The sequence below is a fragment of the Thamnophis sirtalis genome, unplaced genomic scaffold (genome assembly GCF_051295495.1).
Source record: "Thamnophis sirtalis isolate CommonGarterSnake01/CBP01778 unplaced genomic scaffold, rThaSir2_p1.2 scaffold_2, whole genome shotgun sequence".
Lineage (NCBI taxonomy): Eukaryota > Metazoa > Chordata > Lepidosauria > Squamata > Natricidae > Thamnophis > Thamnophis sirtalis.
Window position 1 is genome coordinate 73,348,777 of NW_028261382.1, and position 137,399 is coordinate 73,486,175.

A 137,399-nucleotide genomic window follows, 5' to 3' on the forward strand; every position below is an offset into this window, starting at 1 on the left:
ATTCAGAATAGAATAGAATAGTATAATAGAATAGAATAGAATAGAACAGAGAATGGAGTGGAGTGGAGTATATAGTAGAGTAGAGTAGAGTAGAGTAGAGTAGAATAGAATAGAATAGAATAGGATTTAGAATAGGATTCAGAATAGGATTCAGAATAGAACAGAATAGTATAATAGAATAGAATAGAACAGAACAGAGAATGGAGTGAAGTGGAATAGAGTAGAATAAAGTAGAATAGAGTAGAGTAGAGTAGAATAGAATAGAATAGGATTCAGAATAGGATTCAGAATAGGATTCAGAATAGGATTCAGAATAGGATTCAGAATAGGATTCAGAATAGGATTCAGAATAGAATAGAATAGTATAATAGAATATAATAGAACAGAACAGGAGAAGAGAACAGAGTGAAGTGGAATGGAATGGAGTGGAGTGGAATAGAGTATAGAGTAGAATGGAACAAAATGGAATAGAATGACACGACATGGCATGGAACGGCATGGAATAAGGAAAGTTTGAAGGTAAGTGTCCTTCGCTTGCAGCGGCAGGTGGTGCGCGGCGGCGTGGAGCGGGGAAGGCGGCTGGAGATGGTTGAGCCGCGGTTGGTCGTGGCTGGGCAGGTCGGGCGGCCGACGAGCAAGTAGGCCCCGGATGCGGTGCTTGTGCGGATAATGTGGCCAGTTGGGGCGGCCCCACAGTTGTCCGACGGCGCAGCTGGTTTAGATGGCGCCGCCATAGTCGTCCATCGTCAAGCTGAACCCTATAAGAGCAGGGTCCAGTTAGCTCTAGAATGACCCCTGGTAGCCACTTTGGGTCTCCGGCATAGTTCTGCGAGAAGACCCCCTCACCCACCAGAAAAGCCCTAGGGGGAGAGGGAAGGGGGCCCGCAGTGGGAGCGAAGGAGGGATGTAAGGGGTCAAGGGTGGTCCTAAGGCACCAACCCATAAGGATTTCCGCTGGGCTTTTGCCAGTGGCCTGGCAGGGAGTGGAATGTTGCACCAGGAGATAGGTGCGGAGGTGGGACGGCCAAGGTAGGTGGGAGAGCCGGGCCAGGCCCTCCTTGGCCGAACGTACGGTGCGCTCGGCCATGCCGTTGCCAGCCGGGTGATAGGGGGCAATAAGGGCATGCCGGATGCCCAGGGAAGCTAGATAGGAGAGAAAGGGGGCAGAGGAAAATTGAGGGCCATTGTCAGATACGATAACGTCAGGGATGCCGTGGGTCGTAAAAAGGGAATCAAGAATTTGGATGGTGGCACCGGACGTGTTGGATGTCATGGGGAAGATGTCCACCCATTTGGACAAAGCGTCCACTACTAGGAGAAATGTGTGGCCATCCAGGGGTCCAAAAAAATTGAGGTGGAGGTGACTCTATGGAGAGGCGGGGGTCTCCCAGGGTCAGGTAGGGGTGGAGGGCAGAGCAGGGCGGATGGCCTGGCAGGGAAGGCACCGCTGAACCCAGGCAGCGATGTCGGCGTCCATGGAGGACCCCCAGACATAGCTGTGACCAAGAGTCTTCATTCGCACTATGCCCGGGTAGCCCTAATGGAGGCGACAGAGGACCTGATGGTGGAGGGCAGCAGGAACAATGACCCTGGAACCCCAGAGCAAACAGTCGTGAAGGATAGACAGTTCGTTCCGGCGGTGAAAGAACAGGAAGAACTCGGCCGAGCGAGTCTCCTCTGTCCAGCCCCAGCGAATTGCATCCAGGACCCTCTGGAGAAGGGGGTCAGATCAGGAGGCCTGGGAGATGTCCGAGGCCAAGAGGGGACACGCGAGGTCATCTGTCAAGGCAGCAATCGAGATTGTGGGTGCCGGGTCCGAGGCAGGGATGGGCAGCAGGCAGCGGCTAAGGGCGTCGGCGTGGCCCATGTGTTTGCCTGGGTGGTAAAGGAGGGAGTAGGAGTAGGAAGTGAGGAACTCAGACCAGAGAGCCATGCGAGGAGAGAGTATAGGGGTCACCAGAAAGGATGCCCAAGAGGGGCTTGTGGTCGGTTTGGAGAGTGAACTTGCGACCGTACAGGTAGTGGTGAAAGCGTTTTACCCCCGCAACGGCTGTGAGGGCCTCCTTGTCCAACTGGCTGTAATTGAGCTCAGCTTTGGACAAGGTGCGGGAGTAAAAGGCAATCAGGGCTTCAGAGCCATCGGGGTAGGTGTGGCTCAGGACAGCCCCGACACCGAAGCGGGAGGCATCACAGGCAAGGATAAGCGGGAGGTGCTCGTAATATTGGAGGAGCACGGGGACAGAAGTTAAAAGGACTTTGACAGCCGTGAGCACATGCGCCTAGCGCTCTGTCCAAACCCAAGGGGCGGAGGCATAGAGGAGGCGGTGGAATGGCTCCACAATGGATGCCTTATGAGGGATGAAGGACGCATAGAAATTGAGGAGCCCCAGGAATGCTTGAAGCTCCGCCTTGGAGGAGGAAGTGGGGTCAGAGGTAATGGCCTCAATTTTAGAAGGGGTGGGGTGGATTCCTCTGGAATCCACAAGAAACCCCAGGAACTCAACAGAGGGCATGCCCAGCTGGCACTTTGATCCTTTCAAGTGCAAGCCGGCATCTCGGAAACGAGATAGCACCGTCCTAAGGGTCCTGACGAGTCCTGATTGGTCCAATGCGGCAATCAGGACATCGTCAAAATAGGGCACTACACCCGGGATGCCATGGAGCAGCTGCTCCATGAGCCCCTGAAATATGCCGGGAGCCACGCTGACTCCGAATTGCAAGCGGCGGTATTTGAAAGCCCCGCGGTGGGTCACAATAGTTTGGGCTGTGGCGGAGGCCTCGTCAACCAGCAATTGTTTGTACGCTTGGGCCAGGTCCAATTTTGCGAAAATCTTGCCCTGGCCGAAGGAGTGCAAAACGTGCTGCACGACTAGCATGGGATAGGGATGCACCTGCAGAGCCTTGTTGAGGGTTGCCTTATAGTCTGTGTAGATCCTCAGGAATCCATCGGACTTCAAAGGGAACACTATGGGGGTCTCCCATGGGGCGTGATCAACCGGTTCCAGGATGCCCTGGGAGATCAGTTTATCGATCTCCACGTCCACACGAGCCCGCAGGGCAAAAGGAACCTGTCATGCCTTTAGGCGGATGGGCGCCACCATAGGATCCAGATTAAGGGAGATGGGGTTGCCTTTGTAGCAACCCAGGGCATCAGAGAAGACATCATTGAACTCTGACAGGAGGGAATCTAGGGAAGAGGCAAGATGGAGAGAATTAATGCCGTCAATGCTAAGACCAAAAGCCCTGAACCAATCTAGCCCCAGGAGGAAAGCTAGGGGGCTTTGAACTACAACAAGGGGCAAGGAACCCTGAAACCTCCCAAACTGGACAGGGAAATTCCCACAACCCAGGATGGGGATAGGGTTGCCCTGGTAGTCCCTCAGGAGGCAGTTTGAAGGGGACAGCTGACTAGGCGTAAGGTTCGGGAGCAATGCTCGCAAGGTGTCCCAGGACATTATCGTGCAGGCTGAGCCCGTGTCCAGTTCCATCCAATAGGGGCAGCCAGCGAGTAAGACGCGAAGGTGCATCTTACCCTGGCCACCGTAAGAGGAGGCAGCGGAGTCGGGCAGCCAGTCGGGCAGAGGGATCGGAGACAGCGTAGCACCCCAGTCAGATGGCTGGAGGCCCCGGAGGCGGACATCGGGAGGCAGCAGATGGGGCAGAAGAAACAGACGGTGGAGGCCTTGGGCTGCGAGCGTCCCCTGGAGCGGAGCAGCAAACAGCTGCGATATGGCCCTTCCTACCGCACTTGCAGCAAAGGATGGTTCTGAAGCAGCAGGAGGCCCTGGAATGGCGGCCACCACAGCTGAGGCACATGCCGCCATCCCGAGCGGTGAATGCACCCCCTGAAGTACTGCCGGCGGGAATACTTAGATGGCGTTGGCTCATAGTGGATCTTGAGCCTAGCCATGAGACGGTCGAGAGGCATCGTGTGCACCAGGGTCGGTGCAGAAAAAGCCCTTCCGGTGGCAAATGTTTCTGGGCCACAGTAGTGGAGGAATGTGCCCCGTCTCCTCCCTTCAGGGAGATCAGAGAGGTCATGCGCTTGCAGGAAAACCTCAAACCTCTCCAGAAAAGCGTCCCAGGATTCAGCCTCTGGGTGAAAAGCAGTGAAAACCAAAGAAGGAGCCAAGGCTGGGATGATAATGGGGTCCGTGTCGCTCATCCTCGTCTCCAGTTTTAAGAACGAGGCGCTGAGGTAAACGAATCAGCTTTTATTAACGTATAACAGGCAACAGCGAACTCAGAACATGAACGAACAGAAGCCCGCCTGACAGCTATTTATATTTGACAGCTGTCAGGCGGGTAGCCAATCGGCGTCTGGCATTTCTCCCGCCGGCTGGCTGGCCCACCAGAGCCAATCAGGAGCCTGAGGCTCTGGCCACGCCTGCCAGCTGTGTCGAAAGGACGCAACAGGTTGTGTGGGTAGTGTTTGCCGATATACTGGACTACAATTCCCAGACGTCCTGGGAGCCTGGAAGGACGAGGTAAAGGTGGGAGCGCCGTGCAGAAATGCCAGGCGCACAGCTCTGCTTCCCCCTCGCACTTCCTCGGCTGCTGTGCAAGGAGGCATCGGTCGATCCAGCTCCCAAGGCAACAGGTCGCGCAGAAGGAAATGCTGCGGGGAAATGCAAACGGGGCATCACCCATCCCTGGCTAAAAATGCCTGCAGGGAGCACGCAGGAGGCATCCATTAGAATCTTTTCAATGCCATGGGCTCTGCTGTCTGGGGAACATGGGCACCGGGATCCATCCCCTGTTCGCAGGCTCTCCTTTGAGGCAGGAGATCTATAGGTTTTGTCTAAGCAAGGGGTTGGACTAGAAGACCTCTAAGGTCCCTTCCGTCTCTGTTATTCTGTTCTGTTCCATTTCTTACACACTTGAGGTGGGCAACTTCTAGGATGGGACCACCACGACTCCAGTAAATCTTTTGGTTCATCCCAGAACATGGCAGTCGTGGTTACAGGGCATGCCAAGGCTCAGAAGGTGGCAGGTGTAAGCCTAAATTAAAACCTCCTTTCCGTCTCCTTTTCCATCTGCTTATGCCAGTCCAAACCAGCCTTCGCAATGGGCACAACTGGCGCACTGAATCGATGAGCCTGCAGCCCCTGAATCCCAGCCAGGGTGATTGTTTTGAGTCAAGGTTTAAAAATTCTTTGTTCTTGTTATTCAGCTTGTTCAGTTCTTTCTCCAAAGATGCCCCCCAGTGGTCCACCTTCAGAGCCATCTCCTGAAACCAGGTGGCATTTATTTTATTTATTTTTTAAAGAATTTTATTTATTTATTTTATTCTCTGACATACCATTTTAAGTATACATTCACATTGTTATTCTTCTTTACATTTATCATTCTTATACATTTATCATTTCATTTAACAGGTTATAATATAATATAATAATATAGTTTGGTTGCTTTATTTACCATCCCTTCCTCCTGTTGTAACACCACCTTCTTTTCCCTTTCTTTTCTCCCTCCCTCCCTTCTCTACTTTCCTCCTTCCTCCTCTTTCCCTTCCCCCCTTTCCCTTCCTTCTACCCTTATCTTTCTCCTACTCCTACTTTTTCTCTTCCTCTTCCTACCCTCTCTCCTTCACTTCCTCTCCCATCCTCCTCTCCTTACTTCTTTCTTCTTTCCCCCATCTTCCTTTCATTCTCTCCTCCTCTCTCTCTTTCTTTTCTATTATTGTAGGGGTCTCTTTCAGGTCTCAGTTTATGTTTCCTTGGGATAATATTTCTGCAAACCCAATTATAATTTGATATCATTTCTTATTCCCTAATCTATCCTAACTATATTTCTCCCCTTTATGTATCACTCTTAGATATATACTTATATATTTAATATTTTTTCTGTTTTCCTCTCCCCCCTTTTCCTTTTAACAGTGCCTCGTCTGGGTTCTATATCTTCTGCCTACTTTCTTTTCTAGTTTCCTTTCTTTAGCCAATCATAAAATCTTCCAAATTGGGTGGCATTTATGAAGAGTCCGGATGTAACTGCTAGGCACCGGTATAACACAATAACAGAGTTGGAAGGGACCTTGGAGGTCTTCTAGTCCAACCCCCTGCTCAAGCAGGGAATCATGTACCAGGGGTTCTCAAACATTTTAAACAGTGAGCCAATTCACGATCCCTCAAACCGTGGGGAAGGGGAGTGGACTGGCTGGATGGGTGCGGCTAGGTGGGCATGTGACCAGGTGGGCATGGCCAATTTAGCAGTCCATTAAGCAATACACACAAATAAAACTTTAATTTGTAATGCTCCTGGAGGTGGAAAGCAGGGTAGTGAAGGGATGTGGCTGCCTTGAGGGGAGTGCGCCTCTCTCTCTCTTTCCCTCCCTCTGGAGGGTGGGGAGGGTAGGGCAGCCTTGTGGTCCTTCTCTGGCCTGATTAATAGCTTCAGCGGTCATATCTGGCCCCTGGGCCATAGTTTGAGGACCCCTGCCATATACCATTTCAGACAAATTGTTGTCCAATCTTTTCTTAAAACCTCCAGTGATGAAGCTCCCACAACTTCTGGAGGCAAGTTGTTCCATGGATTAATTGTTGACAAGCTCAAGAAATTTCTCCTTGGTTCTAGGTTGCTTCTCTCCTTGATTAGTTTCCATCCGTTGCTTCTGTTCCTGCCATTACATGCTTTGGAGAATAGATTGGGCCCCTCTTCTGGTCTTTTGATCTCAAGATAATTTTTTGGTCCACAGTAGTTTTACTATTTAACATTTCCTTTTATCTACATATTATTAAATCTCTTTGTCCATCTGTAACCTTCAGTTAGACCAAATGGTGCATTGTAATTTTTTGGGGGGTGGGGGCGCGGAATCATGGTGCCTCAAATCCCCTAAGGTGAAGAAGGTGTGCAAAATCTGGGATCTCTTTTATGCAATTAAAATTTCAAGGATCGTCATACCAGTTGCAGCTGCTGCTGCAGTGTTGTGTCTTTGTGATTTCCAATGCTCCCCGCCAACTTCCCACAAGCAAAGCCAGTGGGGAGGACAGCAGGAAGTTGCCACTACTTCCACTGCTTGTTTGACCACCTGTGGTGAAAAAGGCTACGATGGTTAGAGAAGGAAATCTCTTTCAAGTGGGACCCATGTTTTCTAGTTTTTACAAAAGGAAGCATAAAACTTTTACTTATGAACATACTAGATTTGTACATTGTGTGGTGCGGTAGCTAGAGGTGGGGCTCTCACCACAATCAGAAGGCTGTGAGTTCAATCCTAGGTAGAGGCCGATATTTCTCTCTCGGGGCACCATGAGAATATAACTGCTGAAGTAAACTCCGCATTGGTGACAGGAGAGGAATTCAGCCAGTAAAACACTCTGCTAGCTCCGTTCACTTGTCCAGACTTCACCCCAAAAGGGATTCTGGGGTCGTTAAAAGAGGATACTAGATGTGTATATCTGAATGTTTATCCCAGATGTTTTGACACACCCACTGTGATAGCTAACAAGCTATAGGACAGAACTTGCAAATAACTAGCAGCATTTCATGGCTCAATCCTTTCCATGGGTTTCATGCTGCCTTTGGATCTCGTATTTGAAGATTGTGTTAGAGCCGAGGTGGCGCAGTGGTTAAATGCAGCACTGCAGGCTACTTCAGCTGACTGCAGTTCTGCAGTTCGGCTGTTCAAATCTCACCGGCTCAGGGTTGACTCAGCCTTCCATCCTTCCTAGGTGGGTAAAATGAGGAGCCGGATTGTTGTTGGGGGCAATATGCTGACTCTGTAAACCGCTTAGAGAGGGCTGAAAGCCCTATGAAATGGTATATAAGTCTAACTGCTATTGCTATTATTTTCTCTTACATTTACTCATGCTGAGGTTCAGAAAATAAGCAAACGACAGTCACTTTGAACTGGGGGGGAAAGATACTTTTTCCAAAATGAAAACACCTCAGCTAAAGACAGCGATAAAGCTCTTTGGAAGGATTGCAGCCAATTGTCAATCTCTGTATCAGAAAAGTGTTTTCAGCTTTCAAACTAAGTCTTGCAGATTAGGGAAAACTAGGAATAGGAGAGCAAAAGGGAAGAGCAGAAAAATTGAGATTTTTTTTTCCCCGGAGTGAACAAATGGCAAACATCAAGAGAAAAAGAGAGGCCCATTTTATGCATTAGAGGCAACTCCATGAGTTATTTTTTAAAAAAATCTACTGCACCTGTTTGCCAATTGCACAGTGGCAGATAGGACAGCACTCAAGGGCTAACGTTATTGCCCATAGAAGGAGTGGGCAATCTGCGGCTCCGGAGCCACATGTGGCTCTTTCATCTCTCTGCTGTAGCTCCCTGTTGCCGGTCGGCTCCACAATTGATAGGGCTCTCAGTTAGGACAGGTAGAGGGAAAAGAACGCTGCACTAGGAGAAGACTCCTATGGTGGTGGGGGAATTGTACTTCCGGTTGGCAGAAGAAAAAAGGATGCCGCACTAGGAGGAGACTCTATGGTGGGGGAATCGGACTTCCGGTCGGCTCCAGAATGGAATGGTTAGGACCTTTGTGACTCTTTGAGTGTTTAAGTTTGCTGAGGATCAGGGGTTCTCTCTCTCCTTTATAGCTCCCGCTGCCTTAAGAAAGTTCAAAACATTCTTAAAGATCCATCTCATCCTGGGAACTCTTTTTTTTTTTTTGAACTTTTATCATCTGGCAGACAATACAGGACAATAAAAACAAGGGCAAATAGGCTGAAAACAGCTTCTATCCCAAGGCAGTAGCTATATTGAATTCTATTGTATAATAATGCAATATTAATGCATCAGGGGTTTCAATTCAATTGTGTAGAACGTGAAGGATATGTGTTTTATTTTTAGTTACAATGTACGCTGAAGATGGCATTTAATTTTGTTGTACAAGCAGCGACAATCAAGCAAAACTAAATTAAAGCCTGCTCCATTCAACGTTACCAGAGGAAGAAAGATTCCATGTGCAAAACCAGACCTCCAAAATGGCTCAACATAATTTATTTTTTTTTATGTTAAAATGTACAGAGTTCTTTTGAAAGTACTTGCTAGAAAGGGGAGAGGGAAAAAGTGATATTACATACAAGGAGAGGAAGAGAGGCCGACAGGCCCAGGAGCTCATGACATGGAGAATTACAAGGGTTTTCATCCAGGCACCCCCTTCCCCTTTTGAAGCTTACAAGTCACCAAGAACAAAGTACAAAGAAGTTACAAAACAGGAAAAGCAAATATAAACAGACAGGAATAGACGGCGGCTTCATTTTGTACATGCGGCTTTTAGAGGCATCTGGAGCTCTAGTCACACATTCTAGAGATCTCTTTAAAGAGAATTTTCATCTTTCTTAAAATAGTCTTTAATATTCTACAACAAAGATAAAAAATTTTAAAGATGGAATGAAATGAAAAAAGCTCTTTTTTTAAAAGGCATCAAAGTCACTAACAGTGAGTTTTTTCTTTTTTTTAAAATTTCTTTTAGAAGATTACCCAAGTTTTATTTTGCTAAAAATACATTATTATTTTCATTTTTTTCTTTTTTTTTTTTCTTAAACCAGAAGTGGAAAAAAAATGACAGGTACCAATATTACTGTGTTGGATAGTTTTTCTTCTTCTTCTTAATAATAATATAGAAAAGAACACCAGTTCATCTACAATAAGCTCTACAGTCACAAAGGTTTCTGGAAAAAACAGGAGCTGCCCAATTGATTAAAAAAAAAAGTAGAAAAATTCAAAATCAGGGGGGAAAAAGTAACAGCAGATGGAATATATATATATATATATATATATATATATATATATATATATATATATATATATATATATATATATATATATATATATATATATATATATATATATATATATATATATATATATATATATATATATATATATATATATATATATATACGGCCCTCGTGCCAACAGCTTTGCTTTTGACACCACCAACCAACCAGCTCCTACCCACCTGCAGCCGGGAAGCGACGCCCGCCAACCGGTGCAGGTGATCTGAGGAGGGGGGCAGGCTGGACCACTTTTCAAGACAGATGAAGTGAGCCTGGATCGGTGGGTATTTACAGGGTCCCGGGTCCTACAGAGACTTGGACACATGCTCAAGTACTTGAGAGAAAACGAGGGCTGGAAGCCCAAGGGATTCAGCCATTCCGTCCTCACGAGGACAGAGGAAGTCCACTTAGTTGCAGCTGAAGCTCTGGCCCCTCAGAACTGCCTTTTGGGTTGCTTTGAAAAAAACAAAACAAAAAATGAAATTTTTACACATCTAAGTCGATCTAAGTGCGTCTGTAGCTCTACAGGACTATACAGAGAAGAACTTTACATCAGGAAAGATAAGCTACATTGTTTCTCCTCCTCGCCATTGGCAGATGGTGTGGGCCCGCGGGTCTTGTGGTCCTTCGATCAGTTCGGTAGGATGGACTGCAATGCGGGGAAGGATCCTCCTGTCCTCATCCCCCACTCCACTCCCCAAAAGGAAGGCTCTCACACAAAAGGCAGTGGGGGGAGGGGGAACTCCAGCTAGTGAACCTCCAAAGATGGAAGGAGGCAAAGGGGATTTTTTAAAAAAAGGGGGGGCTGTTACCAGGAGGAGGAAGTCCTACGTGAGTCCTTGCTCCCCGCATGCTAGCACCAGGCCAGCCAAAAAAACCATTCTTTTAAAAATATATATATATATAAGACGCGACAACCGTTTAAATGTTAACATCCCGACTTCCAGGAGTGGGACAGCTTTGCACAAGTGCCTCTGGGAACCGGGCCCTCCCAGCAGATTTTGTAATGCAAAGTCCAGTCGCTGGGTTTGGAGGGGTGGTTCACCTCCAGAACTCTTGTTCCTCCCCCACCTTGTTTTTGGCTGGACTGGAGCGCACATTTCCGGCTTGGATATATGTAATGGCTGCACAGTTACATTTAAACCGTTTTTCAGTTCACCCAGGGAGGGAGGGAGGGAGGGAGGGAGAGGGAGGGGGGAGAGAGGGGGAGAGAGAGAGAACGAGAGAGAGAGAGAACAAGAGGAGGATGAGAAGGAGGAAAAGGATTGTGGGGTCTTTGATGTTCTCTGACCTTGGTAGTTTTCTTGCAGATGTTTCATTATCAAACTAGGTAATGTTATCAGTGCCAGAAGGGAGCAAAGTAAGTGGAGAGGAGGAGGAGGAGGAGGAGGAGGAGGAGGAGGAGGAGGAGGAGGAGGAGGAGGAGGAGGAGGAGGAGGAGGAGGAGGAGGAGGAGGAGGAGGAGGAGGAGGAGGAGGAGGAGGAGAGAAAACAAAATATCAACTATTCAGAGTTCCTATATTTGGAGAAAATAGCAAGAGGTTCCGAAGATTTGCTTCGGGCTCCATGCATCACTCCCAGTGCCTGCCATGAAGCCAAGGGCACAGAAGATGGGCAGGATCTGACCTCTCAGGATTGGGCCATCTGAAGAGCTGTGCACAAGGGTCAAGAAGAGAAGAAGACTCCAGCGCCTAAAAACAAAGAAACCACAGACTCTGCCCAGGTGGTTCTGGCAAAGTCAGGACTCTTTAAATTCAAGGACGGGAATATATCGTGTGCACGTTTTCAATCCCTCTCCTCCCCCCGACGGGAACGGGGAAAAAAAAGAGAGGAAAAAATCCCAAAGCCCAGTTCCCAAAATGGATTTGAATGGTGAAGTTTCCCCAGGTTGTGGAAGGAAGGAAAACTAAAATTAAAATAATCCAAGATCCGCAAGCCAGAGAACCAACCCCCCTCCCAAAGACCAAAAAAGAAGGAAAAATTAAAAAAAGACCAGGCCCCCTTAAAAAAATAAAATTAAAACCGAAAGGGAACCAAACCCTATCTAAGATCTACAGCAATATTTAACTGGGGGAATAAAAGGATCCATTGTCTCTGCTTTTTTTGTCAGTATAAAAGGTTCCTTGATTGAGAAGAAGTTTCGGGGGGCTTGTCTTGCTCATCTCCTCATGTAGGGCCCATTGAGTGATTGCTTGGGGACCCCGGCAGCGTTCATGTAGCTGTGGTGCGAAGGGCCTGTGTACATCATGTTCCCGTGGGGGTTGGGCTGCATAGGCTGCTGGGGGTAGGCCTGGCTCCCCATCATCCCCATCTGCATCTGCATAGGATACTGGGCCGTCTGGTTCATGTAGGCAGGGTTGCTATGGTAACTGCTGTTCATCATGGGTTGGGGCATCCGGTAGCTGTTCATGGCGTTCAAGGTGTTCATATTCATGGAGTTGACGTTGTAAGGGGCCGTGGGCATCAGGTTCACCCCCATATTCATGCCCCGCTGAACGGCCAACGCCCGGGGACTGGCCTGCATGGCCACGGCTGGAGGGCTGCGGCCATAGAGCTGCTGCTGGTGGGCAGCCGCCGAGGGCAACGGAGCTGATTTCGACCGGATGGAAATGTGGCCCTTGACCGGCATCTGGCCTTGCAGCCGCTGGGTGTGAGGGATGCCGATGTTGGTGGTGGGCATGTTACACTGGAGCAGGGGAGAAGTAAGGTTCATGGTCGTGGAGGCCAAGTTGGGCGGGGGCGTCATGGTGGCTTGTGCTTGGGCCGCTCCGGCCAGAGGGTGAGAGGGGGCCAGCTGCGCCAGGCCCGTGTTCGACAAAGACACGCTGGTTGCATAGGAAGTCACAGCAGAAGAATGGCTGTAAGGCATGGCGTGTGGGTCCATAATCGTGTTGGTCAACTGCTGCAACTTGGCTAAGCTGAAAGTGGCCGAAGGCTGGGAGTAACCGCCGGCCCCGAAATCCCCGGGGAGCCTCTCGTAGATGCTGATGTTGCCGGTGCTGCCGGATTCCGGGATTTCCATGATCATCGGCGCCGGAGTGAAACTGTTGTTCATGCTACACTGCGACAGAGACGGCTGCTGCTGGGGTGGCGGTGGCTGCTGCTGCTGCTGCTGCTGGGCTGGGGGCGGTGGCTGGGGCTGCTGGGCCTGGGGCTGTGGAGGCTGCGCCGTGGCTTGCTGGTTACTTGGGGGCCTCTCCACCACGCAGTTCTGGGGAGACTTGATATTGCAGTTGGCGGTCGGCTGGACGCTGCCTTGGGGCATGAGGCTGCAGCTGCTGCCCATGCCAGCCATTTGCTGGGTGACCACACAGCTGTTCTGGGTGAGGCTGCTGGAGGAGGAGAGCCCCCCGTAGGAGCAGCTGCTCTGCGAGGAGGCGTTGCCGCAGATGCTGCCCCCCATGGTGGAGTCGTAGCTGCTGGGGTTCTCGTAGTTCTCGGTGGTGCTCTCGATGCTGCCCAGGTCACTGAAGCCGCTGTCCACCACCTGCTGGGAATGGTCCGACACCGAAGGCACGTCCATCATGGGGCTGGTCTCCATGTTCTGCATAGAAGGGGCGGAAAGGGAGCCTTGCTCGGGGCTGATCTGAGTGTAGCTGCTCTCCAGCGCACCAGGCACACTGGGGCTGCTGACAGAGCGCACCGACTGGCTGGGGTGAGACTGGACTGAGGAGATGGGGCTGTTGTGTTCGGAGGCCTGGCAGTCTTCCACCATCGGCATCTGGGGGTCGTCTTCAGCCTGGGTGTAGCTCTGCAGGTTCTGGCAAGCAGCCAGGGTCTCCTCACAGTCCTGGTATGCCACGTCATGCTCGTGGTTTTCTTCCTCTTGGGTCAAGGACTGCACGGCCTGCACCGTTTCGAGGTCAAGTTCGCTGTGAGGGATGGGCTCGTCTTCCTTCAGCTCCATCAGCCCTTCCTTGGGATGCTGCTCTTCCTCTTGGTCGTCTTCTGAGCCAGGAAGCAGGTCTGAGCCTACCGAGGTCTCATGGGACACCGGGTCCTCCTCAGAATCGGCCTCTCCTTCGCTCTTATTTTTGGCGTCCTCCTCTCTATCATCCTGTGTGCTTGTTTCTAAAAAAGGCTCCTGGACTTCCGGCTCTTCCTTCAGTCCTTCCTTCTCAGCCTGCTCTTCCAGCTCATCCTTTTTGACAGAGCCCAGGTGACCGTCGTCTTCTTCGTCATCGGCATCGTCGTGATCTTCGTGCTGGTTAGCGATGGCGGCAGCTTCCTCTTCTTCCTCTTCCTGATCGTGCTCGGGCTCTTCAGCTTCCTGCTGCTCTTCTTCGGATGGCAGCCTCTGGTCTTCGAGGGCTTGAGGCTTCTCTGCGTCTTCCTCCAGTTCGGGTTCTTTAGAGTCCATTTCTGGACTGTTGCTGCTGTCCACGGGAGATGTTGCCCTCATTTCCCTAGCAGGCATAATATCTTCCTCTTCTCCTAAATCCCCGACTTCCGGAGGCCCATCATCATCTCTCCTTTCTTCAACACTGGGCAGAAGTTCTTCCTTCTCCTCAATCAGCTCTTCCTCGTCCTGTACTTTTGCCTTATGCCCTGATTTGGAACTGGCTTCCATGAGGTCGGTGGTCTCTTCCAAAGGAGGCACTCGGACTTTCCCCCTCCTCAATTGAAAGCCTGGCTTGCGCCCAGGCCTTTTCTTCCAGTGGATGGGCTTACGGCTCTTGCCCTTGGGCCACCCTTTCTTCTTTTTCATGGGTGTAGAAGTGCCAGGCTGGAGCGGAGAATCCAGCGACTCGCATTTTCTCAGCAAAGGAACAGGCTTCAAAGTAGGAGAATCTGAAGAGAATACAAAACAGATGGCGTCAATTTTGGAACAGCAATCCACAATTATTCATTGCTGGCATTGTCAATAACCGAGAGCTGATCAATAAGGTTTGTTTATGTGGTTTGTAAGGATTCAATAAGGTAACTATCATGCCTGGCAAGCCAGCTTTTCTTTTGGACTTCAGACCTGCCACACTATCTACTGTCTACTTTCTATTGTGGGAACATGGGAGGGGGGATTATACAGAATTGGATATGTAGCCATAACAACATTTTTCTTAGAAAGCCAAGGTTCCAGCCTGGCTGGAACTGGATGGGTGGAAGCTACCAGTATCGCAGTGGAAGATTGGACCATGTGATTAACTTGTGGGTTTTGGGGCAGGATCTTGAACTTTCAACTGGGTGGGAAAACCTGGAAGCTTTCAGATTTGGATTTTGCCAGATGTGCCAACATGGCTCTTTTAATAAGTTGGAACTTTGAGGAATCCTTTGCCTCGGACTCTGATTTAATTTTGGATGCTATTTAGAACCCTGACATTAACTTTATCAAAATCCTGACGTCTGTGAAATGTTATTATACACTATTAACGAGGACAATAATATTTATTTTTCTCTTTTTCATTTTCTCAGAGACATATTTGGTCTGAAATAGTCAGAATTTGGGGAGGAGAACTATATCCCTTACTCTCACTGTTGCAGAAGATTGTCCCACACTATTGGCTGAGTAAGTGCGACCATATTAAGTAAACTTTTCAACCCTATATACTTGCATAGAATCACACAAGATTTTAGTCAACTACATTCTGGGCCAGTGTGATTGGGCCAGTGTGATTGGGCCAGTGTGATTTGTTTCACTGGGAAAATTAGACTTCTCAACTCCTAGACTCAACGCATATGCTACTGAAGCATTTCTAGAAAATAATAATAAAATAATAACAATAATAATCATAATAATGAGTGACCAACCCTAATAACAATTAACTTAATACCATTAAAAATAATGATAATCTGGATATTGGACGTGGCAGAACCTGGAGACAGCAGAATAGAAGAGAAAGACCTGCAAATGGAAGTAGAGCAATTGTGCCAAAAGGAAGCAAAGGTAGTGCCAATCGGTGCCTTGAGTGCAATCCCAAAACAATCGGAGCACCAACTGAACACCATCAGCATTGACAAAATCCCCATCAGTCAATTGCAAAAGGCAGCTTTACATAGCACAGCTTACATCCTGAGACAATGCCTCTTGAACTTCTTCAAACATTCTTATCTGCCTATCCAGGTCCTGGGAAGGACTTGATAGGTGGATAAAAATACCAAATCTAAGTCTCAGCACCTGACTGAGCATCTGATGAACCATAGTAAGTTGAACTTGTATGCTACTCATCTCTCAACAACATTGGGCGACTCACAACCATGAAACAAAGGGGGGGGGGGATGCAATCAAATCAATAAAAACATAAAAACCAAAGATAAGGGAATCTACTAGTCAACCAGAGAGAGAGATGGAATGTCAATGGAAAACCACTTTTTATTATGCATCTGTGTGTACTTGGATATCATGATATCTAATTTGTCACAAATATTTTGCATGCAGATTAGTTTGTTTTTTTTAAAAAAAACACCTCAGTTTGAGAGGCATATTCCAAAAAGTACTCAGGGCGGGTGGGTGGGTGACTGCTATTATAAGATGTCAGCTAAAAGACTTGGGGGAAACGTGTGGAAGGGCTAAGACCCATTTATACAACACCAGTTTCCCCACTCTGTTTTCTTCTGGCAAGGGAGTTCAGCCTGGTACATCTGAACAAACATAATTGGAAAGCAACCTTCTACTAGGCTAAAAATACATCATGCTACTTTCTAATTTTAGTTTAGTCATGGATGAGGTGAGGGTTGCAGAGGGAAAAGGTAGGGATACAGAGCGGGATGCAAAATAGGTGCTTACGCCACTTCTTCTTCAGCGACATCATTTTCTAGCCTCTATATCAGAATTTTAACCTTCATCTTTTGGAGGTTGTTCTCTAGGTATTCTCCTTTTTGCAGCATCTTAATTTTGGATAAGGTTTTCAAGGGATCTCAGTGAAAACTACAGGCAGTCTAAAAAGGCAAGACAGCTACAGGGAACAGCATGCCTAGCCTATTCCTGCCAGTTCTGGGCCCCTTAAGCAGCAGCTTTGGGCTGAAATACCAGGAAAGTGGGCTGGTAGGAATAATTCTGCTAACCTTATCAGATGGAACCAAGGTCAGAACTCTTGCTTGGGCTGCACAAGCACAGCTGCTTTGGTGTTTTTTTTCCTCTCTCTTCAAGCAGGAACATTTATTTACAGCCATTTCAGCAAATTTATCTCCAGCTAGCTAACTATTTCTCACAATTTTCCCTATCATTCTTGAAAAGGGAGGGAGTCATTGATGCTGAAGGCATGGAGACTTTGGACAACACTTCTCACTGCCCCACAGTCCCTCCCTGAGTCTAGATTTTGTATCGTGCCTATTCCCCACGTCCTCCTTGCTTCCCCCCCTTAATTACTATTCACCATACAATCAAGCCAGCCACATGACCACAGAAACGTCTTTGGACAATGTTCAGCCCCTGTTCTGACTGAGGCTTCCCAAGAGCAGGAAGCCAACTCCTTGTCCTGACAAAAAACCCTTTTATTAACTGGCTGTGAATTCTGCTCATTCACATCCAGCGAAGTCTTTCGAGGGAGGATTTACAGTCACAGACCTTATCTGGCTTGGAGAGCTGCTAGGCCCATATCTGCAGAACTTGACAAGGAGTCTCAGAGAGTCACGAACCAATGAAGCCAACTAATTGTCTCCTGCAAACTATACTCCCCTTTCTCTCCTCTATTATTTCCTCTGGGAGGGGCCATTCACCGTCCCCCTGTGGCCTCACTCCCAAGTCGACCCGTTCTTTAGCTGTTCCCTTCGTCTGGCAACTCTGTGCATGCGCACACTAGGAACAGGCTCCAGTTGTTCAGCTGCCTCCCTGATGTCCGACTCTGAAGGCAGCTGGTAACTGGCAGACTGCCCTAGCCCCCTCATTGCCCCTGACACAGAGCCCTCATCAGAGCCTTCCTCAGACTCCAGGACTGGCCCATGTTCTTCTCCAACCTCTTCACTGTTCGAATCTGCTGCCAGCTTTGCTGGCCGCTGGCGGGCCACAACAGTCCCTCAGCGAGGAAACGGAGTATTGCTCTCTAGAGGTAGACACAACTGAACAGGGGAAACCTTTACTTGTTTATATTTGGGGCAACCCATCTGTCACCTTTTTGACCTATCTAGCTATCCTGCTAGCCGTATTTCCCCTTCCCTCCATATGGCAAACGTTTGGGGGGTTTGTTTGCTTCAAAAACAGAGGAGTATTTTGGTAAAGTAGGGCTGGTAGTTAGATGGGTGTCATCCTTATGAGGTAGACCAAACAGCAAACAAGACCAGGTAAGCTAATTTTACAGTATTGGAGAACTACATTAACACAGTCTTGCAAGTACAAATCACCAGCCCAACTCCTTTACTGCCCATGACACTAGGGAGGCTTCTCCTCTGAGCTTCTTCTCCTGCCAATGTTCCTGCTGTGGACTCATCTGCCTTTTATCTGACCGTCACACGGTTGCATCTCTTTGCTCTGTCTCTCTCAAAGGCCATTCCCTCATACCAAGATATTGGGTATGCCCACCTAAGCCTCAAAACAATTACCGTGTTTTTTGGACTATAAGACACACCAAGATTTTGAACATTTAATTTTTTTTAAAAAAAGTTTTTGCACTCTGCAGGGCTCCCAAACCCTCTGTACGTCTCGTTTTTTGTGAAAAATGGGGCATGCAGAGAGTTTGAGATGTCTGCAAAGTACTCATGGGACTGGGGGAGGGGAAAAATGAGCAAAAAACGGCACCTTTTCACAAAAATGGGCCCATTTTTTGCAAAAAACAGGGCATGCATAGCCTTTAGGAGGCTTATAGAGTGCTCCTGGGGGCTGAAGGGGGGCAAAATTGAGCAAAAAAGCCCATGTTTCGCTCATTCCTGCCCTCCCCAGCCTCCAAGAACACTCTGAAAGCCTCCTAAAGGCTATGCACGGCCATTTTTTGCAAAGAGGGCAGGGGTTTCAGGAGGTCAAAAATTATGTATTCAGTGTATAAGAAGCACCCAGATTTTCACTCTCTTTTTGAGGGGAAAAAGGTGCGTGTTTTACTCTGAAACATATGGTAACTCAAAATTTATAGAATATCAACCTTGGGCATTCTTGATCAGTAGATCCTAAGAGAGGGAAGAGATCCACCATCCTGGATTCAGATAAAGACAGAATCAAATTATCAGGAAACCTACCAGCCATATCGTCCGATTCCTCTGCTTCTTGACTTCCTCTCTTTAAGGAGGACCTGTGCCTAAGAGAATCCTGTGGAGAGAGACGGCGAAGATATCCTCGGGAGAACAACTCGCTCTCTTCCTCCTCCTCCTCCTCCTCTTCCTCCTCCTCTTCCTCCTCCTCCTCGTCCTCCATTTCATAGGTGGGCTCCAGCTGAGGCATGGGCCTCTCGGAATCAGAGTCCTCAAACGGCTCGTCCAGGACCTCTGTTGTTTCTGAGATCGTTTCGGTAACTACGCTGCTGTTGTGGTATTTCCGCTTACGGACTCGCCTCTTCCGGGGAATGGGCTTCTGTACAAGACAGACAAAAGAAAATGAGAAAAGAAAACAACAACAACAAAGTGAGAAAACACTGCAAAGTATCTCCACAATCTGCTAACTCATAAGCTATCAAGACTGCAGCCATCTTTTCTTTTGGATCTCATAATCTTCCTATTATGCTACTGTGCATTTTCTATTGTGGGAAAATGGGAGGGGGGATTGTACAGAGTTAGATTATATGTAGCCATAACAAAAACATTTCTAGAAAGCCAAGGTCTCTGCACCTCTGCACCTGACCGGAACTGGATGGGTGGAAACTGCCCATATGACAGTGGGAGATTGGACCATTGGATAGACTTATGGGTATGGGGGGCAAGATCTTGAACTTTCAACTGGGTAGGGAAAACCCAGGAAGATCAGATTCGGGTTTTCCCAGATGTGCCAACATGACTCTCTTAATAAATTAGATCTTTGAGCAATACTTTGCCTTGGACTGATTTAATTTTGGATGTTATTTGGAATCCTGACACAGACTCCTAAACAGCCCTTCTTTTACCAGTCTTGGAAATGCCAGAGACCCTTATGGCAGTATTGGGGAACCTTTTCGGCACTGAGTGGCAAAACAGGAGCGTGCGCCAGAAACCGGAAGAACCGCCTAGTGCGCATGTGCGCCAGGAGGATGATCTTCCGGTTTCTGATACGTGCATGCACACCGGCCACCTTGTCTTCTGGCACGATCTGCACGTGCGAAGACCAGCTGGCTGCTACGCATGAGCCTGCTGGAAACCAGAAGAGCAGCCTCCAGGTGCGCAAGCCTGTGCTGGGAAGAGGATCTCCTGGTTTCTGGTGCGCACATGCGCACTGGCCAGCTGGTTTTCCGATTTCTGGTACGCATGAGTGTGCGAAGACCAGCTGGCCAGTGCGCATGCCAGAAACCAGAAGATCCTCTTCCCAGCACACGCATTCGCATGGGGGCGGCTGTTCTTCTGGTTTCAGTTCTCCCACGCATGTGAAAAGACCAACTGGCCAGCGTGCCATAACCCGGAAGAGCAAAGGGCAATGGCTCAAGTGCCCGGAGCAGTGGCTCTGCATGCCACTTCCAGCATGCGTGCCATAGGTTTGCCATAGGCTGCAGAGTTCAGCTTTCTGAGCTCATGCTTATTTTTTAACATAGCAAATCGCTGATCTCTGTCACTTTTAAAGATAATATTGGAGAAATGATCCGTAAGATTTCCAGCAGCTGCCAGTATGATCCCTTCCTTATCCTTCTGCTCCACTATGCCAGCTAACCAAACTCGGATGGAAAACCAGCAGGAACAAGGGGGTCCCCGAGAGTCCATGTGCGTCCTGAGGCTGAACCCTTCTTATTTGTTTAATGCACTTTCATCTCCCGAGCCCTTTCAATAGTGGGGCAGCTGAAACGCACCTTCCGCTTCAGCGCTGGCTTGGTGAGAACTGGTGGAGAGCTGGAGCAGGGGCTGGTGGGCTCCTCGTCTTCGTCTTCGCTGCTCTCGCTGAAGTGCCTGAGTGCTGTGCGGTCCCCTTCGCTGTGCCGCCGGGCTATCCTGTCGCACTGCTCCGAGACGCGGCTTTTCAGGGGCTCCAGAGCTTTCAACTGCCCCTTCCAGACCTCCATGCCTTCGCTGCATCGCCTCTGGCCGGCGGAGGGCTTCTCGCCCTTGCCAAACGGCCCCTGGGAGGAGGCCGGCTTGTCTTCCTCTTTACTAAAGTGCCCTCGGGGAGTCGGGGTCTTTTCCTCGCATTTGCCGCACTGCCCCTGGGAGGACGCCATCTTCTCTTCGTTCTCGGCAAATCTCCCTCGAGAGGCTGCCACCGCTGCTGCCGCTGCGGCTGCCTTTTCCTGGCACTCGCCGCATCGGCCGCCCCTGGCCATGGCCGACTTCTCCTCCAAGGTCAGCTTTGGGTCCTTCTCGGCGAAGGATTCCCGCAGCTTCTTGTTCTTGCGGCTCCACCGGCCCCTGCGCGGCGTGTGGCTGTTGGCGGGAAGACCACTTAGGGGAAGACTCTGCTTGCCAGATCGCAGGGCATTGACCGGGAGTATCTCTGGCTTTTTTTCACTCTCCAAGGGAAAGCAGGACTCTCGTTCTTTCCTCTCCCAGGAGACGCACTTTATCACCTGTGGGTGGCAGGGAATAGGGGGGGGGGGGCACAAAAAGAAATTTGATTCTTTTTAGGCTGCCATTGAAACAAACAAACAAAAAGCTCATGGGACTGGTAGAGCAGGGACTGGTAATTGTTTTAAAAGCGTGGTTATGAAATTGGTGAATGAAGCTATTGGAGTTGTGGAAGTCCCAGGTTGAGCAGGGGCAGACTTTAAATGCCCTTCAAGCAGGGATGAAATCCAGCAGATTCTGACAGACCGGTAGCAGACATTTTTTAGGAGTTCAGAGAACCAGCAAATGCCACTCTGGCTGGCCCCAGAGTAGGGTAGGAATGGAGATTTTGCAATATCCTTCCCCTGCCACACCCACTAAACCACGCCCACCAAGCCACGTCCACAGAACCAGTAGTAACAAAATTTGAATTTCACCACTGTCTTCAAGAGGTAAGCAAAGAAGTCAGCTTGAAGGGGAAAAATAGAGAATGAGCTTTGTTTCCAGTAGGATTTTTGAAAAATTGCGAGACTCCTTTTCGACAACCGCTCTCTGAACTGCTAGACCATCATTTCTCAATTTCTTTGTCCCAAAAGGTGCTTCTTCAAGAGGCAACTGGACTTTCTGATTTTTTTCTTGGAAGACGTTTTGCTTCTCATCTGAGAAGCTTCTTCAGCTCTGGCTGGCTGGTGGGGAATGGAAGGATTTATGTTCCTTGCAGACAGCTGGCCATTTGCATCGTTTTAGAGGGTCATTGAGGCCTCTTGGAGATTTGGCTCTGTCCTCAGGGTCACCTGAGTGGTGCAAATGGGTGTGGAGCCTTTTTGGAAGTGCTGAAAGGACCCGTGTTGTAGACTGGAGCTGGACAAGGGGGAAGGGAGACGACATCATCTATCTCCAGTGTTCAACACAGTCCTTTCAACGGTTCCAAGAAGGCTCCACACCCATTTGCACCACTCAGGTGACCTTGAGGACTCAGATAAACCTCCAAGTGGCCTCAACGACCCTCTAAAAGGATGCAAATGACTAGTAGTCTGCAAAGAGTATAAATCCTTCCATTCCCCACTATCCTGTCAGAGCTGAAGAAGCTTCTTGGATGAGAAGCGAAACATCTTCAAAAGAAAGAAAAAACAAGAAATTCCAGTTGCCTCCTGAAAAAGCACCTTTGGGATAACCATGACCTGGATGACTAAGAATCTCTACAGACTCAATCTCTTTGCTGCATATGGATATATAGACTTTGGTCTCAGAATTCCCGGCTAGGGAATTCTGGGAGCTGGAGTCTACAGGTCTTAAAAGTTGCTGAGATTGAGAGACACCATGCTAGAGGAGCCCGTAGGTGTCAGGCTGCGTTGAAACTCCAGAAAGCATACAGAGAACAGCAACAGAGAGGATCATGGGACTGGAGGCTAAAACATATGATGAATGTGTCAACTGCCAAGAACTGCAGGCATGTCTGGTCTAACAAAGAGAAGATTAGGGTTGACATGATGAAATAGTCTTTCTGTCAGATAGAAGATGGGGTGATAGAGAAGAGGGGTGGGGGTCTCAATCTATTTTCTGTCACAGGGAAGATGGGGGCCAATCTATTTTCCAAAGCACCTGAGGGCAGTACAAGAAGTAATGGATCATTAAAGAAAGATCTAACCTAGAACTAAGGAGAAACTTCCTGAGCGTGAGAACAATTAAATAGTGGAATGGATTGCGTCCAGAAGTTGTGGGTGCTCCATCACTGGAGGTTTTTAAGAAGAGACTGGACAGCCATTTGTCTGGGATCATATAGGGCCTCCTGCTTAAACAGTTTGTTGGACTAGAAGACTTCAAAGGTCCCTTCCAACTCTGTTATTTTATGATTCTACACTATCAAACACCTTGCATTCTGACCTCAATGTCTCTCTCCCGTGACTGCTGTGGGACCTCGATTTCTGTCTCTTCGGGATCATCCTCTTCATCCTCAGAAACCACTGAGTTTGAGACGATGACAGGGGTCCAGCGCAGACATTCTGGGTCCACGACTACAGGCCGGATGTTCAGTTTCAGCTTTGCCATATGGTCTTGGATAAGTTTTTCCCGTCGAACAATCACAAATCTGAGGAAGGAAGGAAGAATGATGGGGAAAATTGTGAGAAATAGTTAGCTAGCTGGAGATAAATTTCAAATTCATGCCATCATCTTCTTTTAATGACCCCATAATCCCTTGCGGGGTGGAGTCTGAGCAACTAAATGGAGCCCTTCCTGTCCACAATGCGGAGTTTTATTCAGCAGATACTTTCTCATTGTGCCCAGAGAGAGAGAGAGAGAAATATCTGCCTCTACCTGAGATTGAACTCACAGCCTCTTGACTGTGAGGCGAGAGCTCCACCTCTAGGCCACTGCACTCCTCAGCATCATGTTCATGCTGTAAATATGTAAAAGTAGGGAGAAAAAAGGTGATTGGGAGACTAGAAGCATTTGCTACTAAGCAGTGCAGCCGTTGCTCACCACTGTAAACCCGTGGCCTTCAAAATGTCACAGAGACTCTGGACACGGACTTATTCCACATTGGTTGGGCTCATAATAATGCATCATCCCATATAAAGAATGGTTGCAGAAACTGGGTATGTCTAGTTTAATGAAAAGAAGGACTAGGGGGGACATAATAGCAGTCTTCCGATATCTCAGGGGCTGCCCCCAAGAAGAGGGAGTCAAGCTATTCTCCAAAGCTCCTGATGGCAGAACAAGAAACAATGGGTGGAAACTAATCAAAGAGAGAAGCAACTTAGAACTGAGGAGAAATTTCCTGACAGTGAGAACAATTAATCAGTGGAACTCCTTGCCTCCAGAAGTTGTGAATGCTCCAACACTGGAAGTTTTTAAGAAGGTGTTGGATAACCATTTGTCTGAAGTGGTGTAGGGTTTCCTGCCTAAGTAGTTGATTGGACTAGAAGACCTCCAATATCCCTTCCAACTAAATCTAATCTAATCTAATCTAATCCTATTCTATTCCATGTTCTGAGCTATTCTATTCTATTCTATTCTATTCTATTCTACTCTACTCTACTCTACTCTACTCTTTTCTTTCCTTCAACTTCTCAGTCACTTCTCTGGCTCTCTAAATTCACCTTGACTTCTGAGATTGCAAAAAAAAAAAAAAAGATTCCATCCCTCTCAATAAATCTTGATAGCACAAGCTAGAAAAATTGAGTATTAAAAAAATCATTTTCCCATTTTTTGGGATTTTTGCCTCTTTGAGAGTAATCCTGCCATTTCCCAAAGTCCCCCGATTCCGTGAGAGAAGGAAGGGTGATGCTCACTGATCGTTACGGAAATCAAGCATGCGCAGGTGATGAAGAGTCGAGGTGATGTCTTGAGGACAGATGCCGGTAAGTTTGCTTAACTTCTTGATGCTGATCTGCTTGTCGTTTTGGTGATAAAGGCACTCCAAGATGACACTTTTCCAATATGCCATGTAGGAAAGACGACCCAAGTCAGACAGCGGCTTCTCGGGGGATCCGGCTTGGCCTTCGCGTTTGGATAGGAGATAACCTAAGAGAAAAAAGAGAAAGCACTCAGGACCAGGTTTGGTTCACACACAACCACACTCTTCCAAGTTTACTTGGAAGTTTAAGTTGAGAGCAACTAAGGGCCCATGAAAGACCACTAGTGACACCTCTGGTGGGAAAGGGATCACGAAACAAATTGTTATGGCCAACACATTGTTACTCTGGTCCTTATGAACATCAATCTCAGGGAGCTTCCCTTCAGCTCCTGCACAAAAAAATGGGATAGAAGTCTACCATATTTTTCAGAGTATAAGACACACTCCCCCCACCCCAAAAAAGAGGATGAAAATTTGGGTATGTCTTATATTCAAATGTAGCCCCGCCCACCCTTTGGCCTCCATGTGTCACGTTTTAGACTTGTTCCAGGTTGCAGGGATTGCCACAGGCCATTGCCGCCTCCGTGCATTGCGTTTTAGAACTTGGCTCATTGTGTTTTCAGCCTCCGCACACCCCGTTTTTGGCCTCTGTGTGTTGCATTTTCGGGTGGTGACTGGCAGCGATGTGCTTTGGCAATCCCCGTAGCCTTGAAGGTGTCTCAAACGGAGCGTTTGGAGGCTGAAAACGTGAGGTACGGAGACCAAAATGGCAACCCAGAACAGCTGCTGCCTTGTCTGACCGCTTCCGCACTTCGCCTGATTTACTCACTGGATTGCCCCACGACAATCAGCTGTGCTTTTGAAGCTGCTTATCAGCCCCAATGAGGCACGTGTGAGCATAGCGCAGGCAGGAACTAATGTGCTGAAGCTGACCAAGCTGTTTGTTAAGGACGCTAGCCAGATGACTACTGATGGATGCTAGTAGGCAGAGGCAGATTTTGCCCGCCCAAAAAACTAAGTGCATCTTATACTCCGGAGTGTCTTATACTCTGAAACATAAGGTAATATGTATTAATAAATGCTACCTTCTCCACTGCTTAGTCAAGAAAGGGAGCCAGAACACCAAGAGATATTTTCATAAAGAACTGAGATTTTTCTGGAAGACGGATGGACATGTGAAAACCATAGTGATATGGATCCCTCTAACCAAGATCTTAATTTTCAAGGACCACAAGTCATTCTTCCAAGCCACAGAGAAGGGCTTTAGCACCCGTTCTACTGAAGAATGATGTCCAGGTTGATTATAAACATGTATTGGAAGGTCCCTTCCAAGGGCAGTGCGGTGGCCTAGAGATGGAGCTCTTGCCTCACAATCAGGGAGGCTGTGAGTTCAATCCTAGGTAGAGGCAGATATTTCTCTCTCTCTCTCTCTCTCTCTGGGCACGAGATTATATCTGCTGAATAAAACTCTGCATTGGTGACAGGAAGGGCATCTTCCTGTAAATACTCAGCTAGTTCCATTCAGTTACTCAAACTCCACCCCACGAGGGATTATGGGTCATTAAAAGAAGATGATGATGATTGGAAGGTCCCTTCCTATTCTGTTAAAATATAAATACATTTCTGCATCTGAGTTTTGTTTGTGGCCACTAGGGGACAGATATGCCTGTGATGATTAACAGCCTACCAACAAAATGCAAGAGGGCATCTACTCTCTTTCTTTTACAGTACATTCTATTCTGTCTATCGTCCGCCTCAAGATGGCAACAGGAGTCATACTTAACTTTTAATATGCTGTTGTAGGATTACTTTTTGCTCCCTTAAGTTCTTTTACTTAAAATTCTGTACTATTTCTATTAAACTCTGCGTTCTCGTCTCTTTTTTTCTGTGCCTCTCTTCGGTACACACTGACCAACTGAGAGAAAGCAGGATTCTCTGTAAGATAAAAAGGCACCTCAAATTTTGGAGGGGGGGGGCTTACTTCTAAAAGTGGATACTTTAGAAGTTTCCCCAAGACGAAGAAGTCTGCCTCTTCTCCCAAGAGAAGCATCTGCTATTCCATTCACCTCATCATGTGAAGAGTTTGAACTCCATGTTCATCCCCAACTTGTAGGAAGGGGACTCAATGCACATTTTCAAATTATACATCATTTTATTGCCTTCATTAGTGTGTGTGTGTGGGGGGGGGGGGTGGCACAACCAATAGTGTGGTCTACATTCCACATAGGTGTATGTCATGGTGAATGTGCTGATCTTCAACCTGTTGTAAAAACCTCATTTGTCAAACCTTCTTAGGGTAAAGGTTCCCCTTGGACATATGAGCTAGTCGTTCCCGACTCTAGGGGGCGGTGCTCATCTCCATTTCAAAGCCAAAGAGCCAGCGCTGTTCAAAGATGTCTCCGTGGTCATGTGGCCGGCATGACTAAACACCAAAGGCGCACAGAACGCCATTCCCTTTCCACCAAAGATGGTTCCTATTTTTCTACTTGCATTTTTATGTGCCACCGCGTCCCATACACCTTAGGGTAGGAATGAGCAACTACTGTATGGCAACTTTACGACTTGTAGACTTCCACTCCCAGAATTCCTGGGCCAGGCATGCTAGCTCAAGAATTCTGGGAGTGGAAGTCCGTAAGTCATAAAGTTCCTTTAGTTGCTCATCCCTGCCTTAAGATGTGCTCCCTGGGTGATTTGGAAGGCAAGCTACAGGCTGGATATGATTAAGTGCCAGTAACTGCTTTTTAAAGTTCCAAAGGGCAGCTCCCTGTCTAGGATGTTACAGCAGTCAAGCTCTCAATATCAGGAATATAAGTGACTGGGGAGAAGGAGCCAATGTCGCAATGATACGGACATGCGGTCTTGATGCTCCGAGACTGCAGCTGATACTTTTGCCACTGGGTAGTCCAATCGGACCTAAACTATCCCGCAGAGATGGTGAACAGGAAGCATACATCTTGCTGATCTCAGGGACATCACAAAGTCCCTGATCGATCCAAGAGAAGTTCTTCAAGCCAGCGACAAAAAATCCAGCCATTAGGCTGATGAAGTCGGGGCGGCTCCAAAACGTAAGGATACGGAAAGAAAAAGTGTTTCCAGCTGGCGAGGAATTTTTACCGTTTTAAAAGTGACAAAAAAAACCTTTAAATTAATTTAAATTGGAGAACAAAAGAAATAAGCAGCGGAATTAAGTTTGGAATGGCTTTGGACAGTGGGTTATCTTACTTTTTAAATGCTATCTTCATAGATGGAATTTATGCAAGCCTTTTAAAACGAATGGATTAAATTTTCTTCTTCTATTTTTTTTTCTTTTATTATTCCTTGTAACCTATGGACTAAAATTCTCCTCTTTCATTACTGTGGGTGTTCGTTCTTCTAACTCATTCAAGAATCGGACTTTTTTTAAACTTGAAATACAAAAAGATACAAAAAGAAACAAAGAAAATTGCAACAATAACACTGCTACTTGGAGGCTGGAGGTTTGTGTATTGGAAACGAAACACTCTTACTTTTCTCACTGATTATCCTGGCTTGGCACTCCAAAGTCTCACTGCTTGTTTATAGAGAGTGATAAGAAGAAAAGCATACAGATTAACCAGAGAAAAGTGAAAATAAAACGTTATTGCGAATCTATGCTTAATCTTGTTAAAACCTTCCAAGCTAGAGCAGCAGTGTTTGTTAGCTGGAGATAATGGCACAATTTCAATAGCAGAAAGAAACTTTAAGTTTGCAAAAGATATTCTCAGAAATACAGAAATTATCAAACACGTATGAGAGAATAGAGAAGAAGTTGGAAGACTTAGAGCATCTAACAGTAAAATATGATGAAGATGTTGGAGACGTTTATCAAGTGGGAAAAGTGGTGGTTAAAATCCTAAAACTCGAAGAGGAAAATGAATATAAAGAAATTAAATTTGCTGATATTTATGGTGATTGGTTTGTCTCTGAAAATGGAAAGAGTAGAATACTGAAAGAGGAATTAAATTGAGGGGAAATCTACCCCAGATGGCAAGATACAGAAGAAGAAAAAACAAAAGAATTTATGGATTTAAAGAGAGAAATTTTATTAGCAATATCATTGATAACACTACCAACAATCAAAGATAAGGTGATTAACGAAACAGAAGAAGGGCATCGAAATTACATGAGAGATTTTATAAGCTAAGTTGCTAAGAGGAGTCCATAGAAAGTTGATTAAGGAGATGATTAGAGGACTGACACCACAAATGGCAGAAGATATGAGACTGTTTTGCTACTGGAAAGATACAGGTTGATAGATGGAAGAGTATAATTTAAAACTAGTTAAACTTAGTGAAATTTAGTGACAACAGATATAGTTAAATAAATAATTGATAATGATAATAATGTATACAATGTGTAGTGTTATGATAAGTAATAATTGGGTATGAATATTGAATGGTACCCATGAAAGGAAGATTAGGAATCCTTTTGGATTATATATAAAGGTTAATTAAAAAGAACTAAGTTAGCTACAGTTAAGTCTTGATTATTAGGGGGAAAATGTTATGATACAGGATATAGTTAAATAAATGAGGGATGATAACAACGTATATATAGGTATAGATACAACATAAGGAAACTGGATGTAAATTGTAAACAGTGATTTGGAAAGGAGGATTAGAAAATTTTGTTATTAAATATTATGAATGTTTAGCTAGAATAGGACATAAGGATTCCGTGTTATTGGAGGATTTTAGAAATAGTAATTAAAAGGCCAGTATGTGGTTATGTATTAAATCTTGGTATATTTTATGATGAAGGACGCTTAAACAATTATAGTCAAATGAAAATGGAGGTATGATGATAGTAACATGTATAAATATCTGAATTAAAATACTTGAGTTAATATGAATCATGTTTGTTCTGTGGAAGAGATGCACGAAAGCCTTTTTGTAACCAATTGATACACTTTCTACAGTATGTAAAGAAGGATGTGTTGTGTTTGTTTTGAAAATTAAAAATACAAATTTTTAATTAAAAAAAGGTTTATAAGTGACTGTTTAGAGATACAAAGAAAGGGCTGGCAGCTGCTTGATTTTTCTGGTTACTGATCGTTCTCGACTTACAACAGTTCATTTAGTGATGGTTCAAAGTTACAATGGCACTGGGGGAGGATGACTTATGACCGTTTTTCACATTTATGACCTTTGCATCATCCCTGTCAAAATTTGGAACCTTGGCAATTGACTCATATTTATGAAGGTTGTAATGTGATTACCTTTTGCAAGCAGTCCATCGGGAAGCCAGATTCCCTTAACAATCGTGTCACTAACTTAAGAACTGCAGTGATTCAATTAAGACCTTTGGCAAGAAAGTTAAGTGAGGCTAAACTCACTTAACAAATGTCTCACTTAGCAACAGAAATTTTGGGTTCAATAAGTCACAGACCACTTGTATATTGGTGTTGTGGTCCGCCAGCAGCCTGATGAGGGCTCTGCATCGGAGGCAGAGAGGTGGCCAGGGCCGTATGCCGAATACCAGCTGCCTTCAAAGTCAGACATCAGTGAGGCAGAAGAATAGCTGGAGCCTGCCAGCTGCCAGGAGAAGGGAACAGCTAAGGAAAAAGGGCCAACTCAGGAGTAAAGCCACAGGGGGATGATGAATGTCCCCTCCAAGAGGAAATAAAAGAGGTGCGAAAGGGGAGTGGAGCTTGCAGGAGACAATTATTTCGCTTAATTGGTTTGTGTCTCTCCGAGACTCCTTGCCAAGTTTTGCAGATCTCGGCCTGGCAGCTCTCCAAGCCAGATAAGGTCTGTGACTGTAAATCCTCCCTTGAAAGACTTTGCTGGACGTGAATGAGCAGAATTCACGGGTTTTTTGTTGGGACCATGAGTTTGCTTCATGCTCTTGGGAAGCCTCAGTCAGAACCATTGATCAAATCAACAAAGCTAATTAGAATGATTCTTCACCTTCAAGTCAGGGAATCCATCATTCATTATGTGACCTGGCTTTATAAAAAGTAAACTCGAGTCGCTTCCTCCCATCCCAAGATCAACGGGATCAGTTAAAACAAAGTAGCTCTCATAATTAAGAGGGTTTTCCTCCCCAGACTTCAAATCAGTGTTTACCTTGAGCAAGCTGATGATGAAAGTCAATTTAGAGACTTGTTTGAAGCCCTAGGATTCACTCAGCTTTTCAAATACACCAGACAGCAACAAGATGGTAAACAAGCAATTACTTAAAGAAGGTAAAAAAGAACGGGAATGCCAGCCAGAAATTGTTATCAGCGCATAGCGTTCGTTTCAGATAATGAGGACGGAAATGTCAGCATCCCTTTAGGGCACATTATGTGTGCAGCTCACTTTCGGAGACAGAGGAAGCTGCCTGCACAAGTGAGCGTCTTCTCATTTAAAGATGGGGGAGAGAATGAGTAAAGAGGTACTTAGTTTGTCTTTGAAAATGGAACTTCTCTTCCTCTCCAGAAAGCACTGAATTGCTTTATATTTCCTGTCATTGCCATCAAGTCCAGATAAGGTACTTTTGCTATCCAACTGAATTTGGCTACTAGTTGGCTTCCGTGCACAATTCAAGATGCCTTTTTCAAAATAAAACAATCTGCATGTATCAGATTTTTCTGGTCTTTTGAGATCAACTGAAAAGAATAATCAGCTTACTTCTTCTTTCTCAAATAATGTCTGAAGTTTCAGGTTGGTACAGAAGTACACAATTCATTTTTTCTAGACACAACAGTAGTTTGCAACTCAAACGTCACCTCTTTGTTCTGTCAACCAAGGTTCGAAGGCAGAATCACAGAATTGCCATCGATTCCTCCTTTGCAAAATGGATTACCGTATTTTTCGGAGTATAAGACGCACCTTAGTTTTTGGGGAGGAAAATAAGAAGGAAAAAAAACTCTGCCTCTGCCTACTAGCATCCATGGTATTCAGCTGACACAAGGTAACAAGGTCAGCCAATGAATAGGCATAGCAACTAAGTCAGCCAATGAGGGCTATTTGGATTCTGAAACAGTATTTGCTGTGTGAGCTACAAGGAGACTGGAAGGAGACTGGCTTAGCTGAGTACTGAAAGTGAAACTGCTTGTGTTTTGCTTGTATTGACTGCTACCTTGGAAAACCTGCTTTTGGTATTGTATATTATTATTATTTTGAATCCTGCTGAATCAGTTACTTGTGTGTGCTTTCTGAATGTGATTGCTGCTGCAAACTCTGACTAGCCAGGTCAGCTTTAGCACTTACTGCAGCCTGATTCAGCACAGCTGATTGGTGAGTGCCAGAATAGCCCCAATCAGCTGTTCCAGGCTGCAGGGATTGCCACAGACCATCGCTGCCTCCGTGCCTCGCATTTTTGGCCACTGGTAGGGGTGAGTGGGGCTACATTTAGTGCATAAGATGCACCCAAATTTTCACCCTCTTTTTGGGGGTGGGTGGGGGGAAAGGTGTGTCTTATACTCTGAAAAATACAGTAATCCAAACTTGGGACAAGTCAAAGGCTCTAGAAGCAGGGATGCCCAACCTTAGCAACTTTGAAGGCTTGTGGACTTCAACTCCCAGGATTCCCCAGTCGGTGGATAAATAGATACCACTTTGGTGGGAAGGTAACAGCGTTCTGTGCACCTCGGGTGTATAATTATGCCAGCCATGCAACTATGAAAGTGTCTTTGAACAACCCTTGGTTAAGAAATGCAGATGAACACCACCTCTACAGACAGACATGACTGGATAGGGAAATCTTTGCTTGTTTGTTTGGCTGGGAACTAGCAACCACAGGGCATCTCCAGACAGCCACTGGAACTCCCCTCACATTCCTCTCTGAGATTCCAGCAGGCCACTCTGACACACACCCCCCCAAGGCTGATGGACCTAAACAGAGGTGTAAAAAGATAAAGGTTTCCTTCGCACATATGTGCTAGTGGTTTCCGACTGTAGGGGGTGGTGCTCATTTCCGTTTCAAAGCCGATGAGCTAGCACTGTCCGAAGACGTCTCTGTGGTCATGTGGCTGGCATGACTCAATGCCGAAGGCACACAGAATGCTGTTCCCTTCCCATCGAAGGTGGTCCCTATTTTTCTACTTGCATTTTTGCCTGATTTCGAAGTGCTACGTTGGCAGAAGCTGGGACAAGTAACAGGAGCTCACTCCGTTACGCGGCGCTAGGGATTCAAACTGCTGAACTGCCAACCTTTCTGATCAACAAGCTCGGAGTCTTAGTCACTGAATTACCGCATCCCTAAACAGAGGTGTAACAGCACCACAAGTCCATAAAGTAAAGGTAAAGAGTCCCTGTGGATTTTACTCAGCTAGTTGTTGCTGACCATAGGGGGTGATACACATCTCAGTTTCAAGGCCATGTGCTGTCTGAAGACATTTCCATGGTTCAGTGGCCAGCATGATGTCACGGAATGCTGTTACCATCACATCAAAGTGGTTTGTCTGTCTATCCTTCCTTCCTTCTTCCTTTCTTTCTTTCTTTCTCCTTCCTCCTCCTCCTCCTTTTAGCCATTATCTATCCACTGCAGAATGAAGGCCTCTTCCATGTATTTCCAACAAATATAGTCCTGAGCTTTCTTTTCTTTTTATTTTCTATTCACATTTGCACGCTTTCAAACTTCTAGATGGGCAGAAGATGGGAAGAGGATGGGAGTTCATCCTATCACGTGGCGCCTGAGTCTCAAACCTCTGGACTGCCAGCTTTTCAGAGAAGCCCAGCCTCTTAACTGCTGAGCCACGCCACTATTATATAACTATGATCTAAATTAGCAACAATTTACCGGAATGGATGTCTGGATAAAAACAAGTTTCAGATTTAAAGCCGGAAGACTGTTAATTTAAGATTGCTGAAAGGACATGCAACGGGGGAGGGGGGGAGACACTGATGTAAGACACACGCAATAAATGAAACATTTATTTTCACAGAAAACAGCTAAGAGGCAGGGAAAAAAGGTTTCCTGGAATTGCAAAATAGAGCTAATTCAGGTAAAGAATCCTTTTGAAGTCACATCCTGCCAAATGAGTTGCAAGAGAATTGTACACTCTGTAAATCGTAAAGCCAAGTTTTAGATGAGGGGGATTTTTTTTAAAAAAACCAACAATTTAGAAAAACAAAGAATAAGAAGGGGCTTACTGAAGTCAATGAGGAATCTGCCATAGCCCTTGCGTTGGTACTGGGGAAGAATCATGATGCAAGAGACGTTGTATTTCTGCTGGCAGTGCTTCTCCTAGGAAAAAAAAGAGAAAGGTGGGGGGATGAATCCACTTATTAAAAAGCACGGCCTTGTGACACGGAAGAGCTCTTTAGGACAATAATTAATACGGAGGGAATATTCCAGCTAAAGACCCAGCTATAATTCCATCGGGGAGTCAGAGAAAAACCAAGTGAAAAACACGTCTCCGATGGAAGAACAACAGTAAACCTGTAATTATTTGGGAAATGGGAGGGGGGGAGATAATGGAGTAATGGTTTGGTTCCTGAAATCCAGCAATGTTTATTTCCAAAGGACTCTGGCTTCTCCCTCCCCCAAGGGTTTTGCCTCTTTGGAACTTTCTAAAATAGAAAGGCTATTCCCCTCCTCCCCACTAAGATGGGGGAGAATATCTGGGAAATGTTGATACTGTTTGGATTCTAGGCTATATACCCAAGAGTATTTATTACTAGGAAAACAGTTTCTTCGGCAGCCATGGCTCCCTGAAGCTATGGAGCTGATCAATGGGGATAGTAAGAACTGGAGGAAACTACCCAAGTGTCTGCAGGGAAGAGTAAATGTAATGGGAATGAGGGAGTCCTCAACTTGCAACGGGTCCGTTTAGCGACTATTCAAAGTTACCACAGTACTGGAAAAAAGTGACTTATGAGAACCCAACATGACCGTTGCGGCAACCTATAGTCACGAGATCCAAATTCAAAATTGCAACCGTCTGATAAGTGAACTCAATGGGGACTGTGTTACTAGCTGCAGCAATTCATTTAATGGCTGCGGCAGGCAAAGTCGTAAAATGGGGCAAAACTCACTTCACAAATGCCTCGCTTAGACACAGAACTTTGGGGCTCAATGGGACGAAGGCTACCTGAAGCTCGAAGAGGGGCAGTCTTGCCAAAAGCAATAATGCAATGAGCGTGCGTGCCCCACCCCGCGCATGCCCCCCGCCGCCATGCATGCGCACAAGATGCCCCACGCAACCCTCCCCCAAAATAAGACCAGGACTTATATTAATATGCATTAGGTCTTATTTTCTAGTTAGGTCTTATTTTCTAGTTAGGTCTTATTTTCTAGTTAGGTCTTATTTGGGGGAAATACGGTATTAAATGTGTCTGCCTAGTTGATGATTTTAATTGGGTCTTGTTTTGGGGTAGGGCTTATATTATGAACATCCTGAAAAATCATGTTAGGGCTTATTTTCTGATTGGGTCTTATTTTCAGGGAAACAGGATATTTAATTATACATGATATTATTGTATCACAGATTTGCAGGTGCGGATAGGACACGACTAGGACACGACTTTAGGCTCAGAAATCCCTTCAGTGTGTTTCTCCAGATGGGCCTTAATGCACAACTTGGGACTCCTTCTAAATGTACTGCTCTTGCTGGAAGAGTATGTGGTAGCTATGGTTAGGAGGGCTGGTGTAACCAATGCATTCTTTTTTTTTTAGACTAACCCACTTTTACTATGGGCACTGATTCATTGCACCTCCCATTTGGACTATCACAGTGCAAAGCATATGTCTTGTCTCCTGCAGTAACTAAAGCTGGTCCAAAGTACAGCTTTGTGAGTAGCGCATCCACATATCACCTCTCTATGACAGGCTGCACCAATTACTAGTTGATTTGGGGGTACATTTTGAAGTTCCAGCTGTCTTCTATAAAGTCCTTCAAGGATCAGGCTTCAAATTCAAGTTCAATTTTAGAATAGAGCTGGAAGGGACCTTGGAGGTCTTCTAGTCCAGCCCTCTGCTCAAGCAGGAAACACCATTCTATTTCAGATAGGTGGCTGTCCAGTCTCTTCTTAAAAACCTCCAAAAAACCTCAAAACCTAAAAAGAAAACCCTACTCAACTTCTGGTGTCCAGCTGTTCCACTGATTGTTAATTTCTCCTTAATTCCAGGTTGCTTCTCTCCTTAGTTGGGTGTCCATCCATTGTTTCTCATCTTGCCTTCTGATGCTTTGGAAAATAAGATGACACTCCCACCCCACCTTCTTTGTGGCAGCCCCTCAAATACCGGAACACTGCTATTATTTTACCGCTAGTCCTTCCTTGCTCTAGATTGGCCATACCCAAATATTCAGTATTTATGGAAATGCTGGCCTCAGCATTATGCCAGTCTGTCCTATGAGACCTGGCATGGTGGGCATACTCCAGGCCCATCTATAAAATAATGCCACCTTGTGGGACGCTGGAGGTGTATTGTCCCTGTTGTTGCTTCTCCCCTCTGGAGTAGCATTTCCCCTCAAAGCCCATTTGGACAAACACAGGTACACATACATAGATACACACACAGAGACACACACCTGATCCTGCTGTTCTTCAGGAAAAAGCATTTCTGGGTCAATCTGTGAACCATTTGAACAATAGCTGTTTGAATATTTGCACATTTCCCAAAATGCTATTATTTTATTTAGCTCTGCCTTGATTCCTAGGTCTTCTTTTGATATTGTTTTTAACCTATTCAGCATTGCCTTATCATGCACACACACACACACACACACACACTTTTCTTTCTTTGCCTTGCAGAGTGAAAATTGAAAGTCTGCAGTGCCTCCCAAAGAAAACAGAGAATTTGGGTCCTCACGGCAGACCTACCATCCAGCAGGCATACCCCATTCTGCAGGCAGGCTAGCTAAACTACACGGCCTGGTTATTTCCTCCCCTCTTCCCACCCACCCCACTGGAAAAATTTCTTCTCCAAGCAAAACAGCTTCTGCAAAAGGCAACCCTGAAGCCCTCATGCCTGGACCCCTCGTCTATGCAGGAGGAATATGAAAGCCATGTTTGGTCTCAATTGCATGTTTTTTTACCAGAGCACAAACAAAAGCTTTGCAATGAGATCAGCATCTGATTTGAGGAGCAGCGGGTTTGGTGGCGCGGTAACAATGAATGTTTACTTCACCAACTAGCTGTACTCTTTGCTACCCAAGGGACGAGGAAGTAATTTAAAACCTCCCTTTAGAACCGCAAAGCTGGAATTCACGCTCCTCGGAGGATACACTCTGTTCAAGGCAGGAAGAGAAAGCCAGACAACGTTAACTGCTTCAGTTCCCTGGATTTGTCTAGACAAGAGTCTTAAAAGGGAATAGGGAAAACTGCACCCAGTGCTTCAGAAGTCCCTCATGTAGTTAAAATCCAGCAGACTTTTGGAAGAATGACTGCAGAATCACTTTGAATTCACACACTGAAAACACCGGCCCAATTATAGCCACTGGAATGCTGTTTTAGACTAATTTCAAAGGTAATTTCCAGAGATAAAGAATCAGCACAGGAGGCTTAATACCACGGCAAAAAAGAAAAAGGCAGAGATAGGGGAAGGAAAAATTAATTATCTTCTTGCACAAATCATATCTCGTGATGGCAGAGGTTCAGAAGTGGTGCTGGGAGGCCGGGGTGGGTGGGAGGAAAGCATGGGAATGGATGCTGAATGCAGCACTTACTATCCTTAATCACTAGCAAAACTACAAAGCATGTAAAAACTGAAATAAGCAGGTGAGGAAATGCCTGTTAATGCACATAGCTAGCATCATTTAAATGGATTTCCAAAGTCCACATTCCTTCCCCTACTTTTTATAGCAGGTTTTTTTACAATACATAAGCTATTTCCTTCTCTTAAGGGATCAGAAAAGATCCAATGGTCAGCATTGCAAAAATGAAACTAAAAGTCCCCTTCAAACGGAGTTCATTTATTTCTTGGTGACTTAGGAGGACACACTCATGAAAACCCAGGTTTCAAGGTCGGCACCCTCACCTTGGAGAAGTAGCCGACAAGGTGACAGCCCTTCATATCATTTTGCGTCAGCACGTAAAAAAGAAATGGCTCCACATCGTAGTAGAGAGTCTTATGGTCCAGGAAGAGTTTTGCCAATAGACATAAGTTCTGGCAGTAAATAGTACTGACGTTGCCATCCACCTTAAAAGAAAAGCAGGTTAATTCATCAGAAAACCACAATGAAATACCATATCCTGGCCAAATAATATTAGAGCAAACAAGGGAGATAACATCCATTTTTGAAAGCATTAAGAGAAAGAGAGCAGTTGGAAAGCATCACTACTCTGACCTTTGGTCCCCCCAAGGCAACCCATATTTTTTAAGCTTAGCAACCACTTAGATTTGCTTATATGGCCAAGAATTTATAACCCTATTTAAAGAGTCACTAAAACGGCTATGCACTACTCCTAACTTATGAAACAGAACTCTTTTTGGAAATGGTATTTAAAAAGCCAATTTAGAAGGCAGAAATTTACAGCAGAAACATGTGAACATAAATTAAATTCTCACTCACAGTATCTTCACTAAAAATTGCTGACTGCCCACGTCTCTGCAAACAACATACTTAAAGACTATTCAAAATATATTTCTGTGTTCTAGAGCCAGTTCCTACTCCTTGGTTCTAGAACTTGCTGTCCAAAAACCGTGACCTGAGAATTCCCTCTGAAGGGGGTTGATCCAACCATGGGAAACAAAAAATTCAATGTAAACACACTGTATAGCTTATATTGTATATTACTATTGTACTAGTTGTAACACAGAACAAACAGCAGTTAAGAGCTGTTGAAATTTACCTCGAAAACTGAAACATTACTCTTTCTATATATTTCATTGGCTGGGGGATGAAACCAGCCACATTTCTTCGTGTGCTGCTGGAGAATAGTTCTGCTTTTCATGTATTTGAGACAGAATTCACAAATGTACAACTTGGGCAACCTGAAAAAATATAAACCAGTTAATACCCACTCAGCGCTAAAGAAAAAAGACAAAAAAATAAATGAACAACCTTGGACCAAAATACATACATGGTTAGGAAAAAATGATAAGGCAACACATTGATTTTAAACCAGAAATATTTTTGTTGGGTATTTTACTAGAACAATCTAATAAAGGGAATACATACTGAATTTTACATGTATTAACAGCAGCAAGAATTGTCTTTTCACAATAGTGGAAAAATGAAGAGATCCCTTTAGATGAAAATGTTATAAAAATATTGGCAGAGATGGAGAGATTAACACTAACAATAAAAGAGAAGGAAGAAAAAGAATATTTTTTAACATGGTACCTGTTTTACAATTGGCTAACAGAAACAGAAGTTAGAAATTAAACGAGACCAAGAGAGTGATTAATTATATAGGGAAAGCTTCCTAGTATGGACAAGCCAATGTTACTATTATGTGATTATTATCAATGTTATATATACTATGATTACTATTATGCTTATTGATTTTTTGTTGTTCAAAACTAACTGTATTCAGACAACACGCTATTCATATAGACATTGAGGTTTTTTTATGTTTATTAAAGAAAAATGTATCAATAAAATATAGGTATAGGTAAAGTTTCCCCTTGCACATACATACTAATTGCTCCCGACTCTAGGGGGGCAGTGCTCATCTCCATTTCAAAGCCGAAGAGCCAGCGTTGTCCGAAGATGTCTCTGTGGTCATGTGGCTGGCATGACTCACCGCCGAAGGCGCATGGGACGCTGTTATCTTCCCACCAAAGGTGGTTCCTATTTTCCTACTTGCATTTTTTAGGTAATTTAGAACTGCTAAGTTGGCAGAAGCTGGGAAAAGTAACGGATTCAAACCACCGAGTGCCAACCTTTCTGATTGACAAACTCAGCGTCTTAGTCACCCAGCCATCGCATCCCTTCAATAAAATATTATATCTATATCTCTATCTATCTATCTCTCTATCAATCTAGTGTTTTCCCTTAAGTAATTATTCACTGGACAGTATTGAACCAAAGAGATACAGGAGCAGATGGAGCCCTGTAGAGTAAGCGAAAGACTACCTAAGCTGACTTCCGGTATGATACAGGGAGTCCAAGCTTAAAAGTGAGCAGTGTAAAAATGTTACAGGAAAGTAACTAGAGACTCAATATTGGATATTACCAAACCTATTAATTTAACTATACACCAAGCACAACACTCAAATAGGCTCTCTCATATAAAAGCATCTCTTAAAAGGATTCAAAGCTCTTTTGAAAAGTGAATTTAGGAAACTGATTGTTGTAAAAACATTTTATCTGCATCTTTATTTCTTTATCTGCATCCTTCTTCTGCTTATTACACTGCTGGCTACTATTTCCTTTCTTCAACTGATACACACCACATTTTTAGGAGAGGGCAAGAGCTTAAAACATGTGTAAACATAAACATGTAATAGCTAGATGTAATAGCTGTTATTTTATTTCCAGCAAAGGCAAAAAGTTCCAGTGGGCAGCACAACGCACATCATCAAAAGTGCTTCGTACCTGGAATATTCCTGTGGATATGGAGAAGAATACCAGGTGTGGATTTCATATTTTCCAAATTCGATGACTGATGGGCAGCGGACCTGGGGGTCATGTGCCCCTGACACTCCTACTTTCTGTAAAAAGAAATAAACAAATTTAATCCCCTCAATTTTACTCCACAGATTTGAGAATCTAGTTAAAAAAGCAACAGGTTTATGTGAGAAAATAAAACATTACATAGGAAAATGGTTATTAACCCAGTCATACTTCATATTTCTGGAAATGTTTGTTATTGTAATGATCCAGGCAATGTGCATAAGGAAATTAAATTCCCCTTATCATTGAGCCAAGGTGGCGCAGTGGTTAAATGCAGCACTGCAGGCTACTGCTAGATCAGCAGGTCAGCGGTTCAAATCTCACCGGCTCAGGGTTGACTCAGCCTTCCATCCTTCCGAGGTGGGTAAAATGAGGACCCAGATTGTTGGGGGCAATATGCTGACTCTCTGTAAACCGCTTAGAGAGGCCTGAAAGGCCTATGAAGCGGTATATAAGTCTACTGCTATTGCTATATTCTAAGGAAATAAATGTCCTGGGATTGTATTTATTTATTTATGTTTCATTCATTTATTTGCTAAATTTGTATGCCACTCATTTTGCAGTTAGAATAGAATATAATTATTTCTTGGCCAAGTGTGATTGGACATGCAAGGGATTTGTCTTTGATGCATATGCTCTCAGTGTACATAAAGAAAAATAAAATAGAATACATTCATCAAGAATTATAAGATATAATTAGTGAAAGTCATAAATTACTAATAAGCCATCAAATCATACTAGGAAACAAATAAAACAATAAAAAATTTAAAGATACAAGCAACATGGTTGCCATAAATGGAAACAGATAGGTAGCGAAGAATAATAGTAATACAGTCTTAGTAGAAAATTTGACAGTGTTGTGGGGATTAGTTGTTAAGCAGAGTGATGGAATTTGGGAAAAACTGTCCTTGTGTCTAGCTGTTTTTGTTTGCAGTGCTCTACAGCCTCGTTTTGAGGGTAGAAGTTGAAACAATTTATGTCCAGGATGCGAGGGGTCTGTAGATATTTTCATGGCCCTCTTGTTGACTTTTGCAGTGTACAGGTCTTCGATGGATGGCAGGTTGGTAACCATTGTTTTTTCTGCAGTTCTGATTATCAGTTGAAGTGTCTGTCTTGTTGGGTTGCAGAACCAAACCAGACAGTTCGGGGCAAATAAAGTGAAGAAGGAAAACTGTATATCAAGGGCATCTATAATAAACAGTGGGAATTGCCATAGGGTACTGAGTTCAAGTTAAGAGCTATCGGTTGAGTTCAGGCCTCTAAGGGAAAGGTTATACGTTCTTTATTCGCAAATATGTGGAAATAACCCATCCACATTATCAACTTAGATAGATAGGACTTTTAAACGAGGACAAAAGAAACCTTCTCTCTACACATGCTATTTGTGACAGTAAAAACAAAGTTAGGAACTCCAAGAACCTTAAAGGAAACTGCAAAGGAAACAATTTCATTTGGGGAAGGAAAAAAATGGGGATTTTCTACAGGAAGACTGGAGGTCATAAAAGTTTAAGTGTTCTGGGGTGAGGAGGGGGGGGGAGTCATGCCTCTGCCTTTCAAGTGATCAACATAATTTTGGCCTTAATTATTACTCAGTTTTACTTCTCTGTAAAACAGAGGACTCCTTTCTTTCTCCTCTCTACCTACTACCCCTTTTCTCTCTCTCAAGCAGAGATGGTAATACCTTGCAAATTGCCCTAACATGCAGAGGCAGAAAGATGAAGAGAAAATGCCAATTAGGCTCTTTTAATCCTTTCCTGTTTAGTTTCTCCCGTGCACTAAGAACTTTAAACAATAAAGACTATAAATGTTTTACAGCTTTTCCTAGTGACAGGCATTGGTTTTTTTCTCCCCTCTTATTACTCCAGCTGATTCTTCTTAGGTACTAAGATGTCTTGCTATCAGCACGGTATATTTGCACACCCTGCCAAAGAAAATATTCTTCGCCTACAGATGGTTTCAGGTGTCCAGTTCTTGCACCTGAAAACCATTACCGCCAGAAGGTCCAGCTCTAGCTTTCTCTCTCTCTAAAAAGGTAAAGGTGAAGGTTCCCCGCACATGCCAGTCGTTCCTGACTCTAGGTGGCGGTGCTCATCTCCATTTCAAAGCTGAAGAGCCAGCGCTGTCTGAAGATGTCTCTGTGGTCATGTGGCTGGCATGACTAAACGCCGAAGGCGCACGGAGCGCTGTTCCCTTCCCATCAAAGGTGGTTCCTGTTTTTCTACTTGCATTTTTTACCTGCTTTCAAACTGCTACGTTGGCAGAAGCTGGGACAAGTAATGGGAGCTCATTCCGTTATGTGGTGCTAGGGATTCAAACAGCTGAACTGCCGACCTTCTGATTGACAAGCTCAGCGTCTTAGCCACTGAGCCACCAGGTCCCCCTTCTTTCCCTCTGAACCCGCTCAATTTTTATTTTTTCCCAGTTGAGGAAGGCTGTGCAGATGGCTCCTCGGTAGACATTAATTAGTTCATCTTAGGCAGCACTGAAACTCCACCGTAGAACCATTTCTTGCTGGTTGTTTTTCCTTTATGTCCCTTTTCTAGGGAATTACAGGAACATGTTGAAACGTTTAGATAAAAGAAGAAGGGTTGGGCCTACACAATTTCCCCCGTCCTCATGCACTGAACTGAACCACGGCAACGTGCCAAATCATTGTTTAGCATTTTAATCAGGCAAGCAAGCCTCCTGGGTCCGTGTGCTCCCTTTTTCGTTTCTTACTTCAGTCCCGTGGATTATTTTCTTTTTAGCTTAAGCCACAATTACTATGTCCCCTAAGATTTAGGACTGCCCTTCAACCAATTATTTAATCATCTTCTAAAGCTAGAGTTTGGCAGGATTCATTTAGAAGACCATGAAAAGCATGTATTTTCTGATTTAGGTTAACAAGGGTCTACTTTTACTGCACTGGAGCTGATCTCCCTCCAAGTGATAATTTGGCGGTGTGAAAAAAAGTTTTATGATGTCTAAAAATACCTATAAATGGCGTCTTTTTCTTTTCTTTTTTAGTAAATCAACAGAGAACGATGAGTTAATTTGTTTTCTCTTCTCTCGCTCCCTAGTTTCCAAATTTGTAGTTCAAGATTAAACTAAATTTCCAGAGTTGGATGTGACATGAAGCCGGTTAATGTCCTACATTAACCTACATTACATTAAACCTACATTAAATCCTCCATTATAAAGCAGGAGTGGAGAGATTACAACATACGTTGTAAGTCTAGGAAACACCAGTCTATTAAACTGAGGTATCTTCAGAATTCAGCACACAAAACTTTGGAACTGAATGAACATTATGTAATTTAGGTGTGGATGACGTTTTATGCAAGATAAGGATGAGTTTTAATAGCTAGACACAATTTGTGTATTTAAGACCAGCAAATCTGATCACCATATACTGAGGATAAAACAAGAAATGGCTAGTTACTGCCATCCTGCCATGCTCACAAAACTGCTAGAGAGCTCTGGCTGACAAGTGTTTAAAAAGGATGCTACAGTAGGTAAACCTTTGATCTTAACCAACAAAGCAATCTGTGTATTCCTATACCAACCTCAGGGCAAAGCAAATCCATGAGAATTTATAGATGTGCCTTACTTACGCCTCTTTTATTTCATGTTTCAAAGAAGCAATGAGTTTAACACTGCTGTCTGCAAAAGTGCTTTCACACTTACCAATATACTAGCACACAACCTGCTAGATCTATTCACAACACGGCACAACAAAAGCTTTCTGTCAGTGTATCGCATTGCACACCAGAGGAAATTCACGTTCTCCAAATGTCATCGCTTTGCCAGAGTTCACCGACTGATTTCCAGGGCTTTCTTGCAAAAAGAAGAGCCTTAATCCTGAAGGATTGACTGCTTTATCTAAGGAGTTAGAGCAAATCCAACTAGACAACGTGTTTTCTTTGCAGTTTAAGAAAGTCTCTTTGTTTTGCCGGGGAGGGAACACAACAGGTAAATTGGAAAAAAGTTTTAATTCTATAATCTGCCTTCAATTAATTGCCCAGGTGCAAGTTCACTAACAAATACACTAGTCAGTGGAATAATAGCCTATAAGAATACGCCCTACTGAATGCAAGGAATATCAATCCTTCCCCACCATCCTGTCAGAGCTGAAGAAGCTTCTTGGATGAGAAGCGAAATGTCTTCAAAAGAAAAAAACAAGAAAGCCCAGTTGCCTCCAGATGAAAAAACGCCTTTGGGCCCCACTGTATCAATTGCCATTTCATTCCTAGTAGGAACGGAAAATGTGCAATTGTTTTTAACAATGGGAATGAATATAAATTTATAATCTTGCTACAGAAACTGCGAATATTTGTATTTTTTGGGTCGTCAAGATTTAATTGTATGCAAAGATGCCTCAAGCAGGAATGCCGCTCACTATACCTGTGATAACAGCGCGTGAGTGTGCACCTTCCCGACAGCCGCGAAGCTTTCCTCCAACTGAACATCCGAAATAAAGGTGAAGTCCCAGTTCCAATACAACTGCTTGCACATCACAACAGCCCAAATCCCCTCCAGATGGCCCAAGTTCCATCAAAAGCTGCCAATACCCAAACTGGCTACATCTGTTGTTTGAGATTCTTCTTGTCCGACAGATTCCCCAATAAATTCAGCGCGCCATCCTTGCATTTTTTACTGAGTGAATTCCCTTTTGCTCAGGTGCGGCCCTCTGGTCTACCTAGAGACGGACTGCGTCAGCTACTCAGCTGCACTTAACCCGGTACTTGCCAAAACAAACCAATTAGCAAAGTTGTAGCATGAAACAATAGATCTAATGTTTCCTAAAACCTATAAAATACATTTGCTTTCTTTCTAGCCCCACCACGAGTGCTTCACACTTCTATCTTGCTATAAAAGCTAAATTTTAGCATGTGTAGCAGCTAAAAAAATTGTTTTGAAGGTTTAAAGACATCATACATTAACAGAGATATGTATTTTGCCTGGCAGTAGCTCTTTGGCTAGTAAAATTGAGAGAAGTGCACATTTAACCAGTTCATTTAAGTTTGTATACTTTTGCATGCTTTTTTACCTTTGTGTTAGTTCCAAATAAGCCATAGCAATAGCACTTAAGACTTATATACCGCTTCATAGTGCTTTACAGCCCTATCTAAGTGGTTTAGAGCCAACAATCTGGGTCCTCATTTTACCCACCTTGGAAGGATGGAAGGCTGAGTCAACCTTCAGCCGGTCAGGATCGAACTCCTGGCAGCTGGAATATAGAATAAGCCTGCAATATTGCATTCTAACCACTGTTCCATTACAACTTTTGAGCCTTTTCCCCATCTTCACCTGTAAATGCAGCCCAAATTTCCCCCTCTCTCATAGTTTTCCAATGTGGTCAATCCTTCCTTCATTAAAAGAGGATAATGTATGGCTGTGAAGGTTGGGCCATAAGGAAGGCTGAGCGCCAAAGAATGGAGGCCTTTGAACTATGGGGATGGAGAAGACTCCTGCAAGTCCCTTGGCCTGCAAGGCGATCAAACCGGTCAGTCCTAGAGGAGATCTACCCTGACTGCTCTTTAGAAGGCCAGATCCTGAAGAGGAAACTCAAAGACTCTGGCCACCTAAGGAGAAGGAAGGATTTCCTGGAGAAGAGCCTCATGCTGGGAACGATGGAGGGCAAAAGAAGAAGGGGATGGCAGAGAAGGAGGTGGCTGGATGGAGTCAAAGAAGCAGTCGGCATGAGCCTTAATGGACTCCAGAGGAAGGTAGAGGACAGGAAGGCGTGGAGGAAGTTGTCCATGGGGTCGTGAACAACAACGTCTGGCTATTGAATAAGTGTTCCAAAAACATGAAACATTTTAGAGACTGACAAAACCTTCTACTGAATTACTATTCCCTCCTACTCAGAAGTAACAAAGCAAGAAAACTGTACGAGGATCTCAAGGGAGCTCCCACACAACTAAGTGTGCATGAAAAAAAGAGGAGCCACAAGAAAGTGCTCAGTTAAAATGTACTCAACCCTACAGTAGTAATTCCATATTAATCCTGCAACAATCAAAACTATTATTTTCCCTGGAACTCAGTCTGCCTTATGACATCAGAATCACAGTTAATAAATTGTGCATCAGTGGTCTGATACTCAGAAAATCTTGTGTAAATGATCTCCTTCAGTTTCCTGAACGGCAGAGCCCTATGCCAGTTATCAGTTGCCTTCAGAGTCAGACATCAGTGGGGCAGAAGCAGCTGGAGCCTGTTCCCAGTGTGTGCATGCACAGAGTTGCCAGACGAACAGCTAAAGAACAGGGGTCGACTTGGGAGTAAGGCTACAGGTGGACAATGAACAGCCCCTCCCAGAGGAAAGAAAAGAGGAGCGAAAGGGGAATGGAGTTTGCAGGAGACTTTGCTTCATTGGTTCATGACTCTCTGAGGCTCCTTGCCAAGTTCTGCAGATCTCGGCCTGGCAGCTCTCCCAGCCAGATAAGGTCTGTGACTGTAAATCCTCCTTCAAAAGACTTTACTGGATGTGAATGAGCAGAATTCACTATAAATTAATAAAAGGGTTTTTTGTTGGCACAAGGAGTTGGCTTCAGGCTCTTGGGAAGCCTCAGTCAGAACAGTGAGCTGCTTTGACTGTGAACACATTGGATGAAAGTTGACTTGACTTTACCTGCAGTGCTTGCTCCTGAATGTCTCTGAACAGCTCCATATCTTTCTCCGCCATGACATCTGGGCCTCCTAGAAGCCACTCTTCATTTTCTTGTTTTCCATCCCAGCCATCCTGATTGTCTGAAAACAGAACATTTAGAATTCCTTGATGGATTGTCGACAATTGAAACAGCAAGTAAAGTGATTTCTCATTAAGAAATGGCTTCTGAGCATTCCCTTGCTTTTAAACAAGACAAACACATCCTCCTTAATTTTGGCAAGAGAAGAAAGTCTTACTTGGTTACCGAGAGTGCTTTTCTTTCTTCTACATCCACCCAAAACCCGTCCGCAAAACAGCCCTGCATCCTCTCTTGATTTATGACAAAAGCCTCTAGTTAATAGACAGGGTAATTCCAACTAGTTCCCAATGCTCTTTAGAGTATTATTGACTAAAATAATAAATTGCAGCAATAAATCAAGATAATGATTTGCTTTGATCTTCCTATGATAATACAGCAGGTTATTTCTAATGGACAGCTTTCAAAGGTGGTTATCACAGTTTCTTTATAGCCGTTCACCCAGATAACCTCCCAGTTCCATAAAACACAGAGTCAATCTCTCTCTTCGCTACCTGTGGGCCAATCTGAAGTGCTTGATTTCCTATTGTCCTTTCTCCTGATCCTATATTGCTGAGAGTAGTCCACGACTTCTCCTCGGGCTTTACGCCCATCGGGGGATGGTGTGAAGAATTTGGTAAGGCCATCGATAAGCCCTTTGGTTTTCTTGTTGAATTTCAAGGTGATGCTGGCATCCCCACAGAATTCCAGACCGTCGACTTGCTCCAAGTAACCCCCATCCAATGAGCAAGTCGACTGACTGGATAAGGGGGTCTTACGCTTGCGACCCCGACCGGGTCCCGTCTGAACTTTGCTGAAGGGAGCTTTCGATCTGAAGAAATAATTGGAGAGGAAAAGAAAGGGTGTTAGAAAGAAGACAGAGAAGCATCAATCAAGCTTGCAAACAGTAATTGATTCACAGTGTGTGTGTATATGGGTGTGTGTCTGTGTGTGCATACACAAACATATATACATATATACATATATACATATATACATACATACATACATACATACATACATACATACGTGACACAGTGGCTCAGTGACTAAGATGGTGAGCTTGTCGATCAGAAAGGTCGGCAGTTCGACGGTTTGAATCCCTAGCGCCGTGTAACGGAGTGAGCTCCTGTGACTTGTCCCAGCTTCTGCCAACCTAGCACTTCAAAAGCTTGTAAAAAATGCAAGTAGAAAAATTGGAACCACCTTTGGTGGGAAGGGAACAGCATTCCGTGCATTTAGTCTTCAGCATTTAGTCATGCCGGCCACATGACAGCACTGGCTCTACAGCTTTGAAACAGAGATGAGCACCACCCCCTACAGCTGGAAACGACTAGCAGGGGGGAACCTGTGCGGGGAAAACCTGTATGTATGTATGTATGTATGTATGTATGTATGTATGTATGTATGTATGTATGTATAAAGGAGTCTATGAAATGCCATGCAAAATCTGCCCATCCACATACATTGGACAAACTAATAGGAGAATAAATGCACACATCGCAGAACACAAGACTGCAGTCAGAAAAGAAGAAAAAACTTCCTCCCTTTTCCAGCACCTTAAAGCAACAGGACATGAAATTGATTTTGAAGGAACCAAATGACTCTCCAAAACTGAACTCTTCAACAAGAGAAAGAATGTTGGTCTTACCTGAACGTGTCTTTTAAGAGGAGGGGAGGGAGTGGTCACCTGTGGGTATTCTCAAAGCCTGATTGGTCCAAAGACTGAGAGCAAAGCCTTAAATACTTGTGCCTTCCAATCCTGGCCCAGTTTCTCGAAGTCGAACGGTACAACTGAAACAACAAAAAAAAACAACCAACCCCCCGGGATCACCTGGGCCCTCCCCTTGGCCCCAATGGAACACAACTCAGGGCGGCTCGTGACCACTCCCTCCCCTCCTCTTAAAAGACACGTTCAGGTAAGCCCAACATTCTTTTTCCAGAGGAGGGGAGGGAGTGGTCACCTGTGGGACATACCCAAGCTATAGTCCCAGGGAGAGAGAACAAGAAACCACTAGGACCCAAGGGGAGCATCAGTAGCAATAGCAATAGCAGTTAGACTTATATACCACTTCATAGGGCTTTCAGCCCTCTCTAAGCGGTTTACAGAGTCAGCATATTGCCCCCAACATTCCGGGTCCTCATTTTACCCACCTTGGAAGGATGGAAGGCTGAGTCAACCCTGAGCCGGTGAGATTTGAACAGCCGAACTGCTGAACTGCAGTCAGCTGAAGTAGCCTGCAGTGCTACATTTAACCACTGCGCCACCTCAGCCGCCACCCTCTGCAAGACCCTCTAACCAAACGACGCGTCCGCAGACGTGAAGCATCCAGATAGTAATGTCGGATGAAAGGCGTCGGAGAAGCCCAAGTGGCCACACGACAGATGTCCTCAAACGGGGCCCTCGTGGCCCACGCCGCTGTAGTCGCGGCACTTCTGATAGAATGGGCCGTGATGCCCGATGGGGCCAGACGACCCGAAGCCCCGTAAGCTTCCACAACGGCCTGACACAGCCAATAGCCGATGGTAGCCGAGGACACCCTAGAACCCAGCGTCCCCGGCTGGAACGAAACAAACAAGGCCTCCGACCTATGGACCTCCTCGGTCCACCGGAGGTAGATCCGCAGAACGCAGCAGATGTCCAACCAATGCCAGAGCCTCTCCCTATCATTGGACGGACCAGGGCAAAAGTCGGGCAGGACGATCTCCTGAGCCCTATGAAAGGGAGTATTCACCTTCGTGATGAAGGTAGGATCAAGGTGAAGCACCACCCTGTCCTGGTGAAAATGGCAAAGGTTGTCCCTGGAAGACAGGGCGCCCAGTTCTGAAATACGTCGGGCGGAGGTAACCGCCACCAGGAAGGCCACCTTCAGCGACAAGAACCACAGATGAACAGACCGGAGAGGTTCGAATGGGGCCCCTGTCAAGGCCCTGAGCACCAGGGGAAGATCCCACGTGGGGAACCTGTGGATGGGGAGGGAGGCCTGAGATTAGCCGCCCCCTTCAGAAAACACTTGATCAGGGGGACATGGGAGAGGGAAGAACCCCCCCCCCCCAGGATCGATGACAAAGTCGCCACCTCGCAACGTATTCTGTGAAAGCCTGCTTTCAAGACCCTTCTGGAGGAAGTCTAAGACGTTAGGAATGGTGGCCCTATTGGGAGAAATGCCCAGAGGAGAGCACCACCGGACAAAGGCCATCCAGGTGGAATTGTAAATGCGGGTCATCGATGGACGCCGAGACGCCTCGATGGTACAAATGACCCCGGAGGTCAGATTAGCCCCCCTTGGAAGCCGCCGTTCAAGAGCCAGGCGGTCAGATGGAGCCACTGGGGCTCCAGGTGAATCAGAGCCCCCTGCAGCAAGACCACCTCCCCCTGTGGAATCCTCCACGGAGGGGCCACCGACAGTTGGACCAGGTCTGCGAACCAGGGCCTCCTGGGCCAATAAGGGGCCACCACAATGACCAGGGCCCTCTCCGCCACCACCTTCCTGACGGTCACCGGGACGAGGGGAATGGGAGGGAATGCATAAAGAAGGCCCGAGGGCCACTGGCTCCTGAGGGCGTCCGTGCCCTCCGCCGGCCTGGACTGGAAACGGGTGAAAAACCGAGGAAGCTGGGAGTTCGCTGGCGAGGCGAACATGTCCACCAGAGGAGTCCCGAACCTCCGACAGATCCTCTGAAAGAGCGACGGGTGGAGCTGCCACTCGCCATTGTCCAGAGTCGCCCGACTCAGCCAGTCCGCCTGGACATTGGAGAGCCCGGAGATGTATTCCAACACCAAGGACAACAGGTGGCTCTCCGCCCAGGCGCCCAGCCGCAGAGCGTCCAGCCAGAGGGCGCGCGAGTGGGTTCCCCCTTGACGATTGATGTGGGCCTTGGTGGCCACATTGTCCGTCAGGAGGAGCACATGGCATGGCATCGGACCTGGGTACCTGAGAGACCGCCTCCTGCCAATTACCTCCCAAAGACCGATTTGATCGCACAGGCTTGGCCTTCTCCAGATTCCATCTGCCAGCCAATGTCGGCTGGCGACCCCCCGGGGAACGGCCTTCTCTGTTGCTGCTCTAGCCCTCTGGAACGAGCTCCCCGTGGAGATCCAGACCCTTACTACCCTCCCGGCCTTCCGTAAAGCTATTAAGTCCTGGCTGTTCCGGCAGGCTGGGGGCTGTTGAAGTATCTGGCCCCACTTCAATTGTGAATGTTGCTGTATTTTTTAATTGTTGTATTGTCTTGTATTGTCTTATTTATCCCCTCTCCCTGTTTTATTGTAAGCTGCCTGGAGTCCTTCGGGAGTGGGCGGCATACAAAACCAATAAAACTCTAAACTCTAAACGTGACGCTCCTCCACCGAGGACTGAAAATGATGCAGAGCCAGGCAGGCTGCCTTCAGCTCCAGCCAATTTATGTTGTGGCGGAGATTTGAGGCCGCCCACCTGCCCTGAGCCATCCGAGAACCCACCAGGGCCCCCACCCGAACAGACTCATGTCTGTGGTGACGGTCACCCTGTCCGGCTCCAAGAAGCAGCAGCCCCGCTGAATGGCCGGGGAAAGCCACCACGCCAGAGAGACCCGGACCCCTGCCGGGAGACGGAGAGTCCGAAGAGAGTTGCTCAGCCACCCCCTCTGAAAGGGGATGAGCTCCCACTGGAGAGGCCGAAGGTGAAGCCTGGCCCACGGGACAATCCCAATGCAAGAGACCATCTTGCCCAATAACTGTGACAGAGAGAGGACCGAAGCTAACCGCCTTCCACGAACACTTTCCGCCAGTTGACAAAGGCTGCTCTGATGTTCCGGGGACAGCCGCACCACCCCCGACACGAAGTCTATGACCATCCCCAGGTGTAGAATACGCGTGGAGGGGGAAAGATGGCTCTTGGCGAAGTTCACCGAAAAGCCCAGGCTCTGGAAGCTCCGAATGGTGAGCCAAAGATCCGAGACGGCCTGAGGAAGAGACCCCACCTGAACCAAGACATTGTCCAAACAACATTGCAGCCACACCGAGATGGAGCGCAGGTGAGCCGCCAGGGCCGCCAGAACCTTCGTGAAAGTCCGGGGAGCCGAGGCCAGCCTGAAGGGAAGAGCCCTGTACTGGTAATGGCGGGTCCTGTGCGAGAACCTCAGGAACCGACGGTGAGCGGGCAGAATAGGTATGTGAAGATAGGCCTCCGTGAGGTCCACGGAGGCCAGGAAGTCCCCTTTCCTGATGCCCTGAAGGATAGATTTGAGGGAGGACATTTTGAAACGCCTGTACACCAGGAATCGGTTCAGGCGTTTGAGGACTAAAATCGCCCTCCAGCCCCCCGTGCTCTTCGGAACCACAAACAGATTGGAGTAGTGGCCCAAGCCCCGTTCCCCTAGAGGAACTGCCTCCACCGCCTGAATGTCAAGAAGGTGGGCGATCGCCTGATCCATCAGGCGGCGGTGCTCCCGGCTCCGAGACGGAGGGAACGAGCTGAAGAGGTTCGGAGGGATGGAGAGAAATTCCAATCTGAGACCGTGACGAACCGTGGCTCAGACCCAGGTGTCCGAAATGATTTCATCCTATTGATCCGCATAGAGGGAGAGGCGGCCGCCAATGGGACGACTCGGGTTCGAGTCATTTCCCCCTGAGGTAGGGACGTCCTCCTCCTCCACAAAAGGGCCGCCTGGACTGGTTCTGGAAACGATTCCTGCCCTGAAAGGACGACCCAGGGAACTGCCTATCAGAGTGGAAAGAAGAAAAACGCTGGTTATAGCCGTAATCCGCAGCCCTATACCTTTGCCTACGGTAAGGGCGTGACTTAGTTTCGGGCTTCTTAGCATTAGAAGGAAGAACCTTCTTCTTGTCCTTATCCTCTACAAGGATGGGGACAAGGGCCTCCCCGAAAAGATTGGGCCCCTTGAAAGGGGCAGCCGCCAAATCCCACTTTGCCTTGTTATCCATCTGCCAGTGACGCAGCCAAAGGAGCCTACGAGAGGTGACCGAAGTGGCCAGGGCACTGGAAGCAAACTTGACCATGTCCAGGGTCGCATCAGCTGAGAACTGGCAGGCTGCCATCATCTTGAAGAGATCCTGGTGGAGCCGCTCGTCCTGGATGGGAATGTGCTCCTGGAGCTTCTTAAGCCACATGACAGTGGCGCGGTTAAAGTAGGAGGCCAAGGCCGCGGACTTGATAGCCCATGCAGTGGCATTAAAATTCTTCCGCGAGGTAACTCCTACCTATGGAATATTCTCAAACAGTACTTGGACCAAGAAAGACTGAGAGAACTGGGCCAGGATTGGAAGGCACCAGTATTTAAGGCTTTGCTCTCAGTCTTTGGACCAATCAGGCTTTGAGAATACCCACAGGTGACCACTCCCTCCCCTCCTCTGGAAAATAATTATGGAATCTATCGAAATAGAGAAACACCCCCACAACATGAATAAACGTGATGATATCTCCCGCCTACCAGACATCTGGAAACTAGCCCTAGTCAATAAACGAGTCCCAGCCACAAAAATCGACACAGGACCCAGAACAACACAGGACACCATCACCAGACACCCTCACCAAACATCAATTCCATCAACCAATCAAGATGTGACAACACAGCCAACCAATCCGTTTAAAGCAATAAAGCCAACATTCCACACACCCTCATCTATATTTATAGAAAAACGGCAGCTCCTATCATGCTTTGCTCGCAGAAGCACGAAGCCAAAGGCACCAGCATGATGATGATGATGAGTGTGACCTCATCAAAACATTGCAAAGATACTGTCAAACTTACACGGGAAAAGACATGAATACGCACGCGCGCACACGCACACACATACACATATGTTGCATTTGTGCTGATAAATAAATAAAGGGAGACTAGTATAGAACTATTTCAAGCTATTTAGCTCTCATCGGCTAGCCATACTCTTACTGGGAATCGAACCCAGTAAGGGTATGGCTAGCTGGTGAGAGCTAAAGAGCTTGAAATAAATTTATTTATCAGCACAAATGCAACACAAATGTAACATAAAAAAATGGCTTTCTGCCTGGATGGCTCTTAGGGTGAGCCGCAAGACAGAAAAGGGAAGCAGTCCCATATTTGGGCATACCAAGGGTTGTGACACAATACATACGTACGTACGTACGTACGTACGTATGTACGTACATAACTGTTTTGTTTGGACTGAGAATTATACTTTAACATTCCTGCAAGTTTACTGGAATCAAATCCAACTACATTCAATAATTCAACAGAGAAATTACTTCCATGTTACTGTGCAAATTGGCACCTGGTGCTGATTTCTTATGACTCTTTTGCATAAACGTAAAATACAACAACCACTACAAATGTTGCACACTTCCATTTTTGGTAAAGTATTAAAAATGTGTTTATGAGCAAGAAATGGAGATGAACACCACTCTCTATAGACAGCAATTACTAGGGGAGCAAAATGGTACTTCTTTACTTTTCTATGAGCCAGAACCTTAGGATCTGTTAAAAGGGTTCTGAAACAGTGGATTTAGTTGTAGGCAAAACTAATATTCAAGGAGGGAATATCCCAATATTTCCCAGAATGTCCCAATCCAGCTGTTCTGTTTTCCAGAAGTAAATCTTCCAGAATAAGGATAAGGTAAAAGTAAAGGTTTCCCTCACACACATGTTCTAGTCATTCCCAACTCTAGGGGGTGGTGCTCATCTCTGTTTCAAAGCCGAAGAGCCAACCCTGTCCGGAGACGTCTCCATGGTCATGTGGCCGGCATGACTCAATGCCGAAGGCACACAGAACGCTGTTACCGTCCCACCAAAGGTGGTTCCTATTTTTCCACTTGCATTTTTACATGCTTTCGAACTGCTAGGTTGACAGAAGCTGGGACAAAGAATGGGAGCTCACTCCGTTATGCGGCACTAGGGATTCAAACCGCCAAACTGCCAAACTTTCTGATTGACAAGCTCAACAGGTATGCAATATTCTCTGTGTATTTTGGAACAGTGATGTGTCCCTGTTTTCACATCTCTGAATGAATGTTTTCTCATTTACGTCGCTTCGGAATATTTTTGCATTGGATTAACTGACAAGCATCTTAATCATGCAAATGAAATAATGAACAAAGATTTCATTGTTGGGGTAACAATTTTGAACTTCTGGGGAGATAATAGGGCTCCAGGAAAGTAGATGGTCTTCTTTAATGAGTTCAATATCTTAGAACTGTTCTCTGTTTTGAAAGAGGGGCTAGAAAAAGATGCAAAAAAGGGGGGGAGGGTTGCAGAAAATAGTTTATGACAGTTGCAGTGTCCCAGGGTCATGTGATCACCTTTTGCGATCGTCTGGCAACAGGGAAGCCAAATTCACTTAACAACCATGTTACTAACTTGGCAACTGCAATGCTTCACTTAAGAACTGTGGCAAGAAAAAGAAAGTGTTAAATGGAGCAAAACCCACTTAACAAATGACTCCTTTAGCAACAGAATGTTTGGGCTCAATTGTGGTCATTAAGTCAAGGACCGGTAATATTCCAAGCTTAAAACAAAATATGAATGTTCTAAGACACCCCCACACACACACACAAGATTTCTTCTAGCAAAACATAAGGCAACTTTTGCTATTCTAACAAAATGGTCTGATGGAATGTTTCAAGCGAGACTCTTCTGTTAGAACAGAGGTTTTCAAACTTGGCAACTTTAAGACTTGTGGACTTCAACTCCCAGAATTCTCCAGCCAGAATAACTAAAGTTGCCAAGTTTGGGGGCCCCTGTGTTAGAAGCCCCAAATAAAAAAATAAACTATTTAATGGACATCCCAAACTCAAAAGTTAAATGTATGTTCAACATACGCTTTTCCATAAGAATCAAAGCTAATGGCTCTAAATCAAATTGAAATCTGAACTCCCTGGAGGATTTTTAACCCAAGGGTAGCTCTGATGTAAAAATCCATTTCTGGCAGCGGTGTTCTTTTAGAAGGCAGAATTAAGAAATATCTAAATTGCCATCCTACAAAAGTGTTTCCCACCTAACTTTTTCCCAACCCTTCATTTGGCATAATCCAAAGCTAGAAATGGAAAATAAATGTAGAAACCAAAACAATGTTAAGTTTGAATATTATAGAATTAAGTGAATCAAAAAACAAATGTTTAAAGAGAAAATCTATTTAATACTAACCTCTTCCAAAGTAGGTACTAAGTCACTTGGTGTTTAAATTTGCAAAAAAAAGGGGACATCTCTAACAGCAAAATTTCTTCAATCTCTATCAGACTCCAAGTCTCAAAGTACTTACGTTGCATTTTGGTTCTTTAATCTGTTTTTGGGACGTCCTATAGGGTTGGCATAACGCCGCTTAATCTGTGCTGCCTTCTTTTGGAGTAGTTTTCTTCCTTTTTTACGTGGTCGACATATTTGACATATCCACATGCCTGTAAAAGACAAACCTCGTCGTCATACAACCACAGTCCTGCTTGTTTGTGTTCCACATTTCTATCTTCCATCTGGAGATTCTCCAACAGAATATAAAAGGTGAGTAAAACTGGACAGGGTATTGTTTCTAAAAACAATAAAAGCGTCACCCAGCCAACAGAAAATGACCAAGAATAAATGCAGAACGTGAAGATGGCATACTAAAATCAGTAAGAGAATTTTATTGGAAAACTTGGTTTTTAAATGTCTACAGAGATTCTCAGTCATCCAGGTCAGGGCTGCCCCAGAGATGCTTTTTCAAGAGGCAACTGGATGTTTCGCTTCTTCCTTCCATTCCCCACCATGTGGGAATTCTGGGAGATAAAAGTCCACCCATCTTAAAACTGCTAAGGCCGAGAAACCATATCTTAGAGAAGAGCCCTATCTTCTTCAGAGCTGAAGAAGCTTCTTGGATGAGAAGAGAAACGCCTTCAAAGAAAAACCAGAAAGTCCTGTTGCCTCTTGAAAAAAGCACCTTTGGGTCAGTTTTTAAATGTTTTCGGGGGGGGGGGGGTGTAATTTGATCTCAACTGTGAGGCTGTTCCACAGCATCAATGCTGCCACCACACAACAGGGCCTCCTCCCTTTAGCCATCTGATCTTCCGAAAATGAAGCGTCGGTAATATATTTTCCCTATTAGACCTCATTAATTAGGCCAATATTCATTAGAGTAGGTAGCCCTGCAACTATCTGGTAACCAAACCATAAATGGCTTTAAAAAACAGCACCTTAAGTTGTATCTGGAAGCCAATTGGCAACCAATGCAGGGTTCACAAACCAGTGTTATATACGTACTTCCAACAACAGACGCCAAAGAGTAGGCAAGCTGGTGCATTGTTGGATCAATTGTAATGTTGGGGTAGTTTTTAAGGGCAACCACAAACAGAGCACATTACAGAAGTCTAGCTAGATGGCGATAAGCAGGACAATTACTGCTAGATTCATTGTGCCTGGTGTGGTCTGCAGGCAGCCTTCAGAGAGCTGGCAGCAGTCAGACAGTGAGGAGGTTGGGGAGGAACATGGGCCAGTCCTAGAGTCTGGGGAAGGCTTGGACGAGGGATCTGCATTGGAGGCAGAGAGGGAGCTAAGGCCATCTGGTAGTTATGTGCTGCCTCCGGAGCCTCCAGAGTGTGACATCAGCGAGGCAGAGGAACAGGGGGAGCCTTTCCCGGTGCGCACTTGCGCAGAGCTGCCAGAAGGCAAGAACAGTTAAAGCAAAAGGGGCGACTCAGGAATAAGGCTTGGAGATGATTGGCCCCTCCCATAAGACATAAAAGAGGAGCAAAGGCAGGTGAGCCTTTGCAGGAAGCAATTTGTTCATTCTGGTCGGTTCAAGCTCTGAGAAATCCTGTTTGACTCTGTGCTCAATTTGGCCTTGCAAAACTAACTGGCAATTAGGTCTCTGGCAGTGTTCCAAGGGAGATAAAGGTGGGTGCTTATCAGCCTTACCCTGAAAGACTGTGGCAGACTTCTGTTGGGCTCTTCACAGACTAATTGTGAATCATTATGGGCTGTGAAAAACATGATTCACAGCTGTTCAAATTTTAAAAAGGGGTTTTGGAGACTAAGTGTGTGATTTTTACTGTCTCAGGAAGCCTAGGTCAGAACAATGCCTGAGGTAGGGTTGCAACTGAAGCACCAGCTGAAGTTGGGAACATTCTAGCCATGACATCCACCGGCTGTTCCATCATGAATCCAGAAGGATTCCCACATTGTGAACCTGTTCATTGACAGGGAATGCTTGATGAGGTGCTGGAAAACTCCAGTGTGTTCACAGCAACTCAGATTTACCAAGCGCGTACTCTCTCCCATCCAAGTCCTGGCCATCCCTAGGACACCAAAGATATTGATGATGCCACCACACCCTGAACCACCGAATGACATCTCCCCAGAGCTTCACATATAAAAGTAAGGAAGAAAACTACCCTGTTTTCCCGAAAATAAGACCTTCCTGGATAATAAGCCCAGTCGGCTTTTGAGCGCATGCACTAAAATAAGCCTTCCCTCCCAAATAAATCTTCCCCCAAAATATTGCAACACAGCATCAGCCATGAGGTGACCACGCTCGCTGCCTCCTGCTCCTCAAAAATAATAAGACCTCCCCGAAAATAAGACCAAGTGCTTATTTCAGGGATAAAAGAAAATAAGACCTTCTTTTCTTGCATTGGAGCGCAAATGTGTAAATTGTTCTGCCTATGAATTCTATCCTGTGTGCTCAAGATTTTCCACATAATCAGAAAAGGTTTACCTTTCCTTCTTGTATCATTTTTCACCCCGCCCCCTCCTCCTTACCTTTTGGCATCCTGGTCAAAGGAGGATCACAACACTCCATATGAAAGCCCCGATCACACGAGTCACAAAAGAGCATATTATCCTGTAATGGCACAGAAGTTTCTGGTTAATGCATTGTATGTGCACACTCCGAGAGTTACAACATGGAGGCCATCAATGCTTTTGGCCACGGTTCAGAATACCTAAGGGAGCCACTGGGATATAGCGGTTATAGCAACTTTGAGGCCATTCCCCAGCCACAAAAGTTCACCAGATAATTCTGGACCCATTATCTGCTCTCAGCCTAACCCAGCAGTTCTCAACCTGTGGTTCATGGACCCCTGGGCAGCCATGATGTCATCACGGGGGGACCACAAAGGCTTGAAGAAATGTGAGTGTCGGGCGTCCGTGGCCACAAAGGGTATTTAAAGGGGGTGTATGGTGAAGAAAAAGTGAGGAACCACTGGTCTAACCTATTCCCAGGGCTGTTGTGGGGATAAAACTGGTGATGGAATGTACTACTTTGCATTCTAAAAGGAAAGGCAGGATATAAATTTACCTTCTGTAACCAATTTATTTATTTTATTTGTAGCCCAAATAAACTTATTATTTTTACAAATAACTCAAAGGTGGCAAACATACTCCTGTACTCCTAAACATACAACAACTTTGTGAGGTGGGCTGGACTGAGAGAGAGAGAGGGACTGGCCCGAAGTCACCCAGCCGGCTTTCATTCCTAAGGCGGATCTTGAACTCACGGTCTTGCACTTTCCAGGCTGGTGCCTTAACCACTAGACCAAATTGGCTCAATTAATGAATTAAGAGAATGTCTTCTTCATAACTGTCACCAGCCCTCTGATAAATAACTTATTTCATATGCCTTGCTCATATTCTAAAATTAGAAGACCAACAGAGGCTACCTTCTGTACGAAACCTGATGAAAAAACCCATTCAACAAGACAGCCAGGTGTAAAACTGGTTTTGCAATATTTTTTTTTCATTCAAAGCTGACTTCTGTCTGTAGTAATTGAAAATTATAAATCCTTCCTGCTCACGTTCCAGTTTGATTGTTTTACTGATTTATTGTCATTTCGTTACCAATTACATTGTCATCATTTTGGAACTATTGCGTACGAAATTAACTTTTCAATAATTTTTTCACTATTGTGATAAGTAACATATTAAACTAGGAAGCATGAGAAGAAATATTTTGTTATTGCTCTTTTTAAAGTGTCAGCTTTTGTTTTCACATAGTTGTCTTCTGCTTTTCTATTTTAAAAAAAACCATCTTAAATAATGTTTACATAAATAAAAATACCGTATTTTTCGGAGTATAAGACGCACCAGAGTATATGACGCACCGGACCAAGATTTTGAAGAGGCAAATTTTTAAAAAAAGTTTTTGCATTCTGCAAACCTCCCAAAAATGGCCCGTTTTTCACGAAAACGGGCTTGTCCCCCCCCCCACCAAAAAAAGGCATGAATAGCCTTTAGGGAGCTTGCAGAGTGTTCCTGGGGGTGCCCCCCAAACGAGCAAAAAATGGCCCATTTTTCACGAAAACGGGCCCGTTTTTTGTCAAAAAAATTGCATGCATAGTCTTTAGGAGGCTTATAGAGTACTCCTGGGGGTGCGGGGGGGGGGGCAAAATTGAGCAAAAACAGCCTTTCTACAGGCTCTGCATGGTCATTTTGGTGAAGGGGCAGGGTTTCAGGAGGCCAAAAATGCTGTATTCAGTGTATAAGACGCACCCAGATTTTCAGCCTCTTTTTTGAGGGAAAAAGGTGCATTAACTTATACTCTGAAAAATACAGTAAGTAAGTAAAATCAGCCAGGTTTCTCCACTATGTGCTTTGGAAAGAGAAGATTAAAAAGATCACCAAGTACAAGGACCACAAAAATGCTCTCCTGCAAACCAATTTATCTAATGTTAGCCACAGAATGACACAAAGCATCCCCTGCACTTGATGGTTTTAGAAAATGGTCAGGCCCACGGGAAATATAGTAGTTCACAGAATACAAGGCCCTTTGGAGCATTAAAAGGTAACCTCAGCGTTTTGGATTAGATCCAGAAACATGCTGGGAGTAAAACAATTGTTACAACAGTTTCCTGCAGTAAGCTCCAGCTGGACTCCCCCCACTTTGTGCCAGCTGTAGTTTCCAAATAGTCCCAAAGTATCTTTAAAGTGCTCTAATTTGGATGTTACAAAGGTATACGTGACGGTTGCCAAATCAAATCACAGTGTGCAAGTGCAAACAAGATGAATTCTGCAAAAGAGATTACTCTAAGTTTTATCCAGGCCAAGATCATCTTAGGAGCCATGGTGGTGCAGTGGTTGGAATGCAGCATTGCAGGCAAACTCTGCCCACTGCCAGGAGTTCGATCCTGACCGGCTCAAGGTTGACTCAATCTTTCATCCTTCCAAGGTGGGTAAAATGAGGACTTGGATTGTTGGGGACAAGAGACTGATTCTGTAAACCACTTAGAGAGGGCTGTAAAGTCGTATGCAAGTCCAAGTGTTATTGCTCCCTTCCTTCCTGTCTGCCTGCCTGACCTCCCCTCCCTTCCCTTGCTCCCTCCCTCCCTTAGAATGTAGTATTGCAGGCTAACTCTGCACATAGGCAGCATTTCGATCCTGATGGGCTCAAGGTTGACTCTGCCTTCCATCCTTCAGATTGTTGGGGGCAAGAGGCTGACTCTATAAACTGCTTAGAGAGGGATGTGAAGCACTGTGAAGTGGCATATAAGTCTAAGTGCTATTGCTGTGTGATGTAACTTCCAGACCACTGATCCAGCCAATAAAACCTTCAGCTCAGATACTCACAGCATTTTTGCCCTGGTCTCGACAGGAACTGCAGGTTTTGCACTCAATGCACTGCCATCGTAAGGCCTTCACCCGAACGGTTAATTCTGGGGAGAACTTCAAGCAGGATGGATGACCTGTACATGCAAAGGATACAGGAGGAATTTCCATGATGCCAAGGAAAAAACAGTAATATTTAGTAAAAGTAAGATTACAGGTTCTAACGCAGTTCACTCTTGACTTCCAGAGAAGACACCCGGTTTGTCAAAAGAATTCAAAACATGTTCTCGGCACTTTGCATCAATTTGAAGGCTGTGTTTTCAAAAGGAAATGGGGGTTTTTTTGCCCAAGAATTTTATTTCGGTTTTATGAGGAAAACTTTAGTCCCAAAAAGATTTTTGTGGATGGCTGAACCCAAATGATTTCAACATGTCCATGATTCACACATGATTTTAAAGTACTATTCATACAATACTTGTTAAAATCTATGTCTATTTTCATCTGTGTAGCATTTTTGGACAAAGAAATGATTCCTGGCACTAAAAGTACTGCTCATAATGGAATGATCTGTCATCTGCTTTGAGGAAGCCATATATTTTGTTTTTGCTGTAAATGTATATCTAAATTCCATACAGACCACAACTGAGGGCAAAATTTGTTGCTAAGCGTGACAGTTGTTAAATGAATCTTGCTCCATTCTACGATCTTTCTTGTCATCGCTGTTGAGTGAATCACTGCAGCTGTTAAGTTAGCAGCATGGCTGTAAAGTGAAGCTTCCCCACTGACTTTGCTTGTGTTGTGGCTCGCCAGCAGCCAGCAGAGCTGGCAGCAGATTCGGACAGTGAGGAGGTTGGGGAGGAACATAGGCCAGTCCTGGAGTCTGGGGAAGGCTCTGATGAGGGCTCTGTGTTGGAGGCAGAAAGGGGGCCAGGGCCGTCTGCCGGCTATCAGCTGCCTTCGGAGTCAGACATCAGTGAGGCAGACAAATAGCTGGAGTCTGTTCCCAATGTGCGCATGTGCAGAGTTGTCAGACAAAGGGAACAGTTAAAGAACAAGGGTCGGTTTGGGAGTAAGGCCACAGATGGACAGTGAATGGCCCCTCCCAGCTGGAGCCTGTTCCCAGTGTGTGAATGCGCAGAGTTGCCAGACGAAGAGAACAGCTAAAGAACAGGGATCGAGTTAGTAGTATGGCCACAGGTGGATGATGAATGGCCCCTCCCAGAGGAAATAAAAGAGGAGCGAAAGGGGAGTGGAATTTGCAGGAGAACATTAGTTCGCTTAATTGGTCCGTGACTCTCCAAGACTCCTGCCACGTTTTGCAGGTATCGGCCTGGCAGCTCTCCAAGCCAGATAAGGTCTGTGACTGTAAATCCTCCCTTGAAAGACTTCGTTGGATGTGAATGAGCAGAATCCACAGGAAATTAATAAAAAGGGGTTTTGTTGGGACCAGAAGTTTGCTTCCTACTCTCGGGAAGGCTCGGTCAGAAAAGCTTATCCGAAAAAAGGGGATCACATGATCCCAGGACTCTTGAACGGCCATAAATATGAATCAGTTGCCAAGCATCTAAATTTTGATCCAATGACTCTGGAGAATGCTGCAATGGTTTCAAGTGAGAAAAAGGGTCACAAGTCACTGCAAGTGTGGCTTCAAATGGTCAATAAGTGAACTGTTGTAAATTGAGGACTGCCTGTAATCCAAGCACTTGTAGTTTTAGCCCATCATCCACCCATTCTGGCGGATGGTGTCATTTCAGCACTACTGTATGGTGATCGCATTGTTATTATGTCTACTTCATAGGTGAGCATGAGAAAAGCACCCGTTTTATTTTGCACAGAATAAAATCTATCAATAAATTGTCAGAAAACAAAAAGGTTTTGCTCGATGTCGTAAAATGTATAAATGGCAAATAAATAGGACACCAACTGAACAGGTGCACACCTATAAATACCCTGGAGTGCAATTTCATGCTTCCTTTTCCTGGCTTATTCATTTTTCTTATCAGGCCATGTTGCAAAGCGTACCTCTATAGCTATTATAAGATTTTAGCATCTGAAAGGAGCCAGTTATAATCCTGCAGCCTCATAAGGTCTTCCAAGCTTAAGGAGTCCCTCTGCTTCTTTATGGCTCCCAAATTGGCTCTTTTGCAAAGCTTAATGTTATTGAAACCCTCCAAAATAAAATGCATTAGAGCCACAATTCATGGTACTGACATTTATTAAAAATGCCATCCTACATACCGAACAGGCCTAGTTTCTCATGGTGCCTTTTTCTCAGCTTCTGGCTAAAGTTAATCCCATTTCCCATAGGTTTGGCCTCATTAGTATGTATAGATTATTTTGAAATCATCATGGCTTGGAAAAGCCCGTGATAAAAATTCAATTGCTAGATCTATGGAAAGTCTGTACTCGATAGGTTTTTCTAATGCTACAACTACCCTTAAGAAACTAATTTGGGATATAGATCTCCAAAACAATGTTAAGTAAAGTGTCACATTCCAATATTTATCATTTGCTTCCAAAAAAATTGCTCCAGACTATTTAAACATTTATTCTGATTTTAAAATTTTGTTAAGGCCTTCACTGTAAGCCCTTTTATTAATTTCCTGTGAATTCTGCTCATTCATATCCAGCAGTCTTTCGAGGGAGGATTTACAGTCACAGACCTTATCTGGCTTGGAGAGTTGCCAGGCCCATATCTGCAAAACTTGGCAAGGAGTCTCACAGAGTCACAAACCAATTAAGCGAACTAATTGTCTCCTGCAAACTCTACTCCCCTTTTACTCCTCTTTTATTTCCTATGGGAGGGGCTATTCATCATCCACCTGTGGCCGTACTACTAACTCGATCCCTGTTCTTTAGCTGTTCTCTTCGTCTGGCAACTCTGTGCATTCGCAGACTGGGAACAGGCTCCAGCTGTTCGTCTGCCTCACTGATGTCTGACTCCGAAGGCAGCTGATAACTGGTATATGGCTCTGGCCCCCTCTCTGCCTCCAACACAGAGCCCTCATCAGACCCTTCCCCAGACTCCAGGACTGGCCCATGTTCCTCCCCAATCTCCTCACTGTCCGAATCTGCGGGCCACAACAGTTATATAAACTCTAACTTCTAGACCCTGAGCCACAAGGACAAAGGAGCAGCATCTGGTTTAAACAGCGCACACTGACAGAGTCATGCATGATCTCCATTGAAACTCAAAAGTAAACCTCTGAATAGCTGGGAATTAATGCTCATAAACAAGGGCTGACCTCTGGGCCTTTCCTGCAACTGATAGAGAATCGCCTAGCAATCAATGCAGTTGAGAGCCTTGTGACAGTGCCAGGACGTTATAATAATTACCATTTATCTTTAGAAAATATTTACTTGCAATCAGGCCTACGGTAGTACAAAGACCAAATGTTGTGTGTGTGTGTGTGTGTGTGTGTTTCCAACCAGATGAACAGATCATCACCAGCGCCAACAAACCTTAGTGCCCCAAATTTTACATGGAAAGTCACCTACCACTATTGCCGCAATCAGCACAAGAGATGAGCTCCTCTGGTTTCTTTTCTCGGTTTTGTTCTTTTGTACCAAGGCAGAAACTGCAGATTGGGATTGGTTCAGCAACTGGCTGCAAGGGGAGGGAGGGGGGGAAGAGAGGGGAGAAAGAGAACACAAGCTTTCATTAATTAGCATGTTTGCAAATTACTGTATAAAAATGCCTGACTTTCACCTCAGGTGAGAGATGGTAGAACTTGGGGTGCTAGGACTGCTTCATTGCTTCTCCCGTTCAAAGTCAAAATACTTCACAATGAACACAAAGTTGAAAAGAAGCTGGGTCCAAATCACACTGGCAGGAGAAAATATATGGCGGGGGGGAGGGAAGTTTTATTGGCACCTTGGTCCAAAAGAGAAGCTGGCTGAACAATGGATGCTCCTTTAGGCCCACATGATCCAGGGTGGGCACGGATAATTGACGCGCAAAATATAGCCTCTCATTATCAAGACAACCCCTGCCTTCTCGAGGTACCCACCGTTTTCCAACAGAAGGGGCTCTGTCGACTCTTAGGCCCGGCGAGCTCAAGTAGTACTCAGCCTAGAATCATGGATCCCGTTGATTCGGGATGCATGCGACTCTACAGCGAAGGGATTGGCGATGCCGTACCGACGCTAAAGACTTAAGTCAAGTAAGTCAAAGTCACATGATCCAGCCAGGATTCAGGTCAGTGGTTTGAGAAGACAAAGTCAGTCAATATTTCTGTCCAAGGATTATCATACAGGTGGTCCTCAGCTTAAACGATGGCAATTGAGCAGAGAATTGTTGCTGCTAAGTGAAACAGTTGTTAAGTGGGTTTTGCCCCCCATTTTACGACCTTTTTTACTCTAGTTGTTAAGTGAATCATTGCAGCTGTTAAGTTAGTAACGTGGTTGTTAAGTGAATCTGGCTTCTTTGCTAGTTAAAAAATCAGAAAGGGGAATCATGTGACCCGGGAAACACCTCAACTGTAATACAATACAATACAATACAATACCAGAATTGGAAGGGACCTTGGAGGTCTTCTAGTCCAACCCCCTGCCTAGGCAGGAAACCCTATACCGTTTCAGACAAATGGCTATCCAACATCTTCTTAAAGACTTCCAGTGTTGGGGCATTCACAACTTACGGAGGCAAGTTGTTCAACTGATTCATTGTTCTAATTGTCAGGAAATTTCTCCTCAGTTCTAAGTTGCTTCTCTCCTTGATTAGTTTCCACCCATTGCTTCTTGTTCTGCCTTCAGGTACTTTGGAGAATAGTTTGACTCCCTCTTCTTTGTGGCAACCCCTGAGATATTGGAAGACTGCTATCATGTCTCCCCTAGTCCTTCTTTTCATTAAACTAGACATACCCAGTTCTTGCAACCGTTCTTCATGTTTTAGTCTCCAGTCCCCTAATCTTCTTGGTTGCTCTTCTCTGCACTCTTTCTAGAATCTCCACATCTTTTCTACATCGTGGCGACCAAAACTGAATGCAGTATTCCAAGTGTGGCCTTACCAAGGCATTATAAAGTGGTATTAACACTTCACGTGATCTTGATTCTATCCCTCTGTTTATGTAGCCTAGAACTGTGTTGGCTTTTTTGGCAGCTGCTGCACACTGTTGGCTCATATTTAAATGGTTGTCCACTAGGACTCCAAGATCCCTCTCGCAGTTACTACTATTGAGCAAAGTACCACCTATACTATACCTGTGCATTTTGTTTTTCTTTCCTAAATGTAGAACCTTATTCTTTTCACCATTGAATTTCATTTTATTAGATAGTGCCCAATGTTCAAGTTTGTCAACAAACTTGATAAAAATAAATGTTGCCAAACAGCTGGATTTTGATCACGTGTTCATGGGGATGGTGCAACAATCATCAGTATGAAAAACTGTCACTTTATAAGTCACTTTTTCCAGGGTCATTGTAACTTTGAACAGTCACTAAATGAACTGTTGTAATTCAAGGACTACTGTAGGCCACTGTGTATATGGCACAAATTGTTCCCATACTTATTAATTTGGTCACCTTGTAATTTCAAGTTTACTGAGGATGGTAAATAATAAAATGCTGTTTTGACAAAATTGAAACAATAAAATGCTGGGAAAGACTTCTCCCTCTGGTTTGCTATAAATCAAGTGCTCTTAGCACTTTACATCAGCTATATCAATCAGTCTCTTGACATTATCAGCAATATATCTCGCCCCTTTTTAACTGGGTTGATCAGAAAGTCATCTGAAAAGGAGGACAGCTCCTTAAAAAAGCAATTTTAGCTGCTAAGTAGAGATGGAGTGCACTATGTCCATTTTTTGCTGGAGATTTTGATTCTACAAACTCCAAACCAATTCTTATTATTTAATACTAAGACAGTGTTATTGAGTTGTCTGTGTGCTGGTTCTAGATATCCCCCCTTTCCTCGTTCTGTTATGCAGATTCCAAAATCTCAACACAACCCATCCAACTAATATTGATGATTTTTAAGGAAGATACTAACAAATAGTAAAACTAATCAGGCTTGATTCAAACTAAACCTTTTTGTAGGCGTTAAATCTGATGCCTAGGGTGCATTTCACCAAACTGAATATACAGGAAGATCAGAATAAAATGTTTAAAAGATGTCAGGGGATGCATCATCATATAGGCAGAAAGGAAGGACTCTAACAGCTCCTTTCCACCTACTCCTAGCGGGAAAAGTCAGCAATGCATAAACGTCTTTTCTTTTGCAAAAAAAGAAAAAAAAAATTTTTTTTTGAAGATTTGAGAAATTCTTGGAAAAGGTCAAATCAAAACTTCTGCCGCCCATCTCACTTGTTTTACACCACCTCACCTGACTCTTTTCTCATCTCTTCTGGTTAGCTGAGCAACAAATGAGCAACTCTGCAGGACAAATACAGAAAGACTCACGGCAGAGGATAAGAAAAACATTTTTGAGAGTGTAAAAGCTTTCCTCTAGCTGGCATCCCTAAAGGAGTCGCTGAATAATAAACTAACAGTTTTTACAAGTGCAATCAACACCAGTACCTTCGGAAAGAAAAAGTGTATTGAATGCAGTTAGGATACGTGTAATTACAAAGAGTAAGTAGGCAGGGGGAAGACTAATCTTTTGAATCAACTATTATAGGAAGGGGTGTAAGATATCCCTGGTGATATACATAGGCAGCAAAGAAATCTGGAGACAGCGAGGAAAGAAATAAATGTACACAATTGAAGACCTGGGGAAAAAAAGACAAGGGACAGCAGCAAGAGAATCTGGCAGACAGTCAACTCTCTCTCTCCCTCTCTCTCTGCTGTTTTCCTTTCAAGCACATCTATCGATGTAATGTCAGCACAGCCGAAGGGAAAATGGGAGGAGGGAAGAAGGAAAAGGAAGAGTCTGAGACTGGGGGGGGGGGGGGGGAGTGAGACTGTTTTAAGGATTGCCAGCTTCTCAGCGCACAACACAAAAGCTGTCTGGGAAGCCCACTTGCTTGACAGAAGGGAAGACTTAAACTGTTCCCATAGCGAAGCACCGAAAAGAGAATAATTTATGGAAAGGAAGGTTTAAAAGAAAAACACACAGAGATATATACGTGGAGGTAGCCGCCAACAATTTATCTTCTTCTCCAAGCCCAAGAGCTCCTTGAGTCTATTTTTGGAGTTCTAAGTCCAGATGCAGACTGGAATATCAAATCTTGTTTGTAGAAAAAGAGGTCCTTCCACATGTTATGCAATTTGCTGCATTTATTCCATTTCCATCCTTCTGCTTTAACTGCTTTAGGCAAACAACAGAAAGGGAGGAGGGAACAATGACAGTCTGGGCACCCAGTTTAAAACAAAAACAAAAAACAGACAGGCACTCATGTTTACACACTGTAAGTACCTGGAGGCAGATTTACTTTTATGTTCTCAGAGCACAGGTAGGGAGTAGAAAGCCACTCTGCGAGGGCAGATATAACATTTCTCCCTTCTATGTATCACTCTTACTCAGTAGTAATTTAACCTTGGATGCATCATCTTTCATATCAGATCTTTGAAAATATATTCCTAATTCTCCTACCCTTGCATTACTATTAGTGCAGAATATTAGTCATCTGCACCTCTATAACTGTCTGGTTTGGTTCTGCAACAAGATAGACAAAGACTTCAGAGGATAATTAGAACTGGCAAAAAAAAACCAATTACTACCAACCTGCCTTCTATTGAGAACCTGTACACTGCACGAGTCAAAAAGAGGGCTGTGAAAATATTTACAGACCCCTCACATCCTGGACATAAATTGTTTGAACTCCTACCCTCAAAATGACGCTATAGAGCACTGCACACCAAGACAACTAGACACAAGAACAGTTTTTTCCTGAACGCCAACACTCTGCTAAACAAATGATTCCCTCAATATTGTCAAACTATTTACTAAGTCTGCATTACTATTACTATTAGTCTTCTCATTTCCTCCCACTTATGACTGCAGGACTGTAACTTTGTTGCTTGTATCCTTACAATTTATATTGATATTGTTTCCTGATTGCTTATTTGTACTCTATGACTATCATTAAATGTTGTATCTTACAATTCTTGAGGAGTGTATCTTGTCTTTTTATGTACACAGAGAGCATATGCACCAAAAACAAATTCCTTGTGTGTTCAATCACACATGGCCAATAAAGTATTCTATTCTATTCTACACTCTATTCTATTCTTCTATTCTATTCTGCACTTTCTAATCTACACTTTCTATTCTATTCTGTCAGAGACAGGTTGAGAAGAGTGGCAGTGAAAACATCCCAAGCTAACTTCCTAAGATTGGCCCTCCATTCAGAATCACAAGGGTCGTTATGCCAGCTTGAGTGGAACTGGTAGTTTGATTTTTTATTTTTTCAAATGAACATCCCCCTTTTAACATCTCCAGATGAAAAGTATCATAAATCTTGAACTGCTCCGACAATTGACTACGCTCTGTCCTTGGCCAACTGTACCCTTGGAAATGGCAGGATCCTTTTAACGTGCAGCGGTTTTTCAGATCAGTCCCTTTTTTATTATTATCTATGGCTGCAGGATACAGAAAACGGCACTCAATTTTGACATCAGGTCCACAGCTTCAGAAGTGGCTGTGAGGCATTCTTTTGGGAATCCGTGTACTTTGAAAAAAAAGAAAAACATTAGGGAACGATACTTGACTCAGCGAGTTCATAAATAAGTGTAATCTCAGAAGTCAAGCGTTTCTTTTTTGCTTCAGTTCTTGAATCAAACGGAAGATAAAGCTTGATTCATTACACTTGTCTTTTTATCAACTGCCTTCCAGATAGAAGTAAACTACAACTCTATCTGGCAGGCGTTAAGGGTATGCTTAGCGGTCAGCCCAAACATAACACTACTGAATCTCCAGATGTGCCTTGACTAAAACCTCTATCATTCACACCGGTGAGTATGGATGTGGATAACAAAAGTTGTAGTTCAACACATCTCCATATTCAGTAGATTAAGACTTAAGCTCACTGTTCTTCAATCTTTAATGCAGCAGTGTCCAACTTTGGCAACTTTAAAATTGGTGCACTTCAACTCCCAGAAATGGGATTGAGGTCCACCAATTTTAAATTTGCTAAGATTGGATACCGTACTTTTTAGAGTATAAGACGCAGCAGAGTATAAGGCACACCAAGATTTTGAAGAGGTAAATTTTTTAAAAAAGTTTTGGTACTCTGCAGACCTCCTAAACCCTCTGCACACCTCATTTTTTTTGTGAAAACTGGGTTATGCAGAGAGTTTGAGAGGCCTGCAAAGTGCTCCTGGGGGCTGGGAGGGGGGCAAAAATGAACAAAAAACAGCCCATTTTTCGCAGAAACGGGCCCATTTTTTTACTAAAAAGGGGGCATGCATAGCCTTTAGGAGGCTTGTAGAGTGCTGCTGGGAGGGGGGGGGAATGAGCAACGAACAGCCCGTTTCTCGCTCGTTTTTGCTCTCCCCAGCCCCCAGGAGCACTTTGCAGGCGTACATTTTTGTGAAGGGCGCGGGGTTTCCGGAGGCCAAAAATGCTGTATTCAGTGTATAAGATGCACCCAGATTTTCACCCTCTTTGGGGGGGAGGGAAAAGGTGCGCCTTATACTCCTAAAAATATGGCACCGCTGCTTTTTAAGACTGCTTCTAAAAACATGCCATTGAAGGAGAGTGAATTCTTCATCACCGAAGACTGCATTCTTAGATCCCCTAATCTCATGGCACTTTTAAGTTCCTCTATCTTGGAAACGTGACAACCAAATATGGTTTCTTATCATCACTTCAACGACTCTTTCAGGGTGAAAACAATTGTTATGAATATATTTTTAAATTGCTTGGCATTCTTACAGCAATCAGAATGATAGCCAGGTAAATAAATAAAATATGCAATAAAGCAGGTGTTATATATAACACCATAACATAATAGCGCAGCAGAAACAACTCAGCTACTGCACCATGGGGTGGAAACAATATCAGCCTCAAATTGTAAAAAAAAAAATGTTTAGTATTTTACTACTGGTTCTCCACTGGGTTCACTAGGGTTAAAAGGAGAGAGAGAGTTCATAAGCAAGGACATACCTCTTATCTGTTTTCAGTCATGAACAAAGAAACTGAAGTCAGAATAAAACAAGTTCAAGTACTGATCCACTGCAGGAAAGCACCTTGGACAAAAGAACGAATCAGTCTTCTTTTGAAGCCCTCTAAAGAATTCCCCCCCCCCAAATGAACAATGTTGAGTATCAAAAAAGTTCCCACTAAGGATCCATGGTTAATCTATTAATCCACGATACCTTGAGGATATCCTGAGGACATCTACTTCACTATGGGATATGTACTTCCTTCCTTCCCTCCATCCCATCCGTATGTGTGTCTGTTTGTGTGTGTATTTATATTTCTATATAAATTTATAGAGCTACACAACTCACACATAGGTGGTTCCAGGCAGCTTACAATATTTAAAGATCCATCATCATCACTGTCATTGTCATTATCCATCTCTACCTCACCCCCTCCCCCATGGCAGCAACAACACTATCAAATCAGCTCCATTCTACTTGAATTTATATAAATATCACCACTCACTGACAAAAGGATCATCGCCACTTGCCTTAAACCAACACTAGTCATTTCACTACTATGTGCCAAAGGATGAGTATTTATTGTTTTTAATTTCCACAATAAATTTCCAAGGCCTGGCTATTTGTAAAAGACACAAAAACAGACACAGTTCTTAAGGTGTGTGTATGTGCCTAAAGATTGGAACATTCCCCAAGATTTCAAAGTTGATACACGGATTTTTAAAATTAACTCCGGCTGTAACAAAGATTCATGTTATTATCATGAACTGGCTTTTCTTGTGCCAAACAAGAAGAGGAAACATTTCTTATTTCTGTAAAAAGCATTTATTATTGGTTCAATGAACATGTTCTATCACATAAAGAACAACCATTTCAAAAACAACTTTATGGCTGACAGTAACTCAGTTCTGAGCTTCCCTTTGGCAATGACAAGGAAAGAAAAATTAGTTTCTAAACCAGGGACTTCAGTTGAACAAACAGATATAAAATATCCAAACTAATGACAAATGCCATAAAGTGAAAGGAGAGTGAGAGTGGATAACTTAGTATTTTTAAAATCCATGCTATAGTACTTGACTGGTTTATACTGAACATCAAATCAGAATGTGATTTTGTCCTTTTATTAGCCACGATTTGCACCGAAGCTCACATCAACTCTTGCTACTGACCATAGTGACTAGATTCCTCAGTGGAGCTATAGAGTTGCATGGCTATTTTGTCAATATATATCTGGGAAGACTTAATTCCTTCAAAGTTTGCAATTTACTTTTTACATGGCTGCATGCATCTTCTTTAACCTTGCTTGGGGTACCTTTACTTCTGAAGCCCCTGTTTCTTCCAAACTCCCCTTTATTCTATGTCATTCGTCTCTGCATTCCAATACCCTGACCAACTACTGGGCAACAGCCCTGATCCTGGAGCTGCCTTAAACACACACACAGCAACAGAAGTGCAATCCACATATTGAATCAATAACTAAAAGATAATCATAAACATAAGAATAAGCTTGCAAACATCACATCCTCCTCCAGCAAAGGAATAGCGTGATGAGATCACAGTGTTATACCTGCCCTCAAGTGTCTTCTTTTCCATCCATATTCTCTTCAATCCAATAGCATGAAAACAGAGACCTGCTACAGCCCATTGTGAAACAGACAATCCTACAACCTTCCATAATCTTCTTCCAGCCTTATTGTCGTGTGCAGAGAAATTCCAGCGGGTCTCAACACAGTCATAAAACAGCAGAAGGAATAAGTACTATACTCATGTTGAAACACCCATTTTGTAATTTGGCTGTTCCTGCATTGGGAAAGAATATCAACCTTTTCTTTTGCTTTTTAAACAGAAAATACAGAATTCCTGAACTGTGGAAGATGACACAAACTGCAAAAGTTAACTTATTTATCTCATCCTGAAAAATTGCTTACACTGACTGCAATCCAACCACGTTTTTTGCCAATTCCTGCAAAACAACTCTCAGAACACCAGATGAAAAAGTAATAAATAGTAAATATGCCTAATTTTCTAATATACATACATCATGGAACTGACCTCCATTTTTGGCACATAATTCCCATCAAATTCTAAAATGCTGAAAGGAAAAAATAATCCCTTTAAAATTTAAGTTTAAATAAAAAAATGCATAAGATGCACAGGCTTAGAGAAGAATACACTATAGCAATAGCAATAGCAGTTAGACTTATATACCGCTTCATAGGGCTTTCAGCCCTCTCTAAGCGGTTTACAGAGTCAGCATATCGCCCCAACAGTCTGGGTCCTCATTTCACCTACCTCGGAAGGATGGAAGGCTGAGTCAACCTAGAGCCGGTGAGATTAGAACCGCTGAATTGCAGATAACAGTCAGCTGAAGTGGCCTGCAGTACTGCACCCTAATCACTGCGCCACCTCGGCTCTATGCCATGTAACCAAGCTGAATTTTATTAGGACATCATAAAAATTTGAAGGGGAACATTTTGGTAGATGATCATAGCAGAATGGAGTACTATACAGTACAGGTAGTCCTCGACTTACAACCGTTTGTTTAAAGATTGTTCAACAGCAAAAATGATTAATGCCCAGTTTTCACACTTACAATCATCCCTGTTATCACGTGATCAAAATTTGGCCGCTTGGCAACTGGCATGTACTTACGATAGTTGCACTGACCTAGGGTTATGTGACTGCCATTTTTAACTTTGCCAGCTGGCTTCCAACCAGTAAGTAGAAGCCAGATGTGCTTAATGACAGCATAATTCACTTAACAACTGCACTGAATTGCTTACCACTTGTAGCAAAAATAGGTCATATAAAATGAGGCACAACTCACTTAATTGTCTTGTTTAGCAACTGAGATTTTGGGCTCAACTGGAGTCGTAAATCGAGGACTACTGGTATAGTAAAGAAGGAAGTACAGACATAAGACCACTTAACTTTATGTAGGAAAAAGCAAACTTGGGCTGTAATTATTCCTGGGAACAGATTCAGCTACATTGCAGAGATCTTTTAGCATTTTTTAAACTGAAAGTTGAGCATACTTGTTCGTAATTAAACTTTTTAAAAAATATACCCCCCCAAATAGTGTTTTGAACCCCAGGTAACTATTTGTTACTATCTATATATCACAAACAGTCCATATAATTACTAACAGGCTCATTGTTGGGAGAGGAAGACAGGGCAATTAACAGCTTTTCTATACATTGCTCATTCTTAAATAAGCTGGCAAATAAATCTGGAGGCTAATGGCTGACAAAGTTATAGCAGCCAATCTCCCCCATATTGGCAGATTGAACGAATCACCTTCCAATTAACTCCTCCCTACTTAGTTAGCTTTAATAAGCACAAATGAAGAGGGTGCATTCCAGACTATTAAAGAGAGTTTATGCCAGCACCAGAGTCCATTAACATTGTAATAACTGTTTTAACTGGGGGAAAATGTTTTAAGGTGTTATAGCTGGCTGCAGATGCTGTGTTATATCCATTAATGTTGGACTACCTTTGCAACTGGTTCAAGTTCAGTGCCTATAGCGACTCCCTTAACCAAATAAAGGCATTTTTCCACACTGCCTGTTTTTGGGGGAACCTCAGCTCCTGCGTCTTTACCTAGATGGGGTCCTTTGCAGGCCTTTGGGACTAAATGCCAATAGTCTGTCATGTTTCTTTGTTTAAAATTCCAACTCGGGCTCTGTTTCCTCCTGTTGCTTTGTTTCACGTCGCTATTATGGAAACGCGCGGACGGATACCGTTTGCACGATGCATTGTGTTTGTTATTAGGAATCATTTCACCTGTTCGCCAACCCAGTGAAGAAAACTCAGACTAATTTTCTGGCACTGAGGTTTCCAGAGTTAAGCACAGATGGCGGCCATCTGTTGAGATCATGACTCCCCTTGTCAGATAAACAAGCTGGAATACAGCAACGCATCTAATCCCGCTCCACTTGGAACAGACCCTGCTCAAAGGGGTGTGAGGTCTGCTCTCATCTCACTACACTCCTCCAACAACCACAAATAATTTTTTTTTAATATTGGCTCCATCCAAAACAAACTATTCCATAAGCAATATGTCACTTTTCTGCTAGTTAATTATTGTCTCCAAAGTTTGCTTAGGAGGAAATGCAATATTAATGATATGGCAATGTAAAGAGCAAGAGATCACCTGCCTTTTAAAGATTTTCAGAAGTTTATTCTAGGCATGCCATTAGAGATGAATGACCTACTTGTTTAAGATACTAAAAATTCCAACAGAACATTGCAAACCTCTGTCTTATTTCTGTTGTTTTTAATCCCAGATTAAAATATATTAACCAGATGGACAGTGTCTTCTTTTTTTTAATGTAGAAAAAAGTAGATAAGAAATTATGGATCAAAAGCTTTTTGAAACAAGAAGATCATAGTTAGGCAGCTAATTTTTAATATGAAGTACATCCCTTTGAGAAAGCAATTCCATAATCTTGAGACTTCTAAACCTTTAATTAAATGGGTGATACTTAAGAAAGAAGATATTTGCTGCCATAAATTTGGATTGAGGCAAAGAGAAAAGGATAAATTGTGATTATATAAGTATTATATAGATCTTTTTTCCTGATAATTCCTCCCCACACTTTGTTGTCATATTTAGTTTATTTAAATTTTGTTGTATACATGACGTACAATGACAATAAAGGCTATAAAAAGGTCAAAATTGGTATACTGGAAGCTAAGGGAAGTGCATGGACAAACAACATACCATAATATTTTGACTGAGTAAGAGAGGCAGATAGTATTTGAAACCCACAAAACTGTCTGAATCATTTTTAAAGGTAGCTTCATTCATCCAATCTAAATTGGATGTCCCCAAGGCATAGCTCTACCTTCCAGGAGAAGGGCTAACGGATAAGACAGCACAAACCATCTTAAATAGGATTCACAGCATAACCTGGGTATATTTCATGAAGCTGATCTTAAAAGGAAGGTGTGATCTACTAGCCCAATGACTACCAATCATAAGCATAAATATAAAGACACAACTCCTCATCTGGATCGAATGAAAGGAAGAATTACCATCAGTTCACAGGAGCTCCTATGCAAAAACTATTTCCTCCAGATGTATCTACATCTGTATATAAATCCATACTGAGGAGCACACTGAACCCTTAGAACAACTATTGGGAATAGGTTTTGCATGACCTCAGATAGGAAAGCTAAGACTCAGAAGAACCTCCATAAGTCAATTCCCCAACTTCCAGCCTCAAAAAATGGGAAACAAAGGCAATCTAAAACTGAAACAAGCCATTTAAACCATCTACTCTAAACAACTAAAAAAATATTACTTTGGACTGTTAAACTTTTACCAATCAGTATTTAGATAATGTGTAATTTAAATAAGGCAGGGAGGGTAAACACAAAATAGTTGTTTTACAGCAACTAACTCGCCTTTCCTGTGAGAAAAGAAGCAATTCGTTAATGCTTTCAAAATGCTGTGTAAAACACCTAATGTTTCAGTTGCTTCTATTCTTAGTCGACGCCTGAGGAGCAAGCAAGGTTTCATTTCCTTCACACAGTGGTTGGCTGCTGCACCTAGTTTAACACCAAAAAATACCTTTCAGTTTAGAATCTTTCATGAGACATGTTAGGAGACTGAAAAGGCGCTATGTCAACAAAAACTAAAATTAGAATTAGGTTTTAAGAGATACTTTGCTAGTGTAAACATACCTCACCCTTGATTTTTTTTTCCTTCCTAGGTTTTTTTCCCCTGCAAGTGAAAAGTCTTCTTTTTTTAATCAATCAAGTATTGATCCATTGGTTGCAACAGTAATTGACCATCTGGCATCTCGCCTAAGTTTAATGTCATGGGGTTGAGAGAAAGTGACTATAATTCACAGTCTCCTGGTTTCTAAGACTGGTGCCCTAACTACTGGACTGAACTGGCCTCAAGCCTTCACCCTGATTTGTTTTCTAAATAAAAAAAAAATCAAACTAAATCTATTTTGTCTTAGTTTAACTAAGGTTTTAACATAGTTAAGCTGAGTCTATAAATATCTATCCAAGCATAATTAGAACTGGATCAACTGGAGCTTGCTAAGAGGAATACAGATATTGTATTGCAGGTTGTGTCTTGAAGAAACTTTGTCCAAAGGTTGAGAAGACCTATCCTGCAAATCAGAGAGGCAATCCCAGGAATTATAAGTACAGATATAAATAGCTTGTTTACTTCCTCCCTAGGCTAAGCAGTATTAGCTATTCTCCTTTTGGCAAAAGGAACCGCAGCTGTATTACAAACTACTCTCATTAGTAAGAATATAAATTATTTGAATTATTTTTTTCTTGGGACTAAAGATTTCTCTGGTAGAATATTTTGTTTAAAATAGCTTTAAGCAACTCATCCAAAAATGCCAATAAAGCAGAAGATTGTAATAACATTGAGCTATCTTACCATTTAAAATGGATTAAAAACAGGGATTAAAATAGATTTTTAAGAGGCAGCCAATAAAAGAAAGTTGTAATGATCAGGTTTAAAATGAAATCTGAGTATAAATATGTTAAAACACAGCCACACAGAATCTTTTGGTGAAACACCGGTTTACCCACTTAAGGTTCTAGAAAATTTTGCATACTGAAAGACTAAGCAATTTTGCTAGGATTCACAAATAGAACCAAACAAAAATCCTTAATTCATAGATACTCAATAAATATTTCATTTCTTAAATTTCATTTATTAAATTTATAGGCCGCCCAATCCCAGAGTAGTGCCATAACGGAATTGGGTTGCATGGCAAGAAATCAGCTCATATTCATTTAAAATATAAAATATGTGGTTATTTAAAACACTTTAATTGTAAGAGCTAATCTGGAACATATATATCAAGTATCAGGGCCTAGCTAACCTTGGGTGATCTCAAAATGAAACCAAAGGTAGACATAGATTTTACTTAGATGGGAGACTACCAGGCTACAGATTAGGAAATTAAATCAAATCAGTCTTTATTTCAGTCATAGAATAGCAGAGATCAAGACGTTGAAAAAATATTCTGGAAGTAAGCTACCCTATTTTCTCAGAAAACTGCACTGGTGTCTCAGTTTAATCACTGGGAAATGAGTTTGACTCAAATGAAACTTTATCTTGTATTTTGCTTAGGAAATGTGTGCATTAGTAAGATGAAACTCAGGTAAGCCAATATGGTAAATTGTCTTGATTCATTTTACAAAATCAATGTATTTCATTACAGTTTTCAAATATTTGTATTCTAAGAATAGATCGTTGCGAATCATGCTACACACAGCAGGATTTGAGGCAAAATGGGCACGAGTGCCAGAAACATAAATTACCAAGTCCTCCTCCAGATGGATCATCCTCTTATCTTTTGTTCCCTCCACAAGATTAGTGAGATACAGACACTTTGCAATATTAGTACAAATACTGTCAACTGATACAACTTTTTTCATTAAATCAAAACTGCTCTCTATTACGTCAAACTATCACTTGGAAGTGGCAGGTCAGAAGAGCAAAAAAAAAACCTGATGCACCAATTCATATAGTATGAATTTTACAATTCTTCTGTTAACTTGCTATTAAAATTGTGGTGCACAATATCTGGCATGTAGTCCTTGACTTACGACCACAATAGAGCCCAAAATTTCAGTTGTTAAGTGAGACATTTGTTAAGTGATTTCCTGCAGTTGTTAGTGAATCTGGTTGACTTTGCTTGTCAGAAGGGCGCAAAAGGTGATCACACGACTTTGGGACCCCAAGACATACATAAATATGAACCAGTTGCCAAATGTTGGAATTTTGATCACATGATTATGGGGATGCTGCAAAGGTCGTTACTGTGAATAACGGTCATAAATCACTTTTTTCAGTGCCGTTGTAACGTTGAATGATCACTAAATGAACTGCTGTAAATCGAGGACTATTTGTATTGCTGAATTTGTCATAAAATGGGCCAAACTATATCTTTCCCCACATCATTTTCCCTGGTACTTCTGTCCCAAAACAGACAGGACTTCTCCCCAGTTTCATGACAGTCCACAGTAGTAAACTTACAGTTTTATTTTCCTTTGGACATTGTTTAGAGAAAAAGCAGAGATAAGATATAATGCAAGAGGCAGAACAGTAAAAATACTTTTTGCTTGTAATCCTGTTTCCCCATCCACTCATTTCAAATTCCTGGCGAGAAACTACTAAGATTTTGATTCAGGGAGGTTGTGGCTATGAATAGCTCAAATAGAATCTGAAATGAATAGCTTACCAACGCCATTGTTTTTCTTTCCTTGTTCTTTTGCCAATCATGATTCTATCAGGTGCTAGTGATAGCCCAATAGCACACATACACAAGACTTGGTCAACCTTTTGACTTGAAAACTATGATAGTCTAAGGACAGGGCTTGGATCTAAAAGAAGTTTGCTTAAGTGACTATTTGAAAAAGTCTGGAAACATTAAAAGACTACACTTCATGGTAGGGTAGATACACATCAAAGTACATGCACAGAGCAGAAGGCAGCAGTAGAATCACTCCACCAATAATTCTGTAGAATTAGGAGCATTCAAAAACTAACAGCTTTGACACTCCATGCAATAGTTTATGTTACACTGGATTTCTAAAAATGACTCAGAAAATATATGCAGGACATACAATAGGGATAAGCAGTCAGGCAATCCCCACCTGTTTTGGATCAGAACTCTCCTATTGCCTTGTAACTGACCATAGGGTCTGGGGCAGTTTGGGAATTCAAGATATTCAGACTCTCACCAAAGGCAAAGAAAAGTAAATTGCTGGAAATAGTTGAGCCAGTTCAATGAACAGCCAATAAATAAGGTGAGTATGAATTACATAGAAAGCAAACGTGGGAGATTTTCTACTTATTAAATTGGAAAATTACAGTTAAAAGCTGGGAAAAATATTAATGCCCTGCCTGGCATTAAATCATAATTTATTAGTTCGTCTTCGACAAGGAACTACAGCTAATGGAAGCCTTCCTGGTTTGCTTGCCAATTCATGAAAAGAGTGAAGGCATTCTTATATTTAGTTTAGGTTATTAAACTGAAATACAATAATCCAAATACAGCAATATCATCTAACCACTGTTTCAGGTTAATTAAATTTTGAATCACAAAGAGTTGTCTTTATGTCTTAGCACAATACATTGGCTCCCATGCAATGAATGGAGCCGTTGGTCAATATTAACATGCATTCTCCATAATTTACTAAATGGTGTTTCTTTTGAAGCATTGGGGGCCAAAGGAAACATTTACTTGGAGAATTAGGAACAACAATTCTAGAGGTTTTCCAAAACACAAGCATATACAGCAGCAAGACTTTCCTAACATAGGTCCCTCCAGCTGTTACAGACCACAAATTCCAAGAGAAACAAACCACAAGAGTTCCAGGCACAAAATATCTGAGAGCACAGTTTCTCAAATAATTTTCCCCCAAGGAATGATATGTCACTCTTTAAAATAAGGAAACTTTTATTCTACAAGAACTTTCAGAGTGCTATAGTTTAAAATATTTTATTACAAGGTTTCAAGATTGTCATATTCACTCTGAAAATTATGTTGGAGCATTTATGTATTTACAGGTAGTCCTCAACTTACAACAATTCATTTAGTGACCATTCAAAGTTACAACAGCACTGGAAAAGTGACTTAGGACAGCATTTTTCACACTTAGGACCATTGCTGTATCCCTTGGTCACGTGATTAAAATTCAGATGACTTGGCAACTGGCTCATAGTTATTACATTTGCCCTGCCCTGCGAATCATGTGACCATCTTTTACAATCGTCTGGCAAGCAAAGACAATAGGGAAGCCAGATTCACTTAACAACCTTAATAACTGCAGTGATTCACTTAACAACTGTGTCAAGAAAGGTCATAAAACGGGGAAACTCACTTAACAAATGTCTCATTTAGCAACAGAAATTTTGAGTGCAACTGTGGTCACAAGTCGAGGACTATCTGTATTTGTTTTTGGCAGTTTCTGATTCCAGACCAGTTCTTCACTGACCTTACCAAACACATCAGCCCAGCTATTAAAGGAGATGAAATCTGTTAGCCAGGTAGCTGCATAGTTTAAAGACCACCGCTATGTCTCACTGTTTAAGGGCTGGATTTTAAGAAAATACTACCAAGAGTCTATTTTTGGACTTCTAAAACAATGTTAATAAAAATGGATTTTCAGACTATTCCATTATATTAGACTTTATAGAACAAGTAGGCTCCATTCACAACACCATATTCAAGATGCTCAAAGGAGTTACAATTGAAAAATTAAACTGACAGATAATAAATTAAGTGCGGGTGCTGCTTACACACTAGTAAAAAGCATACACAAATATTCAAATGTTCTCTAAGAGGTGTAGAGAACGCTGCCTTCTTGAAAGAGATCGATAAAGGGCCAATTGTTTTGGATGTGGATTTGGAACTCAGCATGTGTTTACACTAGGTTTGTTTTTAACTGCTTGTCTGGTAGCCCACAAGCGAAGAATTCCATGATGATGAGTGACAGGTCTGGTGGAGGAGAGAAGAGATTCTTCCACTTGTTTCCCTGATAGCCATTAACAGGAAGAAAAACCTCTATACTCTGATCAACAAAGAAATACAAGCTAATTACTGCACTGGCTAACAACAATTCCTATAGTCTATAGCTGTGATGGCAAACCTATGGCACACGTGCCACCTGTGGCACACAGAGCCACACGCCAGCTGTCAGCTCTGGCATGTATGCATGCGCCAGCCAGCTAATTTTTGCCCTTCCAGAGGGCCAGGGGAGGCCATTTTCTCCCTCTTCAGAGAAGGGCGTTGGTACTTACCTGATACGCCTCTTCTCATAGTGGGGGGAGGAGTATCCAGAATGGGTTGACTTTGTCCTCTCATGATTGGATGAGTCAGATAAGCTCTTTGAGCAACGCCCCCTGGCCACCAGGTATTCCCCATTATTGGCGAAGAACTCTATCCGACTCATTCAATTAAGATCACGTGAAGTGTTAATACCACTTTATAAGGCCTTGGTAAGGCCTCACTTGGAATTCTGCATTCAGTTTTGGTCACCATGATGTAGAAAGGATGCCGAGACTCTAGAAAGAGTGCAGAGAAGAGCAACAAAGGGGATTAGGGGACTGGAGGCTAAAGCCTATGAAGAAAGGTTGCAGGAATTGGGTATGTGTAGTTTAATGAAAGGAAGGACTAGGGGAGACGTGATAGCAGTGTTCCAATATCTCAGGGATTGCCACAAAAAGAGGCAGCCCCACTATCTTCCAAGGCACCTGAGTGCAGAACAAGAAGCAATAGGTGGAAACTAATCAAGGAGAGAAGCAACTTAGAACTGAGGAGAAATTTCCTGACAGTTAGAACATGGAATCAGTGGAACAATTTGCCTCCAGAAGTTGTGAATGCCCCAACACTGGGAGTCTTTAAGATGTTGGATAGCCATTTGTCTGAAATGGTATAGGATTTCCTGCCTAGGCAGGGGGTTGGGCTAGAAGACCTTCAAGGTCCCTTCCAACTCTGCTATTGTATTGTATAGTATTGCATTGCATTATATTTTGCTCTTTGCCTAGCCGCCCCCACCCTTGGATGGGCCTTCAGGGGTAATCTCTAACCTGATTGGAGGCTCTTCTGTCCCTCCAGTGGAGCTGCAGACTTTAGCAGCGAGGACTTGATTCCTGCTTGTCCTCCCAGCTGCAGGGGGCTGCCATCTTGGGCCACGTGGGGCCTCTCCTCCCCCTTCTTCCCAAATGGCTCTGCGGGGCAAATACCATAGCCCTGCCCTCAAGACTTAGCAACAAAAAAACAAAAAACACAGCTTGTACTACTAAGAGCTGCTACTCTCCCCTGTGGCCTCCTGCTGATAACTGCAGATAGCTGAGACCCTTCTCCCCCACCCCTCTTCTGTTCCTTAAAGGGGAGGTTTTTCCTTAAAGGGAAGAGGCTACTCAGGCAATCAGAAAAGGACAGAATAGGGCTTGCATAAATTGTGATAGCAAGGTTGCTGGAACACAGGATGACAAAGCCAAAGGGAATCCTCCCCTGGGGGGAGGGGTTCCTTTCTTCCACCCTGCCCAAGTGGCAATCTTTCCTCAGGTTGGGAGGGGGGGTTCTTCCTGCTGCAGGCCTTGTGGCAGCTGCCTCTGTGATTCATCTTGGAGGTAGGCTTGGAGTGGGGGGGATTGATCCATGGCCTGCCTCTTTAACCCCCTTGATGGAGATATGCCTCCTTTTGGCCTTTGCCTGCCTCCCCCGCCCTTGGCTAATGCCTCTGCGATGGTCTTTAACCTTTTTAAGGGCTCCTCAGAGCCTCCAATGTTGTTGCTGCAGGGCTGAGAGCTCGGCTCCTGCCAGCCTCCTCTGAGCTACTGGGGGCCGCCATCTTGGACCACGTGGTTTCAAGATGGCCCCGGCTCCAAATTCAAAAAGCTCCTCTTTGCTGGAGCACATGGAAATGGCTTGTGCCTTTGCAGGCTGCCATGTGGCTGCTGCTACCGCTGGAGGCTCTCTCTCACCTTCCCCTGCCTCCCGCAGCTCTTTCTGAGCCTCTGAGCAGGCCCTCCAGGGCGTTTTAACAAGCCGCGGTTTGTCTGCTCCTGTGAACCTCTGTGGCAAGGGCTTGCCTCCAGGAGGCTTGTGCCCTCTCCTCCCGCTTGCCCGGCAAGGGTCCTTACTGAGTGACTCCAGTCTCACTCAGTGGCCAGGGCAGGGTGCCGCCCCAGGGGGCTTGTGGCAATCCAGTCCTTGCAGGAGGAGGCTGTGCGCAATGTAGGGAGGCAGGATTTGCCAGGTCCAAGCTTATTTTCCTTAATCCTTTGTAAATTACTAGAGGTCCAGAATGGTGCACCTTTCCAGTGAGTGGATGAGTCAAATAATGGGGAATACCTGGTGGCCAGGGGGCATTGCCCAAAGAGCTTATCTGACTCATCCAATCATGAGAGGACAAGGTCAACCCATTCTGGATACTCCTCCCCCCTCACTATGGAGAAAGCCTCCGGAGGCTTGGGAGGGGTCATGCGCAGGTGGGCAGGGAGGATTAAACTGGTATGGGCATGGGCACAATTGTGGAATTTTGGCACACCATAAGAAAAAGGTTCGCCATCACTGGTCTATAGATTGGTATCACATATTGCCTGAGAAATAGTTTAAATAGTTGAGTAAGTCCTAATGGTAGGATCCATGCAATAGAGTACTATATAGCAAATCATAAACCATAGTTTGTAAAACAATGTGACTATGGTCATACAACACACTAAACCAAAACCAAACAAACCACATCACAGGTTAGTATTAAATTCTGATCTATTTTTTTTTCTAAAAAAACAGCAAGCATCACAATACCAAGTCCTAACTAGGCTTTCTTAAGAGATACATCACTGGACAAACTTTATAAACTTTCCTGCAAGATAATTTCAAATTGTAAAAGACATGCAATAAATATTCTTTATCTTCCTTTCTCAAACATATCCCACCCCACCCCACCTCACCCTAGACAACTATTGTATTCTGCTGGGCATACTGTAGCATAGCCTCAGTCTTGTCTGGACTGTTTAATAGAAATGTCCAAGTATTATGAAGAGAGAAAAGAGAGAAGGGAGTTTTAGAAAAAAACAGGGCTGCTGCCACAAAGAATAGATGCACACCTAACAGGTGAACACTAAAATTATTTTGGGATTTTACAATCCTACGTAGACTTTGCTTGTGTCAATAGTATAGACATCAGGACAAACATGCAGAATTAGTAGTTAAATATGCCCCAAAATAAAGACGCTGTGTCAACATGTAAAAGGAATGATGGTGGCAACAAGGCACGAAACACCTTTCCACAATACAAGATGAATTGTTCAGTGAAATCCACATGCTTCCTTAATACTTTTCTTTAATCACACCCTAGTAATATTTGGGGTTAATTGCCACAGGGCAGGAAATTAACCAGCAGAGAGGAAATTAACCACCCAGAGTCCTTCGGGATTGGGCGGCCTATAAATTTATTAAACATCAAATTTATTTATTATTAAAAACAGTGCGGCAGCTAAGTGTTTTAGGCAGAAGAGCTGGATTCAAAATTCTCCTAACCTTAATCATAGGGTTACTTTTCTCAGATCAATCTATCTCACACAAGTTAACAGAGGAGGTAAAGCCAGATCAGCTATAATATACAAAATAGTTCCCCTTAAAAGGGAAGAATTGTAGGTTTCCAGAAATATAGAACTTCTCCATTTAAACAAGACAGTAAATGTAACAACAATCAGGATAGACACTAAACTAACACTGCTTGCAAGGAGACAGGCAGAGATAAGACTTGAGAAAAGCAGACTATAAATCTAACAAATAAATTTACACCGCAAGTTGTAAACAGGGTTACACTGTAATATTTGCATACACATCATTCTATTAGACACTACACTACATTGGCAATTCTTTCACTTCATTCTTAGATTTCAAATCTATCAAGGCTCAAAACTTTAAAACTGTCAACATAATTGACATAGTCTACACAGAAAAATCATTCGGAGATCAATGCCACTTTAAGACTCAAGGAGACCTAAGAATGACAGCATCATGTATGTAAGCGATATAGTAGACTCAAGCCCTAGCTTGCTAAATTCTCTGCCATAAGCTACCTCCTTGGCTAGCTTGACTCTTAATGGTCACATTGCTGCCCAACAGGTTGCCCAATACACTACTCTTACTCAATGCAAAGGTGAGCTGAGTTTAGGAGCCAACTATTTGTCATCGGACAAGCTTAGGCTTAGAAAAAACTTTGAGTAGCTTTCCAACTTCCTTCTGTGGATGCTTCAATCTGTAACTGTTGCAGACGATTACACCATTTCTATTGGAATTATAGGCTCACCAAGCAAATATGACACTCAAACTTTCTTCTCTTTGCTGCTGTATCAGACTCCCAATTTTCTCCTACTACTACTTCTGAAAGCAACTGTGCTTTAGGACTACTAGTGAAAGGAATTCAAGCGCATAACTACCGGTAGGACTGTGCAGAGCTTTGGTTCTGAAATACTCCATCTGGATGCCACAGTTAATGTAGTACCCCCTCTTTAAATCAACTGCATCCTTTCCCACGTTCATCCTCTGCAGTTGCTGTGTGACCCCAGGAAAAGCCATGCCTGATTATGAGGTACAGGCAGGTGCTATATTGATGTTCCAAAGTAACTTTTAGGATCTGACTGAAGCAATGCACAGCCCTATACTTATTACCACCATGATAAGCACTGAATAACACTCTAGTCTTAGTCAATGACGACTAAGGGAAGAAGAACAGGTCAAAGTATGTTTATCACATCATTAGAAAACACCGAAGTTAGAAAATAAATCCATACCTTTAATTCTGTTAGTAACCAGGGAGTAACTTAAAATTATGAATGCAGTTTCAGAATAACAGAGTTGGCGAAGGGACCTTGGAGGTTTTCTAGTCCAACCCCCTGTTCAAGCAGGAGACTCCTCTATACCACTCTAGACAAGGTAAGAGTTCTATTGCAGGAAAGATTGTAATAGCAAACACTGAATATATTTTATAACATTAACAGATACGATTGTTAATACCAATGTAGGGACACCTTGGGGCATAGCTTGATTTTTGATACAGATACAAACATCAGAGATTCTTGGCAATAATGTCAACATGATTTGCAATTACCACCTTGATTTCCCAATCAGAATACAGCCCTCGAGTTCCTGGTGGTCTCTAATCCAAGTACTGCCAACCCTATTTAATTACAAAGCTCATTTAAAACCAGTCAGGGGTTACCACCCAGGGTCCCATATTTAGGATTACGAATTGGTACCATTGTATTAAAATAAATGTGTGTCTTGCCATATTAAATCCATCCCTATTTTTGAGCGGATCTGGGAATCTGAATATATGTACTTAATAAGATAATGACAATATTTCCACTGACAAATTTTACTTTCCAATGAACCAACCAGTGCCAGTGACAATTATGCACTATATAAATTTAGTACTTGTGCCATCCTTCCAGAAATGATTCTCCCAGGGTTTTTTTTTACAACACTGTAAAATTTACAATTTAAATATATGTATCAGATGTCCAGGCTGCTTATCACTTATATAACACCTTAGATAATTTACATATGCGTTCTCAAAAATCCTCTCAACAACTTTGCAAGGTAGCATTGGACTGTAACTTTGACACTGAGGATGGCACAACCTGATAAAGAGAGGACTTGATAGAAAGTCAGTTTCTGAGCCAAGAAGGGAACTGGAAAATTCCAGCATACACAGCTCACTATTAACGTTTCTACAATTCCGCAACTCAAGGTAGGCCTGGATATCATTTGTTACCACTAGCAAAGATTCAGCAAGCATGCAATTCTTACCTTATCTTTTTCATGTGGAAGGAGTGAAACCGGAGGAAGACAAGAAAGAGACTCACAACTCTCTTTCCCGTCTGCGTGTGTGACTGCTTTCGTGTTGAGTTGATACAAAGGTCCATCTTTAAGGAGTCGGCCATGGCCAACAGCACGCTTAATGGCCAACCTCAACTGCTGGTGAAAGGTGGAAGGGGCACTGCTGGCAAACAAAGCTGAGACATCCTTCTGCCCTTTCAAGAAACGCTCAATGTTCTTCAAAGATGAACCAGAAGACTCTGCCAAGCCCTCAATTGCCCTTTTGATCAGTTTATTCCAGTCCACATTTGGTTTACCATCCAACTTTCCATGGTTCCGTGGTTTAGGAAGTGCTATTCGTCCAGGGTTATCTGGATCCTTGTAGGAGTTAAGTCCTTTATTAGAAACTTTTAAAATAGTCCCATCTTTAACACTCAGTTCCAACTGTTCCAGGACAGTTTTGCGATCCAAACCATGGGATGAAGAGACGGCATTGCAAATCCTCTCCTCTGATGGCCGTTGTTTTTGCTTCTTGACCTTTTTAATTGCCTCCAAAATCCACTCCGTGTACAGCGGGTTGGCGAGTTTTACCATGGTGAAAAATTCTTTATATCCATAGAGTCGTTATCCCTTATCCCTATGCTGAAGGAGTTTCACACAATGGGAAAACAGATGATCGGAGAAAGAGGGCCAGTTAATCATAGCATATACGTTTTTGGCCCCAAATTGGTCTTGTTTTTTTCGAACATCAGTATTTCCTATTTCTGATTCATGTTTTCCAATACCCACCCCAAAAGAAAACCCAGATGAAAAAAATGTATCCACACAAGTAAAAAGATGTCAATACATTTCATTCCACTGCTTGGTATTCCCAATTTGACAGGCAAACTGTGCAACCTGCAAGGAAAGCAGGAAAGAGAGAAAAAAACATAGATTAAGCAATTTAACACAATCTGAGAAGATATTGTAGGATTTGTTATCTCACAACAGCACTGTTTATAAACACCCCTCCCCAATTACCTCTAAGAACAGTTACTTGCTGTACAACTGAAACTGAAAGCATTTCAGAACTTTATTATTTTAAACAGCAATTGTCAGTCCTTTCTTCTTCCCCTCCCACCCCCTCCCACCCAAACAACTCTGAATTTTTGGCAGCCAGATGCCATTGACCAACCTCCAAATTTATACCAGGGAGGCAAAACCCCTTCCAAAACATTCTTTCTTTAGCCCACAAAACAAGAGAGTTGTGTTTTGCAAGAAATTGTTTCCTGATTGCTTATTTGTTACCCTATCATTGTGTTGTACCTTGAATCTTGAAGACTGTATTTTATTCTCCTGATGTACCCTGAGAGCATCTGCACCAAAGACAAATTCCTCGTGTGTCCAATCACACTTGGCCAATAAAGAATTCTATTCTATTCTACATTCCAATATTTATTCTATTCTCTTTCCTATTCTCTTTCCTATTCTCTTTCCTATTCTATTCCGTATTCCATTCCATTCCTTATTCTACTCCACTTCTTATTCTATTCTATTCCGTATTTTATTCCGTATTCTATTCTATTGTATTCCTTATTCCATTCTATTCTATTGGATAGCAATCATTACATACAGCTGATCTCCTTTACAACACGAATAGACAGGACCGTTCTATTCTTTCAAAAACACACGCAAAGCCATGGGGGCAACTAACTGGCAAACTTTCCCAACTCCCCTCCCGGATGTATTTATTTATTTATTTATAAAAAACGGAGAAAGGGGAAAGAAGAAAAAGGACTGAGAGATAAAAGAGAAGCGGAAAAAAACCCTCAAAAACTGGGGAGCCCTGACGGGATCCCATCGCTGTCCAACCACCCCGGGCTACCTAGGCGGAGAGAGAGGGGGGAGAGGAGGGAGAAACCTTTCCTGTGGGAAAGTAACTTTCCCTGGGAAAACTTTCCCTCTCTCCTCCTTCTCTTCGACGACCTCCTGTGGCGGGACGGCATCCCGGGATCCCTCCGCCTCTTCAAACCACCGCGGCGAGGAAGTGGGGGATGGGGGAGCCTTTCGGCCGGAGATGAGGAGAGGACGACCAAAAAATAAAGAATAATTAAAATAAATAAGCCTCGTTCTGGAAGGGGGGAGAAGCGGCGGCCGGGTAAGCAGGCAGGGGACCCGGATCGGAAGCAAGGCGGGAGGGCCGCGGCCAAAAGAGAAGCGAACCAGCCCGCAGCGGCGGCGGCGCCTCAGTTCTCCTCAGCCCTGCCGTCCACGGAGCGAGAAGCGAGGGGGCTCCCTGGCGGGGTAAAGGCGGTCCGAATTAGCCCCCCCCCCCGGCTGAGGAAAGCGAGCGAGAGGCCTAACCCGCGACGCCCGAGCAGGGCCTGGCAAGAGCCCCTGAGGCCGGCTGGCCGTGAGGCGACGGGCCCGCTGCGGGGAACGAGAAGCGGCCTCCTCTCCACCTGCCGCGGGGGGCCTGGCGGGGTCGGCGCGAGCGAGCGCCCGGAGCAGGCCGCGGGGCCTGAGGCGGAGGAGGCCTTTCTCTCTCGCGCGCGCCGCCGGCTCTGAGGAGACGCTCGGCCGGCCACTCCGGCGCCGTCCCTTCCCGCCTTCTTCCCCCCCACCTTAGTCTCCGCCGAGGGTCGCGTCCGGAGCCCCCCGCGGCGGCGGCGGCCGAGCCTTACCGGGGCCTAGGAGAGGCGGAGCCCAGGCGGCTCAGGCCAGACGGCAACGAAGACCCAAACTGACACGGCGGCCATCTTGGGTCCGTAGCGCTGCGGAGGGCGGAGAGGCCCTTTGGCAGCGGAACAGCCTGGCGAGGGGGGAGGAGCCGGCCGCGGGGAAGGGGTGTGGGAACAGCCTCAGAAAGAGAGAGAGAGAGAGAGAGAGAGGAAAGAGCGGCACGGAACTGGGAGCAGCAGGAGGAGAAGGAGGGAGGAGCGGCGGGTTGAGGGAGCAGCCACGTTCTCTCTATGTATATACACATATGTGTGTGTGTGTGCGGTTTGGAGAGAGGGAGTATGGCCCAGTGGGGGGGGGGGAGCACGCGGTTCTGCGCAGGCGCGAAAGGAATCCGCGCAAAAAGCGGCGGTTCTGCGAGCCGGCAAGAAGGATCGGAAGTCTCTGGGTCGCTTCCTTGCGCGTTTACTCCGGAGTAAGCCCCGCCTGCTTGCTTTAAGCTTTGCTACTAAGCAAGGCTGATGGAGGAACCACCTGCAGGTCATCTAGTCCAACCCTCCCCCCCATCTTCCTTTACCTAGGATCGAACTCACCACCTCCTGGTTGTGAGGTGGGAACGCCACCTCTAGGCCACGGCAGCAGATGCAGCAACTGCCTTCTCTTTTATCTGTGTTTTTTACCCTCTGCGATCCAAGGGTAAGCCTAGCAGATGCACATCGGCAAGGGGGGTTGTGCAGCCCCTTTCCAGGCTTCTCCAGCAGTCAGTTCGAGGGGTGCTGCTTCCCCCGGATAAAAAGAGGGCATCCCTAGCTTGCAAGCGCCCCATGATCCCTTCCTTCAAGCATCAGCAGGCAAGGGCTTGGAGTCCTTGCCTCGTCCTTGGCTTCTAAAGGTAAAGGTTTCCATCGCAGATATGTGCTAGTCGTTCCCGACTCTAGGGGGCGGTTCTCATCTCCATTTCAAAGCTGGCATGACTCAATGCCGAAAGCGCATAGAATGCTGGTCCCTTCCCACCAAAGGTGGTTCCTATTTTTCTACTAGCAATTTTTACATGCTTTCAAACTGCTAGGTTGGCAGAAGCTGGGACAAGTAACGGGAGCTCACTCCATTACTTGGCGCTGGGGATTCGAACCACTGAACTGCCGACCTTTCTGATCGACAAGCTCAGTGTCTTAGCCCCTGAGCCACCCTTTTTGTCTCACTATTCTACAGAATTTATATACCAGTGGTGGGTTTCAAAAAATGTTGGAACCTCTTCTGTAGGTGTGGCCTGCTTTCTGGGTCCACTGGTATATATATATGTGTGTGTGTGTATGTATATGTGTATGTGTATATATATGTATGTACATATTTATATGTATGTGTATATATATATGTGTGTCTGTGTGTGTGTGTGTGTGTATATATAATTTGCACCTATGTACTAGTCCAAAGGAAGGGGAGTATTAAAGAATTAAACAGAAGCTCTAAAATTCACCTGCTTGAGCTGGTAAAATATCACACTTTAGCACACAAAATCAAATAAGGGTAGCCCAGGCATTTCAAAACCAGAGAATTCTGAATGCCTGGAACAAAATCAAAAGAAGACTTTTATTTGTAGAGGACTATATCGTTTGCCATCTTAAACATGAATAGGCAGGCTGGCTCTTTTAAAGTATAATATTCTCGGGGAACGTGGCTTAACAAGAGTTTTTTCTCAGCTTGAGTTCCTCCCCACCCATTCTGAGACTGGCAGAAAACTAGACCAGCCTGAAATTTTTCCCTGCCAGTCCACGTCCAGCCCTTCCTTCCTCTATTCCCAGCGACTGCCTTGGCTATTTTCCAGACCCTGGAGCAGATTTCTACGCAATTCGAGGCTGTCCTTGGTCAGAAAAAGAAAAGATTAACCTCGCCACCAGGAACAAATCTTTACAATCGCAGAAAGCACCACCTATACCCGAGTTATAATAAAAAGAGGGTACAATTGATAGGTAGCCCTTGAATTTTGGCCCACAATTGAGCTCAAACTTTCTGTTGCTAAACGAGGCATTTGTTCAGGTGAGTTTTGTCCCATTTTACCCCCTTTCTTGCCACGGTTGTTAAGTGAATTATTGCAGGTGTTAAGTTCATTTTTATTTTCCTGGGTTCCAAGATCACCACAGATGGGGATTGCAGCCAGTAATTAAAAGAGGCTTGCTCCTGGGGAGGAAAGCAATGGCAAATGTAGACAGCATAGTACAAAGCAGAGACATCACCCTGCCAACAAAAGTGCATTTAGTCCAGGCTATGGTTTTCCCAGTTGCAATGCATGGCTATGAAGGTTGGACCATAAGGAAGGCTGATCGCCAAAGAATGGAGGCCTTTGAACTCTTGTGCTGGAGAAGACTCCTGCGAGCCCCTTGGACTGCAAGGCAATCAAACTGGTCAGTCCTAGAGGAGATCAACCCTGACTGCTCTTTAGAAGGCCAGATCCTGAAGAGGAAACTCAAAGACTTTGGCTACCTGATGAGAAGGAAGGACTCACTGGAGAAGAGCCTAATGCTGGGAACGATGGAGGACAAAAGAAGAAGGAAACGGCAGAGAAGGAGGTGGCTGGATGGATTCACTAAAGCAAGAGGCGTGAGCTTCAAAGGACTCCAGAAGATGGTAGAGGCCAGGAAGGCCTGGAGGAAAATTGTCCATGGGGTTGCGATACGCAATTAACAACAAAAGTTGACTTTGTCAGAAGGTCTCAAAAGGGGTATCATGTGACCCATGAAGTTCACTTGGCTCTGGCACCAACCTAAACCAAACCAATCTTTTATCTATTTTTTAATGCTTCTTCGAACGGCAAGGGTAAATCTTACAAATTTGGACTGGACATATTCCCCGGTAAAAGTATAAATATGAGCATCGAATTTGATCTCGGCACAGCTAAAGCTTGCCTCATTCATTCATGGGCTCAGATATATATTATGCCTATGAATGTAACGTATTGTAATGCAGTGTATTAATGTAATGTAATATATTTCATGTAAATTAGAATTATAATGCAAATATTAACATAACTAAAAAAGATGATAAAGAGTGTCCCTGCTTCATTACCTCAACCAAGTTTGGATTTGCTGGAAATTAATAATCAAAGGAAACAGCCTCAATGAACTCACGTGAATTTTGAAGCTGGATTTTTTAACCCTAAAATAAAACTACTCCAGTGCAAACGATGAAAGTATCCTTGGAGTTTTTTATAGTCTCTTTGGAGAGAGCTGAGGCCCGATGGCCTGCTTCATCCATCTCGTTTAAGTTATGGTTTCTGTAAGCCTGATCTGAATAACAGACGGCTCAGTTTGTGAAATATGCTAAGCCATATGGAGGGTTTTCAATTACAAATGGCTAAGGTTCAAACAGTACACTTGGCCAAAGCTACATCGTATTATGATTTAGTGCGCTGCATGAGGGAGACCAGTGAACACTTCCCTCTGTTGAGATGTGCAAAAGGCCTCCTCTCACTTTGAAAGTGGCACAGTGATGTCAGCTTGTGGGGTACCCCAGACAAGAAGCATCACCCATGGTTACAGGTAGTAAGTCCTCAGGATACAACTGCAATTGAATTTATGTTGCTATGCGAAACGTCTGCTAAGTGAATGTCCTTCCTTTTTATGACTTTTCTTGCCATAGTTGTTAAGGTGATCACTGCAGCTTTTAAGTTAATTGCATGGTTGTTAAGTGAATCTGGCATCCCCATTGACTTTGCCTGTCAGAAGGTTCTTACCGAGGCTTCCCAAGAGCCTGAAGCAAACTCCTGGTCCCGACAGAACCCCTTTTATCAATTGATTGTGAATTCTGCTCATTCACATCTAGCAAAGTTTTTCGAGAGAGGATTTACAGTCCCCAGACCTTATCTGGCTTGGAGAGCTGCCAGGTCGATCTCTGCAAAACCTGGCAAGGAGTCTCAGAGAGTCACGAACCAATGAAACGAACTAATGGTCTCCTGCAAACACCACTCCCCTTTCACTCCTCTTTTATTTCCTCTGGGAGAGGCCATTCATCGTCCACCTGTGGCCGTACTACTAGCTCGATCCCTGTTCTTTAGCTGTTCCCTTAGTCTGGCAATTCTGTGCAGGCGCACACTGGGAACAGGCTCCAGTTGTTCATCTGCCTTACTGATGTCTGACTGTGAAGGCAGCTGAGAACTGTCAGACAGCTGTGGTCCCCTCTCTGCTTGTGACACAGAGCCCACATATGAGCCTTTCCCAGACTCCAAGACTCACCCATCTTCCTTCCCAACCTCCTCACTGTCCAAATCTGCTGCCAGCTCCTCTGGCCACTGGAGGGCCACAACAGAAGGTTGCAAAAGGGATCACTTGAATCCCGGACACTGCAACCATCATAAATATGAATCACTTGCCAAGCATCTGAATTCTGACCATGTGATCGTAACGATTTTGCAAGTATGAAAAATGTTGTATGAGTGAAAAACGGTCATGTCTTTTTTTTCTAACACAGTTTTTATTTGTTTATCATATGACCCACAAAGAGAATACAAAAGTAAATATTAGGGAAATCAGAGAAGGAAAAAGGAAAAAGTGGATAGTGGGTGGGGAAAGCAAGAGAAAAGGGGGGGAGACATTCCTTCGGCACAATAAAATAAGGCATCAACAGCTACCCACAACTTTTTTTCCTTTCATAATATAAGTCAGTGATGGTGAACTTTTATAAAGGTGTGCCAAAATTGTGTGCGCCTTAGCGATAGCGCGCATGTGCCCACACCCGAAATGCAATGCGTCCCGCCCACGTGCGCATGTGGATGCAACCCCTTCGCATTTGCATGCAGACCCCCTGTATATGTGCATGCAGCCCCACTCGCAAGGGGGGGAGTTTTCACCCTCCCCATGTTCCGGAGGCTTTCCTGATGCCTAGGGAGGGCGAAAATGCTCCCCCCCCCCCTTGGAAGCCGGAAACAGATTGTTTCCAAACTTCCAGTTGGCCCGTTGTACCCATTTTTCACCCTTCCCAGGCTCCGGAGGCTTTCCTGAATCCTGGGGGGGAGGGGGGAGGTTGAAAACAGCCTTGCCCAGCTCTCTGGAAGGCCAAAAATCATTTGGCCGGCGTGCACATGTGCACTGGAGCTGACGACTCACGTGCCAGCAAATATGGCTCTACGTGCCACCTGTGGCATATGTGCCATAAGTTCGCCAACACAGGTATAAGTCATTTTTGTCAAGGCCGTTGTAACTTGAAATGGTCACTAAATGAACGGTTGTAAGCCGAGGACTACCTGTACTTTTAAACTGATAGAAACTGCCCTCCTCTTTACAGTCCAAGAAACTAGGGAGGGTCCCTTCTGAGGCATTTGCCATGCCCCTTCCCTTGGGTGCACTCTGCTCCTCTTCTCCGACCATTATTTTAATCGTTCTCATCCCTGAAGCCATTCCCACAAATGGCCATTTAGAATAGCAGAGTTGGAAGGGGCCTTGGAGGTCTTCTAGTCCAGCCCCCTGCTTAGACAAGAAACCTTACACCACTTCAGACAAATGGTTGTCCAACCTCTTCTTAAAAGCTTCCAGTGTTGGAGCATTCACAACTTCTGGAGGCAAGCTGTTCCACTGATTCATTGTTCTCACTGTCAGGCAACTTCTCCTTAGTTCTAGGTTGCTTCTGTCCTTGATTAGTTTCCACCCATTGCTTCTTGTTCTACCCTCAGGTGCCTTGGAGAATAGTTTGTCTCCCTCTTCTTTGGGGCAGCCCCTGAGATATTGGAACACTGCTGTCATGTCACCCCATCCATTGCTTCGTCGCATTAGTTTATGGAACAAGCAAACCATAGAATGGAATGGAATAGAGAATAGAATAGAGAAGAGAATAGAGAATAGAATAGAGAATAGAATAGAGAATAGAATAGAATTACAGGGTTGGAAGGGACCTTGGAGGTCCCCCTGCTTAGGCAGGAAATCCTACACCATTTCAGACAAATGCTTATCTAACATCTTAAAAACTACCTTCTTCTTCATCGTCTTAATTTCTCACTTAGCAGATCTGCGCCGCCAACACCGACAAGTGAGAGGATAGGAAAAGTTTTTGGAGTGTGCCGTTCGAGCAGTCATCCGGAATGTGGCATTTCAGGTTACAGTAAGCCAGCTTTTGAGATGATGCCAGCTACTTTGTGCTAGAGGCTGAGCTGAACTTTAATTCCGGATTAGGTGTCCAGCAATAAGTCAAAACTTATTTTAAAGGCAGTCTGACTTATTTTAGAGATAGTCCACTCGATTCCTTACAGTACGCTAAAAAGTACTGTCATTTGTATAGGCGGTCCTTAACTTACAGCCGTTTAGTCACTGTTTGAAGCACTGAAAAATGGGACTTAGGATCATCCATGGAGATTCTCTGTCATAGTTGTCCCCAAAGATGCTTTTTTTCAAGAGGCAACTGGGCTTTCTTGGTTTTTCTCTGAAGATGTTTTGCTTCTCATCCAAGAAGCTTCTTCAGCTCTCTGTCTTTCCTTGGAGGATTGAGTGAAGGATGCCATATTTTTCCGGATTTCGCATCACATCCAGCAGGATAGGGAAGGGTGGCAAGGATAACAGCTAAGAAAGGTAATAAAAGAGCCAGTTTTGTCAAGTGATTAAGGCACCAGACTAGAAAACAGAAATGTTAATACCACTTTATAAGGCCTTGGTAAGGCCACCCTTGGAATCCAGCATCCAGTTTTGGTCACCATGATGTAGAAAAGATTCTGGAGACTCTGGAAAGAGTGCAGAGAGGAGCAACAAAGAGGATTAGGGGGCTGGATGTTAAAACATATGAAGAACGGTTGCAGGAACTAGGCATGACTCATCTAGTGAAGAGATGGACCAGGGGAGACATGATAGCAGTCTTCCAATATCTCAGGGGATGCCCAAAGAAGAGGGAGTCAAGCTATTCTCCAAGGCACCTGAAGGCAGAACAAGAAGCAATGGGTGGAAACTAATCAAGGAGAGAAGCAACTTAGAACTAAGGAGAAATTTCCTGACAATGAGAACTGATTGTGGAACAACTGGCCCCCAGAAGTTGTGAATTCTCCAACACTGGAAGTTTTAAATAAGAGATTGGACAACCACTTGTCTAAAATTGTATAGGGCTTCCTGCTTAAGCAGGGAGCTGGACTAGAAGACCTCCAAGGTCCCTTCCAACTCTGTCTTTCTGTTCTGTTCCATTCCATTCTTCCCTTCCCTTCCACTCCATTCCATTCTATTCTACTCTATTCCTGTTCTTATTCTATTCTATTCTTCTATTCTTTTCCTCTATTTCTATTCCTTATGCCATGCCATGCCATGCTATGCTATTCTAATTCTATTCTATTCTATTCTATCTCTACTCTACTCTATTCTATTCTTCAAAGAAAACCAGAAAGTCCAGGTTGCCTCTTGAAAAAAGAACCTTTGGGACAACTGTGACCTGGAGGACTGAGAATCTCCATAGACATGTAGCTATGCACAGAGCTGAAGAAGCTTCTTGGATGAGAAGTAAAACGTCTTCAAAGAAAAACCAGAAAGTCCAGCTGCCTCTTGAAAAAAAGCACTTTTTGGAGTGACTTATAACTGTTTTCCCCCCGAACATTTCAGCCTCTCCGTAGCCACGTGATCAAAATTCAGTTGCTTGCCAACCTGTTCATGTTTACGCCCAATGGCTGTGTCCCAGGGGTCAGCAATCCCCTTTTACGACCTTCTGACAAGCAAAGTCAATGGGGAAGAAGCCAGTTTCACTTAACAGCATTGCTAACTTAACAACCACACTGATTCCCTTAACGGCGACCTCCAAAACTGCAGAGCAAGGCAGCTGTTCAATGAGTTTTGCCCCAAGGGATTTGGGCAGCCAAGGGGTTTTTCTAGATCCTCAGGGTCATGACGGAGGTTTGGTCCCCGACTGGCCGTGGCGGGGGGGGGGGGGGCTGCCGCACAGAAAGAGTTAACCTCAATGGCAGGCTGCCACTTCAGGGCACCAGCTGCTTTCGCCCTCCTCGCATTCCCAAGGCCCTGGGGATAGCTGAACCATCTCCTGTAAACTTGGTGTTCGTGGAGGCTTGCATCATTAGAGTGGGGGGGGGAGGCAGGCAGGGGGCCTCTGTTGTAAGCAACAGCCCTTGCACAAAGAGGTTCCTGCCCTCTCTTGTTTAGCTACTATCTTGTCCCAAAATCTGCAGGTTCCAGGAAGGTTTAACACTGTGGGATAGGGGTGGGGGCGGAGAGCAAAGATTGTTCCCACTTCATAGTTTGCGAATGATTTGAGGCTGAAAGCTGCTGCTGAAGATTAAATGAAATGTTCCCAGGCTTAAGGGATGGCTGTCAGTCTTCTGTATCTCTGTCAGTCCTAGAAGAAGCCACTTTCTTTTGCTTCTTCCTGTTGCTCCCTCCTCCTCCAACTCTTCTCTCCCCTCCGCTGCCCTCCCTTTCCCTTTCCCTTCTTCCTCTTCTCTCCCCTCCCTCCCCTTTCCTTTCCCATTCCCTCCTCCTTCTTCCATCCCCTTCCCCATCTCCTCCCTCCCTTCCTTCCTCCTCCCCTTTCCTTTCCAATTCCTTTCTTCTTCCCTCCCCTTCTTTCCTCTCTTCTTTCCTTCCTTCTCCCCTCCTCCCCTTTCTCATTCCCTTCTTCCTCTTCCCTCCCATTCCACTTTTCCTCCCTTCTTTCCTTCCACCTCTCCCCTCCCTTCCCCCCTTTCTTTTCCCATTCCCTTCCCCCCTTTCTTTTCCCATTCCCTTCCCCCTCCTCTGAATAGTCAAGCTATTCTCCAAACCACCTGAGGGCAGGACAAGAAGCAATGGGTGGAAACTAATCAAGGAGAGAAGCAACTTAGAATTAAGGAGAAATCTCATGACAATTAGAACAATGAATCAGTGGAACAACTTGCCTCCAGAAGCTGTGAATGCTCCAACACTGGAAGCTGTTAAGATGTTGGATAACGATTTGTCTGAAATGGTATAGGGTTTCCTGTCTAGGCAGGGGGTTGAACTAGAAGACCTCCAAGGTCCCTTCCAATTCTGTTATTCTATTCTATTCCTCTCCCTCTCTCCTTCCCTCTCCTTCTTTTCCTCTGCTGTTTCCCTTTGTCCCCTCTTCTTTTCTTTCTTCCCCTCTCCTCTATGTGTCTCCCCTGCCCTCTGGAGCTCAGCTACTTGTGATACGTCTCCTTTTCCCTGGTCCAAAAATGGCTTTTGCCACAAGGGACCGAGACCATGGTGACCTGCCCAAGGAACAGCTGTGACGCAGGCTGGAGGTCAGGCCCGAAGGACATGGATGCACAATCCACAGACAAAGAGACATCCAGTCCCTACGCACCAGCAACAGAGAGAGGCCATCGCAGAATTAGGAACTACATTTGACTCCTCCAAAGTCAGCTTTGGAGCTGGCTGGCTGCCTTGCTTGTGGGACAGTGGAGCGCCCCAGACAGTCTAAAGCAGGGGTGTCAAAGTCGATTTCATTGAGAGCTGCATCAGGGTTGTGTTTGACCTTGGAGAGGTCAGTTCGACCTCACTTGTTTGACCATGGTCAATTCGACCTCACTTGTATCAGGGGCACCTGTAGTGGCCAAATGCTAAGGCAGGACTTCCCTCAGATCAGGAGTAAAATTCAGCAGATTCTGACAGATTCTGGAGAACCGGTAGCTGAAATTTTGAGCAGTTCAGAGAACCGGCAAATACCACCTCTGGCTGGCCCCGCCCCTATCTATTCTGTGCCTCCCGAGTTCCAGCTGATCAGGAGGAAATGGGGATATTGTCGTATCCTTCCCCTGGAGTGGGGTGGGAATTTTGCAGTATCCTACCCCTGGAGTGGGGAGGGAATGGGAATTTTGCACTAGTTCCTTCCCCTGGAGTGGAGAGGGAATGGGGATTTTACAGTATCCTTCCCCTGGAGTGGGGTGGGAATGGGGATTTTGCAGTATCCTTCCCCTGGAGTGGGGAGAGAATGGAAATTTTGCAGTATCCTTCCCCTGGAGTGGAGAGGGAATGGGGATTTTACAGTATCCTTCCCCTAGAGTGGGGAGGGAATGGAGATTTTGCAGTATCCTTCCCCTGGAGTGAGGAGAGAATGGAAATTTTGCACTATCCTTCCCCTGGAGTGGGGTGGGAATGGGGATTTTGCAGTATCCTTCCCCTGGAGTGGGGAGGGAATGGGAATTTTGCACTAGTTCCTTCCCCTGGAGTGGGGAGAGAATGGAAATTTTGCAGTATCCTTCCCCTGGAGTGGGGTGGGAATGGGGATTTTGCAGTATCCTTCCCCTGGAGTGGAGAGGGAATGGAAATTTTGCAGTATCCTTCCCCTGGAGTGGGGTGGGAATGGGGATTTTGCAGTATCCTTCCCCTGGAGTGGAGAGGGAATGGGGATTTTGCAGTATCCTTCCCCTGGAGTGAGGAGAGAATGGAAATTTTGCACTATCCTTCCCCTGGAGTGGGGTGGGAATGGGGATTTTACAGTATCCTTCCCCTGGAGTGGGGAGAGAATGGAAATTTTGCAGTATCCTTCCCCTGGAGTGGGGTGGGAATGGGGATTTTGCAGTATCCTTCCCCTGGAATGGGGTGGGAATGGGGATTTTGCAGTATCCTTCCCGTGCCACGCCCACTAAGCCATGCCCACAGAACCAGTAGTAAAAGAAATTGAATTTCACCACTGTCTCAACCCTCCCTCCCTCTCATTATACTCTTTCTTTCCTTCCTTCCTTCCTTCCTTCCTTCCTTCCTTTTCTTTTCTCATTTTTCCTTCTTTCTTGCTCACTTCCCATCTTCCCTTCTTTTTCTTTTTCTTTCTTCTTTCCCTTTCTCCTTCTTGGATGTTCAAATCCAAAAGGGGAAACATTTCTCCTTTTTGTTTTGTTTTTAGTTTGGTTTGCTAGCCCTCTGCCAGTGGGCCGGTCCTTCGCTGTTTCCGGGATGGCCCCGTGGGCCAGATCTAAGCACCCCGTGGGCTGGATCTGACTCATGGGCTTTGAGTTTGATACCCCTGGCCAAAAACTTCCTTCAAAGGGCTGTGTTCTCTCCACAGACAAACTATTAGGAGCAGGGTTACCCATATTACTCATCAGGGGTGGATTGCTCCTGGCATTACTGCTGGTTCAGTGTGCGCAAACATTTTGCTCCACAAGAGATACTCAAAAAGATCTATCGAAAAGTAAGAGGGAAAACACAGAAGAAAAGATATGAGACACATAAAAAGAGGAAAGAAAATTTAGAAATAGGAGAATAGTAGAATGATATGATCTAGTAGAAAGAAATATTGCAAACAAGGTAAAAATGTTTTTAACTAGAATGTATGGGAATCATATTAAGAACCTTAAATAATTGTGTTACGTTGATTATATAAAACTTGAAATTTGAAGAGGCATATTGTTCATGGAAAATACATGGAAAAGGAATGATAAATTGTTTATTTTTAAAGAGAAGAAAAAATGATCTTGTTTGTATATGTTAAAAATTAGAAATTGGAAAATATGAGAAGAAAAGTAATACGGCTAAAATTAGAAACGATGGAAATATAATGTAAAATGAGGGGGAATCTGAACAACGCTCCCTTCACAAAAGAATTTTTATTATGCAACAAAAAATAAATAAATAACTTTATTTTTTAAAAAATTGCTCCGTGCACGTGCACATTTGCACAAAAATAGGTCAGCACATGTGCAAAACAATAAAAAAGGGGGATTAAATTTGTGCAATTAGAATTGTTGTGCACATGCGCAGAACAGAAAATCAAGATGGCAGCCCCGTAAGAGAACCAGTTTGGGAGCATGGCAGGCCGCCAAACAACTACCGGTTCGCCCAAATTGGTCCGAACCGATAAGAACCCACCTCTGTTACTCATTGATTTCCTCACTTGCAAAAGACTCAGAGGCGGCCAATTCGTTGGCTGCATGCAACTTGCAACGCTAAATATTTTCCAGCCTGAAAAACAATATATTGAAATCTCCGCTGTTAATTAAGGCTTGCTTTTTTTCGAAACCTTACCCCCCCCCCAAAAAAAGGCCACTGTTTTCATCCGCCTGCCAAAAAAGAGGGGGCTAATGGGACCTCCGAGAGAAGGGGTGTCACGAGAAGGCTGTCTACCATCTGCCCTGATGCCCTGGGGACCCATAACAGCCCCTCGGACGAGATTGTGTAGGGCGCTGGGGTGGACATACCAAGATGGACCCCTCCTCTCTTTCATTCGGGCCAGACTTCCCTCTGGCTAGCCAGGGGGGGGGGGGCTTTAAATGCTAGCTAGCCCTCCCTCCATTTTGTTCCTATTCTCCTTTTTCCAAGGAGCGTCCACACAGTCAGAAAACTCAAAACTTTAACCATGAGCTGCGATTAGATGTGGAGACTCTAGAAAAAGTTCAGAGAAGAGCATTAGGGGACTGGAGGCTAAAACATATCAAGAACGGTTGCAGGGATTGGGTAGCCCCGTGATGGCGAATCTATGGCACACGTGCCCAAAGTGGCACACAAAGCCATGTCGCCCAGCACGCGTGGCCTTGCCTGTTTGTCTTCTGGGCTTCTGCCACTCATGTGCGCATGTCGATCAGCTGTCCTTCACCTGGTGTATGCAGGCACACCTGCCAGCTCATTGCCAGGCATGTATGCACGCTAGAACCTGGAAGTTCAGCTTTTCCAGAGCGAAGCCTTGATGAGCATGCGTGCGCGCGCACAATTTTTCCACTGAGCTTTTCGGCAGTCAGTGCCAAAAAGGTTCGCCATCACTGGTCTAGTCTAAAGAAAATAAGAATTGGGGGACAGGATAGCAGTCTTCTAATATTTGAGGGGCTGCCACAAAGAGGAGGATGTTTGTATCTATCTATCTATCTACATATCTATATCTATCTATCTAGCTATCCATCATCTATCATCTATCTAACTGTCTGTCTGTCTATCTCTATCGCCTATCTATCTATATCTATCATCTTATCTATCATCTATCTATCATCTATCTATCATCTATCTATCATCTATCTATCATCTATCTATCTATCATCTATCTATCTATATCATTATCACTATCTCTGTCTGTCTATCTCTATCGCCTATCTATCTATATCTATCATCTATCTATCTATCATCTATTTTATCTATATCATTATCACTATCTCTGTCTGTCTATCTATCGCCTATCTATCTATCTATATTATCTATCTATCATCTATCATTTATCTATCTATCATCTATCTATCTATCTATCATCTATCTATCATTATCTATATCATTATCTATCTATCATCTATTTTATCTATATCATTATCATTATCTGCCTATCTGTCTGTCTATCTATCTCTATCTATCGCCTATCTATCTATCTATCTATCTATCATTTATCATTATCTATCTATCATTATCTACCTATCTATCTATCTATCTATCTATCTATTGCTCTCAACCATTTGTTTAGTGGCGATTCAAAGTTGGAATGGCAGTGAAAAAGTGGCATGACCAGTTTTCACACTTTTCCACTGAGGCTGCATCCCCATGGCCATGTGGTCACAATAGGCTTCCCTGATATAAAGCCTTTACTTTATAACCCTTCAGCCATGAAGGAGGTTTAGAAACACGATGGCTGTGGGGTCACCAACTCTTTGTTGCCGCACAGCTGGAGCAGAGTGAGGATTGCTATCTTTGACTATTCAGGAAACCTTCACTCAAGAATAAAGAAGTCATCTAGTTCTCAAGTGAAAGCTTTTTTCTTGCTTTTGGTGGAAAAAGTGCAGAGAAGAGTCACTAAGATGATCAAAGGCTTGGAGACTAAAACATATGAAGAATGGCTGCAGGTTTTGGGTTTGGTTAGTCTAAAGAAAAGAAGAATTAGGGGTGACATGATAGCAGCATTCCAGTATTTGAGGGGCTGCCACAAAGAAGAGGGTGTCAAATTATTCTCCAAAGCACCAGAAGGTAGGATAAGAAACAATGGATGGAAACTAATCAAGGAGAGAAGCAACCTGGAATTAAGGAGAAATTTTCCTGACAGCCAGAACAATTAACGAGTGGAACAGCTTGCCACCAGACGTTTTGAGTGCTCCATCACTGGAGTTTTTAAAGAAGAGACTGGACACCCATTTGTCTGAAAGGGTGTAGGGTCTGGACTAGAACAGGGGGTTGGACTAGAGGACCTCAAAGGTCCCTTCCAGCTCTGCTATTGTGCCATTCCTATTCTGTGGGGTATGAGGCAAAGTTTTAGTTGCCCTGCTGCAGCCACCATTTTGACTTTTTTGACCACCACCCACCGGTGACCCCCCCTGTCATTTTCCTTGGGTACAGGCAGTGTGCAATTTAAATTCATTGAACGACTGCTCAAAGTTACAACAGCATTGAAAAATGTGAATTAGGACGGCTTTCCACGCTTAGGACCCTTGTAGTATCCTCGTGGTCACGTGATAAAAAAACCAAATGCTTGGCAACTAGCATATACCGTATATACTCGAGTATAGGCCGACCCGAATATAAGCCGAGGCACCTAATTTTACCACAAAAAACTGGAAAAGTTATTGACTCGAGTATAAGCCTAGGGTGGGAAATGCAGCAGCTACCGGTAAATTTCAAAAATAAAAATAGATACCAATAATGTTTTTAAATATTTATTTCAAAGAAAAACAGTAAACTAGCGGTGTATTCAATGAAATACTTCACTCACCTCATGATGCTGATGTCCCGCTGTGATGATGATGTCCCGTGCAGCCGCGGGAGCGATGTCCCGCCTCCTATGACACACGGCACAGTGATTCCTATCATTGGATCACTGTACCAGAGGAGGTGGGACATCGCTATGTGGCTGCTTGCCATAACAAGGAGGAGGTGGGACATCGTTGCAGAGCGGCAGGAGGGGGAGGAAGGGGAATCGTAAGACAGCCCTGCATTACATTAGAACGTGAGGAGGGGGGATGGTGCGGTGCGCGCTGCGCGGCAAACTGACACAGAGGGAGGGGAAACTCACAGGGGCACTGGGCCATTCACGAGTGTCACCCAGCGGCATGGCCCCGCCCCTTTTTCTCCTCCATTTCAGGCAAATTTTTCACTGACTCGAGTATAAGCCGAGGCGGCTTTTTTCAGCCCAAAAAGTGGGCTGAAAAACTAGGCTTATACTCGAGTATATACAGTACTTAGAATCAGAATCAGAGCAGAGCTGGAAGGGACCTTGGAGGTCTTCTAGTCCAACTCCCTGCTCAAGCAGAGGTCTTTAAACTTGGCCACAAGTTTAAACAGAGGTCTTTAAACTTGGCCACTTTAAGACTTGTGGACTTCAACTCCCAGAATTCCCCAGCCAACATAATTTACTCTCTTGTAATCCCTTCCTCTGCAATCTCTCCGCTTAGATTAGAGATCTTCAAACTTGGCAACTTTAAGACTTATGGACTTCAACTCCCAGAATTCCCCAGCCGGCATAATTTATTCTCTTGTAATCCCTTCCTCTGCAATCTCTCCGCTTAGATCAGAGATCTTCAAACTTGGCCACTTTAAGACTTGTGGACAGCCAGCTATGCTGGCTGGAGAATTCTGGGAGTTGAAGTCCACTAGTCTTAAAGTGGCCAAGTTTGGGGACCCCTGGCCCTGGAGTGTCTGTTTTTAACTGGAGGGGTTTTTCCATACTGATTTACTAATATTCACAATTTAAAAAAAAAAAAATACCCTACATTATTTGAAAACAAAGGAATAATTGTAGTCTCCGGGCCAGAATACCACGAGAGAAAGGAGCTGATGGAAAGCAGCGGAACATTCTCACTGCCTTGTCAGTTGCAATTGACTGCAGCACCTGGCAAGTGGAGCATCATTGGCTCCCACCATTTATTTTATTTTCTCCCAAGGACAGGATGTTCCTGCTTGCGGGGTGGAAATCCCTCAGGCATCATCAGTGCAGAGCCTTCGACTGCTGGCAGGAGCAGAGGATCAACCCAGGTCTGGAGCTGGTTAGACGTGAAAAGGGAGTGGGGAGGTTGAGGTGGAAGCGGAAGCAGGAGTAGCAAGGGCAGCCAACCTGGGGAGTGGTGGAAACGCTGGACTAGAAAGCAGGAGTCCATGAACAGAACAGAATCATTAGAATTGATGGAAGAGAAGGGGACAGAAAAGATGGGATGGGATCAGTGGGGAAATTCAACAATTTTTTACTACTGGTTCTGTGGGTGTGGATGGTGGGTGTGGCTTGGTGGGCGTGGTAGGGGAAGGATACTGCAAAATCTCCATTTCCTCCCCACTCTGGGGCCAGCCATTGGTGGCCTTTGCCAGTTCTCCAAACGACTCAAAATTTCTGCTACTGGTTCTCCGATCTACTCATAATCTCCACTACCGGTTCTCCGAACTACTCAAAATTTCCACGCCCAGTTCTCTGAACTATTCAAAATTTCTGCCACCAGTTCTCCAAACGACTCAAAATTTCCGCTACTGGTTCTCCGATCTACTCATAATTTCCACTATCGGTTCTCCGAACTACTCAAAATTTCCACTACCTGTTCTCTAACTATTCAAAATTTCCGCTACCGGTTCTCCAAACGACTCAAAATTCCCACTACCGGTTCTCCAGAACCTGCTGGATTTCATCCCTGGATGGGATGGAATAGAAATAGAACGGAATGGAACAGAAGACAACTAGAATTAGAATGATTATAACAGATGGAAGTGAACAGAACGGAAAATCTGGGATTGACTGGAGGGGACAGAACAGAAGGGATGGGATCAGTGGGGAAATTCAACAATTTTTTACTACTGGTTCTGTGGGTGTGGATGGTGGGTGTGGCTTGGTGGGCGTGGTAGGGGAAGGATACTGTGAAATCTCCATTTCCTCCCCACTCTGGGGCCAGCCATTGGTGGCATTTGCCAGTTCTCCAAACGACTCAAAATTTCCGCTACTGGTTCTCCGATCTACTCATAATTTCCACTACTGGTTCTCCGAACTACTCAAAATTTCCACTACCTGTTCTCTAACTATTCAAAATTTCCGCTACCGGTTCTCCAAACGACTCAAAATTCCCACTACCGGTTCTCCAGAACCTGCTGGATTTCATCCCTGGATGGGATGGAATAGAAATAGAACGGAATGGAACTTGCCACCAGAAGTTGTGGGCACTCCAACACTGGAGGTTTTTAAGAAGAGACTGGACAGCTACTTGTCTGAAATGGTCTAGGGCAGTGGTAGTCAACCTGGTCCACTAGTGGGCGTTCCAGCTTTCATGGTGGGTGGTAGGGGTTTGCTATAACTCTGCTTTATAAATTTTATAAAGTTATTTCCCTACTTTATAAATCACCATTAATATGGAACTGGTGAGCGGTTAGAAAATTTTACTACTAACAGAGATACAAAAGTGGGCGGTAGGTATAAAAAGGTTGATTACCCTGGTCTAGGGTCTCCTGCTTGAGCAGGGAGTTGGACTAGAACAGTGATCCCCAACCCCCGGTCCGTGGAGTACCTGGCACCGGGCCGCGCAGCGGCCGGGGGCCATAGTTTCTTTCTGTATGCAAATTAGGGCTAACTGGCACAAGGGGTGTTACTGGACCGCTGGTAGCACTCTGATGTCACCAGCGGCCCACCGCCCCCCTGTGTCCAGCGCCGCCCTTCTCATTCCTTTTCAGCGCTTCAGCGCTGGCCGATTCCTGAAAAAAACCTAAGAGCGCCTGCGCAGCTACGTAGGGCTAGCGTAGACAGCGCTAGTAGCGTAGCCTTGCACTTCATATTTATGTAATTGTATTTTATTTTGTAAGGCATGTTTAAATACAATAAAATAAAAGTTGTTTAATCAAAACAATCTGATATATAAACAATCACTGTGTCGTCGCGAACAACGCCCCCCCACCCCTGCGCGCGCTCAGTGGGCCACGGTAAAATTATCAAAGGCTGACTGGTCCACGGCGATAAAAAGGTTGGGGACCACTGGACTAGAAGACCTCCAAGGTCCAGCTCTATTCTGATTCTGTAGACCTTTGTTATGTAGAATAGACTGGCTCGGGCCTTAATGGCCCATTGACAAAGGTGGGGGGCTGCCTCCCTTTTACAGGAAATATTCTGCCCTTTTAATATTTCCTAAAATATCTCATTTTTCTAGGAGAGGGGTGGGTAATAACTTCCTACAGTTTGTCAAAAGGTGACCACCTGACCCTGTGACACTGCAAAACCTTTATAAATATGAACCAGTTGCCAGACGTCCTGGCATCTATGACGGCTGCAGTGTCCTGGATCATGCCATCACCTAGGAACAAGCAAAGTCAATGAGGATGTCAAATTCACTTAACAACTGTGTTGCTAACTTAACAATGATTCACTTAACAACAGTAAGCAAAGCCCATAAAATCGGCCAAAACTCAGTTAAGAACTGTCTTACTTGGACATAGAAATTTTGGGTTCAATTGTAGTTGTAAGTCTAGGACTCCCTGTGCAGGCCGTTCATTTAGTGACCAGAGTTACAGCAGCACTGAGAAAAGTGACTTATGACCATTGTTCACACTTACGACCGTTGTGGCATGCCCATGGGCATGTGATAAATTCAGATGCTTGCCTACTGACCCATATTTATGACGGTTGCAAAATCCCAGGGTGATGTGGTCTCCTTCTGTGACTTCTGTGAAGCCAAGTCAATGGGGAAGTGGGATTCACTTAACGACCACGTTACTCACTTAATGATGGCAGAAATTCACAAGCAAGGTGGCAAGAAAGGCCATAAAATGGGGCTAAACTCACTTAAGAACCGTCTTGCTTGGCCACAGAAATGGGGGCGGGGGTTTCAATTGTGGTCGTAATTCGAGGACTCTCTCTACCCGACGCTGTTAACGGCTTAAGCAGGTTTGAGTTCTGACCCACCCAAAGTGGCTCGTGCGGTGGGAACAACGACCCCGCTAATCAACGTCCGTTTTCTCTTTCTGTAGCTGCTCGGTCGTAAACCGAGGATTAGAAGGTCGTCCGCAAAACGATGTGACTGGCGGGCCGCGCATACGTATTTAGACAAGCGGCGGATTAGGACTTCTGTTGTCTAAATGCGCATGCGCGGCCCGCCCGTCACATGCCGCCTCACGCCGAAGAAAAAAAGGGTAACTTCAGCCGACCGCTAGCAACCGCCCCGTTACTATAGAGCCGCGGCGACCCTCCTCCACTGGTTCGCGCGAGCTTTCTCAATCCCTGCCAATCTCTGCCTCCTCTTTTCCCTCGTCTCTGCGTTCACCGGCCTGTCGGGGTGTCACTCGGAATCGATGCCGGGACTTGCCGACCAATCGATGTGGACGGCGTTAAGGAGGCCCCGCCCTACGCCCGGCCCATCAGTTCTGTCAATCGGAGCTGTCAAAGAACCGGCGGCGACGCGGGATAGGAGGAAGGAAGGTGGGGGGGCCTCCTCCGCTGGCCAATCAGCGGCGAGGGTGGGTGGCTTCCGAGGGATCTATTATCACCCCCCACGCACACCGCCAATCACGATTTATTTGAGGAAGCTGTGGCTGCGATGCGGAGGAGGTAAGAATGGGGGAAAGGGATCGATGGAGGGGGGCGGTAGGGACGGGGGTTCTGGGAGAAGGCGAGCTTGGGGTCTCCTGCCTGGCTTGAATCTTCTGGGTTGAGATCCGCGGGAATCCCTTACAAAAAGAACACGGTCGCTTTGATGGGATCCAGTTTCTGGAGGCACCAGGTCCTGGTTCATAGATCTGAGCTGAATTGAATACCATGGTTCTTTGAATAAGCCAGGATGGACTTGTTAGCACAGCCTGCTAATAAACCACGAATAAACTGGCTTTGGGCAGCCTGCTTAATAAGCCACAAATAAATTGGCTTTGCACATCCTAACAAGTCACGATAGGGTGGTTTTGCCTAATGTGCTGAGCCCTAAATCCTGGCTTATAAAGAGGCTGAGTCCACACAAACGTCAACAAGCTCCATTATAGCTTTCTGCAGAGAGTAAGGCCAGTAGGAGGATAATGGGGGTGGGGGTGGGGGCTGATCTTTTGGGGATGTCAGAAAGATTCACTGGAAGGAGGAGGAAAAAAACATTGGAATCCAGGGCATCCGACATAGGATCCAGGACAGCCTAAGGTTTGAGAGAAGAGATTTGGCCGAAAGAAACGTACCATCTAATCGGCTTGAGTTGCATTGCAACTATGAACAAGGTCTGTGGTGTTGGGGGGGGGGGGGGGGGGGGCTCTTTGAATTCCCCCAAGAGATTTTGAGGATCTCCCATCTTGCTTTTCCTAAGGCAACACAGGCCAGGGCTATCTTCATGCATTTGGGGGATATATATATATAAAAAGATATATATATATAAAAAGATATATATATATATAAAAAGATATATATATATATATATATATATATATATATATATATATATATATATATATATATATATATATATATATATATATATATATATATATATATATATATATATATATAATTTTATTCTGTCAGATCCCAGAAGACTTATGCATTTGGGGGATATATATATATAAAAAGATATATATATATATATATATATATATATATATATATATATATATATATATATATATATATATATATATTATATATATATATATATATTTATATATAGATAGATAGATAGATAGATAGATAGATAGATAGATAGATAGATAGATAGATAGATAGATAGATAGATAGTATTTTATTCTGTCAGATCCCAGAAGACTTATGGGAGCTAAATAACTTGAAATAGATCTATACTGGTCTCCCTTTATTTCTTTATCAGGAAATGTAACTAACATACATACATACATACATACATACATACATACATACATACATACATGAGTGAATAAAAAGTATCCTTTTTAAGGCTCAAAGTGTCCTGGTTTCCCTTCAACAAAGAGCAACAGTAGCACAGTATCATCTTTCGCAGGGACAAGAATGTGGTGTTATAAATAATAGAAAATGTGACTGTAAAGGAGACGATTGGTGAGAGGAAGGCATAAAAAGATTTTACTTCACTTTTTTTTTTAATGGATTGGATTTATACAGGTAGTCCATGACTTACAACCACAATTTTATTTATTTATTTATTGGAATTGGTCAAACAAAAATGAGAACAAGAATAAGAGAATCAAAATTCAATGATCGGGATGATAGGCAGGTTAGGGCACTTATGCACGCCCCCTCCACCACTTACGTATGAAGCAAGGTCCACGGAAGTCCATTTGTGACTGAAACTGTGAAAATTTGTATGGCCGGCCCTCTTCAAATTTCTCCTCTTGATGCTGCAATGACCAAATGTCTGAACCAAATGTAGTTTCTAATGTTGGATTTTTCCCCCTTACTAGAGGGAGCCCCCTTGTGGAGTAGTGAAGCCATTACCATGGCAACTTCACTGTGCTGTATAGTAGAAGCCATTCTACAACAGTACAGTAGAAGCCATTTGAAGGCACAACAGGCTGTATCTTAACAGAACACACACACACACACACACACACACACACACACACCAAGGGGATTGTGTTGGCCGCTAGAAATTGTATTGATTATCGCATGCTCGGCTCAGGGAATTCTGATTGTGGTGAAGAACCTGAAGGAAAGAACGGACTTAAGAAATCCTCCGTGCTTTGTGTGTGTGTTTGTGTGTTGATTTTTAGACCTGAGGAGTCATAGAGCAGAAGTTGATTTCTCTGTCGGCCAGGGGTCCTCGGCGGTGGGCCTCCTTCTGGAGCAGTGATGATTCACAGCCTTTTCCTCATCAACTCCTCTGGGGACATTTTCTTGGAGAAACACTGGAAGAGTGTGATCAGCCGTTCGGTTTGCGACTACTTCTTTGAGGCTCAAGAGCGAGCGTCGGAGGCTGAGAATGTGCCCCCAGTGATTTCCACCCCTCACCATTACCTTCTGAGTGTCTATCGGCACAAGATCTTCTTCGTGGCCGTCATCCAGACGGAAGTCCCACCTCTTTTCGTCATTGAGTTTCTTCACCGGGTGGTGGACACCTTTCAGGTAGGTGGAATATCCCAGGGATTTAGGGTTGACGCCAGACACGAGGTTGGCTTTTCAGGATTCTGAAGTGGATAACCCATTTCAGATTCAGATTAACAGAGTTGGAAGGGACCTTGTAGGTCATCCAGTCCAACCCCCTGCCTGTTTGACCCGTCAGTGGCCTGTGGAGCTGGTGGCAGACTCAGAAAGTGAGGAGGTTGGGAAGGAACCTGGGCCAGTCCTGGAGTCTGGGGAAGGCTCTGAGGAGTGCTCTGCATCGGAGACAGAAATGGGGCCAGGGCCATCCGACAGTTATCAGTGGAATCGGACATCAGTGGGCAGAAGAACAGCTGGAGCCTGTTCCCGATGTGCACATGCACTGAGATGGCAGGAGACAGGAACAGCTAAGGAACAAGGGCCAACTGGTGAGTAAAGGCACAGGTGGACAGTGAATGGCCCCTCCCATGGGGAATAAAGAGGGGTGAAAGGGGAGGAGAATTTGCAGGAGACAATTAGTTCAAGTCATTAGGACGAAGATCTGTTCCTGACTTCTGGTCAAATAATTGCTGCTTCAGCAATTTGGAAGATATCGGCCTGGCAGCTCTTCAAACCTGATAAAGGCCTGTAGCTGTGAAATCTCTTGAAAGACTGTTGGCCGGAACTTCGCTGGAGAGGAATTCCCTTTAACCTAAATAAAAGAGGTTTTATCAGGATGAGGAGTCAGCTTCATGATCTTGGGAAGCCTAGGTCAAAACACCGCCGAAACGTAGTGTGCCAGGCGCCTGGGTAATAAAATTCACAGAGGGTCCAAAATGCTGCATCGAAAAATGACAATGACGGGAGAGAAACTTTATTGTGGTTAATCGCTAGGAAGAAGAGGGGAACGTAGGGAAATCACGCGTGGTCTTGTGATGTAGGATTATGCAATGTGATGGACAAATGCTTGCTTCCAACCTTATTGGGTGTAAGAAATAACGATTGTAAAAATATCATTGCTGTGAAAAATGTTACTGCTAGGAAAGGATTGTGACCATGTTGTGACCAACATCATGACTTTTTAACTATGTACACTGAAAACGTGTGCTTGCTTTTTGTATTTTATATTTTGGGGGAAGTTTGGCTCTATTTCTTCATACACGTTTCATTTGTGTCCTTTGTTTTATGTCCCCTCCTGAACATCAGGTTCTGTAACCTACGATTACTTCTTGGCTTTGCCCAGATTTGTTGGACAAAGCCCAGCGCTGGCTGGGAAATCCAGAAACGGTGGAGTTATACACAAAACTTGTGGTTTTCAAACTTGGCAAGTTTGAATGGTGGTTGGGGAATCCTGGGAGTTGAAGTCCCCACATCCTCAAGTTGCCAAGTCTAAAAAAAAACAAAAAAACCCTCCAAGCCATTACAGTAAAATGCTCTAGGTCAGAGGGGAAAAAAACTTTTGCGGACAATGAGGCACTAACTTAAAACTAAGTTTGGCTAAGCTAGATTGACACAAACTGTCATATTGTCATAAAGTAGTTTGCCTAGCTTTTGAAAAGAATAGAACAGAATAGAATATAATTGGAGGAAAGGAAGAGAAAAGAAAAAACAGAATAGAATAGAATAGAATAGGAAATAGAATAGAATAGGAAATAGAATAGAATAGAGAATAGAATAGAAATAGAACAGAACAGAATATAATAGGAGGAAAGGAAAAGAAGAAACAGAATAGAATAGAATAGAATAGAAAATAGAATAGAAATAGAACGGAACAGAATAGAATAGGAGAAAAGGAATAGAGAATAGGATGGAATGGAATGGAACAGAAAATAGAAAACAGAAAAGAATAGAAAATGGAATAGAATGGAATAGAACAGAACTGCACTGAACTGGAAGCAGTGGTGGGTTGTAGGTGGTATGCTCCGATACAGGTGTACCGGTGCCTGCCAGGAGCACCGGGTACCGTTCCGGTACGGTGCTCCGGAGGGCCCGCCCGAGCTCCTTACCTGTACTTGAGCTCTTTGGTACTTGCGTGCAAAGAGCACACGGTGCCTGTGCAACACTCTGCCAAGCAGCTGGAGTGTCGCAGAGGTGTCACAAGAGGTGATGCATGCGTGCACTGCGCGCGTTCATGTGGTGGACACCGGGCCCGGTTGCAACGGGATCTGAAACCCACCACTGACTGGAAGGGACCTTGGAGGTCTTCTAGTCTAACCCCATGCTCAAGCAGGAGACCCTATATCATTTCAGATAAATGATTGTCCAGGTTTTTTTTTTAAGCCTCCAATGATGGAGCATCCACAACTTCTGAAGGCAACTTCTGTTCCACTGGTTGGTTGTTTTCACCGTTAGGAAATTTCTCCTTAGTTCTAAGTTGCTTCTTTCTTTGGTTAGTTTCCATCCATCCATTCTTTTTTTTTTTTTGCCCTCAAATACTGGAATACTGAAATCTTAGTCTGAACAGAGCTAGCGAGAGTTGAACCTAGAATCTTCTGATCCATAGTCAGGGGTGTTCTGCATTGCGCCACTAGCCCTCAGACATAACACCCAGGACATAAACATAATGTGCTCTGTGGCCTCATTTTGGTTTTTGTTCTATGTCTTAGTGACTAAATTATATCGGCTGGGTCACAGCACTCCTACCTTATACCACTCATTGTGGTTTATTTAGTAAACTATAATCTGAATATGGGTTAGTGTATGAAGCATTCGAGTCTGGTGCCAGGGGTGTCCTCGGTCCGTGTGTCAAGAAAGTCAAGACGCAAATTGTTCCCATTTTTAAAGTATACACCCCCATTTCTCAACCTTGGCAACTTGAAAATATACAGATACAGATTAACAGAGTTGGAAGGAACCTTATAGGTCATCTAGTCCAGCCCCCCCCCCCTCAAACAGGAGACCCTACACCAATTCTGACAAATGGCAGTCCAGTCTCCTCTTGAAAGTCTCAAGTGATGAAGCTCCCACAACTTGTGAGGGCAATATCTGTTCCATCGGTTGATTGTTCTCACTGTCAGAAAATTCCTCCTTATTTCCAGGTTGAATCTCTCCTGGATCAGTTTCCAACCATTCTTCCTTGTCTGGCCTTTGGGTGCTTTGGAAAATAGCTTGTCCCTTCCTCTCTGTGGCAGCCCATCAAATATTGGAAGACTGCTATCCTGTCTCTCCTGGTCCTTCTCTTCACTAGCCATGCCGGTTCCTGCATATAGAATAAAATAAGAATAAGAATAGAATAAGGAATAGAATAGAATAGAATAACAGAGTTGGAAGGGACCTTATAGGTCATCTAGTCCAAACCCCCCCCCCTCCAAACAGGAGACCCATCGCCATTTCTGCCAGATGGCAGCCCATTCTCTTCTTGAAAGCTTCCAGGGATGAAGCTCCCACAACTTCCAAAGGCAACTTCTCTTCCATGGGTTGATTGTTCTCACTGTCAGAAAGTTCCTCTTTATTTCCAGGTTGAATCTCTCCTTGTTCAGTTTCCATCCATTCTTCCTTGTCTGGCCTTCGGGTGCTTTGGAAAATAACTTGACCCCCTCGTCTCTGTGGCTGCTCCTCATAGATTGGAAGACTGCTATCCTGTCTCCCCTGGTCCTTCTCTTCACTAGACTGGCCATGTTGACTTCAACTCCCAGAATTCCCCAGAGTTGGTGGACGAAACCCAGTGCTAGCTGGGAATTCCAGAAACTGGGTTTCTACTTGAAAAAGAGTGGTGGCCAATTCAAACGGCTGCTAGGGAAATCCTGGGAGTTGAAGTCCCCACATCTTCACGTTGAGAGGTTGAGAAAACAATTTGGTGTGGACTTGGGGCAAACCAGGAGCAGGGTTCGACCCTACAGGCGTTCCCCATCATACCTGTTGATCCCTCCCTGCATTTGCCTCTCCAAAGTGCCCCTTTTCTACTCTACTGGTAGCCAGTTGAGAAGAGAACCCGGGAGGGAGGCAACGAAGGGAAAGTGGGACAGTTCAAACATGCTCAACTTGATCAGCCTGTTTGGCAAAAACCAAGTTACTCTGGGCATCAACTTCCATGCAAGGCCTTTGAGCCCAGGGAATGATGATTTGCAGGAAGGCAGGACTGGCCTTGCCAAAACAAGCAACTACCATATTTTTTGGAGTATAAGATGCACCGGAGTAATAAGACGCACCAAGATTTTGAAGAGGCATATTAAAAAAAAAGTTTTTGCACTCTGCAGACCACCCAAAAACCGGGCCTGTTTTTTGTCAAAAAAAAAAAAAGGCCAAGAATAGCCTTTAGGAGGCTTGTAGAGTGCTCCCCAGTGGTTGGGGGGGGGCAAAAATGAGCAAAATATGACGCATTTTTCACTCATTTTTAGCCTCCCCAGCCCCCAGGAGCACTCTGGAAGCCTCCTAAAGGCAATGCACATCCATTTCTGCAAAAGGGGCAGGGTTTTGGGAGGCTAAAAATGTATATAAGTGCATAAGACATACCCAAATTTTCACCCACTTTTTGGGGGGGGAAAGGTGCGTCTTATACTCTAAACAATACAGTATTTCAAAAGCAGCAGTGTTTTTTGGCCTCTAGATTCAGCAGCCTCCCTGATTGAAAGTTCTCGACTTACAACAACGACTTTTTTCAGGGCTGTTTTAACTTAACAGTCACTAAATGAACTAACTTGCAACAGCTCGTTTAGTGACTGCTGGAAGTTACAGCAGCACTGGAAACAAAGCACCTTACAATCGGTTTTCACCCGTACGACCGCTGCAGCATCCCCGTGCTCACATGATCAAAATTCAGACACTTTCCTATTGACTCACATTTATGATGGTTGCAGGGTCCCAGGGTCACGCAGTCCCCTTTTGCCACCTTCTGACAAGTGGAGTCAATGGGGAAGCCAGATTTGTTTAACAAATGTGGGTACTAAGTTAACAACTGCAGTGGTTCCCTTAATAACGGTGGCACGAAAGGTTGTAAAATGGAGCAAAACAACTGTGAAAACAACCTTAACAACTGTCTCGCTTAGCAACAGAAATGGTTGGACAGATGGTCGTAAGTCGAGGATTACCTGTATTTATGGATATTGACATGTTTCTGCAGGTTCGGCCCCGCTGATCTGGCCACTCCAGATAAACTGGACTTGAATGTCCATCATCCTAGTCCCTGGGTAGCGCCATCCAAATTAGGAGCACCCATTGGGGTGGGGATGAAGGCATCAGCCTGATGGAAAAGCTATTTGAGGTGTCCTTTGAAAGCTTGGCTGATCATGGGACTGAGTGATTGCTGTCTGATAAAGGCCAAATGACATGTGATTTCAGTTCCCCCTTTGTTTGTTCTGACCGAGGCTTCCCGAGAGTAGGAAGCAAACTCCTTGTCCCAACAAAAAAAGCTTTAATTAATTGATGTGAATTCTGCTCATTCACATCCAGCAAAGTCTTTCAAGGGAGGATTTACAGTCACAGGCCTTATTTGGCTTGAAGAGCTGCCAGGCTGATATCTACAAAACTCGGAGAGTCACGAACCAATGAAGCAAACTAATGGTCTCCTGCAAACTCCACTCCCCTTTCGTTCCTTTTTTATTTCCTCTGGGAGGGGCCATTCATCATCCACCTGTGGCCTCCCTGCCAAGTCAACCCCTGTTCCTTAGCTGTTCCCTTCATCTGGCAACTCTGTACATGTGCATACAGGGAACAGGCTCCAGCTGTTCATCTGCCTCCCTGATGTCTGACTCTGAAGGCAACTGATAACTGGCATATGGCCCTAACCCCCTCTCTGCCTCCGACACAGAGCCCTCATCTGAACCTTCCCCAGACTCCAGGACTGGCCCAGGTTCCTCCCCAACTTCCTCACGTTCCTAATCTGCTGCTGCTCTGCTGGCCCCTGTCGGGCCACAACAGTTATATCAACTCTTAACTTCTAGACTCTGGGCCACAAGGACAGTCCCTTGTGGGGAATGGTATAGGGTCTCCTGCTTGAGCAAGGGGCTGGATTAGAAGACCTCCAAGGTCCCTTCCAACTCTGTTCTATTCTGTGGAAAAGCCAGGCAAACTGTGACAGTTATTCCAACCATCATGAATTTTCTCTATGCATATTTTAAAAATATTTAACACTTGACGTCTACATTTTAAGTATTCTAAACATATATGTCTTGTTTTTCCTTGGTGGGAGTGGTGTTTCTCCCCTATCTCCATATATAGATAGTTCCATTCTTCTTATAGGCCTATGTAAAATTACGTTGAGTTTCTAGTTGTAACTTGAACTCCTTTATTAGACAGGTTCCTTGTTTTCAGTTTCGGTCGTTGCTTCCTGATCACTGTAAAATGAAAAATGCTTCTTTTGTGGCCTTTGACGCAGGAAACCCACAAAAGGAAGCTTTCTCCGTTCAAAGCCGTCTTCAGATGAACGGAAGCAAACTTTTTAAATTATATCTCCATCTGGACTGATGATGGGATGGGCCATTTCCAACTGGTTTTATTGACCTTGGAAGGGGGGAAAGTTGACTCAACTTTGAACAGGATTGAACTTCCTGACTGTGGGCAGAGTTAGTCTGCAAAAAAGCACTCTAACCACTGCACCAATACTTCCTTGTTTTCCTTCCTTCCTTCTTAAGCAATTGCACGTAGACTTATCTATCACTTCACAGTGCTTTAGAGGCCTCTCTAAATGGTTTGCAGAGTCAGCTTCTGCCCCCCCCCCCGGGTCCTCATTTTACCCACCTCAGAAGGACGGAAGGCTGAGTCAACCTTGAGCCTGGTGAGATTCAAACAGCTGGCAGTGAGCAGAGTTAGCCTGCAATACTGCATTCTAATCACTGAGAGGGAGGGAGAAAGGAAGGAAGGGAAATGGCAATAACACTTAGACTTATATACTACTTCATAGTGCTTTACAGCCCTCTCTAAGCAATTTACAGAGTCAGCCCCTTGCCCCCAACAATCTGGGTTCTCATTTTACCCAGCTCAGAAGGACGGAAAGCTTGAGTCAACCATGAGCCTGGTGAGAGTCGAACTGCCAATTTGAAGGCAGCTGGCAGTCAGCAGAAGAAGCCTGCAGTATCGCACTCTGACCACTGCGCTTATAATTGAGGTTCTCACCCAATTCCTGGCCTTTGAGTGATTCTCTTCCAAGATTTTCCCAAGGCAACCAACCCCAGAATGGAGAGCTGTTTTACATTTTGCTCTTCTCCGCCTCCCCAGGATTATTTTGGAGTCTGCTCTGAAGTTGTCATCAAGGACAATGTTGTGGTAGTCTACGAGGTGCTCGAGGAGATGCTGGACAACGGTTTCCCCTTGGCAACGGAGTCCAATATTCTGAAGGAGCTGATCAGGCCACCAACAATCCTCCGGACAGTTGTCAACACAATCACAGGTAGTTGATTTGTGACCAGCTCACCTCGTCCATCAGGCTAAACTGGGCTTGGCTGATTCGTGGTTTATGGAGTGGATCAAACTAGCCTGGGAACAGTAGTACGTTGTTGGCGAAATGGGTAGTATGGATCCAGCATATTTTTGGAGTATAAGACACACTTTTTCCTCCTAAAAGAGGCTGAAAATTTGGGTGCATCCTATATTCCAAATGTAACCAAGCCCACATGGCAGCCTGCACCCTCCATCCTCTTCCTGGGTACAGAGATTGCCACAGACAATGTGTCAGGCCTGCAGCCATCTTTTCTTTTGGGTCTTTGGCCTGCCACACTTTCTGTTATTCTACTGTGCATTTTCTGTTGTGGGAAAATGGGGGGGGTGTGGATTGTACGGAATTAGATGCTATGTAGCTATAACAAAAATCTTTCTAGAAAGCCAAGGTCATCCTTTGACTTTGCATCTCTGCACCTGACTGGAACTGGATGGGTGGAACTGCCCATATGGCAGTGAGAGATTGGACCACGTGATGGACTTATGGATGGACAATAAGTCCATCACATGGTGAACTTTCAACTGGGTGGGGAAAACCGGGAAGCTTTCAGATTGGAGTTTTCCCAGATGTGCCAACATGGCTCTCTTAATCGATTGGAAGTTTGAGGAATGCTTTGCCTCAGAGACTGATTTAATTTTGGATGCTATTTGGAGCCCTGACACAATGGTTTGCATTTTTAGGCTCCGCGCCTCATGTTTTCAGCCTCCAAACGCTCTGTTTGGGACCCGTTCAAGGCTGTTGTGATCGCCAGAACACATCGCTGCCTCTGCATGTTGTGTTTTCAGGTGGCGATCGGAGCGTTTAGAGGCTGAAAACGCGAGGCACGGTGCCCAAAACGGCAACCCGGAACAGCTGCTGCCTTCCCTTACCTCTTCCGCACTTCGCCTACTTTACTAATTGCTGCTCCCTGCGACGATCAGCTGTGCTTTAGAAGCTGCTTTTCAGCCCCAATGCACACATGCGCGCGCACTCACAACCAGCGAACCAATGTGCTGAAGGACGCTAGCCAGATGAATACCTGGTAGACAGAAAAAATGTCCCCCTATTTTCCTCCCCAAAAACTAAGGTGCGTCTTATACTCCAGAGCATCTTATACTCCGAAAAATACGGTAGGTACTGGCTCATGGTTCAGTTTAGCAGGGGTTAGAGCAGGGGTCCCCAATCCCCAGGCCACAGATTGGTACTATTCGTGGCCTGTTAGGAACTGGGCCGAAGAGCTGCAGGTGAGTGGCGGGCGAGCGAGTAAAGCTTCATCTGTATTTGCAACCACTCCAGTGTTGGCATCACTGCCCTAGCTCCATCTTGGATCTTCAGGCATTAGATACTCACAGAAGCCCAAATCCTATTATAAAATGGGCGTGCGAGGGATATAGGTTGTGTGCTCCTCCTCCTTCCCACCCACTCCCAGTCTGTGAAAAAATTGTCTCCTGGGAAACTAGAACCCTAGTAAGACCATACCTGGACTACTGCCACCAATTTTGGTCCCCACGCTACAAGAAAGCTGTTGAGGCTTTTGGAAAAAGTTCAGAGAAGAGCAACTAAGATGATGAAAGGCCTGGAGACTCAAACATATGAAGAACTTCTTCCTCCCCTCTTCCCTCTTCCAGGAAGCACCAATGTGGGAGAGCAGCTCCCCACAGGGCAGCTGTCCGTGGTGCCCTGGCGACGGACCAGCGTGAAGTACACCAACAACGAAGCCTACTTCGACGTGATCGAGGAGATAGACGCCATCATCGACAAGTCAGGTATTCCAATCGTGTCTTTGCTCAAAGACAGCAGAAACCTCGCATTTTGAGGAAAACCACGTAGCCTTTGTCCTTTTTGGGGGGCGGGGATGTTTATCAAGATAGGTAGAGGTAGAGATGGATGGATGGATGGATGGATGGATGGATGGATGGATGGATGGACAGGATGGATGGAAGGATGGATGGATGGATAGACAGGTGGAAGGATGGATGGATGGATGGATGGATGGATGGATGGATGGATGGATGGATGGATGGATGGATGGATGGATGGATGGATGGAAGGATGGATGCATAGACAGGTGGAAGGATGGATGGATGGATAGATGGATGGATGGATGGATGGATGGATGGATGGATGGATGGATAGATAGATAGATAGGGAAGGAGGGAGGGGGGAGAGAGAGGTAGGTAGGTAGGTAGGTAGGTAGGTAGGTAGGTAGGTAGGTAGGTAGGTAGGTATTGATATTGATATATTGATATAGTTTTCAGTCTCTAAATGTCTATGGAGATGCCATTGAAAATGTCATAAATATGAGACAGTTGCCAAGTGTTCAAACTTTGATCACTCGAGAATGTTGCAACCATCCTAAGTGTGGAAAATGGTCCCTAAGTCACTTTTTCAGTGCCGTTATAAATTCAAACGGTCACTAAATGAATGGTTATAAGTTGAGGACTACCTGTAACTAGGATTGTGTAGACTAGCCCCAATGTCTTTCCTGAACTATGTGAATTATTTGTTTGTTTGTGTGTGTGTGGCAGGTTCCACAATTACAGCTGAAATCCAAGGGGTGATCGATGCCTGCGTGAAATTGACTGGGATGCCGGACCTCACCCTCTCTTTCATGGTAAAAATGAGAGGGGAAAGAAAGACCTCTCTCACCCACCCGTTTTGACAAATTCCCTGGCTTGCCCTTCTGTAGCCAACCATCACAGTGCGAGTATCCAAGATAGGAAACTGGTCAAATCTTCCCATCAATGGTATAAAGCAGTAAAACCAGAGCACAGGTTGTCGTCTTCTCCTTCTTCTCATCCTCCTTCTCCACCTGTTTCTCCTCCTTCGTCTCCTCCTCCTCCTCCTCCTTCTTTTCTGCAACTTTTAAGACTTCAATTCCCTGAATTCCCCAGCCAGTAAAGCTTTGTCAGCTGGGGAATTCCTGGGAGTTGAAGTCTCCCAGGTCTTAAAATCGTCAAGGTGGAGAAGCCCCACCAGCCAAGGAGCTTCCAGCTCTTTCCTCTTTCCTCTTTTCAGAACCCAAGATTGTTGGACGATGTCAGCTTCCACCCCTGTGTGCGTTTTAAGCGGTGGGAATCGGAACGCATCCTGTCCTTCATCCCTCCCGATGGGAACTTCCGCTTGCTTTCTTATCACGTCAGCGCTCAAAAGTAAGACGGGTTCTTCCAGCGTTTTGACACCCCACCCCCACTTTATTGTATGGGAACAAAAGATGGCTTGGTGGAATCTTCTACTAGAGAATTCTACCTTGGGCTTCATATAAGTATCAGGACCAACATCGTCCCACATCTTCTTAGTGCAGTCTCTACAGATGAGTGTCCCATGATGTCGTCAGGGGTGGGCTGCTGGGGTTCGGCACGAATTCGGTCAATCCTCTAGCTAGGATTCTGCCCAATTCGGTGAACCCCCAAATGCCACCCCTGGCTGGCCCTGCCTAGAAGTCTCGTTCCTGCAGGGCCTGAGTGGAGACTTGGTAAGGGGGGGAAACGGGCCTACCGGACATTCCAGAAGTCTGGAAATGGGCCTGTTTCCAGCCTCTGTAGGGCCTCCTTAGCCCGGGGAAAGCAGTTTTCGCCCTCCCGGAGGCTCAAGGAAACCCTCCGGAACCTGGGGAGGGTGAAACTCCCCCTGCCTTGGTTCAGGAGGCTGCTAGGCCACGCCCACTATGGCCACGCCCACCCAGCAACAGGGCAGCAAACCCATTGCTTCAATTTTTGAAGCCCAACCTGCATGTCGTCGTACAGGGGTCTCCAAACTGGGCAAATTTAAACTTGTGGACTTCCAATCAGTGGTGGGTTCCTACCAGTTTGGACCAGTTTGGATGAACTGGTAGTAGTTTGGTGACCTGGGTCACTGGAACCGGCAGCGACCCAGGCCTGCCGCACCCCAGAACAGATTCTCCTGTAGGTACCGCCATGTTTTTTGCTTCGGCGCATGCGCAGAGCAATTTTAGCTGTACTGCACATGTATGCACCAAGCGCACACACTGCACGCCCCTGAGCAAACCGGCAAAAGTCTCTGTCAGAACCCACCCCTGCTTCCAACTCCCAGAATTCCTCAGCCAGCCATGTTGGAATTCAAGCAGTGTCCTGAAAGGAATGGGTGGAGCCAGACAGAAAGGGCAAACTCAGATTAGTGGGCTACAATTCCCTTGGCCACGATGACGCTCTTCTTTTTCCCACAGTTTAGTGGCCATCCCAGTCTACGTGAAGCACAACATCAGCTTCCGAGACAGCAGCTCCCTCGGCCGCTTTGAGATCACCGTGGGGCCCAAACAGACCATGGGGAAGACGGTGGAGGGGGTACTGGTCACCAGCCAGATGCCCAAAGGGGTGCTCAACATGACCCTCACACCTTCTCAGGGGACGCACACATTTGATCCTGTCACAAAGGTGAGGAAGTAGAACCTTCAGTCGAGTTTGGTTCTTGGCACGATCTGCCTGTCATCTTTTCCTATGGTAGGAGGAATGGCAGATTCTGAGGGTGGTGGAGTTAAAAGAGGGATCAGCCTAGAATCCTGACATGTGTTGTGGTCCACCAGCCGCCAGCAGAGCTGGCAACAAATTCGGACAGTGAGGAGGTTGGGGAGGAACCTGGGCCAGTCCTGGAGTCTGGGGAAGGCTCTGATGGGGGCTCTGTGTCGGAGGCAGAGGGGGGGCCAAGGCCATCTGACAGTTATCAGCTGCCTTCGGAGTCAGATATCAGGGAGGCAGATGAACAGCTGGAGCCTGTTCCCTGTATGCACATGTACAGAGTTGACCATGGTCTTGGGAAGCCTCGTCCAGAACAACATAGTTACAAGTGGACTAGGTCCAACCCCTCTTGAATTCCTGTTAGATGAAAAGATTCTTGTGAATGAGCTGTTAACCAAGAAATGGATTCAATTGGAAGCTTTTTGTCAGAGGGGGCTGTTCTCTTGAGTGGGGTGGCTCTGAGGATGGGGGTAAAGGAGGACATGGCAGCAGAGAAGATGGATTGCAAGTGTTCCTTGACTTACAACTTCAGTTGAGCCCAATGTTTCCATTGCTAGGCAAGACAGTTGTGAAATGAGTTTTGACCCAATTTAAGACCATTTCTTGGCACAGCTGGGTAACTGAATCGCTGCAGTCGTTAACTTGGTAACATGGCCGTTAAGTGAATCTGGCTTCCGCCTTGAGTTTGCTTGTCAGAAAGTTGCCAAAAAGTGATCACGTGACCCCAGGAAAACAGCAACGGTCATAAATATGAGTCAGTGGCCAAGCGTCTGAATTATGGGATGCTGGAATGGTCATGTGTGAAAAACAGTCATAGGTCCCTGACCCAAATGTGCTTTTTCCCCCCTTTCAACTGGACTTTCTGGTTTTTCTTTGAAGATGTTTCGCTTCCCATCTGAGAAGCTTCTTCGCTTCTGACTGGATGGTGGGGAACCGAAGGATTTATATAGCAGAATGCAAATGACCAGCTGGGATATAAATCCTTCCATTTAGAAAAACCAGAAATTCCAGTTGAAAAAAAGTAAAAACACCTTTGGGACAGTGACTTATGACTGTTTTTCATACTTATGACCATTCCAGCATCCCATAATTTGGACGTTTGGCCACCGACTCATATTTACGACTGTTGCTGTTTTCCTGGGGTCACGCGATCGCTCTTTGCAACCGTCTGACAAGCAAACTCAATGCGGAAGCCAGATTCACTTAACGGGCATGTTACCAAATTAAGGGCTGCAGTGATTCAGTTAACCAGCTGGGCCAGGAAACGGTCTTGAAATGGGTCAAAGAAGTGAAACATCTTCAAAGAAAAACCCAGAAAATCCAGTTGCCTCTTGAAAAAAAAAAAACCACCTTTGTGGACAGCCGTGACCTGGTTGAGTGAGAATCTCCATGGACATTTATCTTGTCATCTCTCTTTCTCTATCCTTCCCTTGGAAGATGCTGATGTGGGACGTGGGGAAGATCAACCCACAGAAACTGCCCAGTTTGAAGGGGACGATGAGTCTTCAGGCAGGGGCCTCCAAGCCCGATGAGAATCCCACCATTAACCTCCAGTTCAAAATCCAGCAGTTGGCAATCTCCGGTTTGTGATCTTCCAATTCTAGGGAGGGGTGTGTGGGGTTCTCCTTCTTTACCATTTTTTTAAAGCCCCTTTTTAAATCCCCAGTTGCGATTAAGCAAAGGAATTTAAATGTCATTATAAAAGACCTGCTGGACAATTGGGCTGCCTGCTGAGCTTGTCGATCAGAAAGGTCGGCAGCTCAGCGGTTCGAATCCCTAGCACCCGCGTAACGGAGTAAGCTCCCATGACTTGTCCCAGCTTCTGCTAACCTAGCAGTTTGAAGGCAGGTAAAAATGCAAGTAGAAAAATAGGAATCACCTTTGGTGGGAAAGTAACAGCGTTTCATGCACCTTTGGAGTTTAGTCATGCCGGCCACATGACCACAGAGACGTCTTCGGACAGTGCTGGTTCTTCGGCTTTGAAATGGAGATGAGCACCGCCCCATAGAGTTGGGAACAACTAGAACATATCTGTGAGGGGAACTTTTACCTTTTAAGCATTGGGCAAGATTTGCAGTGATGGTGCATTCTTTGCTACATCCCATGTAAACTGATGAACCAAAAATATCCACAATTAATATTTGGCTGAATTTTGTTACCTTGTCCATGCTATCCCTGGGTCTCCAGCCCCCAATATCTCAAGAGACCATATGCCTCTAAAAATTAGCACAGAGCAGAATAATTCCTCTGCCTTTTTTAGATTAATACAATAGCAGAGTTGGAAGGGACCTTCGAGGTCTTCTAGTCCAACCCTCTGTCTAGGCAGGAAACCCTATACTGTTTCAGACAAATGGCTATCCAACATCTTAAAAACTTCCAGTATTGGGGCATTCACAACTTCTGGAGGGAAGCTGTTCCACTGATTAATTGTTCTAACTGTCAGGAAATTTCTCCTCAGTTCTAAGTTGCTTCTCTCCTTGATTAGTTTCCATCCATTACTTCTTGTTCTTTCCTCAGGTGCCTTGGAAAATAGTTTAACTCCCTCTTCTTTGTGGCAACCCCTGAGATATTGGAACACTTTGGATATTGGATACTTTGATTAAACATTGTAAAACCAAAAAAGTAAAAAAATAATACAGGCTAATGTGACCGAAGGAAAATAAATAAATCAAGGAGGAAGCTAAAAGTGCTAGAAAGAAAGGAAAAGGAAACTAGAAAAGAAAGGAAAAGGATTCAAAGAAGTGACTTCCAATCTTCTTTGCAGCAGCATTAACACGGTGGTACCCCACTACTCACTGCCAATTCATTCAGGCACGATAAGTACTAAAACTTACAAGTACCAAACAAACCACTGACTAATATGTCCCCCTTTGTTTCAGCAGGAAAAGGTAGTGAGTTATGAGCAGGGGTGGTTTTCACTTACCTTCCCTACTGGTTTGCAGAGTTGTGTGCGTCCACGCAGCCTATCCACGCATGTGCCTGGTGTTCCACGCATGCAGTTTATGTGCCATCTGCACATGCGCCAGGCAACAAAAATGTCCCTTAAAAACTTATCTGTAATTGATTGACACATTTTCTACAGATGTAAAGAAAGATGCTGTACCTGTTTTAAATTAAAATTAAAAAACATTTATTAAAAAAAAAATGTCCCTTAAAAAGACAACATAGAGCTTGGGGGGGGGGGATTTCTACTACCAGTTTGGGTGAACCGCTCTGAACCGGCTGAATACCAGCGGGAGGTGCATGCACACGTGTGGTGGAGCTGAGCTGGATGACGGCTCGCGTGCCTGCAGAGAGGCCTACAATGACTTCCACATGGCTTCACCTCCGTCTTTCCTTCTCGCTCCAGGTCTGAAGGTGAACCGTTTAGACATGTACGGAGAGAAGTACAAGCCGTTCAAAGGAATCAAGTACATGACCAAGGCTGGGAAGTTCCAAGTCCGAACCTAAGAGAGCTTCTGCCCAGGAGAAGACTCGTGGCTTCTACTCCATCCCTGCTCTCCTCTTCCTCATGGTTTGCTCCTTGAGGTGACCCATCTGGATTTCTTCTGAGACAGGCAACTTCTCCCGCACTCCATTGGTTTGGCCAGCCCTTCCTCTGTCTAACATCTGGAGCTCCCTGATTGTGGCAAAGAGCAAAAAGGAGAGGTGGTCACTTCTCTTTGGGCGTGTTGGCTTTCAGCTTCAGCCAGTTGTGTGCTTCTTCCCCCTTTCGCTGGCAGTCAGCAACAGCTGGATTGTTTGCCGGATGAAACTGCGACAAAAGAGATGCGGGAAGGAGCCGAACGGGATTCTGGTTGAACTCCAAGCCCAGTGGCAGTCTTTGTTTCCCAACCTCTCTTCACTCAGCCTGTCCTGTTTCACTACACCAGGGTGGACAGAAATGGGAAAGAGGCGGCTCTGTTCTCAGACCAGAGGTTATGGGGGGTCTAGAATTGGCATTTTAGCCCAGTGTAAATATGCTCAGCTTAGCTGTTGTCCACGGAGGATTTGCAAGCTCAGAGACAGAGCTTGAGAAGCGAGTTTGCTCCAGATGTATGGAAGCAAAAGGGGAACAAAACACGTACATGTTTGTGTGTGTGTATGTATGTATGCACACACACCACACACACACACACACCATGTTTCCCTGAAAATAAGACTGAGTCTTATATTACTTTTAGCTCCAAAAGATACATTAGGGCTTATATTATGGTTAGGTCTTATTTTGGGGAAAATATGGAACTAATTGCGTCTGTCTGTCTGATGATCTTAACTGGAACTTATTTGGGGATAGGGCTTATATTACGAGCATCCTGAAAAATCATGCTAGGGCTTATTTTCTGTTTGGGTGTTATTTTCGGGGAAACAGTGTACACACACAGAGAGAGTTTTGGAGCACAGCATCTGTTGGAACATTGGCTGTGAAAGAAATGGGGCGGGGGAAGCACGCATTTGGGCTCTGAGGGTGGGGCACTCGTTCCCGGGCTGCCACGTTTATCTCTTGCATGTGCTTGCATGTTGTGCTTCCAGCTGATCTCTGACATGTGTTGCTGTTATACTACCATAATAGATCTGCTTTCCCCCAGTCTGGTGCCTGCCCCCCCCCCTCCACACACGCACACCCCGGCTGCCTGGCTGTATGGCTGCTGTCCCTTGAGCTTCTCCCGCTGAATCAGAATGGTAGTCCCAACAGGTTTTCTCCCTACCAGGCTGGGCTACAGGCTGCTGGTCCCGTGTTTTTGGGTGCAACCCCCGTGTCGCTCTTCTTAAAGCCTGAGCTAAATCTGAGCTGTGTGTGTTTCCATTCTGATCCGGACTCGCCCCTCTTAGCATGCTTCTGTTTTGTTCATTGAGAGGAAAAACTCCGGACAAATCCAAGTATTTTGAATTTGAATTTTGAATTTACTTTATTTGTATGCCGCCCTTTTCCCTGAAAGGGACTCAGTAGAGGTTATTCGGCACATCCTTTCTGGAAAACCCTAACAATGTCATGGGAAACTCCAAACACAGGGGCAGAGATCTGCCACTCAGGTTGGCCAATGCACCCCTCTGACTGTGCCAAAACATTCTGGACACAACGACTTTGCAACTCTCTCTTCTTTTTTCCCTCCTTCCTCTCCTCTCCCTTCCTCTCCCAACCCCTCCATTCTACCCTTCCCTCCTCTTTGCCTCCCATCCCCTCCCCTCCTCCTCTCCTCTCCTCTTTTTTTTTCTTTTCTTTTTTTTGCTTAAAGAGGGTGTGAATTGGGAAGCTGTTGCAGGATGGGGAGAAAATTACAGCCGGCCATTGCAAGGGGATGTGCCTGCCTGCCTATTTGTAGCAGCAGGGATATTTTTTTTAAAGCCTAGTCTTTTTAGAAAGCATCCCTCAGAGACCAGTGGGCATCTTTTACTTGCACTATGGAGGCTGAGAGAGAAGGCCCATTTCTGAATGAATGTGCGTTTAGGATTTAACCAGGATGTACTGTAAAATGCAAATATCGCATTGTCAATAGATGTTTGCCTGAGATGTCTGTTCTTGGCTTTTGTGCATCTTGTGGTCAAAGTTTAGCTCTTCTGCAGCGCTTCTCTCTGTGTTACGATCGAAGAACATTGCCAATCTTCCTGTTTAGCAGCTTCTGGATCGGGTGCAGTGGTGGGTTCCAGCTGGTACGGCCGTACCAGTAGTCATCAGGAGCAGCAGCCACCGTACCGGTACGTTGGCTTTTTTGGCCCACCCACCCACCCGCCCGTGTTCCATACCTGTTGTAAAGCAACTGGGCCAATTGCATACATGCGCACAGCATGCGGCACCTGTGCGACTTCTGACGAGCAGCTGGGTGTCGCAGGGGCGGTGGAGTGCGCATGCATGCGCAGTGCACGTCTGTCACGTTCACGAATAGACCACGAGCAGCGTACCGGTAGCGAAGGTAAGAGCAACCCACCACTGATTGGGTGTTCCAAAGATGCAAAAGAATATCCACTTGTCCTTTTTCTGTCCCCAAATTCAGGATCTGGTCCACCTTTTCTGACCCACAAATTTCATTCAACAGCATAAGCTTTTTGCTTCTTTTTTAAGGACTTTGGTTGGAAAAGGGGCTACCAGGCGCTTTCTGAATTTTTGCCACCATGTTTGCAAACATGACTCTTCCCCCTACCACCTCCAATGCCCAGTGATTGCTGTTGCTCCTTCCTGCTCTTCTCATGCTCTTGGATGGAGAACTGGGAAAGGTGGAGGACAAGGCTCAAGAGCAGGATTTCATATATGTTCTTCTCTGCACATGTGTGGATAGGAACCTGGACTTATAAGACTAAGCATTCCCCTCTGGAGCAATGATGTTGACCTCACTCAAACCCCAGTGATGGCCAGGGATGAGGGATATTGAGAGTTACAGGGCCAGCTGAATCTGAAGAGCAGAGAGTGGTTCTTGCTGCTTTAACGTAGGCCGTCTTTTGGGAAGTGCTGGCTGAGGAATTCTGGGAGTTGAAGTCCATAAATCTGAACATTGCCAAGTTTGGAGAGCCTTGCGAACCTTTTCAACATTGAGAGAACGTTCGTGCATGTGTGTGCTGGAGCACCAAAAACCTGAAGACTAGCTACCAGGCGCGCACATGCCTGTTTTGTGGCCGATTTGGGGGTTGTTTTCAGGCTGTTTGGGGGGGGGGCATTTTTGGCCCAAAAAGCAGCCTGAAAACAGCCTGGGTTTTTTGGCCATTTTCCAGGCCATTTTCTGGTGCTACGGCACCTGCGAAGACCAGCATGCATGCCAGAAACCAGAAGAGCAGCTGGCGACGGCATATGTGCCTACAGAGAAGGCTCTGCATGCCACCTCTGGCACGCGTGCCATAGATTCACCATCAAGGTCCTAGATGGAGTATCTGAATATATTTAGTTTCCTGAACAGTCTATGAAATCCCTTTTAGGTTTGAGATCTAATGAAGAGAATTATGGAAGGTGGTTTGGAAGAAGATCAGGAACTCAGTATCTGGGACAAGAGTTGGGTTGTTCAGGGCTGGTTGTCATGTCTGTGGGGAAAGCTGGGGAACTTTCTTCTAGTGTGTGTATAGGGTGGGGTTCATGGGAGGATGACAGATTGACACATTCAAAGTAGACATTCTAGTTATGTAAGGTCTAACAGTGGTTTGCTAAAGTAGCTGAATGGATGGGTCAAATTTTTTGGATCCTTTGAGTTGGAGGGGAAGAAAGATGGTGCTTGAAGCCTCCTTATGCCCTTTTCAACAGAATCCCAATTTGTGTGTAAAGACAGCCCCTTGCCAGTTCCATCTATTCTATGTTCCCTGGATGGCAAACCTATGGCACGCGGAGCCATTTGTCAGGGCACGCAAGGCGTTGCCCTATCAGCTGGCCAGCGCATGCATGCACTGGCCAGCTGAGTTCAGCCTTTTTTAAAGCCATTTTTCACCCTCCCCAGGCTCCAGAGGCTTTATAGGAGCCTGGGGAGGGCGGAAAGAGCCTTACCACCATCCCCTTGGAGGCCCTCCGGAGGCTTCAGGAGCTTCCCTGAAGCCACTGGAGCACAAAAAAACGGCCCTATGGGCAAACCAGAAGTTCAGGAATGGACTTCCGGTTTGCTCATAGGGTCATTTTTAGTCCTCTGGAGGCTTCAGGAAAGCCTCCTGAAGGTCCCTGAAGCCTCCGGAGGGCCTCCGGGGCAGCGGGGGAGGCTGTTTTCGCCAGGCTCCTATAAAGCCTCTGGAGCCTGGGTAGGGTGAAAAAACATGCAAAAAATGGGGGGGAGTGCCTCATGCGTGCATGCGCACTGGGGGGGTCACGCATTGCATTATGGGTGCAGCATGCCTGCGCACAACCCCCTACTCTCCCCCTACTTATGGCACGCGAGGCAAAAAAGGTTCGCCATCACTGCTATATTCTATTCTGTTTATATGTGTGTGTGTGTGTGTGTGTGTGTGTGTGTGCGCGCGCGTGCCTTAAAATGTCTTCTACTGCACAGCACAGTAGAGTTGCCACGGCAATGGCTTCTCAGTACACCACAAGGAGACTCCCTCTAGTACAGGATTGGGATAAATACATACCCAGGCTACACTGGTTTATCAGCTAGTTTAATATAAAATTAGCATGAAAATCTTCAGGGCCGACTGTTTCCAAGCGGTGGTCCTAGGATAATCTCTATCAAAACAGATTTCTGGAAAAGGTCTAGGCTAATTAAAAGCAAAATCCCATCTCTTAATGCTGAGAAAACATCCTACTGGATGTCCGGTATGTCTCCAGGAAAGGGGGGAATCTCCCCCCCCCGCCTTGGTGGAAAACATCTGGCCTTCAGAGAGATGATTCCTGGAGTCTTCTGGGGATGCACCATCTCCTTCAGTTCAGTAGGTGGAGATACAAGCCCAAGAGTCATCATGCTTTCCTATGAACAAGCCAAGGGGACCTCTGAAGTGAGGAAGTCCTTGTTTGTGGAATCAAGGCAGCTTCATGGGTCATACCAGAGAGGAGTTCTTACAGAATGTCTCTTTTGAGATAAGCTGTTCATTTCCAAGGGGCCTGCAGATATCCAGATGCGTTCACAACCAAGAAGGGACCCTCAACCTCCATTCTTCCCACTTTCAAATCCAAACCTCAAAATCGTTCTATCCATCCCAACCTTTTATACAGGGCTAATAATGGTAGTTGGTTTTTATTGTCTTTGAAAATTGCTTCTGTGTTTAGACGGTTAGTACCTGTCTTGAATTGAGTGGTTCGAATCCCTAGCACCGCGTAACCGAGTGAGCTGCCGTTACTTGTCTCAGCTTCTGCCAACCTAGTTCACAAGCATGTAAAAATGCAAGTAGAAAAATAGGGACCACCTTTGGTGGGAAGGTAACAGTGTTCCATGCACCTTGGGTATTTATTCATGCCGGCTACATGACCACGGAGGCGTCTTCGGGCAGCATTGGCTCTTCGGCTTAGAAACGGAGATGAGCACTGCCACCTAGAGCCAGGAATGACCAGCACATATGTGCGAGGGGAACCTTTACTTCTACCTTACTTGTCTTGAATGCCTGGGGGGCAGAAAGGCAGCACGGACATTGAAATAATAGGCAAACTGAATCTATAGGCGTGTAGGAGATGGGAATCTGAACTAATTAAGCCTTTTTCAGACCCAGCAAAGCAGCTCTTGCTTTAATTTGGAATTAAATGTCTTGGGTTCCATTTATATGGTTAGTCTAGTGCAGTGTTTCCCAACCTTGGCAATCTGAAGATGTCCGGACTTCAACTCCCAGAATTCCCCAGCCGAAGATGTCCGGACTTCAACTCCCAGAATTCCCCAGCCGAAGATGTCCGGACTTCAACTCCCAGAATTCCCCAGCCAGCAAATGCTGGCTGGGGAATTCTGGGAGTCGAAGTCCGGACATCTTCAAGTTGCTAAGGTTGAGAAACACTGGTCTAGTGAAAAGAAGAACTAAGGGAGACAAGATGGCAGTGTTCCAGTATTTGAGGGGCTGCCACAAAGAGGAGGGGGTCAAATTGCTCTCCAAAGCAGCTGAAGGAAGGGCAAGAAGCAATGGGTGGAAACTAATGAAGGAGAGAAGCAACCTGGAAGTAAGAAGCTTCCTAACAGAACAATTATCCATTGGAACGGCTTGCCCCCAGAAGTTGTGGGTGCTCCATCCCTGGAGGCTTTTAAGAAGAGATTGGACAGCCATTTGTCCGGAATGGTATAAGGTCTCCTTCCTGCCTGAGCAGAGGGTTGGGCTAGAAGACCTCCATGGTCCCTTTCAACTCTTGATATTCTGTTATTCAATCCAATGGGTGCAAGTCTTCCAATTTTAATAGGTCCTCTGTGTTTCCTCTTGAAAATCCCAACATCCTGTGGCAAGTCTGCTGGTTGAAAAACCCATTAGATCTTCCAGGGAGCTTCCCTTGTCCAGGTTGCTCCCTTCATTTTGACCTGCAGTTTCCATCAGCCACAGCCAGGCTGTTCCAGACGTGGTGCAACGGAATAGTAGTGGGGTTCTAGTTCCCTAATCTTTCTTTAAGGGTCAAATGTTGCATTCTGAAGGTCTTGGGTTGAGTACTGGCACTGCCAGATTTGGCCTGATACCACCTCTGCAGTTTATTTATTATACTTCCATTTTTGCCATTCCTCCAAAGCAACGAATAACAGAGCCCATGGTCCTCCCCTTGCATGACCTCTCCTCTCAGTGAACTAAATGGGGCTGCACTTGTCTTGGACCATCATATTGCAGTGAACTTCGCATGCTGTGCTCACTTGACTGCTGCAGTTAGCTGATGGTTTAGGCAAGGGTGTCCAATCATGGCCACTTTAAAACTTACGGACTTCAACTCTCTGAATTCCCCAGATAGCATGGCTGGCTGGGGAGTTCTGGGGGTTGAAGTCCACAGTGTCAGGTTTCCAAAAATGCCCTAATTGATTCATCAGCCTTGAGCCACGTTTAAAAAAAACCAGTCATTTATTAGGAGCACCATTTTGGCAATACCTTGTTGCAGTCAGATCTGAGCCTCATTTGAATTATAGTTTAACTTTACCCCTGTTCCTTCCCTCCCCTCAGTCTGTGTCACAAATCACATTCCCCAATGAAGTGCACCCTTCCCAAGCCTGCTGTAGTAATCTGAAATCCGACTCTAGCCAAAAGTATGTGTGGAATGCGCTCCCCCACTTTCCTCACCATGGCAACTTTATGAGTTGACACACAGGTCTTAAAGTGGCCAAAGTTGGACATACTGGGTGGGGAATTCTGGGAGTTGAAGTCCACAAGTCTTAAAGTGGCCAAAGTTGAACATCCCTGCTTTAGAGCAAAACCAGAAACTAAAGTACCGTAAACTGAATAAATATTCAGATAAACCTGTCATAAGAACACAGCTAATGTGTCACAAGACAAGAGAGACACACTAAAAGGGAACTTCAAGTCACCGAAGGTGTTGGGAATTGAATGGGTGAATCCTCTGCTCTTGCCCCGCCTTAACTCAGCACCCTGAAGACTCGCTCTCTGCTCTGTCCTTAACCAGCTTAGGCTAAGCTATGCCAATCTTCTTGATCTAACTTTTTTCCTTCCTTCTTTCTCGTCATTATTTTTAACTTTGGTTACCAGACACCAGCTGTTGCTTTGTCGTTCAGATGCTTCTCAATCCCTTGTTGACAGCATGCCTCAGCTGCAGTCCTTCTGAAGGGAGACCTTCCTTTCTGCTTTGCAGCATCTCACCTGGCACAGAGATCTTAATCCCGGCAGACCGACTCATAGTGGCCCCCAGAGTTTGAGTTAACAACTTCAGGGGATGTGCAGTGATGGTGTAAGAAGGTTGCTCATTCACCGCAACCTCCATTGGCTGAGCTTCGACTGCTTCCAGGTCATGAGACGATTAACATTTAGTTTACTCGTGCATATGTATTTATGCACATATGTGCAGTGTGGTTTACTCTGCAGATTCAGCTTCTCTAGCTTAAACAAGCCATAGCTTGCTGTGTTGTGCAAACCACACTTATGAATCCAATAAACCATGGCTTAGGGCAGTGTTTTTCAACCTTGGCAACTTGAAGATGTCTGGACTTCAACTCCCAGAATTCCCCAGCCAGCGAATGCTGGCTGGGGAATTCTGGGAGTTGAAGTCCAGACATCTTCAAGTTGCCAAGGTTGAAAAACACTGGCTTAGGGTAACGTAACAAGTCCAGATGAAAAGGTTATCCACACATAAGTGTCAGCCTGGAACTCACAACATACTAGACCAGGAGTGTCAAACTGGTCAGAAGCGTCACGCGCAGGCCACCCCAACCCCAGCTCCGTGTATGGGAGAAACATGAAACATCACATGACTGCAACGTTTGACACCCATGTATTAGACCAAGGATGTCCAACCTTGGCAACGTCAAGACTTGTGGACTTCCAACATTGCTGGCTGGGGTATTCTGGGAGTTGAAGTCCACAAGTCTTAACGTTGCCAAGGTTGGATGCCCCTGTACTAGACTTATTTATTAAATTTAATATCCGAGCTCTAGGAGTTCAAATGAGTGTACATCGTAGCCCTGTATAATGGTAGGTAGGAATGAACTTGGAGGAAGAGCCACAGACTAGACAATGGTCAGATAAGAAACAGCTGAATCTGCAGAGTGAATGAGCAGATGTCCCTAGTTTCTTGGACCTAGGTGAATGGGGGCGGGGGGGGGAGGGGGGAGGAGATGTACTTTCAGACTTGCAAGATTGTGTTCATGTAACCTTACAGTAAAGTAGAATTTGCTCATTGGGGCATGCTTCTTGTCTGGACTACCTCGCAGGGATAACAGGTTCTTGTGTCTGAAATGTTATAGGTTTTCCTGCTTTAGCAAGGGGCTGCACTAGAAGACCTCCAAGGTCCCTTCCAGTTCTATTGCCTTGGTTGTGTTTCTCAAGGTCATTCCCACACACCATCACAGCACACATCTCCTGACAAAAGCCATTCTGTGGGAAAGGTTGAGCTGCGAGATTTGAGTGTCCCCAGGGGTCTTCTGGGGTGGCGGGAGAACTAGAACTTGAGTCTTCCTGGTGTCTGGTCAATGGCGCATATTATGCTGTGTTTTATTTAGAGTTAATGTGTGCAAGCCACACCACAATGGCATATAAACCGTACTTGTCAATGCCTTTGTTCCAGTCAATTGTGAGTCGTTCAATAAGCCACAACAAAGTGGTAGCTCAGCATGATGTGCAAATTCTGTGTGAGCTTAGCATTGAAGCAGAGTACTTGGCCCTGATGTCATGGCCTTGATCTACCCTGTGGATTAAATTTGACAATTTGATTCTTTGATTGTGCCTTCACATCTACCCTTTATGTTGGTCACCACGATGTAAAAAAGATGTGGAAACTCTACAAAGAGTGCAGAGAAGAGCAACAAAGAGGATTAGGGGACTGGAGGCTAAAGCATATGAAGAACGGTTGCAGGAACTGGGTATGTCTAGTTTAATGAAAAGAAAGACAAGGGGAGACATGATAGCAGTGTCCCAATAACTCAGGGGCTGCCCCAAAGAAGAGGAAGTCAAGCTATTCCCCAAAGCACCTGAGGCAACTAATCAAGGAGAGAAGCAACCTAGAACTGAGGAGAAATTTCCTGACAGAACAATTAACCAGTGGAACAACTTGCCTCCAGAAGTTGTGAATGCTCCATCACTGGAAGTTTTTAAGAAGAGATTGGATTGGTCAATGACACATATTGTGCTGTGTTTAATTTAGAGCAGTGTTTCTCAACCTTGGCAACTTGAAGATGTCTGGACTTCAATTCCCAGAATTCCCCAGCCAGCAAATGCTGGCTGGGGAATTCTGAGAGTTGAAGTCCGGACATCTTCAAGTTGCCAAGGTTGAGAAACACTGATTTAGAGTGTCTGAAATGGTATAGGATTTCTGCCTGATCAGGAGCTTGGACTAGAAGACCTCCAAGGTTCCTTCCAACTCTGATTCTTCTCTACTCTACTCTCTCTCTTTACTCTCTAATCTCACAATAGAGAAAACTCTTGCAAAATCCAAGCGTATCTTAACAACA

At 44.9% G+C, this 137,399-nt stretch overlaps 2 protein-coding genes across 4 annotated transcripts; one reads left to right on the plus strand and one right to left on the minus strand.

The window, feature by feature from the left end:
• Positions 1-11,141: 11,141 nt before the first annotated feature.
• Positions 11,142-90,435, minus strand: KAT6A (lysine acetyltransferase 6A). 3 transcript variants are annotated; one of them, XM_087706093.1, is made up of 17 exons: positions 90,330-90,435; positions 87,658-88,563; positions 64,793-64,901; positions 61,316-61,431; positions 58,514-58,595; positions 56,046-56,181; positions 47,326-47,642; positions 46,717-46,835; positions 40,029-40,144; positions 38,338-38,479; positions 37,523-37,684; positions 33,694-33,787; positions 24,531-24,762; positions 23,122-23,326; positions 20,550-21,260; positions 18,823-19,153; positions 11,142-14,514 (listed from the first exon to the last, which is right to left on the minus strand). In XM_087706093.1, exons 2-17 carry the CDS (start codon positions 88,258-88,260, stop codon positions 11,882-11,884), a joined length of 6,108 nt encoding a protein of 2,035 aa, XP_087562219.1. In that variant the 5' UTR covers positions 88,261-88,563; positions 90,330-90,435; the 3' UTR covers positions 11,142-11,881. The 3 variants fall into 3 exon arrangements, with proteins under 3 accessions (XP_087562219.1, XP_087562220.1, XP_087562221.1); XM_087706094.1 differs by lacking the exon at positions 90,330-90,435 and adding an exon at positions 90,270-90,325; XM_087706095.1 differs by lacking the exon at positions 90,330-90,435 and adding an exon at positions 88,972-89,061.
• A 19,109-nt stretch (positions 90,436-109,544) lies between these two features.
• AP3M2 (adaptor related protein complex 3 subunit mu 2) lies at positions 109,545-129,442 on the plus strand. Its single transcript, XM_087706096.1, has 9 exons — positions 109,545-109,695; positions 111,819-112,170; positions 119,278-119,449; positions 121,105-121,242; positions 122,005-122,090; positions 122,495-122,628; positions 123,663-123,870; positions 125,389-125,533; positions 127,301-129,442. Exons 2-9 carry the CDS (start codon positions 111,898-111,900, stop codon positions 127,399-127,401), a joined length of 1,257 nt encoding a protein of 418 aa, XP_087562222.1. The 5' UTR covers positions 109,545-109,695; positions 111,819-111,897; the 3' UTR covers positions 127,402-129,442.
• Positions 129,443-137,399: the final 7,957 nt, after the last annotated feature.

Excerpts from the sequence above, each read along its gene's own strand:
- KAT6A (XM_087706093.1), bottom strand. The coding sequence starts at position 88,260 with ATGGTAAAACTCGCCAACCCGCTGTACACGGAGTGGATTTTGGAGGCA. Across the intron at positions 24,763-33,693 it reads CAGATTCCTCATTGACTTCA|GTTATCTCCTATCCAAACGC; the intron begins GTAAGCCCCTTC and ends TTTTTCTCTTAG. Across the intron at positions 14,515-18,822 it reads GGAATCGGACGATATGGCTG|ATTCTCCTACTTTGAAGCCT; the intron begins GTAGGTTTCCTG and ends TATTCTCTTCAG.
- AP3M2 (XM_087706096.1), top strand. The coding sequence starts at position 111,898 with ATGATTCACAGCCTTTTCCTCATCAACTCCTCTGGGGACATTTTCTTG. Across the intron at positions 119,450-121,104 it reads AGTTGTCAACACAATCACAG|GAAGCACCAATGTGGGAGAG; the intron begins GTAGTTGATTTG and ends TCCCTCTTCCAG. Across the intron at positions 122,629-123,662 it reads TATCACGTCAGCGCTCAAAA|TTTAGTGGCCATCCCAGTCT; the intron begins GTAAGACGGGTT and ends TTTTTCCCACAG.